Genomic DNA, 144,179 nt, shown 5'->3' with positions numbered 1-144,179 from the left:
CGCCGATCGACCCTCGACAGTTGGAGTCATGGAAACACCTATGTGGTATTGACGTCCCAACCGTGCAAGAAGAGGACGTGACCGTGCTGATAGGAATCGACGTCGCAGAGGCCCACGATCATGTAGCTTCCATCAAGCCGCCGGCTGGAACGACTGGGCCCATCGCCTTCAAGACGCCGTTTGGTTGGTGTCTGGGTGGACAAACAGGTCCACCGCAAGACGCACGCCCGTTCATCGCTCATCTGGCCATCGAGGAACGTTCCGAAGACCTAAACGAGCTGGTGAAGAAGTTTTGGCAACTTGAGGCCAACGAAGTAGAGATAGAACCACCCGTTCTATCTGAGGAAGACTTACGTGGAAAACGCATCCTAGAGTCTTCAGTAAAACGTATCGGTAACCAGTACCAAGTCGGCTTAATGTGCAAAGCCGACGAAGTAGATCTCCCAAACAATCGGGCAGCTGCATTGAAGAGGCTCTACGCTCTCGAACGACGTTTTCATCGGGACGAAGAGTTTGCTCATAAGTACGATGCAGTAGTCAAGGAGTACATCGGGTTAAAACACGCCCGGCTCCTAACGACCCAAGAAGCCCAGACGGAGACAAAAAAGACGTGGTACCTGCCACACCACGGGGACGTGAGCCCTTCCAGCTCATTGACCAAAGTTCGTGTCGTATTCGATGGAGCTGCTGAGTTTGGTGGCACATCGATAAACCAAAACCTGCTCCGAGGACCTAACTTACTCGTTAGGCTGCTTGGTGTGCTCATCCGTTTCCGCCGTAACCTTGTACCAGTCGGAGCGGACATTGAGAAAATGTTCCACCAAGTGAAAGTCCCGGAAGCAGACCAGGCAGCCTTCCGATTTCTCTACCGGACGCCTGGCAGTAATTCAGCTCCGTTAACGTACCAGATGACGGTACACGTATTTGGAGCTATATCATCCCCGACGAGCTGCATCTTCGCCCTCAACAGGACGGCCGACGACTACCGCAGCCAGTTTCCAGACGTAGCCGATAGCGTTCGACGTAATTTCTACGTCGACAATTATCTAGACTCCTTCGAGTCCGAAGACGAGGTCATCAAACGGTCCCGCCAAATGAAGTCCCTTCTCCAGTTAGGGGGCTTCAATTTGACCAAATGGACGTCGTCATCGAGAACGGTGATAGCGGCGTTACGAGAGTTTGGCCTCGCGTCACCAACTCTAAATCTGGACTTGGAGAAACTTCCCGTCGAAAGAACGCTGGGAGTAATTTGGGACAGCGAACGAGATATGCTGTCGTTCAAGATTCGGAAGCCGCCAAACAACGTAACACTCACGAAGCGAGCCTTCCTAAGCATCATCTCTAGCGTCTACGACCCGTTGGGGCTAGTTGCACCAGTTATCTTCGTGATGAAGTCTTTACTCCAAGACATCTGGACCAATGAAGAACGGATCGGTTGGGATGACGTCGTACCGGAAACATTGAGTCAACGTTTCTATGGCTGGTGCGATCATCTGGGAAATTTGGAGTCGCTCTCAGTACCGAGATGCTTCCGTCTCAAACGAGGACGATGGACTCAACAGTGTCTCCTCGTCTTCACGGATGCAAGCTCCAAAGGTTTCGGAGCAGTAGCCTACTTCCGCACTGTATTTGAAGACCATTCCGTCAACGTGTCATTCGTCATGTCGAAAACGCACGTTACACCGGTAAAAGGTCTCACGATTCCCCGTTTGGAGTTACAGGCGGCAGTAGAAGGCCTCAACCTTGCTCTCACGATTTGTCGTGAACTAGAAATGTTCACGTGAGGTAAGTAACCTTCCACACAGACTCGCAAACAGTGCTGCGGTGGATCCACTCGAAGACGTGCCGATTTGAAGTCTTCGTCAACAACCGCATCGGAAAGATACTCCGAAACACGGCTCGTCGACAATGGCGTCATGTTGCCGGAGATTTAAACCCTGCAGACCTTTGTAGTAGGGGTATCGACCCAAGAGACGTCGACGAATTGGCCTATTTCCACCAAGGACCTGCGTTCCTGAACCTAGACCCTTCAGAGTGGTACACTTGGGAAGAGATTACGGAGCCTGAGGAACGAGACGTAAACGTGATTCGCGTCTTGGCAGTCAAAACGGAAGATGAGAACCATGTCATCGACCGATGTGTCACACGTTTTTCCAGCTTGGTGAAACTTCAACGAGTACTGGCCTGGAGTAAAAGATTTGCCGACAACGCTAGAGCAAAACTACGTGATGAAAAACCCATGGTCGGAGAGCTGACAGTAGAAGAAATGGTAACATCGCTGACAAAATGCATCGTACGAGCGCAAGAATTGGCCTTTGCTGAGGAAGTCTATGCCCTTCGCAAGAATCTGGAATTACCACTCAGATCAAAACTTCGCACCTTCCAGCCCTTCTTGGATGAAGCTGGACAGATGCGAATTGGCGGACGTATACTTCACGCGCCGATCGACTATGCAGCCAAGCACCGCATACTTCTACCAGCATCTCAACTTTTAACGAAAAGGATAATCTGGTTACCACGTTAGACACATGCACGTCAAGACCGAAAGATTACTGACAGACGTACGTTCAAGCTTTTGGATACTCTCCGGACGCAAAGTGGTAAAATCTGTCATCAACAACTGCTGGCCTTGCAAGCGGACGTCGGCGAAACCTAACCCTCCGTTGATGGCTTCACTACCAATACATCGTTTAACACCCCATCTGCCTCCGTTCACGTACACAGGGATCGACTACTTTGGTCCTTTAACGGTTAGAGTTGGTGGAAGAGGACGAAGGCATGAAAAACGTTGGGTCAGCCTATTCACGTGTTTCACCACCCGAGCAGTTCACCTGGAAGTGGCCAACGGGCTCAGTATGGAGGAGTTTTTACTCTGCTTCTCCCGTTTTGTTAGCCTACGTGGAAAACCGAAGGTCGTTTACAGCGACAATGGGACAAACTTTGTTGCCGCCGAGCAAGAGTTGAGACAAGCCTTAGAAGAACTTGTTGCTAAGCACCAAGAGCTTCACACCGTGATGGCTTGCCAACAGATTGAATGGCACTTCTCTCCACCCCATGGACCCCACTTCGGCGGTGTTTGGGAAAGGATCGTACAATCCTGCAAGCGGGCAATGAAGACCAGTATCGGGAACTGCCTAGTTACGGACCAAGTCTTACGAACCGTAATCGCTGAAGTGGCAGCTTTGTTGAACGCCCGTCCGTTAACCCATCTGAGCGTGGACCCAGAAGACCCGGACCCGTTAACGCCAAACCACTTTTTGTACGGTGGAGCTCGACCATATTTACCTCTACAACTGGCCGACGTGGAAGATATGAACGTAACCAACAAACAGTATCTGCAAGGCCAAGCCATACTCCAACATTTTTGGAATAGATGGCTACGTGAAAACGTTCCCCACTTAACTGAGAGAAGAAAGTGGCAAGAAAATAGGCCTAACGTCACCGTAGGGGATCTAGTACTTGTAATCGAACCCAATACTTTGCGTGGACAGTGGCCGTTGGGTAAAGTGTTGGAAGTTATTCCCAGTGCAACGGATAATGTTGTTCGAGTGGTAAAAGTACAACTTACCAATCATCCAAAACCATGTATTCGGCCGGTGGCCAAATTATGTATCATGGTCCCAGCCAACGAACAAGAAGTTTACGCAAAAGAAGAAAAAATGGAACTTTACAACAGCAACTTTACAACAGCGTAAAACCTCAATTTCAGTATCGTAAAATGTAAATATTGAATGTATTGGAGCCACAATTAGTAGCTCCCCTTGTAAAAACAAATCGTAAATGTAACAAGTAAATTCACAGTGGTAAAACTCAAATGGAAACAACGTAAGACAACCGCAACTCTAAACCTGGTGGAGGATTGACGAAGCTCAACGCCACCTATATTTAAGTTCAAATATAGGGCAAAGGGCAAAAGTCAGGTCGCTTGCTGTTTAGTAACACAGGAAACTGTTTAACCTATTACACTAGCAGACGGCATTCAGTCGACCTAACCTCGTCAAAGCGTGAAGTGATCCTGTGCGACTCCTACGTTTAACGTTCAACATGGCAGAATATCCGCCTCCATCGCCGGCATCCGTAAAAGAAAAGCTAAAGGTGAGCCGGGAGATGGAACAGGAGTGTGCGGCCAATCTTCTAGAGACAATAGAAAAGCTCGAAAGGGCGAAAAAGGAGGCCGTCGACAAGGTTTATGGTTACCAGCGGGCAATCATAAATCTTGACAAGGAGGTCAAGCAACTGTCCGACGATCTCGTGAACGTCCATGTTCATTTCAGGAGCGAAAGAGAGACCCTGATGAGTGGGTACGTCGGGTCTCTCTTGCGCAAGGAACGGGAAAGGGAGGCCGGTGCTCAGTTACCCACCCCGGCCGCAAATCCAGCCCGTCCAACGTACGTCGTCCCTCTACACACGCCGGTGATCCTTTGTTTCCTGAAGTCTCACGTGTTGGGACCAACCCCCTGCCGGAAGAAGACTACGGAGTGTGAGGAGTTCATGCTCCTCACAAACAAGGACAAATTAGAGCTCCTGTTTGCCCAGCGACGGTGTTTTGGTTGTTTCGTCCCAACCGCCGTCGCCGGACACACTAAGACCGCAGACTGCCCCCATCCCCGACGTTGCACGTTGTGCAACACAGACGACCACCATCAGGTATTATGTGCACCAAAAAAGGCGTACACAAACCTGTCATCGCACTAGGATGGGCCATCTCCAGCTGCTAGAAGAAGACCTTGTTTTCACATTGTATTCATTTATTTCCTGTTTTTTGTGTGACGTCAGAAGTGTCGTTGTGAATTTTGTTCTTGCACCTGTTGTAACGGTGGGTCCCGCTGTCACCTACGGTGCTGCCCTCGCGGGCAGGACTGTAGGGGGCACGGGCCTGCCTAGTATCACGTGCCCATTTTTTGTTTTCCTTTTTCCCCTTTCTATGGGAAAGGGGTAGTAGTAATTGAGTATTCGTATTGTAAGCCACCCAGACAAGTTGTCTTGTTTTGGTCTCTCTTGTCCAGTTTTTGTTTAAAGTCTCGACTCAGTTTTTCTCCCTGTTTTTTCTCTCTTCAAATCAAGCGTGTGGTCTTTATATGTATGTATCCCTCTCATCTCTCTCTGTTGCTACTTTTGCACGAGAGTCAGCAACAAAGGATGCCTTTTGTTCCCAAAAGTTAGTTCTAGTTCCGCTTCGTTCTTACACTAGTTCCTGTTCTTGTTCAAGTTCCAGTTCTAGTGCTATCCTATCTACAAGTGTTGTTCAATTCATCAATAGTTGTGAGTATAAATTGTGTTTAAATCAACAACTATTATAAGTGCTTCTCATCGCTGCTTGTGCGACCTATGAGCCTGTAATCTATATCTTCTCCGCAACGGTTCATCTTTATTTTTATTCCCCGCCACAGTGGTGACGGTAAGATCAATTTCGCATAACTCTATTCCTCTATTTCCGTTTCCCTTTTTTATGCCCATAACTGTGTATTTCCTTTGTTGTTGTTTGGCCCACTAGATAAAAAATATATTCGGCATTGTGGTAACGCCTCCCGAGTTCATTCATTATTTATTTATTCATTATTATCATTTCTTGTCTCAATCAAGTAAAGTCATTCTTCTTACAAGGAGAATGCTTTACAGGCTCAGACAAATCAGGGATGAAGGCAGAATGTTTCGTCGACACAGTTCGACACAGGACAAGTACTTTGACTATAGGCAATCAATGTGGTTTAGAACACGAACAGGTACTACATATAAATTGTGAATAGTGATACCTAGTAGTCGAAGAAGATTGGTAGAGTGAATTTCTTGGATCGGAGGACACAAGTTCGCGATACAAGAAATGGACGTGTAGTGTCAGAAGCGTGGGGTTCGGAGCAGACGAGACATAATTACAGTTGGGGTAGGGAACATTAGGGTTAAACAGTAACTTAGTAGGGCGATGTTGGTCTGTCTTCGCGTCATTCTTCGTTACGGTAGACTTAGGTGGTAGATTCTAAAGGCGTAGTTTTCGCCGGAACAGCAATAGAAAAACAATTAGCAAACGCCTACTAGCACCTATACATTACCCGATGCACAATATAATTGTTGAACTGGCACTTTACCTTGGAACGACCTGTCAACATCACTTGTTCCCTGTAACGACCTTCTAGTACGCTTAATTGGTGAAACTGGTGCTTCTTCATCACTGCTATCGTCAGTGGCTTTTGCTGGTGGTACTGTTTTCCTTGCAACATGACCGGCATCAGTTTCTGCTTTGTGAATCAAAAGGTCAGCTACGGATTCTACAAATTACAAAAATCACAAGGATTTTAGAATGAAACTCAAAAATAATACAAAAGTTCTTACCAGCAAAAAATAATATGGTCGCAGATTCAAAAACTGGGTTAACTTGAGTTGATGTCCTCGGATGTTCATCCTCTGTCAATCTGGAAGTACATGAAATGGAATTAGAATACCTGCATGTAATAACATTTCTACAATTAATTACTTACTCTAATGACAAAGTTGTCTTTTCGTCCCTCCAACTAGTTAACCTACTTATGAGAGTGGTCATTGTTCTTCGCTTGCATTTCTTCAGTTCTCGAATGCTGTCACTTGTACTAATTATAGTTTTACAGGGCAATCTGAAGAGCACGTGAAGAACAGCACCTGCATGAATACTTTGGCTACAATGTCCTTTTGCCATCTTACCTGCAGTCGTTGTAAAAAAAAGGAATTAACTAAATAGCTACACTAGCAGGCTACATTGAACAATGACCTTACCTCTCACGAGTTCATATAAGTGACTAATGATGCTCCTAGCAGATAACATATAGATTTTTCAAGTTTTTTAAGAAATCCATCGTTACAACGTTTTTTTGGAAATTTCGATACAACTCCTATAATTAAATTTATTTTGGTTCTTACCTGGGTTGTAAATAAGATCTTTGAAAAGCGGTAGCAGATGTGAATGTCATTCAATTTTTATTGCTATGCACATACGAAAACGATAGGAAAAAATTACATTAACTAGTTATATGTAGTGTCTGATTCAGATAACTCGTTTTGATAGCCGGATGGTGATTAATTAACTGGATACAATGAGATAATTGTGCTGGTACTTGTATTGGGACCACTACGCAGTCATCACTCTTCCAAGTCACTTTCTTCACTAACTGGGCCACCTTAGGTCAAAGCCCTCTAGTGTCCCATTACAGTGTTAGGGGTGACCTCTAATGGTCAGAATCGCTTACAGACACTACACTCCTCCCAACGTTAAACAAAAGAGTACGACTCTGCACAATTAACACTTCACAGCTATAAGTTCCAAAAATGGTTCAGTAGAAAAACAAACAATCGGCGTAAGCCCACATATCTGATAAATAAACCAAACCATCAAGACACAGAAACAAAAGAAACGAATATTATCAATTGATGCCAGCTTGAAATCTCTCGGGCATCACTCCACGGTTGCTCCGATAGCTCCGACGGGGTTGAGGCTCCCTTTGCTGATTCTGTTGGCCCTCTTGTTGTTGTACAGGTTGCGCCTCTTACAGACGATCGGGATGATCCTCATTGAAAATTTCCATCTGGATTTGTCCCGGATCCTCTTCCCATTAAGGATAATTTTCTACAGCAGCTGGCTCTCTCCCCACCTCCTCTTCTTCCTCTTTAGGCAAAGAAATCGCACCGCTCCCTTTTTCTTCCTCCACTGGCAACTTTTTAAAACATGATGAATTTCGCGTTATTATACGCTTTGAGTTTTTTAACTTTGCTGTGATCATTGTTCCTTTGACACAGGTCACCGTCAATGGTGTCAATTCGTAAACGCTTTCCGATTTTCTCAAAAGAGCTTTTTCTTTTCTAACAATAGCCGTATCTCCCTTCTTCAACTGATGTTCTACGGTCCGCCGACGCTGGTCTGCATATTTCTTAATCCGTTCTTTATACTCTGCATCCGAATGTCTCAAATCCGGTAGCACAGTTCTTGGTTCCCGTCCCATTAGGATGCTATACGGTGATTTCTTCAGGGTAGGATGCGGCGTAGCTCTGTAATTCCTCAGGAAACGGTATAACTCCCGTCTCCAATCTTTGCGTTCAATTTCTGCTGTCCGAATCACTTTAGCGATTGTCTTCATAAACCGCTCTACCAGCCCATTGGCCTCCGGCCATCTTGGTGTTACTTTACGATGCTTGAATCCTAGCTGTAAACTGAAATCATGGAATTCCTTCCCGTTGAAAGAAAGACCATTGTCCGTGCGAATAACCTCAGGGATTCCAAACGACGATAGCAGTTTGTCCAGCTTTGGAATAACATGGTGATGAGCTGTAGACTGAATTATTTCAATTTCTGGGAATCTTGAGAAATCGTCGATCAAAATCAATAATTCTTCACCCGATGGTAAGCTGAAGAAATCTAAACTCAGCTGTTGCCAAGGGTAATCTGGCAACAGAGACATCATATTCGGATGTCTTTTTTTGAATCCAACGTTGCAGCTTGACACGGAAGACAATTCAGGATCATTTTCTCAACCGCACAGTCCATCAGAGGAAACCATACTCTAGTTCGTAGCAAAGATTTAGTTTTGTTCATGCCCATGTGTCCGTCGTGCGCTTGGTTGAGAACTCGTTCCTGTAAGGACGGTGGAACACAAACTCTCGTTCCCCTCAAAATCACACCTTCCTCCGACACCGTCAGCTCTTGCCTAATTTTGTGATAAGCTTTCATTACGTCCGACGTGAGGGGATACCACTTGCCCGTGATGATGGCTTTCTTGATTAATTGAAAATCCACATTCTTTCTAGTTTCTCTAGAGATTTCTGCCGCCGAAATTGCCATTGGTAATTCTTGACAACTCACAAAGCGTATGAATTCTTTCCCCACTTTCGCCAGCTTACAAGGACCAGTATTCTTCGGATGTCTTGATAGATAATCCGCCGCGTTGTCGGCCCCTGGCTTGTACACAACAGTAAATTCAAACGGCTGTCTCCGTAGCATCCATCTTTCTAATCGAGCACTTAAGGCTGATGTCGGGTTGTTAAAGATGCCCACAAGAGGTTTGTGGTCAGACACTACTGTGAAATGAGATCCAAGCAAATAAATTTGAAAATGCTCACAGCCCCAGATTATTGCTAAGGCTTCACGTTCAATTTGTGAATATCTTTGTTCTGTTGAGTCCAGTGCTTTACTAGCATATGCAATGATCTGACGTTCCCCTTTACTATTAACTTAAGCCAAAATGCCACCTAGTCCCTTAGGACTGCATCCACTATCAGTTCCGTTTCCAACTCAGGATTGAAGTACGCTAACTTCTTGGTGTTGCCCATCGCCTGTTTCAGCTTCAGGAAGGCGTTTTCACATTGCTCATTCCACACAAATTGAGTCTTTGCTTCGTTCGTTGTCAGTTTACGAAGTGGTTCTGTTAAATCGGCATGATTCTTGATGAATCTGCTACAATAGCTGGTCATGCCAATAAAACTTTTCACTTCTGACACTGACTGTGGTCTCGTAAAGTTTTCAATTGCCGACACTTTTTGCTGGTCCATCTCGACACCTTCAGCTCCAATCACTAAAGCAAAAAACTTCTCACGTGATTGTTTAAACTTTTTCTTCTTGCTGTTAATCGTCAGCTGTTTACTTTCCAACCGTTTGATCACCTCCGATACCGGTTATCATGCTCTTGATCCGTAGGCGCATGTATAAGGATATCGTCACTCACGTTGAACACACCTTTAATACCAGACAACAACTCTCGAATGACGTTATGAAAAACCTCTGCCACTGATGTGACACCAAAAAACAATCTCTTGAATCTACGAAGACCCACATGTGTCGAAAAAGTTGTAATATACCTAGAATCTTCATCTAACTCCAGCTGACGGTATGCTTGTTTGAGGTCTAGCACAGTGAAAACTTTTGATCCATTAATATCAGCCAGAATATCTTCGATTGATGGAATCAGATGTCGCTCTCTTATAATAGCTTTGTTCGGTAATCTCATGTCGACACACAATCTGATTTCGCCATTTTCTTTCTTTGGGACAATCACCACTGGCGATACCCACAGAGTCGGACCGGAAACTTTCTCTATGACATCCAGCCGCTCCAGACGTTCTAGCTCCTCTTCTACTTTCTTGCGTAGATGAAACGGAATACGCCTGTGTTGTAGAGCTATTGGTTTGATGTTCTTGTTGATGTGCAATTGGACTTTCAGTCCATCGTATTTGCCCAGCGGCTGCTCGACTTCTTGTTGATTCTTCGCTTGCAGCTGAATCAGTCGAGCCCGCACATCTTTTACTTGTGGTCACATCTTAATGCAGCCCAGATCAATAGCCGCTTGGTAGTGTAACGAAGCCAATAAATACTTTTATTCAATATGCCTTTCTTTGTGCCTTTATTGTTGACTCATATGTGTACCTATGTATTTCGCAATAGCATAACTGCGCAATTGTAACGGCGCAATATAAATTACGCCGCATACCGTATCATATTACATCGGCACTACGCCGCTTAACAACAACTGTGATTGGCGGCTTATGTGCTGATCAGTATTGCACCATCAACATGCTGTATCAAATTTCATTAGTTGCAAACATGTAATTGCGCATCAGTTAATTGTGGTGCAATATGCGAGGTTTCGTGGTGAACTAAAGACCTGAGAGTTCAGTTATCGACGGGTATTCTACTTCAACAGTCATGTTGAAGTCGGCTGTCGGTGTGCATCTGACTCTCACAGGCAGAGTTCAAGTTTGGCTAGTGACTTCCCAATAGTAACTCTATACTAACAATCTGATCGGTGCCACGTGCTGAAGTGTGTCAATTTCATCTGTATTGTTTTAACCACGTGCCGACGAGCTTCTGTTACCCGCCGCCTTCTCTGATATCCACGTCCGTGCTTCACACGAGTCACTGCGTTAAGCTTACACTAGGTGTCAGATTACACTTCGGTCTCTCTCTCTCTTTCACTCTCCCTTTGCCGACTACTTATGTCTTATTCCAACTCTTTTCTGTATCGTTGTGCTTTACTTAGACAAATATAATCGTCGTGTGGGGAAAATCGCCTCCGAGTCCTATTATTACTATTATTATTATTATTTTAAACGTTTTGAATCTATAAAGTTACTCTTCAGAAGGAGATGCTTTACATAATGGTGGCAGCGATTTTTGGACTCACCCACAATGACTGATCATGTTTTTCTGAGTAAGCATAACATCTCTCGTACCCCTCCGCCCGCCGCGAACACCCCTGTCACGCCCGCCATACCAACTGTCGAATCTGTAGCAAGGTCCATTAATTTTGAGCAATTGCCCACTACCACGCTTGCGGATACTGATAAGTTTACGGGGTATAAGACGTCGGAGAGGAAAACGAACGCTAGTAAAAAACCCGCTTCCCCTGTTTTAAAACCAAGAGCGACCCCAGATAGCTCTCAGAAGAGGAAATTAAGATCAAATCCTGCGTACGAGTCGGTACCTGGACTAGACATTTCAAACGCCCGCAAACATCAGGCCCAGCGCACAGAGAAAACCGCGGCTATTACGAAGTCACCCTCCCTTTTAGCCAGAGTTGTAGACCATCTTTCGCCAAAGAAAAAGTCCGTTTCGCAACAAACATCTCCCAACAAAACTCTCTCGATCGCTGTTTCGAATTTTTTTTCGGAAAAGAGAGCAGCCAATGGAAGAACAGCTCAACGTGAGCCTCAAGCATCTGCTGCAAGAAGTAAAAAAAAACGAGGACAGCATTTTTCAGATACCGAAAAGCCAGCTGCCGTCCCTACTGTTAGCCATCAGAAGCCTCAAGGAGAGGAAGGCAGATTTTCAGTCCAGCGACCCGAAAGTCTGGGAGCACCTGAATCGGTTGATGAACGACATCCAGCGGGATCATTGAGCCGATCAGATGATAGAAATAAATTGGTACCAACCGCAAATTTTATTGAAGTACTTGACAGCCATTCTGGAAGTGAAAGCCAGTGAACTGATCAGGAAGAAGACGAAGAAACAAACGGAGGAACAAGTGACAGGACTCAAAGAAATTTTCACGGGACAGCGAGGAAGGTTTTGACTTATCTACACGGGCAGATTTACAACCTCATCGATCTGCAAAAGATCACACCAACAAGAGCGGGAAGACTTTTCGGGTTCGTTCCGAGAAAAGATATCGAAACCACCGACGAGGACGGAGTATACTTGCCATTAATCACGGCCGTGAGCGACACATCAATTCACCTAGAGGAAATCCTACTGGCGTCACAGCGAGCATTCCTGAAGGAAGTGGACAACCTAGCGTCGTACTTGAAGAAACTACACTTAATCAACAACTTGGAGCTACTACAACCGGAAATTCATTTTCTTGTGGACAAACTGAACAATTTTCCGGAAGCCAACAACCCAGTCAACGCACAGAAGGCCAACGACATCAAGCCAATAATCACGCAAACGGAAATACAATTGAAACAAGCGCTGTTGTTCATACAAACGAACCAAACGCAACAACAAGCAACGCGGGTCCAAAAAATACCGCCGCTGGCGGAAGGTACCTCGAAGAAGAGACGGTCACGCTGCAGACACCAACGTTGCAGACAGGCAATCAACCAAATATTTCCTCACACCCAACCCCCCAGCCAACAGGAAATACTAGAGGATATCAGGCAATTTCGAGCGGCATTCCAGAACTCCCTCAGAACCCACAGCGACGACCAATAAGATTTTCATCTTTTAATCCAAACATGGCTAGTTCTTTCTCTCCGCCACGTGCAGCCACAGTCAACGATTTAAACGACCTTCAGACCACTCAGCATACCTTCTCGCGCCTGCAACTGCTTCCTTCTTTTTCGGGAAGCCCACTTTCCCGTTTTGATTCCTGGATCGACTCGTTTGAAGGCGTAGTTGAAGGATCAGGATGGTCAGAGGAGAAGATTATTCAGATGCTGAGGGCTAAAATGACCGATAGGGCTTTCTCTTAGCGAAAAATATTGTTAGGGAACAACCTAATGACTACGCGGCTGCTAAGGAAGCTTTGCTCGACTACTTTCACGGGGACGAAAACGTCGACCTGTATATTAAAAAACTTAATAAGGCTAAGCGTAAGCCGGGCGAGAAAATAGTTGATTACGCCCACCATCTGCAGGAAATCTTTAAGAAAGCGTATCCTGTAGGCAATACCGAGCGATCATTCTCAATTATCCTTATGCAGAAATTTATAGAAGGGTTGGATTCAAAATTGCAGGCTAAAGTAAGGTACAAAGAATTTGGTGACTTTAACGCACTGGTCGCAGCGACACGCGTTTATGCTGTTCTCTTGGAGGCACTTGACTCTGACCGCGAAAAACACGAGTTTGCTAAGGCAATTGACGAGTCGAAATGTGTGGAAAATTCAGAATTGAACGAGATCAAACAAATGTTAATTGATCAGAAGGCGATAGTCACTCATGCCGTCGCAAATATACGTCAAGGAAATAAGACCGTAGATACTCCGAAATCGGAGAAGGATGAAATCAAAGAAGCACTGCGCGAGCTTAGTCAGGCGGTCAAACAACTCCAACTTGATAAAAGGGATAATGTTTCTTCTTTGGCAGGCACCCCGTTTAGGAAAAGGGTATCATTTCAAACAGATAGTGTCAATCGGGAAAGAAACTGGAAACCAAACCCTCCACGCTACCCTAATACTAACGCCCATCCTTACCAAGGAGATAGGAACCAAAATAGGCCTACAAACTATACACCATCCTTCCCAAGATCTAGTAATAATCCTAATAATAGGCCTACTGAGAATGTAATAACCTGTAACTTCTGCGGTTTCTGGGGTCATACTCAATCGGAGTGCCGAAAATTTCAGCGGCATATGTTTGAACAAGCACAACCTCCAATTTACTACTCTTGCCGTGTGATTGGCCATAAATCGAACAACTGTCCCCAGTATAGGGCCAGTAGGCCTAATATTCCAGGTTCCCCTCAACATCAGGGAAACCAATAAGTATCAACTGTAACTTCGGGTCAGTTGATAAGGAGCCTCAGTTGAAAGCCCGACAAGTCGCAAAATTAACAACAATCATAAACGAATCGACCCCCAGAATTCCATTAAAGATTTTTCAGATCCCTTTACAAGCACTATTTGATACAGGCGCGTCTAGAAGCATTATTCACGATAAGATATTTCAGAAGTTACCCCCGAGAAATCAAGTAACCTGCAGTCAGCTTGATTTCGATTTGTATGATGTAGGGGAGAAAAAGTTGCATACGCTGGGAAAAGTTACATTACCCGTAGGATACGGAGATTCAGTTTTACGGCAGGAGTTCATTGTTACAAATGGTGTCTCTGAAGACTGTATCCTTGGATGGATGCGATCCAGAAACACGGTTTTCGGCTTGACGGAGAAGCCAAACGTATTTATTTAGCAAGGAATGAGCAGGGATCAGCCATCTCTAGGGTACCAGACATGGCAATTACGACGGTCAAAAAGACGACGCTATCTCGTCAGACGTCGATCGTAATCGCAGCGCAAATGAGAGGGTCATTTCCGTATGTTCCCCTTAAAAGCACGTTTATTTTTACCCCAGCAGAGGATTTGCCGGCCGGCATTTTTATTGAAGAATTCGTTGGAAATGTATCGGGAAATGGGAAATATCAAATTATGGTCGAAAATCATTCGTTAAATCAAGTCATACTTCCTAGGAACACAACATTAGCCATCATCGAGGTAATTCATAACGTAATTGGAAAGATTGCTTTACGTAAACTAGAGGAAAAGCCTACTACAAAACATGAGTTAGCTTTAATTTCAGAAGTCGACGCTGAATTTCAAGCTCCGCTCTCAAAATTATTGAATGACTTTCACGACTTGTTTGCAACAAAAGATTCAGAACTAGGGAGCACTAATCTCATTAAGCATACGATTGACACACAAGGAAGAGGCCCTATTCGACAGCGACCCTATCGAGTTACAAACCACCAAAGAAAGATATTGGATGATAAAGTGCAGGAAATGATGGACGCTAATGTAATACAATATTCCCATTCTCCATGGGCGTCACCTGTGGTATTAGTTGAGAAAAAAGGCGGAGACGTAAGGTTTTGCGTTGATTATCGGAAATTGAATGCTATTACAAAAAAAGATTCATTTCCTATGCCGAGGATTGATGAAACGTTAGATAAACTATATGGGAAAATTTTTTTCACAACCCTGGATTTGGCATCCGGCTATTGGCAAATTCAAGTGGATGAACCAGATATTGAAAAAACAGCTTTTGTAGTAGAAAACAATCTGTACGAGTTTAAACGAATGACGTTTGGCTTGTGCAACGCACCTGCCACGTTTCAAAGGCTAATGAATCATGTACTGAAAGACGTTTTGGGACATAAAGCATTAGTTTACTTGGATGACGTCATCATATTTTCAGACACTTTTGAACATCATTTAGACGATATCCGGGAAATTTTTACCTTATTAAAAAAGGCCAATTTAAAATTAAAACTTAAGAAATGCTAATTCATTAAACGTTCAGTAAATTACTTAGGCCATGTTATTTCAACTGAGAGAATTAAGCCTGATCCTGGTAAAATTGATAAAATACTGAATTACAAAACGCCCACTTCCGTCGATGAAGTGAGGTCATTTCTTGGCTTAGCAAGTTATTATAGGAGATTTATTCCAAACTTTGGTTCTATCGCAAAATCTTTGACTAGATTAACACATAAGGATCTTAGTAGAAAACCTTTTTCATGGGGGGAGGAAGAGCAAGTTGCTTTCGAAAAGTTGCGGACATCCCTGGTTACACCGCCGGTTCTCGCATATCCAAATTTTAATGAAAAATTTATTCTTTTCACTGACGCATGCGACTATGGTATTGGGGCCGTCTTATCTCAAATGCAAAACGGCCAAGAGCATCCAATAGCGTATTCTAGCAGACAATTAACTAAGGCTGAAGTGAAGTATAGTACAACTGAAAAAAAGCTCTAGCAGTCGTGGGTGCCATTAAACATTTTCGTCATTATCTCTTGGATAAACCCTTTGAGATAATTAGTGATCATCGTCCCTTGCAGTGGCTTAAAAACCAGAAAGACAATAATGGAAGATTAGGAAGATGGGCTATTTTATTAGCCGCCACCAATTACGAATTAAAATATAGACCAGGTCACATTCATCAGAACGCGGACTGTTTATCAAGGTTAAAAGTAGCCAATATTCAAACTGTGCAGTATATGAAATTGATTTGTGAAAAACAATTGGAAGATGACCTTTGTGTCGCTATCAGGAACTATCTAGAGAAAAGAGAACTAGATGAGATTTTCAAAATGAGTTAACAATCAACCCAAGGGGAGTTGGAGAAAGAAGCACAGATACTAAAACTGGAATTGAAGTTGGAAACGGCAAGGGCCCAGATGGAAGCAAATACAACTTCCATCACAGAAACCCTCAACAAGGCGTTAAGGAGCATGAGCGAACAACTTAGTAAGCTCATTGGTAGTTCAAGAGTCACGTCCAAAGATATCGCGGCCAACAACACGTTAGTCCGGGAAGCACATCAAACGTTGGACGGTTTGGATAAGAAAATTGGCGCGGTTAAAGTGGATTTGTCCGCTAAAATCGAAGACCTTCGAACGGAAGTAGACGAAATGAAAGTTCAACCCCGAACGATACAAGATCAACGACTTCCTGGCCGATCGCCAGTATTACGAGCACGTCAAGATGTTCCAGCCCTGGCACCCATACGCACGATGGAGGATGCTGTTCGTCATCGCAGAAGATTGGTCGCCGCCGATGCATCTCTACGAGACCCACGGCAAGGGGCGATGGCCACGGTGACGTCCAGTTGCAACCGTACGGATCACGACGAAGATGAGCACTCCGAACGTTCTCACCTCCATAGCTAAGGTAATCGTCCTCATAGCAGCCGTCTACAACCTACAAACTTCAAGATCCAGCCATTTGACGGCAACCCGAAGAACTACGCGCGATTCAAGGCTAAATTCCAGGCCTTGTATGAAGAGTACGAAGATTCTCCGGTATTCTCTTCATGTTGGAGGAGCTGCTAGCCGAAGAGGTACGAAACGAAATCGGCGAATGTCTTACCGACGGAACAATGTACTCCGTGGTGTGGGAACGTTTGGACGCAGTCTACGGCCGAACTGAGATCATGGACCAGACATACCTCGACGACCTTCTACAGGTCCCGCCATTGAAGAGCCTAGATGCTGCCAGCCTCACGACCTTCGCAAACCGTCTACACGGAGCTGTAGCTACGCTCTCAAAATGGAAGTATACCCATGAGCTATATAGCCGTACAACGTTGATGGCCCTTGAAGCAAAACTTACGCCTTACCTCAAGGATAAGTGGAACGAAAAAAGGAAAATGACAGGAGTAGAACTAAATGTTCTAGACTTAGACGACTGGATGACGTTAAAATCCATGAGCAAGCAACATGGAAAAAATGTATTCGATTCCTTACCCACGTCGACGTCCAAAGGTGTAAAGTTCGACGAAAGGAAGCACGTCAAGAGACCCAGCTTCCCACACACGTCGACCATTGGACACGTAACGACGATGGAAGGTTCGAAAGTAGCGGCGTCAACATCTTCAGCAACCATGCCTCCAAGGAGCCGACCAACATCGGGGAAGATGCATGCCGAGAAGACGGAACGGTGGAAATGCTTTGTCTGTAACGGCAGGAGCCATCATCTCTCAACCTGCACCGTCTTCATGTCTCTCACGCCCACGAAAAGGGCTGAGAAAGTATTCAAGTCCGGAAGATGTCTGTTATGTCTTACGGGAAAACACGAACGCAAGGAATGTCCCAGGGACGTCAGCTGTACTATCGCTGATTGTACTGGAAACCGACACCACACCTTGCTTCACGGATCCGAATTCATCCCATTGAGGAGGCTAGCGGATCCAACTGCTCCATCAGCGCCACCTTCGACAGCTTTCCTTGGGACTTTAACCCATCTGGAAACAGTAAAACGACGTGTACGTTTCAAGATCGTACCGGTTCGTGTTGGAGTTGGCAAAACGTGGGTCGACACTTTCGGTTTCCTTGATACCGGAAGCGACACCACGCTGATTCGGAGCGACTTAGTAAGAAAGTTGGGACTCGTTGGGCCATCAAAACGCATCAACGTCGTCTCGTATGACGGAGCCATGTCTAACGTTACGGCTTCCGTAGTAAACTTCACCTTAACGTCTCGTGATGGTAAAAGCCAGCTTGAAGTCAAGCACGCTTACGCCGTCGACAATTTGAAGGTGACGCCGAATTCGCCGATCGACCCTCGACAGTTGGAGTCATGGAAATACCTACGTGGTATTGACGTCCCGACCGTGCAACAAGAGGACGTGACCGTGCTGATAGGAATCAACGTCGCAGAGGCCCACGATCATGTAGCTTCCATCAAGCCGCCGGCTGGAACGACTGGGCCCATCGCCTTCAAGACGCCGTTTGGTTGGTGTCTGGGTGGACAAACAGGTCCACCGCAAGACGGACGCCCGTTCATCGCTCATCTGGCCTTCGAGGAACGTTCCGAAGACCTAAACGAGCTGGTGAAGAAGTTTTGGCAACTTGGGGCCAGTGAAGTAGAAATAGAACCATCCGTTCTATCCGAGGATGATCTACGTGGAAAACGCATCCTCGAATCGTCAGTAAAACGTATTGGCAACCAGTATCAAGTCGGCCTAATGTGGAAAGCTGACGAAGTAAATCTCCCAAACAATCGGGCAGCTGCATTGAAAAGACTACGCTCTCGAACGACGTTTTCATCGAGACGAGGAGTTTGCTCAGAAGTATGATGCAGTAGTCAAGGAGTACATCGGGTTAAAACACGCCCGGCTCCTAACGACTCAAGAAGCCCAGACGGAGACAAACAAAACGTGGTATCTACCACACCACGGGGTCGTGAGCCAATCCCGCTCATCGACCAAAGTTCGCGTTGTATTCGATGGAGCTGCTGAGTTTGGTGGCACATCGATAAACCAAAATTTGCTTCGGGGATCCAACCTACTCGTTAGCTTGCTTGGTGTACTCATCCGCTTCCGCCGTAACCTTGTACCAATCGGAGCGGACATTGAAAAAATGTTCCACCAAGTGAAAGTCCCGGAAGAGGACCAGGCAGCCTTCCGATTTCTCTACCGGACGCCTGGCAGTAATTAAGCTCCGTTAACGTACCAGATGACGGTACACGTATTTGGAGCTATATCATCCTCGACGAGCTGCATCTTCGCCCTCAACAGGACGGCCGATGACTACCGCAGCCAGTTTCCAGACGTAGCCGATAGCGTTCGACGTAATTTCTACGTCGACAATTATCTAGACTCATTCGACTCCGAAGACGAGGTCATCAAACGGTCCCGCCAAATGAAGTCCCTTCTCCAGTTAGGCGGTTTCAATTTGACTAAATAGACGTCGTCATCACGAATGGTGATAGCTGAGCTACGAGAGTTTAGCCTCGCGTCACCAACTCTGGATCTGGACTTGGAGAAACTTCCCGTTGAAAGAACGCTGGGAGTAATGTGGGACAGCGAACGAGATATGCTGACTTTCAAGATTCGGAAGCCGCCACACAACGTGACACTCACGAAGCGAGCCTTCCTAAGCATCATCTGTAGCGTCTACGACCCGTTGGGGCTGGTTGCACCAGTTATCTTCGTAATGAAGTCCTTGCTCCAAGAAATCTGGACTAACGAAGAACGGATCGGTTGGGATGACGTCGTACAGGAAACGTAGAGCCAACGTTTCTATTGCTGGTACGACCATCTGGAAAATTTGGTGGCGCTCTCAGTACCGAGATGCTTCCGTTTCAAACGAGGACGTTGGACTCAACAGAACCTCCACGTCTTCACGGATGCAAGCTCCAAAGGGTACGGAGCAGTAGCCTACTTCCGCACTGTATTTGAGGACCATTCCGTCAACGTGTCATTCGTCATGTCGAAAACGCACGTCACCCCGGTAAAAGGTCTCACGATTCCCCGTTTGGAGTTACAGCCGGCAGTAGAAGGCCTCAACCTTGCTCTCACGATTTGTCGTGAGCTGGAAATTGATTTGAGGTAAGTAACCTTCCACACAGACTCGCAAACAGTGCTGCGGTGGATCCACTCGAAGACGTGCCGATTTGAAGTCTTCGTCAACAACCGCATCGGAAAGATACTTCGAAACACGGCGCGTCGACAATGGCGTCATGTTGCTGGAGTTGCAAACCCTGCAGACCTTTGTAGTAGGGGTATCGACCCAAAAGATGTCGACGAATTGGCCTGTTTCCACCGAGGACCTCCGTTCCTGAATTTGGATCCGGCAGAATGGTACACCTGGGAAGAAATCATGGAGCCTGAGGAACGAGACGAGTACGTTATTCGCGTCTTGGCAGTCAAAACTGAAGATGAGAACCATGTCATCGACCGATGCGTCACACGTTTTTCCAGCCTGGTGAAACTTCAACGAGTACTGGCCTGGAGTAAAAGATTTGCCGACAACGCTAGAGCAAAACTACGTGATGAAAAACCAATTGTCGGAGAGCTGACAGTAGAAGAAATGGTAACATCGCTGACAAAATGCATCGTACGCGCTCAAGAATTGGCCTTCGCTGAAGAATTTTACGCCCTTCGCAAGAATCTGAAACTACCACTCAGATCAAAACTTCGCACTTTCCAGCCCTTCCTGGATGAAGTCGGACAGATGCGAATTGGCGGACGTATACTTCAAGCGCCAATCGACTATGCAGCTAAACACCCCATAATTCTGCCAGCATCTCAACTTCTAACGAAAAAGATAATTTGGGATCACCACTTTAGAAACATGCACGTCAAGACAGAGAGATTCCTGACAGACCTCCGCTCTCGCTACTGGATACTTTCTGGACGTAAAGTGGTAAAATCTGTCCTCAACAACTGCTGGCCCTGCAAGCGTACGTCGGCAAAACCCAGCCCGCCGTTAATGGCTTCCCTTCCAGTACATCGTTTAACGCCTCATCTACCCGCGTTCACTTACACAGGGATCGATTACTTTGGTCCTTTGACCGTAAGAGTTGGTGGTCGGGGAAGAAGACACGAAAAGCGTTGGGTCAGCCTATTTACGTGCTTCACCACTAGAGCAGTTCACCTGGAAGTGGCCAACGGGCTCAGTATGGAGGAGTTTTTACTCTGCTTCTCCCGTTTTGTTAGCCTACGTGGAAAACCCAAGGTCGTTTACAGCGACAATGGGACAAACTTTGTCGCCGCCGAGCAAGAGTTACGACAAGCCCTACAAGAACTTGTTGCCAAGCACGAAGAACTTCAGACGTTAATGGCTTGTCAACAAATTGAGTGGCATTTCTCTCCACCCGGGCCCCACTTCGGTGGTGTTTGGGAAAGGATCGTACAATCCTGCAAACGGGCAATGAAGACAAGCATCGGAAATTGTCTAGTCACGGATCAAGTGCTACGGACTGTAATTGCTGAAGTAGCAGCTTTATTAAATGCTCGGCCGCTAACACATCTTAGTATGGACCCAGAAGACCCAGATCCGTTAACCCCAAACCACTTTCTATACGGTGGAGCTCGGCCATACTTGCCCCTACAGTTGGCTGAAGTGGAAGACATGAACGTAACCAACAAGCAGTTTCAGCAAAGTCAAGCCATCCTTCAGCACTTTTGGAACAGATGGCTACGTGAATAGGTCCCCCACTTAATCGAGAGAAGAAAATGGCAAGAAAATAGGCCTAACGTCACCGTTGGAGATCTAGTTATCGCAATCGAACCAAATACCTTGCGTGGGCAGTGGCCGATGGGAAAAGTGTTGGAAGTTATTCCCAGTGCAACAGATAACGTTGTTCGAGTTGTAAAAGTGTAAAAAAAAGTACCAATCATCCAAAACCATGTATTCGGCCGGTGGCCAAATTATGTATCATGGTCCCAGCAAATGAGCAAGAAGTTTACGCAAAGGAAGAAAAAATGGAACTTTTAACAGCGTAAAAATTCAATTTCAGTATTGTAAAATGTAAATACTGATTGTAATGGAGCTACAATTAGTAGCTCCCCTTGTAAAAACAAAAATGTAAATGTAACAAGTAACATCACCATGACAACACACAAATGTAAACAACGTAGGAAAATCGCAACTTGAACTCTGGTGGAAGAGTCAGTCAATAAGTACCTTTGCCCTCAACGCCACCTATATTCAAGTTCAAATATAGGGCAAAGGGCAAAAGTCAGTTCGCTTGCTGTTTAGCAACATTGAAAAATTGGAAACTGTTTAACCTATTACGTTAGCAGACGACATTCAGTCGACCTAACTTCGTCATAGTAACACGTACCACCTGTGAACTCCTATCCAACGTGATTGCCATGGCAGAATATCCACCTCCATCAGCCGCATCCGTGAAGGAAAAACTTAAAGTGAGCAGGGAACGCGAACAAAAGTGCGTGGCCAACCTTACGGAACTTATTGGCGGGATTTTGTTAGCTAAAAAGGAAGCCGTGGAGAAAGTGTACTTGTACCAAAGTGCGATTATTCGTCTTGACAAGGAACACGACGAGCGTCAGAAGGACCTGGTGAACGTACACGTGCACTTCAAGACTGAGCGGGAGGCCCTGTTGAGTGGGTACGTTGGATCTCTTCTGCGTAAGGACCGTGAAAAGGCGACCGAAACTCCTGTACCCACGCCGGTCGTCACCCCCGAACGTCCTACGTTCATAGTTCCGTTGCACACTCCCAACATCATGTGTTTCCTTAAGTACCACGTCTCGGGAGCGACGCCGTGCAAAAAGAAGATCACAGAATGTGAAAAGTTTATGCTCCTCACCAATCAAGATAAACTGGAGCTTCTCTTCGGGCAACGGAGGTGTTTCGGGTGTTTCGTCCTGACGGCCGTAGCTGGGCACGTGAGGCTCCCCGATTGTCCCCATCCTCGTCAGTGCGGGTTGTGCCACACCCGCGATCATCACCAGATCCTATGTGGCACAAAGAAGACCTATAAAGATCTTCCCAGCCACTAAATTTGGTGGTGTGTTCTACGTTGGAAGTTTGTAATTTTTTGTTTCTTGCCCCTTTTGTAACGGTGGGTCTCGCTGTCACCTACGGTGGTGACCTCGCGGGCAGGGCTGTAGGGGGCACGGGCCTACACATGTATTGTGTGCCCATTTTTTGTTTTCCTTTTTTTACCCCTTTCTACGGGAAGGGGTAGTATTGTAATTTCAGTCACCCAGACAAGTTGTCTCACTTTTTGTCTCACATTTTTGTTTCGTTTTTCTCGTCTTCAGTTTTGCTCTCAGTTCCCTCCGTTTTCTCCCTGCAATCAAGCGTCCGGTTTAATTCTCAATAAAGAAGTCCTTTGTTTTAATTCATTATCATTTTTCAATTCATCCATCACCACTCATCATCATCCTCTCTCTGTTGCTACTCGGCACGGAGTCAGCAACAACACTAACCATCAATTGGTTTTGCCATTATCTTTACGCCATCTAGTGCTTAAAGAACTACATGACGCACCGATGGGTGGACATTTAGCATTTTATAAAACTTACATGAAAGTTAAAAATAATTATTATTGGCCAAATATGAGAGGCGATATTAAAGAATATTGCCGGGCTTATGAAGTATGTATAGCTAACTCTTCTTCACAGTATCGAGCACTTTTGCATCCGCATGAAATTGCAAAGGCTCCCTTCGATGTAATGGGAATGGACTTTTTGGGTCCTATCACCCCAGTTTTGCCAAATGGCAATAGCTACATTTTAGTTATTACGGACTATTTTAGCCGTTGGGTTGAGGCTGTTGCCTTAAAAGATCAAACTGCTCAGACAACAGCAGAATGTGTGTATAAAACTGTAATAGTTAGGCATGGAATGCCTAAGGACATTCTTTCTGACCGTGGAACAAATTTCACGTCAAAATTGTTTCGCTATTTTTGTAAAAAATTGAAGATTGATCAGCGTTTAACCACTGCCTATAACCCTGCTAGTAATGGGGAGACCGAGAGGTTCAATCGAACTTTGACGTCTATGTTAAGGAAAGAATTAAAGTACGGCGAACATGCTAATTGGGAAGAAATGTTAGACGATGTTCTGTTCGCTTATCGTAGCTCAGTCCATTCTTCGACACTTGACACCCCGTATTATTTACTCCACGGAAGAGACCCAAACATCCCTATTAACGAATTTCTAAATGCACCCCCCAAAACATTTAAGTCTTCTTCTGATTATGTAGGTAATTTAACAGAACGTCTGCGTTATAGTTTTCAAAGAGTTAGAGAAGAAAGCGAAAAAGCTAGGAAGCGCCAAAGGGAACAATATAATAAGCACGCAAATGAAAACCGATACGCGGTAGGCGATCGGGTGTTATTGGATATCCCGAGTTAAAGAAGAGTTGTTATCCGAACCCGAGTTAAAGAAGGAGATAGCAGGAAATTCACTTCAAAGTATAAAGGCCCTTATAGAATAGTAAAAATTTATTCGAATAATACGGTGGATATCGCTGATAACTCGTACACATGTCAGCGCACGCATGTAAATAGATTAAAACCATTGTACGAAACAATGCTATGGAAAGATGAGCATTGCCCGCCACTTGAGACCCCTTCGGAATTTGAGAACCGATTCCGCAAGCCAGTTGCGACTCAAACGACAAATGTATGTGAACACGAGAACGATGCTGAGGCCGCAAGACAACCCAATGTTGCGTCCAAGGCCGTCACAGAACTGATATCAGACACCCGTTCGGTGGATCATCAACTAGTGGAAAGTGACAATATGATCAAACAGTCTCATCTGCTGATCGAAGGGCGATTGTCTTCGTATGACAATTGCGATGTTACGAATAATCCACAGCATCCAATGGCATTTTCCGAGAATACTCCTATACACGCCGACAAGGATTGCGACCTTCAGCAAATTGAATCCAAGGATGATGTGACATCAACGTTGTCGCATCATGAAAGTGTCACCCGACGCCCGCAGCGAAATAGGAGGAAGCCGATTCGTTACAGGGATGGAATGTAGTGACTTCATACCGAATAGCTCAGATTGTTAAGGCAACAACGAGTGGACTACTATATAAACCGATCGTTGGGTGAACCATATCACAGCTTCTCTTACTCTCGGCACTTACGAACTCCCTGTCTCGCAAGTTTTTAAACGAGAACCAAATGGAGAGCAACACTCAACAATTCGCTGTAAACGCAAACGGAATTGTCGGCACCTGGACCCCAATGGTGGCCATTCCGATCCAGGTTCAGGATGTCATTGTAGTGGACCTCGTGTCTCAGGCGGACAGCAACTCTACGGTGGAACGCGTCTCACCGGAATCACCACAGCCACTACCATTTGACGCGGGGGAGACCGTCGCCAAGGACTCGCCGAAGCCTTGTGAGACGGAGGACGCCGTCGATCTCAGCCAAGGTGGAAGCCGCACTACGTATTGGCACTTGGAAGCGGCCTGGAAAGCGAAGCAGCTAGAGATCAAGACGAATTGACTGATCACACGCCTCCTCATCAACCTGTACGACAAGAAATGGCATGATGCCGTCGACACCCTGAAGGGGATCCTCGATCTGGATCCCGAGAAACGCCACCCACCCATCTACGGATGGTCTGCGTGCTACTGGGACTCGCCCCAGAAGCGGTTCGGTGGAAGCGACGACGAGGAGGGTCCTCGTGCTAAGAGGTCGACATACTTCTAAGAGGAACGATGAATGAAAAAAAAAATACAACTTCTATATGTTATCCGTTTTAACTTTCTTATCATGTGTTTATTCCTTGTCTTAATCTCAAACTTCCCTTTCTATCTCCATGGCTACTCTTACGTTTCCCTTTAATTATATCATATGTCCTTATTCGCTTTATCTTTTTATGCCTTTATCGAATGAGAATAAAAGCAGTAGTGATTAACCATTTACGTTACAAAAATGATGAAAATGAATATATATCAATCCTAATAATAATAAAAAAAACCTTTTCAGTACACTTTCGTAGAGCCACGTAAATGAAAGACCCCTTATAACAAGTTAGTAGTCGTATTACAGTAGTTGTAGATATATATTTTGACAGACTAACACAGTAGATGAGTAGGATTCACCGTTGAATACTAACTAAAAGCAACAACAAAAAAAACAAAAAAAAAACACAAACAAACAAATAACATATACTAACGCACGACTGATGGATTTTATGAACCACAATGTGAAATTTCCTTGCCTGTCTTCCTTCCATCTCTTACATGTCTCCTTCCATCATTCACTCCATAAATACCTTCCAAGCGTAACCAACTTATTATTTTTCGCCCAATATGCCACACAATACTGTTCACTTTCCCTTTCGTTCACACACACTGCGGCTTGTCCATAGCCACTCGGAGAATACAGTAATAGTACCGCCCCTCTTTGCCTGGAAGTAATACTACTCGTGGACCTTGGACTTCCACGGCAGAATCTCTTTCCGCAGCAAAATTTTACACGTTTCTTTTCTCGCCCTCCCCACTAAGCTATTCCGTATGTTCTTAATTTATCTTTTTGATAATTATGGTTTTCTTTTTCTCTTCCCAACGATACGAAATACTATCAAAAACAAGTTGTGCTTCCCCCTACAAACACTATTATATCCCAGTGCGCTTTTTCCTTCCCTTACGCCGTAGCCTGCTGTTAACGTTGACTGGAAAGCCTTTGACCCTTCAACAACCGTAGGCTTTTTCCTCACTTTCACTTCCCCACTTCTTTCTTTATATTTTTGATGTTACTTAGAAAACCCACACGATGACGTTATAGATATATATTCTGTCAAATTACATATTTTCTTTTGTTTGTATATATTCTCCAGTTATAGAAATGTCCCCATTTCCATTTCTGCTGCTTCTATGCCTCTACGGTTACAATCCCAGGCATTTGATGTGACCGTATGCGATTGCGCGGAGCCATCGAAGGTGGGAATCCTTCAATTCTCCGATGTGAAGTGCCAATCGATATCCACCGATAATAAGGCCGTGAAGGTGAAATATGCAGTGTATAGTAAAGAACGTGCCGCAACCAAATTCCCAGGATATAGTTGTGCCCGTTGGAAAAATATCCGCCATATCACTATGACCTTTTTCGGACAACTATTGATAGTGCTGGATAAAATTTCAATCGATACCACACCCGCCGAATGCAACGAAATGATTACCAACAAAAGGTGAAACGATAATCGAATGGCTTTTGTGGACGGAAAATTTGTGTTTGACAGTGAACCAGATATCTCTGGATACTGGTTACAAACAATCGATTCGTCAATTATTAACTGTGTTCCCGAAAAAGTCGAGCTTTTCCAACAAAAGGAGGACGCAGACTTCTCAACACCTATCGGAACTGCTTCTGCTGCGTCAGGCAATCTGTCACATAATCATCTAACGCTGATTTGGGACAAAACCTACACGCAGAAAACTAAAGGAACTACCAGACTCGTCGAGGATGGCATCGGTATGTTGAACCGATTGCCAGGGGAAAAACAAATCTTCCGACTCCAAGACGACGGGAATCAATTAGACTTCCATTTGACACCGGTACAGCGTTGCGTCTCAATGCAGCAAAACTGCTCCAATAAGACTTCTTCCTATGAAATAATCAGCCAGCCTAAACTCTTCGTAACGACCGTGCCTATCACGAAAAACTTAACAACGGTGGAGACCCAAGCGCCACTTGGCACTGAAAATTTAAATATACCCGCTAATATCCAGTATATTCGTGATCAACTCACTGATCATGAAAACGAGCTGGCCCGACAAATTCAGCTACTTTAGTGTGACGCTCGTAAAGCCAAACATGAAAGAGCCGTAACGACTGCTCAATATAATGGATGGCTAGCAGCCTCACAATTAAGCTTACCCCGGTGCACAAAACTACAAGATTCGGAAAAACGGTTCTATTAATTCAATGTCAATCCTTGAATGTTACGTTTGAAACCGTATTGACCTCGTGCGGACCACAACCAAAATTCCAAAATTATACTATTAACCTCGATGGCTGGGAACTTGTAAAATATTCCCCTTGCTATTGGACAAATGGATTTGTCAATTTCAATAACAAACCCTATGCCTTCCGTAATAATACGTGGGAACAACTCGAAGCCACAATTGTGTTGCCTGAACAAACACTGGCGCACTCCTTCCGTTACGAGGACGTCGAATTTTTCGACTATGAACATCAAAGTAACCCGGCATATACTGACAATATGCTTAACCACATGAACATCATGGCCGACATAGCAGCCGTGATCAACGAACATCCGTCATCCGAATTCACGTCACATGGTAGACCTAGCGCCACAACCATTTTCGTGACGGCTTCTAGTGTTGGAACCTACACATCGTGGTGGGAAACAATCAAAAATTACTTCTTCATCGGCATCTTATGCATCATGGTATTAATCTTTTTACGCATCTGCTACTGTTGCGGTCTCTTCAAGATCATAGGGAGCGTATGCCGTCGCCCGCATAAACTTTCAACATTCTCTGAATCCATTCCCATGCATCCAGTCTGATTACGGGACGTAATCCCACGCCGCCAGGAGTGATGTAACGAAGCCAATAAATACTTTTATTCAATATGCCTTTCTTTGTGCCTTTATTGTTGACTCATGTGTGTACCTATGTATTTCGCAATAGCATAACTGCGCAATTGTAACGGCGCAATATAAATTACGCCGCATACCGTATCATATTACATCGATCCTTCCATTTGATGGATAAGGGTAAGGACCCCTCTACTCGCACAACCTTGTTGTCGACTCCCCTTAACTTAGTTTTTGTGACTTTACGCAGCGGATCTAAAAACTTACGGACGACGCTTAGCCGCACGGCACTGACGCTAGCACCTGAGTCGACAAGTGCTACTACTTCTCCTACACTTTTTATCCACACCTTGATAAGAGGCAAGGCTGGGCGACTTTCAGTGACAAAAAATCCCTTCAAGGGCGCCATTGCCCTCGACGCACTACGCCGTCGTTTTTTGCCGGACAATCTCTAGCAATATGGCCGTGCCGATTGCACGAATAACACAATCTTGGCGCTGATCCCCTTGGGGTAAACCCTCCACCACCCATCCGCGGAGCACTAGGTCCGGGATTAACAGTGAGTCGTGACAGCGACGATGAAATTTGGTTGACCAAGCGGTCTCCCAGACTTTGAAAGAGTGTGGTCAAATCCTGTGTTGCTGGCGCAGGGATAGTTGGCTGAGGGGCTGTTAAAACAGGGGGCGTTGGTTGTAAAAACGGCGCATTTGTAGTCGCTGGCACACTGGGGACTGGAGGCGTTAACCCAAGTTGCTCTAAGTCTCTGAGTCGCGTCAAAAAGGCCATAAAGTCTACCGGTAAAGGAGAAGTTAAGGCTGCGACGTGAATAGGGTTCGCGAGACCTCTCAGCAACATCTTGATAACGTCAGCCTCCGGTAACGGGACGGGACAACGTAGGCACAACCGTCGCTTGTCCAACGCGTATTCAAGACAAGATTCCCCTGGTTTTTGTACCCTTGACTCTACCAGCGAACTCCACTCCAAAAACGAAAGCGCTCGAGCAAAGTTTGTCACTAGTGCGGCTGACCAAATAGCCCAGGTAGCGTGATGGTGTCCCGTTTGCACGTGCCATTGGGAGGCCGTGCCCTCAAGACGTGTCACAGCAACCAAAAGTCGATTCTCCTCTGTCCAACCCTCTAACCCACCAACGCGTTCCACATGGTCAATAAACCCTTGCGCATCTTCGCCAACAGCACCCGAGAAGCGTGGTATAGAACTGACAGCAATCGTCGACGGACGGACTGTCTGGGCAGCTGGCAAAGCGGCAGCAAGTGCTTGGAGAGCTTCGTTGTTCTGTTGTTGTTGCACGTTAATAATTTCGACGAGTTGGGCAACCTGATTTTGCCTCGCCGCACCGTCAGCCGCTGCTACTTCAGCAAACCTATTCAATGCCACGATTAGCTCGTTATTGTCTGCCATGTCCGTTGATGGAGATGCTTCTGCCGCCAGTACAAACTCTAACTTCGGACAGCTTTTCGTCGCAGGTGAACGCGGCACCGGACGAACAATACGTGCTCTTGCTGTTGTTTGACGAGCTTGTCCCCTCTGATTCCGCAGGTAGTACTGTGGTTCAAAGCCAAAAAAGGGATCTGGGACGTCGGGATTCAAATCCGACATGCAGAACCAACCGTACGAAAATCCGAAAATACCAAAACAAAAAAAGAAAAAAAGAAAACAAGCGCGAAAGGCCACAAACAAAAAAAAAGGAGGCCCAAAAAATGAGAGAAAAAAACAACAAAAAAGCAGAGAAAAAAAACAAATAAGTACGTACGTACTAAGACGTCTCGACCAAGATCAGGAGGTCGACAAAACAAAGCAAAAGCCAAAAAAAAAAAAAGAGTTGTTGAACGCAACCAAAATGGCGAGCGAAAAAAACGCAACACCATAAAAAAAAACCACAAAAAAAAAATACTCTGTGGGTGAGGGAAAAAAAAAGAAACACAAAACGCCGTCAAAACCAAAAAAAAAAGGAAAAGTGAGAAGCCGAGCGAGGTCTCACAGCGTAATTCGCACACAAAAATCTTTTCCTTGTCCACGCGAAAAAAAAGGTGGAAGAGAAAAGAAAAAAAAAAACACTTCCGCACCGTAAATCCAATCGCTAAGGAGAAAAAAAAAAAGAAGAAAAAACAAAATATCACACGTGACAACAAAAAAACGTGTGAGGCGTTCCAAAAATAAAGAAAAAAAACGGAACGTGCAGCACAAAGCAGGGCGGGCAAAAAGCACGCCGCAAAAAAGATACAATTTCTACTACACACCGTACAACAAAAATCATGCGTTGGGATTGTTTATTTGATAGCCCGTGGCTATAGGTAACAAGGGTTGAAATACTTACCTGTACCGTTCCTCCACCCTTCAACAAAGACGTCGCGGCGGGATGGGATCCACTCCCCTTTGGCGCCGGTAAGGACAATCCACAATGGCGGCGACCACGTCTGCGAAAATTTCCTTCAAGCGTGGGCGGCACGGGTCCGTTGCAGGCAACTTTAAAAAAAAAAAGTTGTTCAATGGCCTGGCGGAGATGAATATCCTCGATCTTCAATCCTCCTCAATCCCTCTTCTGACACCAATTGTTATGGATATTGCTGGCGTCGGACCCAGGTCGTGAGCAGCTGGTAGGATGGGGCAGATAATTCAGCAGATGGAAAGGAATAATAATCCAACAGATAGCCGAGACAAGTATATTTTACACGATACACTTAACACAGTACACTTCACTTTAAGGGTTACGCGAAGGGAAGCCAGCAAGATGCAGAGCTCCTTCTTAGGACCACTTAGTAGACGGCGAGGTAACTGACTGCCCTAAACCATTGACAGCAGACGACCCCGTCGCATACCCTCCGGTCTGCCATCTATCAAGGGGAGATATACTCGGGACACGAGATGGGGATACATGACAATAGTTATGGGTTATGACACTTGTAACAGCACTACGCCGCTTAACAACAACTGTGATTGGCGGCTTATGTGCTGATCAGTATTGCACCATCAACATGCTGTATCAAATTTCATTAGTTGCAACATGTAATTGCGCATCAGTTAATTGTGCTGCAATATGCGAGGTTTCGTGGTGAACTAAAGACCTGAGAGAGTTCAGTTATCGACGGGTATTCTACTTCAACAGTCAGGTTGAAGTCGGCTGTCGGTGTGCATCTGACTCTCACAGGCAGAGTTCAAGTTTAGCTAGTGACTTCCCAATAGTAACCCTATACTAACCATCTGATCGGTGTCACGTGCTGAAGTGTGTCAATTTCATCTGTATTGTTTTAACCACGTGCCGACGAGCTTCTGTTACCCGCCGCCTTCTCTGATATCCACGCCCGTGCTTCACACGAGTCACTGCGGTAAGCTTACACTAGGTGTCAGATTACACTTCGGTCTCTCTCTCTCTTTCACTCTCCCTTTGCAGACTACTTATGTCTTATTCCAACTTTTATCTGTATCGTTGTGCTTTACTTAGACAAATATAATCGTCGTGTGGGGAAAATCGCCTCCGAGTCCTATTATTACTATGATTATTATTATTATAATAAGTTACTCTTCAGAAGGAGATGCTTTACAGTAGCTTAGCAAACATTCTTCGTTGCTACCACTGATAACATGATATCTTACACGTACAATCTTCTTTGTACCCGATATTTTAGTGTCAGCTTGGAATGTACCTATTAACGGCAATGGTACAATTGATTGGTAAGCGTAGATTTTCTTAGTTGAACGCTTCAATGTTGGTGCTCCCAGCTTCTCATACGCACGTTCGTTGATCAAAGTAACAGATGCTCCACTATCAACTAGGAAATTGATCGAGCTATCTAAAACTTCTAGCTTGATGGTAGGTTGAATTTTGTTGTCAGCTGCTGCTCTGTTAGTGAATTCTTCTACATTACTCGAATCCTCATCAGATGTATCCTGAAACTTCACGTTTCGGACTAGTTTTTTCTCTTTCGATCCTATAGATGAGGGATGACGACATATACGAGCGAAATGACCTTCTTTGTGGCATTTGCCACACACAACACCCTCTTTCTTCGCAGGACAATACTGCAGTTTCTTGTGCCAATTTCCTCCACAAAAAGTACACGTCTTCGAGTTATTTTGTTTCCCAGATTCCTTTTTATTTTGTTGGCAGAAGTTTCCTTTGTTAAAATTCTTTTTCTTAGTGACAATTTTATTAATTGTTGATGTTCCACTGCCTTCTTCAATCTGCTTAGATTGAAACTTAGTCAACTCGTAAGTTGTACCCTTTTCAAGCAACGTTTTCAAGTCCCACTCGGAATTCACCAACGCTTCTGCTCTTAGCTTTGTTGATGTACAGGTTAGGATAATCTGTGATTTGATTTCATCATCAACATCACGGAAGTCACAGCCTTGTGCCAACTCAGAGAGTCTGGTATGGAATTGGTCAAGTGACTCATCACTGGCTTGCTTTGTTGATTTGAACTTGTGCCTGTTGTATGTTATATTGACTCTTGGGTTGAAATGTTCATTTAGTGCACGTTTTGTCGCAGCGTATTGTGTTTCAGCTTCCAAATTTGCTGCTTGGTTAGCTTCTCGAGGTGTTGAATTGAGCTTTACAAAAATTTGATGCACCTTTTTCCCAGCCAAGTGTAACAGCAATGCTTTTTTTCTGTTGTCATCATTGATAGCCATAGCTTCAAGATAATTTTCAAATCTTCTAAGCCATTCTGGCCATTTTGTCGACAGAGTTGTTTGGTCTCCATCATAGACAAATGCTTCCATAGCAACAGACAAACTCATCTTCACGCGTTACTGATGCCAGACAAATGATTAGTAAATTTAACTGTTATAAAATTACCAAATTGCAGCTAGTAAGTCACTACTCGTCGCCAAATATAGTGTCTGATTCAGATAACTCGTTTTGATAGCCGGATGGTGATTAATTAACTGGATACAATGAGATAATTGTGCTGGTACTTGTATTGGGACTACTACGCAGTCATCACTCTTCCAAGTCACTTTCTTCACTAACTGGGCCACCTTAGGTCAAAGCCCTCTAGTGTCCCATTACAGTGTTAGGGGTGACCTCCAATGGTCAGAATCGCTTACAGACACTACAGTTATGTATGTATGGAAATAATTACAATCAGTCTGTTTCAAAAGGATTAGGGATGGCAGTAGGCACTATAGTATCATATGCTTCAATCAATGCGACACACTTCTTCCTTGCGCTATCGACACAAACTGCAACAAGTTCTTTCCCCTTACCCACCAGCATTGTGGTTTGCCCGGCTAATTTATCTACCACTATTGAACCCACCCGACGGGGATAAAATATGTCCTTTCGGACCGTTCCGAGTTCGTGTCCAAACAGAAAATTGGTGGTCCAACAAACGAAGCGAGATTTTCGACCACGCAAATGTTTTCTATTAGGAAAAATTCCCCATTATGCAATAAAGCATAAAAATTCGATCGCTTTGGGAACTTAGCATACCTACTTGTGGTGAAAAAGCCTCCCGTCTTCAACTTAACTTTCGAATAAAATACATAATCTTCGTGACCATTTAACTCAATTCTGTTCCGCTCTGACATAGTATTTGACGTGCGTAAGAGATTTTTTAAAGCTACAACTTCTTCCGCCACTAATCTTCTTTTGGTTACTTTTCCCCTAACAGTGTATCCGTCAATTATTCGGTCACTTTGGAAAGAACGAGACGAAAGGACAGCTTTCGGTAAACAAAGCAAGCGATGGAGAAGGCGAGTTACTTCGTACGGAATACTGTTGGATGCTAAAAGATCGATAGCTTCTTTTCGAATGGATATGCGCATAAGATACATTTTAGCCATTTGATCAATTACGTTTTGAGTGCCATTGAATAGGTTCTGTAGATCTCCGTTGATCCACTCTGGAATGAAAGCGGAAGTTGACCAAAGACAACCCCAATCAATGACACTCTTAGCCAAATGAGTTAGCAGGTGCATATTATAAGTAATATGATGCGAACCATACAGACTTTCAGCCTCTGACACGAAATGTCGCAAAACGATATCGATTTTTCTTACAGATTCTACGTTAATTTCATCCAGCAGTAGACCAAACAACGAATAAGCCAATGTTGTAAAATGGGGAAAAAATGACAAAATTCCCTTCAGGATCGGATAATAAAATAAAACAAATGATCGGAACTCGGAAGCCTTCCAGTACGGAATATTATCAAAGATCTGAGGGGTTCTTGTGATTTCAGAGGGTGGCTTAATTTCCAATAGTCGCTTATTAAGTTCGTCTAGGATAATCCGCTTTCCAATATACCATGGTTCTTTGTTATACGATGAAAGAGTTCACAGTAACAGAAAGTAGCGAACAACTCCAAGACAGAAGCTGTGCATATATTCTGGGACGAAAGCGGCAATAAAATCAAACCCTTTAGTCCTGAAGAATGGTGTATCACCAAGTATGCCGTGAACAGCATCACCCTCCCCAATAAGTACCTGTAGTTCATAGAAGAAAGGAATGAAATGTGATAGTCTATTTTGTTAGTTTCAATGTATGTACCTCTAATAAATAATCATCGTGTTGCTTTGTAGTCCGCAAAGAGAAGCATATTGACCCATCTTGAGCATTCGGATATACGCGAGAATATCCCATTCCTTTCCTATTTACTTGACCTAGGTAATTTAATCAATATTTAGCATCATTGTAATTGTTTTGAATTGGTAATATTTAAATGTATCACTAATAATAAGTTGTAACTGAAAAACAGCAAAAAATAGTTAGCTTACCAGGGTATAGGTAGAAATCACATCCGTATAATCCATTAAATTGTGTCGTATTTCGGAGCACAGGGCGAGCAACAGTGTCAACGCTAACAATTAAAGGCTTTACGTAGTATGTCACTCCACCAACTACAATTCCAGTTGTTCCAAGACGAATGAGCTCGGCAACACACGGCTTGATAAAAATATCGATGGAAGGTTTCTTATTCCCGTAAAAAAGAGCAAACACGATTACGTTGGAACGGCGAACAGTATATGGCGCCTCGTTAATCACTCCCATATATGGCCAAAACCCATATTTACTCCGTTTATTAGGATTTGCTCCGTCTGCACAGATAAGGATCGTGATTGTTTTATCGCAGATGTATCCTCTGTGACGATTTTCTTCATATAGTTTTCCATAAGCAATATCACCAGCCATGCCGTCTGATGACTCGTCCTTTCTTGAGCAGGATCCATATTGCTGTAAGTAGTATCGCACTTGCTCTTCGACGGGTAGCATGATTGTGTAACAGCCATCATGATTCTCTGTGGAATTTTTTATGTAGTAATGACCACACGGCTGTTCGTTAATGGGATTTCCATTCTCTCCGGTTTTTAAAGTAGCCGAACATTTGTTGCACAGAAATATTTTTTTTAAAGCTGTTCTTCAAATGAGGAAATTTTTTTTGAAAAGATAAACACTTGTAAACGCATCTTTTGCGTCGTTTTTAGGTAGAGCAATTCTGAGTAAGGCCAAGTGGTCTTTCAGCGCACTATTAGATAGGTTATGCTTCACGTAAAAAGCAGCGCTTAATAAAGCGAGATATTGTTTTTTCACCTCGGCATCTCGGCATCATAATTCATTCTGGAAATGGAATAAAAAGACAGTAATTTGTAAATTTACAACCTAGTATAAATCACAACACTTACTATGATAAAGTAGTCGTCATCAACTTCTGATTCACCAGAATCATTTGTGCTGCAATCACGCCAATCGTTATCAAAATTATTGGGGAACTGCTCTCGTTCGCACAAGTCACTTTCCAACATCATTTGTAATTCAAAAGGGGCTTGTATGCCTTCTGTTGGTAGGAAAATAATCACCTATAACTATAAGGGAATAGATAATTTATAAGGGAAACATATTTTACCCGTTTATATTACTTGTTTATGTATGATTATTATACCAGTTTAAACTATATGAATTGCGCAACTATATAACTGTGCCATTTCAATATTGCACCATCAAAATACGCAGCAGGGTGACCTATATGAACACCTGCCTTATGTCATACCATGTTTCATCGGCACAAAGACACTTATAACAACATCTTTGATTGGCGGGATCAAGGGATGCGCATCATAGCGACACCATCACGCCATATAAAATTTCACGTATTGGTGACGAGTAATTGCGCAGCAATTAATCATTGCCCAATATGCGAGTTTTCTTGATGAACTCGGGACCTGAAGAAAGTCAGTTACCGACGTGTATCTGAGTCTAACGGTCAGGTTCCGATTCAGTTAAGTGCCTTCTCTTATTTTAATATTGTGTTGAGAATTGATCTTTGTCTCGTGTTGAAGTGAGTGTTCAATTCTTGTAACTTGTGTTATCGACGTGCCGACGAGTTGTGTTACACTTCGTCTTCATCTTACATCTACTCTCTTATTCGGCTCGCGGTACCGTGGTAAGCTCACACTACAATTATCACGTTTCGCTTTCTGTCTCCCTTTTTATTCGATAGCTTTCTCTTATGTCTTTATCCAAAACATCTTTGTATTTTACATGCTTAAACTAAGACAAATATAGTCGTCATTGTGGGTACAACGCCTCTGAGTTCTTTTATTCTTTTATTCTTTTATTCTTTTATTCTTTTATTCTTTTATTCTTTTATTATTCTGTATTGTCTTAAATTCGTAAAGTCAGTCTTCCCACACGGGAAGATGCTTTACATAATGGTGGCAGCGATCTTTCGAACTCACCCACAATGACTGATAATATTTTTCTACGTAAGCCTACACTTTCCCGTACTCCTGTGTCCGCCTCTCAAATTTCCGTTGAACCCGTTGTACGAATTGACGAATCTGTAGCGAGAGCTATAAATTTTGAAAAGTTAGCCACTACTCAGCCTACTACTTCTGATACGTTTACTGGGTGTAAAACGTCAAGAAGACAGACAGGCGCTATTATGATATCCGCTTCTCCTGTATTAAAACCCAGGGCAATTTCAGATAGTTCTCAGACAAGGAAATTAAGGTCCAATTCTGCGTATGAGTTGGTACCAGGAATAGACATTTCAAACGTTCGCAAACCTCAGGCCCAACACACGGATAAAACCTCGACCGTTAGGAAGTCACCCTCCCTTCTAGCCCAATTAGTAGACCGTCTTTCACCGAAAAGGAAATCCGTTTCGCAACAAACTTCCCCCACCAAACGTTTTTCGAACACCGTTTCGAGTCTTTTCTCGCAAAAGAAGGCAGCCAATGGAAGAACAGCTCGACGCGAGTCTCAAGCATCTTCTGCGGGAAGTCAAGAAGAACGAGGACAACATCTTTCAGACACCGAAAAACCAACTGCCATTCCTACTATTAGCCATCCGAAGCCTCAAGGAGAGGGAGGCGGATTTTCAGTCGAGCGACCCGAAAATCTGGGATCACCTTGTCCAGTTGATGTTCGACATTCAGAGGAATTACCACGTGGAACAGCCAACACAGACGGACTGGAAGCAACCGAAGACTCTCCTGAAGTATATGACATCCATTCTAGAAGTGAAAGCCAGTGGACCGATCACGAAGAAGACGAAGAAGCAGACAGAAGAAATCGTGACGGTGCTCAAGGAAATTTTCATGCGGCACGCGAGACAGGTTCTAACTTGCCTCCACGGACAAATTTGCAACATAATAGATCTACAAGAGATCACACCAACAAGAGAGCGGGAACTGTTCGGGTTCGTTCCGAGACGGGACATCACCGACCGAGACGAGGACGGCAGATTCGTGGAAATAATCACCGTGGTGACCGACACATCACTTCATCTGGAAGAAATCTTACCGGCGTCACAGCGAACATTCCTGAAAGACGTGGCCAACCTAGCGTCGTACTCAGAGAAACTACAGCTAATCAACAATTTGGAGGTGCTACAGCCGGAAATTTTATTCCTTTTGGACAAACTGAACAATTTTCCGGAAGCCAACAACCCATTCTTCGCACAGCAGGCTAGGGACATCAAGCCAATAATCCCGCAAACGGAAAAACAATTAAGACAAGCGCTGTTGTGCATACAAACGAACAACACACAACAACAAGCCACACCGATCCAACAAACATCGTCGCTGTCGGAAAACACTCCGAAGAAGAGAAGGACACGCAGAAGACACCGACGTTGCAGACAGTCAATCAGTCAAATCTACCCATACATCCACCCCTCCAGCCAACCGGAAGAGATACTAGAGGGCATCAGTCAATTCAGGGTAGCATTCCAGAACTGCCTCAGAATTCCCAGCAAACTTTGAAATTCCCCATATTTAATTCGAACATGGCTAGATCTTTATCGCCGTCACGTGCAGCTACAGTCAATGACTTAAAAGATTTTCAGACAAATCAGCATACTTTTTCGCGTTTACAATTGCTTCCTTCTTTTTCCGGAAGTCCAATTTCTCGTTTTGATTCCTGGCTTGAGAACTTTGAAAGCATAGTTGAAGGGTCAGGATGGTCAGAAGAGAAAATTGTTCAGACACTGCGAGCTAAAATGACAGATAAGGCTTTTTCGGTGATACAAAATATGGTCAAGGAACATCCTAATGACTATGCGTCTCTTAAAGAAGCTTTATTCGACCATTTTTACGGGGATGAAAGTGTTGATTTATATATTACAAAATTTGATAAGGCAAAACGTAAACCGGGCGAAAAAATTATAGATTATGCTCACCGTCTTCAAGCAATCTTTAAGAAAGCGTACCCTGTAGGCTATGCCGAGCGATCCTTTTCGATTATTCTTATGCAGAAATTTATAGAAGGTTTGGATTCACAATTGCAGGCAAAAGTAAGGTACAAAGAATTTGGGGACTTTAACGCACTGGACACGCATTTATGCCGTTCGCCTAGAAGCTTTGGAATCGGATGGTGAAAAACATGAGTTTGTTAGGGCGATTGATGAGTCAAAAGATAGAAAACATTCGGAATTAAACGAACTTAAACAAATGATAATTGAGCAGAAGGAAATAGTCAGTCATGCCGTTGCGAACATTCGTCAGGGAAATAAGACCGTAGACACTCCAAAATCGGAGAGAGATGAAATGAAAGATATGCTGCACGAGCTAACGCAGGCGGTAAAACAACTCCAACTCGAGAAGAGGGATGTTTCTTCTTCGGCGGGTGCCCCATATAAAAAAGGGTTTCATTTACCACAGATGGCAACAATCAGAGAAATTGGAGACCGAACTCTTCACACTCCAATACTAACACCCACCCTTACCAAAGAGATAGGAACCAAAATAGGCCTACAAACTTTACACCACCCTTCCCAAGATCTAGTAATAATCCAAATAATAGGCCTACCGAGAACGTAATAACCTAGTAGCTTTTGCGGTTATCGTGGTCATACGCAATCGGATTGCCGTAAATTCCAGCGGCATAATTTGGAACAAGCGCAGCCCCCAATCTGTTATTCTTGCCGTGAGATTGGTCATAAATCGAATAACTGCCCCAAATATAGCTCCAATAGGCCTAATATTCCAGGTCCCCCTCAACATCAGGGAAACCAATAGGTATCAACCGTAACTTCGGGTCAGTTGATAGGGAGCCTCAGTTGAAATCCCGACAAGTCGCGAAATTAACAACAATAACAAACAAATCGACCCCTACAATTCCATTAAAAGTTTTCCAGATCCCTTAACAAGCATTATTTGATACAGGCGCATGAAAAAGCATTATTCACGAGAGATTATTCAAGAAATTACCCCCGAAAGGTCAAGTGATCTGCAGTCAGCTTGATTTCGATTTATATGATGTAGGGGAGAAAAAGTTGCATACGCTGGGAAGAGTTACATTGCCCGTACGATACGGGGAATCTGTTTTAAGGCAGAAGTTTATAGTTACAAACGGTGTCTCTGAAGACTGTATCCTTGGATGGGATGCAATCCAGAAACACGGTTTTCGGTTCGATGGAGAAGCCTAGCGTATTTACTTAGCAAGGGATGAGCAGGGATCAGCCATCTCTAGGGTACCAGACATGGCAATTACGACGGTCAAGAAGACGACGCCATCTGATCAGACGTCGCTAGTAATTGCAGCGCAAATGACAGGTTAATTTCCGTATGTCCCCCCTAAAAGCACATTTATTTTTACCCCAGCAGGAGATTTGCCGAACGGCATTTTTATTGAGGAATTCGTTGGAAATGTATCGGGAGATGAAAAATATCAAATTATGGTCGAAAACCATTCGTTAAATCAAGTCATAATTCCTAGGAACATTACATTAGGCGTAATTGAAGTAATTCATAACGTAATTGGCAAAATTGCTTTAAGTAAACTTGAGGAAAAGCCTACTATAAAACATGAGCCACTTTTAATTTCAGAAGTCGACGCTGAATTTCAAGCCCCGCTCTCAAAATCACTAAATGACTTCCACGACTTGTTCGCAGCAAAAGATTCAGAATTAGGGAACACTAATCTGATTAAGCATACAATTGATACACAAGGAAGAGGCCCTATTCGACAACGCCCTTATCGAGTTACGAACAATCAGAGAAAAATATTGGATGATAAAGTACAGGAAATGCTAGATGCAAACGTTATACGGTATTCTCATTCACCATGGGCTTCACTTGTGGTTTTAGTAGAGAAAAAAGGTGGTGAAGTAATATTTTGCGTTGACTATCGGAAATTAAATAGTATTACCAAAAAAGATTCATTCCCTATGCCGAGGATAGACGAAACATTAGACAAATTATATGGAAAGAAATTTTTCACAACTCTTGATTTGGCCTCTGGCTATTGGCAAATTCAAGTTGATGAGCCGGCTATTGGAAAAACCGCTTTTGTAGTAGAAAACAATCTTTACGAATTTAAACGAATGGCGTTTGGCTTGTGCAATGCACCTGCCACATTTCAACGATTAATCAATTATGTACTGAAAGACGTTTTGGGAAGTAAAGCATTAGCTTATTTGGATGACGTCATCATATATTCGGACACTTTTGATGATCATTTAAGCGATATTCGGGAAATTTTTAACCTATTAAAAGACGCAAATTTAAAATTGAAAATTAAGAAATGCCAGTTCATCAAACATTCTGTAAATTATTTAGGCCATGTCATTTCGACTGAGGGAATTAAACCAAGATCCGAGTAAAATTGATAAAATTGTAAATTACAAAACGCCCACTTCTGTCGATGAAGTGAGGTCATTTCTTGGTTTAGCAGGTTATTATAGGTGATTTATTCAAAATTTTGGTTCAATTGCAAAACCTTTGACTAGATTAACTCATAAAGTTCTTAGTACAAAACCTTTTGCATGGGGAACAGAAGAACAAGTTGCTTTTGAGAAACTGCGTACTTCTCATGTTACACCACCAGTTCTCGTATATCCGAATTTTGATGCAAAGTTCTTTCTTTTTACTGACGCGTGCGATTACGGTATCGGAGCTGTTCTGTCTCAAATTCAAAACGGTCAGGAACACCCCATAGCTTATTCCAGTAGACAGCTAACAAAGGCAGAACTGAAATATAGTACAACTGAAAAAGAAGCTCTAGCGGTCGTAGAGGCCATTAAACATTTCCGTCATTATCTGTTGGATAAACCCTTCGAAATAATTAGTGATCATCGTCCCTTGCAATGGCTAAAAAATCAAAAAGACAATAATGGAAGGGTAGGTAGATGGGCTATCTTATTAGCCGCAACCAATTACGAATTAAAATATAGACCAGGTCGTATTCACCAGAATGTAGACTGTTTATCAAGGTTAAAAGTAGCTAGTATTCAGGTTGGAAAAGATATGAAATTGATTTGTGAAAAACTAATGGAGGATAGTCTTTGTATAGCCATTAAGAATTATTTAGAGAAAGGAGAACTGGACGAAATTTTTAACCAGTCAAAGCCCGATTGGGTAAAGGAAATTGAATATTTTGAGATAATCGAAGGAACACTTTATAGACGGGAACTGCCATCTCAGAGTAGTAAAAGGAACGACACGAACCATCAATTAGTTTTGCCATTATCTTTACGCCATCTAGTGCTTAAAGAATTACACGACGCTCCGATGGGTGGTCATCTAGAATTTTTCAAAGCTTATATGAAAGTCAAAAATAATTATAATTGACCAAACATGAGAGGCGATATTAAAGAATATTGTCAGGCTTGTGAAGTATGCATTGCTAACACTTCCTCGCCTTATAGAGCACTTTTGCTTTTTGCTTTGCTAGATGCTTTTTATAGTTAGACATGGAATGCCTAAAGCAATTCTTTCCGATCGTGGAACAAATTTCACATCAAAATTATTCCGTTATCTTTGTACGAAGTTAAAAATTGAACCGCGATTAACTACCGCCTATAACCCAGCTAGTAATGGGGAGACGGAAAGGTTCAATCGGACTTTAACGTCTATGTTAAGAAAAGAATTAAAAGACGGCGAACATGCCAATTGGGAAGAAATGTTAGATGATGTTTTGTTCGCTTATCGTAGCTCAGTCCACTCTTCGACACTTGACACGAAATATTATTTTCTTCACTTTAGAGAACTCAATATTCCTATTAACGAATTTCTTGATGCATCTCCCAAAACATTTAAATCTTCTTCTGATTATGTAGGTAATTTAATAGTACGATTGCGTTATAGTTTTCAAAGGGTTATAGAAGAAAGCGAAAAAGCTAGGTAGCGCCAAAGGGAACAATACAACAAGCGCGCGAAAGAAAACCGATACGCGGTAGGCGATCGGGTGTTATTGGACATTCGTGTAGTTAAAGAAGGAGATAGCAGAAAGTTCACTTCGAAATATAAATGGCCTTATAGAATAGTTAAAGTTTATTCGAATAATACTGTAGACATTGCTGATAATTCGTATATATGCCAGCGTACGCATGTAAATAGATTAAAACCTTTGTATGAAACAATGCTATGGAAACATGAGCATTGTCCGCCACTTGAGAGCAGATTCCGCAAGACTATTGCGACTCAAACAACAGGTGTATCTGAACACAAGCTCGATAACGAAGCCGTAAGACAACAAAATATTGCATCAAAAGCCGTGTCAGAATTGATGCCAGACACCAATTCAATGGGTCAACAACTTGTACTCGAAGACCATATGATCGGACAGTCTCATCTGCCGATCGAAGAGCAATTGTACTCAAATGACAATTGCGATGTTACCGAAAATCGACAGCATCCATCAACAATACCTGAAACTGGTCCTATATGCGCCGCTAAGGATTTCGAAATTCAGCAAATTGAAAATAATGCGACATCAGCATCAACGCATCAAGACGGTGTGAACCACCGTCCACAGCGAAACAGGAGAAAACCAATTCGTTATAGAGACGAAGTGTAATGACATCAAACTGCGCAATTCTCTAATTCGAACAATAACAAGTGGGCTACTATATAAACTGTGCGTTGAGCGAAGAAAAATCACCACTTCTTCGTACTCTCAGTGAGCAATCAAAGACTATCTGTTCAGACAAGTTTTAATTGTTTCACGGCTAAAGAGAACCAGGAAAGACAACAAAAAAACAAAAGCAAAAAAATGGAAGACGAACAACAAAAACAACAACAACACGTCGAAGAGAACGCAGTCAGCAGCAGCTGGACCCCAATGGTGGTGATCCCACTACCTGTTCAAGAAGTCGTGGTAGTAGACCTAACGACATCCGACGACGAGGAGACCGTTGCCGGGGACGTGCCCGAAGCATTCGAAATACAGGACGCCATCGATTTCAGCCAAGATGGAGTCCGCGAAGAGGACACCTCGGATTGGCACCTCGAAGGAATCCGTGACAGCAAGCAACTGCAGATCAAAACAAACCAACTAATCGGACGTCTCCTCATCCGGCTGCATGAGAAGAAAGGGCGTGAAGCAATTGACGCATTAAAATTGATCCTCGATCTGGACCCGGAGGTACGACACCTACCTCTCTACGGCTGGACTTCCTGTCACTGGGACTCGCCTCGACCCAGGAAGCGTTCCAGTGACGGCGACCACGAGGATACTCCGGATCGAAAAGGTCCAAATACCTCTAACACATCCAGAAGAAGAAGACCGAAGAAAGAAATTTTCTCTTCTTTTTTCCCTGTTTTTTTTTATTACTTATGTTTATCCACTTTCACCTATGCTTACAATATTTACTCAGTATGCCAATATACTCTAATCGATATATTCCTTTATAACAGCTGAAATAAACACAATAGCCAACAATTAAGATATCATCATTGAAAAAAAAACACGATATATCAACATAAAACTACAAAACAAATAGAAGGGAATCATGATACAAAAAAACGTTATGTAATTATACGTAACCCAGTTTCCTTGAAAAAAAAATCAAACAAACAAACAAAGGATTCTCTTGAAAATTTTTTTAAAATAAATAACGTAGTTAACGAACACCAATTTCTATATTAAAAAACTGTCTTAGTTATGTTATGCATATGAGCTTATTATACTGATATTACATGTGTTTTGCCCTTTCTCCATTTTTACAATTTCACTTTTCCAATTTACGCCCTAAAGTCATTTCTTATCTTTTACGTCATAAAATCCAACAGTCAATATAGATTCTGAAACATAAAGCCATTTGAGTAAAAACATTAAAGAAGTATTGCTTTTGGGAATAAAACTTTAAGGTTTATTTCACTTCCGTAAAAACTCATTAATACGTGACATATTATAACAATTTGGTAGTCACAATTGAAGTAGTTCCCTTTTTGTAGAATCTCATTGTCGTGTAAGTGGCAATTTCCAAACCATTTCACTAAGTGTTGCTAGACACCTTCAGTTAGCAACTTGCCTTGCCCTGCGAAAAGGCACTGCGTTCAAAGACCATATTGTTGAGATCGGCTCATTAAAGAACGGTATAATCCAAAGTGAAACAACTGAACAAAGAAATACGATGAAACAATTGCTTTTCGAATACCAGATTGAAGATAACATGCCCTCGTTCAAATGGATAAAAGTTGGTGGGTGGACCTATTGGCCTGTCTCAATACTGTTGATAAAAAAGTCGTTTGAATGTTGTGAAGATGACTTGCCGATTTTCGGAATAATTGCGAAGCTTTTTATGAAAGAAGAAACACCTCACGCAGTTCTTCAGTTGATGGAGACTTTCTATTTCGACGATCACTTTTATTCTTATTTGTCCAAGCCAAAGGAAAAAAGGACTTAATATTCAAAAATCTATTTACTAACAAAATAGAGCCACTTTGGCTTTTGAGTCCCTTTGGAAAGGATACCAAAACCTTTGTCTGTCCATTCCACCTTCTATAAATTACTGACGCACATTTTTTCTAAGTTACCATATATAGACAGGCCATACCATACACATCATGCTTTCTTAAAATGTTGTGTCTTTAACTTTTTTGTTTCTACGCATCCCGCACTTTTTTTTTGTGACCAGTGCGCTTCCTTTGTTTTAAGATTATTGTATATCTACACCTACGCAATTTTTTGCGATCAGTACGCTTCTTTTGTTTTAAGATTTGTGTATCTACACCCACGCCATTTCTTGCGACCAGTACACGTTAAGCTTTCATCTCGACGTATGGACCAAAATCGTAGGCTGAATTTTGCAACGCATATTTTGGGGTGAGTTTGTTCTATCAGTTTTTAATTGGCTTTGAAGTGATTTCAATGTAGTGTGAATATGTAGTTTTAGGGCGAAATTTGTAGAGAATTTCAGAAAACATTCAAACGCTCAGCAAGGCTGCACTAAGTAACCATTTACTGAGTACTGAGTACTAGAGATGACAGAGGATGACATCGAGAGGATGACTGTGTTGAGCTTCGGACAAAAACTTAAGTTTAGGAAACTGGTTAAATCATTGAAGTTACCGCACATTTCTTCACAGTTTCTAGCTCCTTTCCAAAACCATCCTTCGCTATTGGCTACTCCATCTCCACAGTTCATGGATAGCACTTTTTTGTAGCCAGTTTCTGAAGAGCTTGGAAGATCTCACACATACATTGTGCAGGCTCCTCCTCCACCAGCACCACAACCACCATTTGAAACATCTGTAGCTAGCATCGCCAAAGCCTCAAAACAAAGATCTGCTGCATCGTTTTCGCCACGTAGCACTAGTGAGGTAAAGTATTGGTGATATAGTTTTAGTTACATAACATCTTATAAACTCTTCTAATATTCCAGGTAATCTACAATGTTCACGAAATGCTAAGTGCAACGGTATATGGTAGGAGACTGCTGGTAACGTATTCCAGGATGAAGAAAGTGGTCATGTCTCTCGAAGAAAAGAGCCTTTTGGTAAGAATTTGTACTGAAAGTCTTTGTAAAGACGTTGGACATTTAAATCCTACGTCTGAACAAAAACAAAAAATGTCGGTAGCAATCATCCGCCCTTACCCCAGCCTGAAGAGTAACCAAGAAAATAACTCAGAATGGTATAATTTACACAATAACCGTAGTTCGGGCTTCATCGATGTTCGTTTGAAAACGATGCGTTCGAAAAGAAGACGCAGCAACCACTCAAATACCGAGGCATCCAAGAAATGTAAAAATGCCATAGTAGAGGAAGGTTTTGAAAAGGAGTACGCGAAATTTGGCGGACAAAAAGCACTGGTAAGTTCAAAAGTTATGCGTACACACATTTTTTTTTGTAACCTATCTTAATTTGCTGTTTGTTTCAGGTAATCTGGCTCCGCGACCATTGTTCTCTTCCATCGAACACAATACAAATTCTGGAGTATACGGAATTGACCTTTAAGTACCGCGAATTCCAAGGCAAATGGAAAATGCTGAAGTCTGCTACTGACTAACTCATCGCCTACCCGCGCTTTGTCGACTTCGAGAAGGGCCAACTCGTAAATTAACATTAAATATGTTATGATACATGTTCTAATTATATTTTTATTCTAGATTGCCAATGACTTTAGGCTTCGTCATCCTTCTTCCGAAAGTTTTGAGCTGAACTTCAGTCAGATATATCTACTCAAAATCATGAAAATTGGAGCTCTCAAGGAGAAACAGCTGTCCATCAAATCTAATCCAAAAAACAACGCTATAGGTAACTTTTTCACATTTCAAATATTGCATGGGCCTTTTTACGTATTTTGATTTTCAGGGGTAATTGCCGGGCTGTACTACCTCATCAAACTTACTCCTGACGTGGGTAAAGTTAAAATACCCCAATTGAAGACATTCTGGAAAGTTTCATCGTGTATCTCAAGGTAATTAGAAACTACATCATCCCATTGCGCTTAATCTTAACATCAATTTGTTTTTCTACAGGAAAATGCTTCCCTGGACGAATTCATCAAAAAGAAGCCAAAGCATCTTTCGGATTGGCGGAGAAAAAGGCCCAGACGAAAAAGGCCTAGACGAAAAAGGCCCGCGAAAAAGGCCCAGACGAAAAAGGCCCATACGAAAAAGGCCCACTTTTTTCCAAATTCAAAAGTGGGCCTTTTTCTCCATTGGACTGGGCCTTTTTCTCCGTTTAATTTCCATGTTCCCACAAACTTTATATTTATTTTCAAAATATATTTCCAACCTCCTATTCCGTGGAAAGTGGAATGTACATAGGTTGCTGAAACCGTTACCTTCTATAAGGTTTGCCGAGATCAAACAATGTTAGCGTATGTACGTTAGTTAATCTTTGATTATTTATTCGTTAGCAATCTGATTTCGGATTATGTTAGTATTTATATATTGGTAATATCCCGTTAAATAAAGTTCATTTTTCACAATTTTTGTTTATTGAACTACTATCGGCTTTTTTTAATATAATACAAGAAATTAATGTTTTTCGCACTTAGCCTTGTTCTGTCCACCCTCTTTGATTATTCCCCCAACCCCCAGTCCATCTCCCTTATAACTTCCCTTTGTCGATACTTATGCCATAGGTAAAGACCACTGATTCGTTGTGAATAAGGAAACTGAATGAGTTCCGCGGGGCTTTTGTGGTTGCTGGGAACAAAAATATATGTTACCACGAAGACTAGTTTATTATTATTAACATTTGATAAATAATGTTTATAGGAATAATAGTACAAACTTGAACTATCGTCTGAGGCAAGGACCAAAACAAAGACTATTGTAATTCAATATTGATTCTAATACCATTTATTCTTTATACATTTTCAATTCTTTTAACAATTACAAAGAGCCCAATAAATATATTAAAATCATAACCTACTGCTATAAATGATTTTGTTCGTTCTTCGTGTCCTGTTTTCACCTTTTGTACATTTTCAAGCAGCTATTGATTACCTAATTACACATGACATACTACATTGAGATATAAGGAAGCTTTACACTTTACGTTAGCAAAGCTACTAATAATGACAAATCAATTTTCTACTACGACGGATTTTTTTTTATGAGAGTCTCTTATTAGTGAAGACATAAACCTTTTAAATTGAATCTAAGATTTTTTTCTTCAAATTTTCCACGATCATGGAAGGCATATCAGTGTATTTTTCTAAAAAACTATCACGACATGGCTGCACATGAAAGAACACAAGTTTAGCTGATCCATCAGTCAGTATCAGTTTTTCATGCGATAAATTTGCCTTTTTTCTTTAGTTTATTCACTTTATGTTCTTTCTTTTCAGTTTTCTTTTTCTTAATGTTGGCTTTTCTCGTTTTCTGTTGTTATTCCTTTCTCTTTTCCTATTCTTCGATGCGTTCAGCCAACTTCTTTTACAATTTGATTTGATTTCATCTTGTTTCTTAATAGATTTAGCAAGCAATTCCACATTGTTTTTCACCTATTGCAATACAGAAAGGTTAAATTATTTAAAATCTTAAAAATATGTTTGTCAAATTGAAAGTTTACCTGAAAACCTTCTGCTCTTTGCAGAGCACCTTTTCATGCCTGTTTCTCTTCAATACTTCTCGCATTCAACTTCAGTTTGGCCATCCAAGATTTTCACTTTGGCTTTGAGTTTTTTTTTTTTATTGTTGCCACTTTTGAATCTAAAGTGGTCTTGTTCAGAATGGGCGAGGGATTAGATAGTTCTCCTAAATCAAATTTGCTGAATAGTAGGCAGCTTTCACTGTTGAAAATTTGTGTTAGCGGTGTACTGGTTGGTCTTTGTTCAGGAATACCTGTTTTGACAAACTCTGTGGGATCAGAAGTTGATGACACTGATGCTGCCTCGGTGGCTTGTGCAAGTTTGGCAATTCAGGACCACTTCTTGTTATTTTTCTTTTTTAATTTCTTCTTCTGCAATTTTTCTAACTCCTTTTAAGTTTGGTTTTCATTGTCCTATCAGACAAATCCAGCCTTTTCCCTGAAAATAGATGGAATAAGCTTGCCCGTCTTCCTTGAACGTAAAGATCAACACATACCTGTTAAGTGTGAGGTGTTAGCTGCTAGACATTCTTCTTGTTCAACACCAACCTTATTGCTATTGAGATCGTCAACTGTAGATACACTTTCAGTTGGAATGTTGGTCAATAAGCTAGAAATGAAAAAGTCTTCAGGAGTGAGTTGCTTTTTAAGAGCGACGATGTCAATGGACCCTCGCGTTTTATAAGGCTCTTGATTTTTTGGGTCCTCATTTCCTACAAATTTTGTTTAGACGTCACTTTCAAGTTCTTGTTTTCTCTTTTTCTATTTACAAAAACTGCCTCTCATATTATAACCTTTAAACTTTATTATTACTTACCTTGATCTCTCAACATTAACACTGACCACTCCATAGATCAAACTATGCGGAACAAGTCTATTGTTATTTTCTTTAGGGAACGGCATTTTCAAGCCAAATCTAGCGTCAGGACGCCACAAACAATGGCGGACGGTGAAAATCTGTTATTAAAGCCCAAGTAGTGATCAAAATCTTCACTTGAGGGCAGTATCAGCAGAGTAAGTATCCAAAAGATCGTATGAATAGTAGTACAAAAAACAAACGTAGTAAAATAAACTCTTAAGATTGTCTATTGAAATTTAAAAAAAAATTTTATTCTTATATTACAAATTCAACAAAATTTAGTCCCTTTGTTATTGTTTATGGTTTTCATCTATCGGTGTAGTACGCGAATTCCATTCATAGCTATGCTGTTATTGTCTGCGAGCATCGAAGCTAGCACCGAAAGATTTCGGTGAAACAAGGGAAAAGGCCGTTATTACAACAAAATGCTTCGGTGCAATAGATTCTACCAGAAACTCCTTTTACCATAAAGGACGGCTGGCTGCTTTAAAGAGGTAAATTGAGAAAGTTCTGCTACAGAGACTTACGCGCAGCTTGCACTCAAATTGTTGATGTGGAGTATATTATGCATTCTCATTCACATTCAATGTTTTTTTTTGTTTTTCTAGGAGAACACATAAAAAATTGGCGTCAAAGATATTTTGTTGTACGGGATTATTGATTATTACTAGGATCCAAGCATAAACCAAAGCCAAACATAGGACTTGCTGAACCACTCAACAATTTTACTGTGAAAGGATGCCAAATTATGAAAGCGGTATAACATTGTACTACCCAATACTTCATAGAATATCTTTACTTTGTTTTTGCATGATACCAGAGGATCATCGAAAACCATCCACCTTTCTGATTCGAGGTCTTCAATGGATGAATGTAATTGAAAGGAGTTTTCATTTTGAGTCTGAAAAAGAAAGGTACGTGAAGGATCAAAACCTAATTTTTAAAATGTTCATATGTTGTTGTTATCTTTTGCATGAAATAACAAAAATTGTGAGCATAACTTTGTTATTGGATTCTAGGGAAGAATGGATGACTGCTATTGATTATAGCTTCACACGGATCCTGATAGCAATGATGTGGATATGCCAGCCGTTTCTGAAAAAACGATCTAAACGGCTCTTCGTAACCGTTATCCCTATCTAACAAAATTGTTTCTTTGTCAATAGATGTTGGAAATGATGGATTGCAAATGAAATTTCTCGTAACCAGACAGTCAAATAGACCCCATCATTCAGGGAAGAAGAAAGTGGTATGTAGTTGAAGAGACAAAAATATGTGGTTTATTATTAGTGAAGATGGTTTAACCATTTTTAACTATTTCTTATTCCACTTTCATTCCCTTTTTGCCCCAATATAAGCGAAAGATCTTCTCTGCTGTCTTTTAGCTAAGGATCCACATGAGTGATTAGGAGGCGGCCCGAAAGATCAAAAAGAAATCACTCAACATCCATTTTTCCTACCAATTTTTTCGAAAGATAGATTTCAACAGAAGATACGTAGACGTGCAGTTTGTATTTGAATGTTTTGATTTTACCCTGTCTCCTACACGCATTTTCCACCACCGTTCAAATGGTGAGTGAAACAGACACCCGAAACTTCATTATCTATGCTTGTGCTCTATAAGAGAAATAAATGATTTATAAAATTGATAAAACTCTTACAAATTTTTGCTCAATGCAATTTTAGTTACTGATGAATACTTTATTGAAAAATGTTTGCCCAAGGTGAGATTCATGTTTTCATCCGGACAACAGCGCTTCTAGTTCAAGAGAAGACATGTAAGATGAAAGACGCGGTTTTGTACAAAGAAAGCTTTTCCATAAGAAGCAGTTCTGTTGCTTGTAGCATGCGTCATTCAAGATCCTCTGCCTTGCATAACCGCTAACAACTTCCCGGGTATCCTTGAATCGCCAAACGCCAATAGTTCCGATAGCTCCTCCTCCGCCCAGCGTCATCTGTATGGAATGTACAAGATATTTCAGAAATTTGATCATTCTATGTTTGGCTTTTACGCAATTAAATACTTGTATTTACCATGGCTCTCTCCTCTGTGCAATGTTCGCGGTGTAGTTCTTCCGTTTCCAGCCGGAAACAATTCTGTTCGTGTCTAGTGTGTGAAGCACCTATTCATCGAGCCTGTTGCGGTTTTCTTTCCAAGAGGAGGTTCTCCTACGTGGAAAGAATTCTCCAGCAACTACCGTTGTGCGGGCTGCACTGAAGGTGCTGTAGATGTGGCAGGTGCATCGGCTGCGGATGATAGCGACCAGGCTCACGGTGCAACCATTAATACCAACGTTGCAAGTGGTTCCCGTGAAGGCGAAGACGCGAAGACTGATGGGAATTCTGTGCGTCCGAGAAGGGCCATTAAGCGACGGGAAATTTTAGACCCTTCGCATGAAGCCAGACATCGTAACGGTGATCGTGCTGCTGCTAAAAAGCAGAATAAATCTCGTCCACAATTAACTACTCCCCATACTTTTTCCTTTGCAGTACGGCTCGCACAATCATCTCCTCAAATGGCACCACCACGCGCACAATCTTCTCCTCAAACAGCATTACCGGCCGCGCAATCTTCTCCTCAAACAGCATCACCGGTCGCACAATCTTCCCCTCATACAGCATCACCGGCCGCACAACCATCTTCTCAAACAGCATCTCCGCTTTCACGGTAATCTTCTATACTACAGCTATCTCCTTTGCCAAGGCTCATGTTTCTTGTTTTTGTTCTTCCTTCTTTAATTAGGTCAGTAATAATTTCTCCTCCGCCTGTGGCTCCGCCACGAAGAAAGCGACGTGCCCAAGTACACGATTTTTCTGTCCGGAGCGAAGATCCATTAGTAAGTACAAGCTTAAAGCCGTAAAGAATTATTGATTGCTTTACTTACATTTTTTTTACAATAATAGGCGATTGCTGATTTATCTCTATCACCTGTTTCCCCGCGAGTTGACCAAAGTGATGGTTTACGGGCTGAATTACCCACTGAACCAACCGAATCTATCTTGGAAGTAAGAAATGATTATTAATGTTTAATGTACTCATTTTTATTTTGCCTTTTCTTACAGCAATCCTCATTTGAACCACCAACACAGCCGGACTTCCAAATATTCATCGAAGGGTCTAACAAAGGCAAAACAAAGCTGACTAATGGACTAGGTAATAAAATTCACACAATTTAGATGAATAGATAACTCACCCTTTTTACTACAAAGGTTATTGCTACACTGTAAAAAGGACCACCGGAAAAACAATTACTTGGCGCTGCACGTCTCGGCATTATGCAGATTACTGCAAAGCAACAATTGCACAAGCAATTAAGTCCAATCTCGATAGCCTAGTTCAATATGAGCAAGAAGATTTTAAACAAAACCCACATAACCCAGATAACGGAGTCCAGCATAATCACCCACCAGACTACGGGAATCATCAGCGGGTAACCTGAAAATGAATAAGAATCAATCAAAAATCAGTAGTTTAATTAAACGATGGATGTAGATTCCTCTTTTCAGGAGCGCTAAAAAGGAAGCAGTAGCAGAAAAATTTAAATCAGTGAAGCGCATTATATTCGACGAAATTAAAAACAAGGAAGTGTCAGGGAGAGACATGCCTAACATTGAAAATACTACCCGACGGTTAAGGTAATTGTTTCTTTAACATTTACAGAACAAAATTGATTAACAACAATATTTTTTTCTTACTTTAGATATTTAAGGTCCAAATGCTTGCCTCCGAATCCGAGGAAGGATGATCCATTTTTTCATATCGACGTCGAATTCTTCCCTGAAGATTTTTTTCAAGGAGCTGTGTTTGCTGGATCCGGAACAAATAAGACACGCCATCTGCTTTTCTTTACATCAGTGATGAAAAGGCAATTGGAAGACTGCAAGATTTGGTTTATCGACGCTACATTCCACTTTGTGCGCGATCCTATTAAACAGGTAAAACGATAGCGTAAATATTTTCAATGTATCTATTAACAACAATTGTTTGATTTTTTACAATTTCGTACCTAGTTATTGTCCATAAATGGCCTCATAAGGAATGAAAAAGGTGATCTAAAGCAGGTACCACTTCTTTTCTGCTGCATGACGCGAAGAAGGGCAATCGACTATCTTGCAATTTTCGTGAAACTAAAGGTAAAAAACTATTTTTAAACTATCCCAATTTTAACATAGTATACATTTTTTCTACCTAACATTTAGGAAATAATGCCACTCCCAAGGGTTCAAAGAATAATCACTGACTTTGAAAGGGCCATGTTTGTAGCGGTGAGGAAAATTTTCCCCGATTGCATTCACTTGGGATGCAATTTCCATTGGTGTCAGGCAGTAATGAAGAAGGTCCGCGACTTTAAATTGTCTGCCGAATATAACAAGAAGGGCGCGAATGCTGTACGCTATGTTGTAACTCGCCTCCTCAGCCTCGCCTATCTTCCAGGTATGAATGATACAATAGCCTTACATTTCTTTAACCATGATCTCCGGTTATGTTTTTGATGTAGCTGACAAGATACCTTCCATGTTTGATTACTTGCGAAATTCGGCCGCTCCAGAACTTGAGGGGCTCATGGTCTACATGGAGCGCAACTGGATTCGCGGTCGATTCTGGACTCCATCCCACTGGTCCTGCTTCAACCTGCTATTAAGGACAAATAATGATTGCGAAGGTTTACATAATGATTGGAATAAGGTAGCTTAACTAAACAGATGCAACATACTTTAGTTACTAATTTAACGTTTGACTTTTACTAGCTTGCGGGTGGTCCTAATCTCCCCTTTTATAAAATGACTATGGTGCTCCAACAACTGTGCGAAGACGTGAAGCTCACGCAAAAACTCCTGTCCCACGAGAAAATAAAGGCACACAGAAAAACTCAGACTCAATTGAAGAACTCGATCCTGTTCACAATGTGGACAAAGTATCAATATAATGAGGTATTTGCTAATAGATATAATAAGTTCTGGCCACATTTCAACTAATTTTACTTTAACCAGATTTCCACGAAGGAATTGTTGGAGGAAATTGTTTTGGAATTGAGAAGTTCCTTCCCTGCTGTTGCTCCTGACCACCCTTTGAATGTCAACGTTAATGACCTAGATGATTTTGAAATGTCTGTCGATGAGAATGCAGAAATTAGTTATGATGCTGCTGATTAATGTAACTTCTTAAATTTTATCTTTTAATTAGTGTACAAATCCAGATTTACCTTTTTGCTTATTAAAGTGATTATTCAGTTTCACAAGTGTCTTATTTACTTATTCATTAATGAATTACATAGCAATACATTTTTCATTATCTGTACGTACCTTTCAGGATGGGTTTATAAGCCAGCAGAGGTTCGACCAAAAGGAAACCCGCTTTGAGGGGGCTACTTCTCTGTCCAGGTAGGAGTTCTTTGATGAAGAACTTATTAGATATACTATGATTTGGCAAAGGCTGGCTGAAACTCGGGACATCAATGTGTTTGATCAACACAAGTAGCCAAATCAGGTGCGCCCAACACTTTGTCATCATGCTGTGTTCAACAACATTAATTCTTTTCAGTATTGATATGAATAGATATGAGGAGACATATACCTTATGATTAACGCTTCCTAGCGAATTCCCATGAAAAAGTCTTCTTCTCAATCATATTGAAAGCAAAATAAATTGTAAGACTTCAAGAATTTCACCATTTATTGATGCAATCATGGAAAGCCATGATGACGATGCTAGCAGACAATAACAGCATAGCTATGAATGGAATTCGCGTACTACACCGATAGATGAAAACCATAAACAATAACAAAGGGACTAAATTTTGTTGAATTTGTAATATAAGAATAAAATTTTTTTTTAAATTTCAATAGACAATCTTAAGAGTTTATTTTACTACGTTTGTTTTTTGTACTACTATTCATACGATCTTTTGGATACTTACTCTGCTGATACTGCCCTCAAGTGAAGATTTTGATCACTACTTGGGCTTTAATAACAGATTTTCACCGTCCGCCATTGTTTGTGGCGTCCTGACGCTAGATTTGGCTTGAAAATGCCGTTCCCTAAAGAAAATAACAATAGACTTGTTCCGCATAGTTTGATCTATGGAGTGGTCAGTGTTAATGTTGAGAGATCAAGGTAAGTAATAATAAAGTTTAAAGGTTATAATATGAGAGGCAGTTTTTGTAAATAGAAAAAGAGAAAACAAGAACTTGAAAGTGACGTCTAAACAAAATTTGTAGGAAATGAGGACCCAAAAAATCAAGAGCCTTATAAAACGCGAGGGTCCATTGACATCGTCGCTCTTAAAAAGCAACTCACTCCTGAAGACTTTTTCATTTCTAGCTTATTGACCAACATTCCAACTGAAAGTGTATCTACAGTTGACGATCTCAATAGCAATAAGGTTGGTGTTGAACAAGAAGAATGTCTAGCAGCTAACACCTCACACTTAACAGGTATGTGTTGATCTTTACGTTCAAGGAAGACGGGCAAGCTTATTCCATCTATTTTCAGGGAAAAGGCTGGATTTGTCTGATAGGACAATGAAAACCAAACTTAAAAGGAGTTAGAAAAATTGCAGAAGAAGAAATTAAAAAAGAAAAATAACAAGAAGTGGTCCTGAATTGCCAAACTTGCACAAGCCACCGAGGCAGCATCAGTGTCATCAACTTCTGATCCCACAGAGTTTGTCAAAACAGGTATTCCTGAACAAAGACCAACCAGTACACCGCTAACACAAATTTTCAACAGTGAAAGCTGCCTACTATTCAGCAAATTTGATTTAGGAGAACTATCTAATCCCTCGCCCATTCTGAACAAGACCACTTTAGATTCAAAAGTGGCAACAATAAAAAAAAAAAACTCAAAGCCAAAGTGAAAATCTTGGATGGCCAAACTGAAGTTGAATGCGAGAAGTATTGAAGAGAAACAGGCATGAAAAGGTGCTCTGCAAAGAGCAGAAGGTTTTCAGGTAAACTTTCAATTTGACAAACATATTTTTAAGATTTTAAATAATTTAACCTTTCTGTATTGCAATAGGTGAAAAACAATGTGGAATTGCTTGCTAAATCTATTAAGAAACAAGATGAAATCAAATCAAATTGTAAAAGAAGTTGGCTGAACGCATCGAAGAATAGGAAAAGAGAAAGGAATAACAACAGAAAACGAGAAAAGCCAACATTAAGAAAAAGAAAACTGAAAAGAAAGAACATAAAGTGAATAAACTAAAGAAAAAAGGCAAATTTATCGCATGAAAAACTGATACTGACTGATGGATCAGCTAAACTTGTGTTCTTTCATGTGCAGCCATGTCGTGATAGTTTTTTAGAAAAATACACTGATATGCCTTCCATGATCGTGGAAAATTTGAAGAAAAAAAATCTTAGATTCAATTTAAAAGGTTTATGTCTTCACTAATAAGAGACTCTCATAAAAAAAAATCCGTCGTAGTAGAAAATTGATTTGTCATTATTAGTAGCTTTGCTAACGTAAAGTGTAAAGCTTCCTTATATCTCAATGTAGTATGTCATGTGTAATTAGGTAATCAATAGCTGCTTGAAAATGTACAAAAGGTGAAAACAGGACACGAAGAACGAACAAAATCATTTATAGCAGTAGGTTATGATTTTAATATATTTATTGGGCTCTTTGTAATTGTTAAAAGAATTGAAAATGTATAAAGAATAAATGGTATTAGAATCAATATTGAATTACAATAGTCTTTGTTTTGGTCCTTGCCTCAGACGATAGTTCAAGTTTGTACTATTATTCCTATAAACATTATTTATCAAATGTTAATAATAATAAACTAGTCTTCGTGGTAACATATATTTTTGTTCCCAGCAACCACAAAAGCCCCGCGGAACTCATTCAGTTTCCTTATTCACAACGAATCAGTGGTCTTTACCTATGGCATAAGTATCGACAAAGGGAAGTTATAAGGGAGATGGACTGGGGGTTGGGGGAATAATCAAAGAGGGTGGACAGAACAAGGCTAAGTGCGAAAAACATTAATTTCTTGTATTATATTAAAAAAAGCCGATAGTAGTTCAATAAACAAAAATTGTGAAAAATGAACTTTATTTAACGGGATATTACCAATATATAAATACTAACATAATCCGAAATCAGATTGCTAACGAATAAATAATCAAAGATTAACTAACGTACATACGCTAACATTGTTTGATCTCGGCAAACCTTATAGAAGGTAACGGTTTCAGCAACCTATGTACATTCCACTTTCCACGGAATAGGAGGTTGGAAATATATTTTGAAAATAAATATAAAGTTTGTGGGAACATGGAAATTAAACGGAGAAAAAGGCCCAGTCAATGGAGAAAAAGGCCCACTTTTGAATTTGGAAAAAAGTGGGCCTTTTTCGTATGGGCCTTTTTCGTCTGGGCCTTTTTCGCGGGCCTTTTTCGTCTGGGCCTTTTTCGTCTGGGCCTTTTTCTCCGACCTCCATCTTTCGCAGCCATTCATTATCTGCCGCGGCTCCGCTGAAAGCCTTATGGACTACACCGTGGTTCTCGACTTCACGTTTGTTCCTGTTGGAGGTGCTATACGCGTCGTTCCACGCATTTAATTTGCAGTACCTAAATTTCTGAGGCAGTCCTACAAATTTTTTGACATGTTTGTTCTTAAAATCCCAAACATTGTTTGCCCGTCTGTTTCAACCCTAGAAACTGATATTTGCAATTATGTTGTGGACGAATCTTCATCTGACATTTCAGATTGAAATGGAACCAAATATTCCCTCCAATCAAGAATATTTGTATTTTCTTGTGTGTTTTAGATATAAGCCGTATCCAAGGAAATAAACAGTTGAATTAAAAATTTGTTTTATTATTTACAAGAATGCCTGTGTATAAACAGCAGTGGATCCTATCTTTCGGAAAAGATAAGATAGAATGGCAAAAGTTAAGACACTTCCGGCATCTTTTCGATAACTTGTATCGGGCGTCAATTTGAGCCAAAAAAAAGTATCTTTATCTTATGCTAAGCCAATTTTAGCCTAAAGTTACCGAAAAGATACAAGATACTTTCGGCGCCATCTAGCGGCGACAAGTTCATTTATTTGGAATAAAATTTTCGGGTCTCATTGTTTTATTCATCCCTTGTCTCGTGGATGTGGATCAAAAATCAATGAATTATGAAGCTACAAATTTGATGCAACCCAGAATTTCAATTAATCTTCGATTCAGAATTTTTTTATTTAGTTTTGCGTTATTACTAAGTATCTTGTATCTTATTTTATCTTATCTTTAGCCTAAAATGAGAATTTTTAAGAATTTTTAAAAATATCTTATCTTAACTGGTTTTTTTCGGTAGTATCTTGTATCGAAGCATTTTTTCGGTATTTACAAAATATCTTAACTTAACTTTGTATTAAAAATTTTTTTTTACAGTAACTGTATCTAGGGGAGACTGGGGTGAGCCGGGACAGTGGGTGAAGTGGGACAGCTAGAGGAAAAATAGAAGTAATTGATTTAAAATTTCAAAAAAAATATATGTTATTAGTATTTGTGTTTCCTATTTAGGGTAAAAGTTTTAAACGAATATGTGAAAAAATACGAAAGTTATGTAGAAAATTTAAAAAACGGTATTTTTTTCCTTAAATTTTTCGCCGCCATTTAGTGTTTTTCTTCACAATACTACAAGTAGTTAATATTTTATACATACAAACAGGTAGTCTATTCATTTCTCTATCGTTTGCAAAAAAAAATTTAATTTTAGGACCATTATTTTGAGGGGAAATTGTATTTTTACCAAAAGACTTTTTTTGGGGCTAGTTGGGACAGCAAATGTGCCTGAAATTGAACAGTAGTGGGTGGAGTTAAAGGCGGAGCTACAAAAACAGCGTTGCATTAATTAGTAAAAAAGTTACATTTCTAACTAACTTACTTTTTAAAAAAAAAGAGTATATCTAGTAGTATCCTACTGATTTATTACAATTTTTTAAATGTATTTTGTGAGTATAAACTTAGGGTGTCCCACATCACCCACCCTGGTGTCCCAATTCACCCAACACCATAGGCTCCTCCCTCAAATTTTTCAAAACTTTAAAAATCTGTAAAACGTAAATTATTTATTATAAAAATCGGGAAAAAAACACGGAGGTAAAGAAAGGTACAACAAAAATATAAATCCAGTCAAAAATAAAATCAAGCAATTTGTGAAGGAGTTATGGAACAAAAACAAAAGGTGTCCCAAATCACCCCAGTCTCCCCTACAGGGTAAAAAAAAAAGATAGGAAGCACTGATAAACAGGCAAATACCTTAATAAAACTGGGATTTCTATTTTGTTTGGCAGATACATCTACCACGTATCTAGTAAATCCCACTAACAGAGTGGTAGCTGCTTGTAGTTGGTAGCTACATGGTAGATGTTTTAAATCTAGCAGATACTTCTACTTTTCTGGCCGCCTAATGGTAGCTGTTTCCATTTATCTGCACTCTCAGTTTTTGATTTCTACTTTTTCGCTGCTTTTGGCTACCATTTGGTAGCGAAATGAAACATGCTATGGTAGTACTTGCTACCATTTGGTAGAAAAGTCGTCGATTTTTATATAGTAGAGAAAAAGTGGAGAAAAGTAGATCCTTTACCAATGCGTCTACCATTAAAAAGTTCCACATTGGTAGATCATACTACCAGGGAACATACACTACCATATTCCTTCTATTTTTCTACTTTTCTCCAACTTTTTCGCCTACTATTTTACCACTTTTTTCAATTTTTAGTATACGCGCGAAAAAGGTTTGATTTGAAAAATAGTCTTTATTGCAAAATACAAAAAACAACAGAAATTTCCGGGTTGCTCTGGGAACCATGTAAAATAGAGAAACTTCTTGGTGTTTAGAATACTAAACATATAGTTCTGAATTTACATAAATGCGCTTTGAACGTTAGTTACATAAACATATCTAGATTAATTCAAAACATTTAACATATAGGGAAACATGCTTTTTCAGAAAAATGATCATATAATGAGATCCAGTGTAGGCTATTTCAATTTCTGTATGCCCACTTTCTATGCATTTAACTGTGTAAAAAAATCTGCGACTAAAGGACGAACTTTACCAGGGTGGACATTGAAAACGTAAGAATAAAAAAAATAATAAAATGTGCTTAGGAGTGTAGGGTATTTAATACGAAACATATGAAACGACGCGAAGAGGTTCTTGAACGCCTTAATTGAGCTGGTACCGCTTGATATTAATTCCCCTTCACAGACAATGCTAAAACAGATTGGGTTTCTCAGCGAACCTACACAACACATAAAAGGTGACTCCTTGAGATGGGGCTTTTTCTCGATAATTGATAAAATGTCTTCATTAGCCTATATTTGAAAACAATGAATGAAATTATGAAGCAATAACAAAAATACTAGGTGTATACCTTGATGAAATAAACCACTCGTTCAGTGATGGAATCCTGGCTAACAACGCGAATCTTCTTTAAAGATGGAATCAGTCGCATTACTAGAACCAACAGTTTAAGGCATTCTAAATTAAATTTCATTAAATGTTTGGCCTTCATTGAAATTTAAAAAAACATTACCATCTTCCGTGTCTGGAATGGGAACATTTGATCTCAAGGCCTATTTTATTACCAATGGTCCTTGCGCCAAAATAAAAGTCTCCTCAAAGTGTCCCGCCTTCGGGAATGCCAGTAGGAAATCACGGAAAATCTAGGATGTTATGGATGTATTAAGAAGCGTATTAGAAAAGGTATAAATGCATAAGTCTATGTATACCAAATTTTGGCAATCACGGAAGCGAGGATACTCCGCAAGTATTTGCGTAGTTGTCCATTGACCTACAGAAATTTGATGTTGTCTGTAGTTATATGTAGACGCCATATGCTCTTGAATTGTGTTTTCATTAGAACCCTGTTCAGGTAAATGTGTCTTCATCCATTCAATCTAAAAAAGAAAACCAGATAATTTTGAATGACGAATGAAATCTTGAATGTATTAACAAACCAATTACCTTGAATTTATCTTCATCTTCGTTGCAAGCGGGGTCTCTATCACCATTAAGCTCGTTGTCAGGCCTGCGATTGGAGTTTGTCCTTTTAGCCGGGCAGCTTTGGCCGGGCAGTCTTTGGTTTCCAGACTTTTTTTTTACTTGACACTTCGGACTTCGACCGCATAGTTTTCAGACGAGTATCGATGAAACCGTTAGTTAATTTTGGATTAAAATAGTGAGTATAGTTTGTCAGGCTAGAACCGTCAGAACAAGGGACAGCCAAACATGGAAAAGCTTTAACAATTGCCTTTGCAAGTTCTTCTTTGAGGCTGCTCGGTGGATATAAATCTTCTTTCCCAGAAAGCATGCACATATGGCTCACAAGTATTCGTACCAACGTTTTCCGTTCATCTACTTCTAAATACGCTTCGTTGCGATCCATAAATGATTTAACAATTTTTCTACCTTCTGACGACTCCTTCAAAATTGAAATAACTGTAAATGTATCCTGAAACCAAACAAGAAAAAATTTATTACTTCTTATGCTTGCTAATAAATATGTTTGACTATGTATACATCAGACTTGCTGATAGGATCTGCATGTGCGTCGGTAATGTTTTCATTTATGTGAGTTACGTCGTCAATTCCTTGAAGTTCGATTACCGTGTCATTGGCACATAATTCAGGAATGATTTCATTGTTCCTCATTGAGGCAGAAGCATTTTCGGCAACAAGATTTTTCACAAGTTTTTGCAATTTGATTTTGTGCCCGAGGGACAAACTTAAGCCATCGATTTGTTTTTCAGTCAATGAAAGAAGGCATTCTCCATCAATATCTTCCCCTGAAAAAAAATATCATTAGAAAATCTAGAAAGAAACACAGTTTTGGCTCCAGTTAGTACAATTAGTGCAGTGACAGTTTAAAATAACAAAATAGAGGAAGACGAAAAAAGTTTGCAATTCTTTGTTTTTAAATTTAATTGAACTAAAGCAAAATTCAAACCCAGTGCCTTGGTGAAATAAAATTTGTTGCATCGCATTGTTTGAAATTTTGGAGTATCCATAGTGGCTCGCAATCAGGCAGGGTTTCAAATTCTACTATAGCAAGGCCTTCAACCCAATTGGGAACTTTAAAATCGCATTGAAATTTTTCAGGGTTTAAGTTTAGAAAAACGAATTTTGCTCCACTACTTTTATTACAAGGACTCAAAACAAAGTCCTCAGAATGAAAAATGTTACTATTCAAAATTGCAGCACAAGACACGGTCTGGAGATGGTCGGCAACGCTTTTTACAATGTTGACAAAATTGCAATTAGAATGCGCCACTCGTTTGCATATGTTGTGATACGCTTCAAAACGCATACACCAATATCGCACCGGTGGACCATTCTCCCTTATGACGGTTGGATAATGAACTAAATGATGAAATTGATTAATAGGGTTAATTTCCTTAAATAGTTTGTTAAAACAGAAAAATATTTGATTAATTAAGTCCTCTACTATAACAGTATGTTCCAATGCGATACTTGGGGCAAAAACAATATCCATTATTCTGTTTAAAATTAAAATAAGCTCAAAGTAGGGATCACCAATTTCAATTAAATCTCCAATGATCAATGGAAGCATTCGGATCAAGCACCAGTCTTGTGACGCGCGCTGTATTGTACTATAATTTCCCCTTTTTCGAATTAAAACATCTGTAAATTTTGGCGAAGGCTTGTTCTTCTTATCATAATAGCTGTAACTAAAGCGCTTTAAACGATTATTCAATTCCTCTGCTACGAAAAAGTTTTCCGTTTTTTTCGAAAATTCACGAAACACAAGCATAATAATAAATGGAACTATTCCTTCCAAAAAATCATGCATACAGTCAAGAATTAAATTGTTGGTTACGTGAAAATAACCACTTTTGTTCAAGTGGCAATTAAATTTAATTCCAGTAAGTGGAGTGGATTGACCGTTTGTCAACTTTGCCTCTCTTGCAGCAACGTCATAATTCTCTTTAGTTCGCATTTCTAAACCATGCGTATTTGAGTTACGTTTTATTTGGTCTCTGCTCAAAAGGCAAAGTCGACAAAATTTCGTAGCAGATGGTGATGAAAACCCAAACAATTCATGAATGCCCTTTGTATCGCCGCAAACAGAAGAAATGGTACCGTGGATACGAAATCCTGGTAAATCAAAAACATCTAATAACATCCCTTGGTCAGATTCAAGAATTTTCATTTCTTTTAGTAATTCATCAATGACAAATTTGAATTCGCTGTTTTTCAAATCTTTACTAAAGCAAACCGCAAAAGGATGAATGTTGGCAAGACGCGAATTTTCTAATGGAGGCAAATTTTCTATTCGAAAGCAAAACATACCAAACTCATATTTTTTTGTCTTGCTGCCAAGCGGATTTGTGACTTCAGTTTCATCAAAAAAAATTTGGAAGCGAACTGCAAAGGGAAAACGTTTCAAAAAAGAACTATTTTTAAAATTGTTGCTGTCCCTATGGCTTCTAATGAAACCATCCTCGCTTATTACTTCTCTAAAATATTTCGAGCGGAAGTTGTTGACTGAAAATAATATGCTCAAAGTTTCTCGTAAAGAAATATATTGGAAAGTTTTTTTTGTTCTTTTTGGAAATGATTCCCCCTTAGAATTAATTCGAACAGGAGGATTACTTTCGTTTGATAGAAACACCGTTCTTGGTTCAACATAAGCGAAATGTGCTTTGAAATAGTTTAATCGCTTTTTTTGAGAATTGAAGTTTCTTAGAATCGACGTAAGAGATCCGGTTTTTTCACGCTGTTCATCATCTAGTTCAAAAATGGCGCCCAAATTATTTGCAATGTAATCTAACGCGGTGTTTGAAACTAAATGTTCCGATCTTAAATTTAACATAAACTTTGCTAAATCCCTTACAACTTGTTTTGATGCTTTATTATCTTCAGTAACAACAATAGTTGCATTTGACATTGCAATGTCATTTTCCATGGTTGTTACATCAATAACATGAACATCTTCGTCGGTATTTGGAAAGCTGATATTTTGTCTAACCTCTGGACTAATTTTACGCCGAGTTTTACTACACCGCATTAAATTATTTCTGAAATTAGAAAAAGAATTAAAAGTCTCCGGACACCTGTTCTGAGCGCATACCAGTAGAGTTCCTCTTGCATCACCGGATGTATGCATGGCATGCATAGCTCGTAGGTGAGAAGTAAAATTTTTAAATTCACCTTCGATAAAAGTACGGGTGAAATTTTTTGAAATGCACTGAAAACAAGAAAACCCCTCAATGTCCGACACCGCAGAATTAAAAGCCATAGTTGGAAAAACTTATGTTTTTAGCAGAAAAAAAAGTTGGAGACTTATAGTATACCTTTAAGTTTTGCCGCAATACTTGAATCAAAGTTGATGGTTAGCAAAAATGATTCTAAACCAATTGCATTAAGCTCCGAAACATCAATAAGGCACGGAGCACAAGTTGGATAATTAGACGCCATGCGGAAAAGGAGAAAACGTCCCTACAACGGACAAAAGAACCAAAGTTAATTAAAATAAAGAAAGAAATTAGACCATCAATGTGAATTTGCTAAAATATCTCAATAACATAGAAAAATATATGTACCTTGAAAAATTTCCTTTCCCTCACCAAAAAACGTGAACTTGCACGAACCACACCCAATAAACAGAAGGTTATTGGTCACTAAATGGTAAATCACATTACATAAAATATCTCCGTAAAATAAAAAAATGTATGTACCTTTGAATAGTAGAAAAAATCCGTTTCCCTCACAAAGAAACGTGAACTTGCACGACCCCCCAAAAACAGTAGGTTGTACGTCACTAAATTGTAAATCACTATTAATAATCACGGTACGAAAAAAACCCACAATCGATACCACTATCAATAACACTGCTAATAAAAAAACGCACAAGCTGTAACGCAAAATGCAGAACACGTCAAACAATGACTATTGCAAATAATGAGTCACGAGCGACACTAGCTCCTTCGAAAAATTTTAAAGACTAATGAAAACCTCATGAAAAAAAACAGTAATCAGGGTGACCACACACATCTTCTAGTTGTACGTCACTAAACACACAATGTAAATCTTCATAATATTTTACATAATAATAACATTGTAATATTTTAAAGTAACTTAAGCCAAGAACAATTTGATATAAGTAATAGATCGCTGAACATAACTGGGAAAACAATTTTGTGTATTACTTTTTAAATTAAGTGGGGTAGCAATTGTTGAACTGGTACAAGCTCGTAGCTGTCAGGGTTTCCATGGTAACGCGTGTCAAAGCAGCAGCTTCACAGAAAAAAATTTTAAGTTTACTGCGTTCAATTTTAATATTTTTCTTTTTTCAGAACATTGTATAGCCTTTTTTGGTAAGTGTTTGGATATGTTGCATGAATTTTTCAAAACCCAAACGAAATCTCATTCTTGATAAATTTGCTTTGGTGGCGGACAATAGTCATACTAGGGTTTTATGTTATTCCCAGATTTCGACTTGTCATTCCAGGTATTATTTACTTATTGTATTTTACTTACTATTTAACTACGTTAAGAAACTGTGAAAGATAGATAAATTTGTTACCTAACTACATTCTTCGTTAACCTAGGAGTAAATAAAAGCAGTGAAAGACAAAAAAGTTCACGAGTCCCACAACAACTTATTTTATTTTGCATTATATTTAGTGTTGGTGGTTTACAAAGGTATGGTTAACTGAATACACTTGTTGCCAAATATTATTCTTGTATACAGCATATAGTACATCAAAATCAATGGGAATATTGCATCCACAGGTCTCTTATACCAAACTTGTGGTTTTATTTTTGCGAACAGCATTTCAAACACACTTCAACGATCTAATTATTTTGTCAGAAAAACATTTGATTAGTACTATGGTTAACTAAATTATGAGTCCCTTAAACTGAAAGAAAATTTACCACATCTGAAAATGTATTTCAGCAGAAAAATAATTGATACAACTTTGTTGGACGCGATGATGTAGCCTACACAAATGTCTTCGCCAACGCCAACACAACAGTACTTTTCTTCAACATCGCTGTAATTTTCCCACATCACCAAAGCGTACATCTCACGAGTCACGACCATTGTCGTCAAGTTACTCCCCAATACATAATGTTCGGCCGTCGTCCATTTTAGCGAGGTCGTTTCACATTTCATGCCTACCAATTCTTTCCTTGTGGTAGACACCTAGTGCTCTACCAAATAGCAGAGGACTGGTAGATACCTTACCAATCTCCTACTTTCTGAAAGCAGACAATTTTTTCTACCATTCCTCTACCTTTTCAGTTCTACCACGTATGGTAGTCGAAAGGTAGGAAGATGGTAGAAGGCAAAAACTGAGAGTGTACCATTTCGCAGGTATTTGGTAGTACCAAAAGATGAACAGTGTGCACAGTAGCGACTGGATACTTAATTATGAGTCTTTCAGTAGGGAAAAGCTACTGAAAAGATTAGGTATCTTAAAATGACACTTAATTTTGAAAAAAAATACTTAAAATTTGCCTTCCCCTACTGAATCCAAATTCTAACCTTTCCCTTCTTTTTAAAGTATGAAAATTTTTCTTTAAGCACTACATACAGCTTTTTAAGGTTACAAAAAATTGGTTTAAGTGCTTCAAATATTTAAGTATCTTGTAAAGCAGATAATAATACAACGACACCAGGAACAATATCATATTACGATATTATAACAACAGTTGACATTGCATTCCCTATTATTGCATTATGCAATAAAGATTTTTATCTAAGATAAAGACGCATAAATACAAGAAGAAAAAGGGAAAAAACTAATTCTTATATTTTTGTTACGTGGCAACGCTTAAAAATTCTAGTGTTCGGGGAAAAATTTCATTAGTTTTCAAAAGGGATGGAAAAATTTTGTCTATTCCGACAATCAAGTTAACACAGTAAGTTAAAAAAGTGGTGGTCTATTTCAAAGACATCACGATCAAAAAAAAAAAGTGCTTGATGGTAACCAACATCTTTATTTTTAAAAGTGATTTCTAATTAGATTTTGAACTTGGAATGTCCAGTTATAGAATACCTAATGGAAATCCCATAGCTAGGTTGAATAAGTTCTGACGCAGTAACCCAGGGTAAAATAGACAAGGTTTCTCTGTTATTAAAGTCTTAAAGTAATAGACCAAACTTTTCTAGGTTACTGAAGCGATGACAGGGACTGTTCTTCCAACAACTTTAATGTTAATACCCTTTCCATCATTGGTAACATTAGTGGTATGTACACTGGTTAGCGTAATAATTTTTCTTCTAAAATTTTACAATAGATCCATTTCTACACTGTTAAAAATATCTACTTTTTTCGGTAATTTACCTCCTCTAAAATCGGTAAATTTACCTAAAAAAGTTGATTTTCAGTTTTCGCGAAAAATATAGTGAATTTTCCCCCGAAAAATACATTGTGGGTTATACACACCTGATAACGGGGTTGACGCACCAGATAATGGTGTTAAAAAACTAAAAAACGAAGTCGCTACCCCGAAAAGTGGCGCTGTTAATTGTTTATGTTTTCATGAAACTTGAAACGGCCAGACATCATACAAATAGTTCGTCTGTTGTGCTCTGACTTTTAACTCTTGTGAGTTCCAGATTTGCTGCCTCATGGAAATTCAAGTAGAAAATACAGGTATGCCATATTAATACGTGAATTTTAATGTGTAGCACTGTTTGCCTCCGAGCGAATTACAGTATGTATATTCGCCGCTCTTCGCCGTTAGTAATCCGATGTGTAGTGGTGGATTGCACTGTTCGTACACGGACAAAAATAGAAATGCTGTCACATTATAGGACAGTTCATCGAGGCGATCGTACTTTTAATGCACATTGGTTGGCTGGTTGTGAAAGAAGATATCCAACTGAAGATGGACTAAGAAAACATTTGCAGGATCACCAGCCAACATTCGTTGAACGAAATATTGAAGCTGCAGTATCTACTTTTCAACAGAAGAACAAGTGCTTCGGAAGCCCCACAGCTAGTAAGTAGAATTTATTTTGTTTTCCATATCCATGAACTTAAAAAATATTAATTTTGTTTTTAGTGACTTTACGTTATGTGTCAAGTAGTTTTTCAGACTGCTATGAAAGCAACAAGAGAGACCAATAAAATTTTATCTGACTATTGTTTTAATTAATTGGAAACAGCTAACCTAGCAAGTTGCATCGAGCAAGAAACAAGAGGATCACTGTTCATCCTATACATTGGATCGACAATCCACCTCATTTTGGAGAGTAATCCATTTGTGAGATTTCACACAACTGCGGATGCTGTTAATAGATTAATGGCGACCTACTACGTCTTCCACTTTAAATAGAACGGTAAGGTTCAAAGCGCATTGTTGTTTCTTCAGTCCTACGTTTTAGGCGTCAAAGACGAAGCAACTGATACTTGTACATCTGTTCATTCCCTTTCCGCATTGGTGGATAAAATGTAGACTTCTTCATTGTGTTTGTAATTGCACAGAGTTCGAAATCTGTACTTTTGTGTTAATCTTAATCTGTTAACTAAGATACATTAACAATAAATAACATTTTCCGGTGGGTTTACTGCTATGATTTCAATTATTCATATAGATAACAAGTACACGAACGGGTCATTTGGTTTCATTTTCCGGTAAATATGTGCTTTAACTTAGGTGTCATTTTAACCACTTTTCGGAGAACTTTTACCAATTTTAGGGAGCCTCCCCTAAATTTTTTTTAGGTGATATTTCCACCTAACTGGCAGAGTCCGACTTAGGTGCAACTTTCACCGAAATTCAAGGTTTTTTTAGGTTTTTTTTAACAGTGTATTTTAAAATTTATTTACTTATGTAACGAATCGTTTGAAACATAATTTCTAAACTGTTTGATGGAACAACCTTTATATATTTCCTCTTATATGCAATTTCAATTAAATCAACGTAGTGTATTAGTGGGAATTTTTTTAGTTGGTGACGAAAAAGCTTTTCCATAGCAAAAAATGGGTTTTCCCGTTGCCAACATAGGCATGAGTTTCTCTATTGTTATTTGCCCGCTTCTGTCGACTAGGGCTGGTAAATCGACACATACAGTGCTTTGTTTTTCCCCGTTGAATCTTGCTGCTAGTGCCTCAATCGGCATTGGGAAAAATCAATTTTTGCGATGAAAAACTTGTTCGTCACCAGTTAACTTACTTCCCGCTGCTGACAACAGTGGGGCCGAGTCTCGGCAAGCTTTGAGTTCTTTAAAACCAGCTATCAAACATGGATAATTATGGTTCTATGTACACGTAAGTAAAGAGTAGCCATGGAGCTATTACCAATTCTGATGATAATATCCAAAGCACAAACTGAGGCCGGTCGACACTTTATTGATCATAGAAAAGTAATTGTTATTTCATTTGTCTTCAAAATGTTTTTGCTTGTTGATGTGTTGTAAAGAACTTTGCTTCACTACCTGGATCTATTTCGGATGTTAAGGATAGAAAGAGACCCTTCATTCTCTCAATGGGAGGATCGCTTCGCATCATAGTAGACAGCGACATCTTCATGTGGGCTGACACCAGTTTCATAACATTAGTTATGCTGATGTGTGCATACTTTGTGTACAACTTTAGATATAGTGATTTTATTTGATTTTCCAATAAATAAATAAATCAAATTTTGTACCTTGTTTTTATTATGCATTCAGCGGGATATTATTAAAGCAAATATTTGGTAGGGATAAGCGCTGAATATCGGTATGTATTATGCCGTTTATTGGTGATAATTCTTACCTTAAATCAGTACAAATTTGGATTCCGCGTAGGCATGAACCGATTTATGGTAGATTAATGCTGATTATTAGTACATGCTACCACAAAAATACAGTCGGGAGAAAATCACTCCACTTTGGCAGAACCGAAAGTCGGTAGAGCTTTCTACCGGAATACGGTAGAAATTTTAAAGGCAATGCCTCTTTTACGGTGAGAGGTATAGTTTTTTTTAAATTGCCATGTGACAATTCACCCCACTCTACTATATATTATGAGATATCTCAGTTCTGTCGAAGGAGTCTATACTTTGAAACAGGGTTGTTACACAAGTGATTTAAAATAAGCTGGCTTCCAATTGACAATATTTGGTGTCCGGAGTGAAGAAAATCGCCACATAGCTGGTAACCTCTATTGTCAACTCGATTAAAGTTATGAAGAGCACAACCGCGTATGTTTTCCTCTATGACAGGATTTAGAGAATCCCAAAGTGTTATCGGGGTTCCTCTGGAAAATTTCATGGCTTATTTTTTTTTTTACTGAAGGAGTTTTTCGAAATGAGAAAACATTTAATCATTTACCTAAACATTTGACGAACTATGTTGTTATAATCCTCAATCTTTTTCACGTGAATGATTTTATTGAATGAAGGAAAAACTATAGGACCTAACAGGTCTTCCGTGGGATTTAGGATAATCCAAAACAGTTGTTTTTTTGGATGAGCCTTAAGGTAACCGGAAAGTGCCGGCAATAAATCGTATTCCATCGTTTCATCAAACGATTGTTCATGTAAGTTATATAATTCTTTCAGCATATTGTGAGCGGTGCAACCTTAATGATGGAGCCATTGTGAAAACATTTGTTATTGCAGGCTGGCATAATAAACCTATATAAAAAAAACACTCACCTATAAACACAACGTCGGGAACTTGATAATCTTCCAAGGTAGCCCATAGCTTAAAATCGGCTAGTAAGTCAGCATTGATGATTGCCCGCCATCGAAAAGAAACCAGAAGATCGTCAAACATTTCGCTGCTTATGCTCTTATCTTCATGAAATTTAGATTGCATCATTCCATTTGTCGTATTATGAGTATATCTTCTATCATAATCTGGGATCAGCTACAAATACCGAAGAACAATATTAAATTTAGCTTTACTCTTATTGAACATTTGAAAAAATTAGTTAAGGTGATGTGATCAAAAGAGATTCATGGGAAAGCGTAAGAGTTATCATATAAGACGGGTGAAAAACGTGCCCAGTGCCAAATGATTTTTAAATTTCAAGTATAATGCAGTATTATTTTGAAAGAAATAGCAATATTTAGTAACATTTTTGTATTCCATGGGTATAAGTTATCATAGGCATAGTACACAAACAGTTTATACTTAGTTATCCATGTATATCGGTAATTAAAGCTATGTATTCTGAAACATTTAAGAAAACATTTTATTCTGTGGAATATTAGCCTACCTAAGAAAGGTTGTTATTTATAATTACCAGTACCTAAAGCTACTATTTCCCAATAATAGTTGGGACATTCTTACACGAATTTTTGTTTTACTTTAAAAACTTTTTTACCTAAAAATGGCAAAGATGGCTAAAAAGAAGTATGTTAGGCTTGTTTAAAAATATCTGTTAGCTTGTAAATGCGTTAGTTGAGGTAAGGGATTTGTGGACTAGCTTAGAAGTTTTTGGGTAGCGTATCGTTTTTCATTACCCACTTGATCACAAACATCATAATAAATATGTTATACCTAAGTTCTTTTCATAAACTATAATAAATCATTATCAAATAAATGCTAATGTGAGAACTGTAATATCCTCAATCAGGTTGAGGTAGCCGTAACCTTTGTTTACAGCGAGTAGCAGCTAAACAGGCAACATAAAAAATGTAATAGACCTAGGATCTACTAGTAGAAATTCGAATTCCAGATTTTACGCAAGTACAATACATACAAAATTTTAAGATGTATAGAAAAAATATTTTGGCAAATTTTTAAATTTTTACTTCAATGACTGCAATTTTATTGTCGAAGAAAATTATGTAAAATAAACGATATACTAAAGTAGCCTAGCGCGTTTTCTTTACATATTGTTCAGAACATAGCTTTGACAGTCTGACTGGCAATCACATAATTCAGACAATTTGTATAAAAAAGGGTTAGTAGCTCATGCATCTTTATAATCTCTTTTTGGGCAGTAGCTTGAGGAAAGTGCAATTATTTTAGCTTTGTGGTATTCGACATAGCAGCCGTGTTAAACTCGGTTTCAATTTTTTTTTTTTTTTTTGGTGCACAGATTTTCTCAGAATTTTTTAATAATAGTTGTTGAGGTACCTTCTCTTTAACTAAGAAAAAAATAGGGAGGGGTTTTGTGTCTCCAACGCCACATGCGCATGCTGTGATTGGCTGTCTGTGGGATTACCTAAAAAAAGATAAAACCACGGCCGGTTGGGATGAATCTGCGGGATGGTACTTTTAGAAGACTAAAGTGTGGATAGAAACGTGAAAATTTGCAACTTTTAATCCATGGGCAGCGGTAACATGGGTGGTCGACAGCATGTGACCCGATTGCAGAGAAGGCGGGTGCGTTGAAGGGCAAATAGCGAGTGGCGTGACGGGCAATGACTGTAAGAGGGAGAACGGGCAGAGGGAACGAATGTGTCAATAGGCAGCTACAGCGGACATTTTAGTGGGCAGAGACAGTATGCGGGTCGCCGGGTAAACAAAGGGAAGTGTTTTGATTTGCAGAAAGATTAAAGAGTCAACGGACTAAAAAATTGCTTAGACCGAATGGCAGGCTCAAATTGTGGAAAAAAAATGTTAAACATATGCTAGAGCCATCTAACCCCCGGTTCTGGCCGTGCCCAAAGTTACCAATAGAAATTGCAAAGCAAAATACGTGGAAAACTGTGCACATATTCTTCAACAAGCTATCAATCTACTCGTTTTTTTTATTCTTAAATTTTAAAAACGTGGTTTTTACGCCGTAGAATTTTTAACTCTACGAAAACGGGAGGCAAAATTTTTCTAGCGCGTGTTCGTCAATGTTGCCAAAAAATAGCAGTCAATTTGTATAGAGAAAGGGTGCGTAGTTCCTTCATCTTTATAGTACTTTCGAAGATCACTCCTGTGGTGCTCTGAGAAAAATGTTTAAAAAACCTTTTCACATCAATCATAAAAATTCAAATCAAATCAATCAAATAATCATAAAAATTCACATCATGCGTCCCTGATAATTTTAGAAACCTAGAATCACCCTCCCTCTTTTTCTTGCCCTGATCTTCAAGGCCACTGCAATCGAGAGAGTTTGATCTAGTTATTGAGTTAACACAATAAGCACAAATTAATTAAACACTGAAAATACAATACCGATCTTTGGAATGTTTACCCCAAAAATTTTGCAACCCATCGACTGGGTTGTAAAGGCTACGAAAACTTCAACGTAAATGTAAAAAATGTATTATTTATGCTACAAATACCGATTTAATACTAGATTTTAGAGGTTTTAGCACCGGAATAAACTCCGGAACAACGATCGGAAAAATAATTTATGGATTTGAAAAGTTGTAAGAGCCATGCCTGTCGCGAAACATACACATAAATTTTTCAGACTATTATAATATATTGAAATAATACCCTGAAAAATTCTATATGTAAAAAAATTGTTTTTGTTAAGCTACGTGTATCCCAAACGTCCCCCAAAATTCGTAAGTTAGCGATAATATTATCAATTTATATATATTACATTGTAATATCAATTCAAATTCACTTATGAAATTTCATTTTTCCATACTCCTTTGCATTAATTGTTTTTACTTATATCAATTTAAGTCAATTTAAAAGTTTAAATTTTCGAATTCAACTAACAGGAGACAGTGGAAAGACACTAAAACGACATTCTAAGGTTATGTAATTCGAGTCCCATCACAAGCAAATTTTTTGAAATTCCGATCCATTTAGGGGTATAAACCTCCATTTATTTGTGGTGGAGTTCGGCAACCATTTTGGGGAATTTTAACCCCTATTCTAGTTGAACCTAATATTAGAGGCTTTCACACTTAAAAAAGGTTGTGATTTTTAACAGTGAGACGTTCAACTTATCGTACTTCGTAAACTAATTCGCCAGGAATCTTTAAATAAATTGTCCTAAAATAAATTTAACTTAAAAAATTTAAGGACTTTCTGAGTTATTGTGGTTTTCTCTGCTTAATCAAAGTCTTTAACATCAAGTTGTCAAATAATACGAATATTAAGGATAGTAAAGTAGTTCGACATAGCTGCATTTATAAGCATGCTAGCTGGAGTAAAACGATTTTTTCACGTAGAACCACGCTTGTAACATCACGGAGGAGAGAGATGGTGGTTGGAACACAAAAATGATTTTGTTCCCCCCGAAGGTTGTTTGCAACAAGCACCGATACGTAGAATTTTAGATTCTAGGTTATGTTATGCCACTGGAACACATCAAATATAGAAGTTATAACAAGTTTCCTTTTAAATATAGTGTAATTCGTTTGATGGCGGGAAAGCTTCAGAGAACTTTAAACAGATTTGAGAACATTACATGATATTACAAGCTGACACTTTGTTTATCGCAACCTTATTACCTCATGCGCAAACGAAATAAGTAGAGAAGAAAGTTCCCTGATCAATCGAAAGAGGGGGTTGATTGTTAATTTCTATGTCACAGCAACTCAGAATGTAGTTTAATGCTGAGTCTTTATTATTCACGTGTAAAACTAAAAGGGTTGCGTAATTATATGCCACATCGCGGTAAAATAGTAATAGATGTTCAAAGCAAAAGTTAAGCAACTATGGGGGGTAGAGGTCTAGAAAAAAAAATGGAACACAACGTGTTTCAACTTCTGCAATAGACTCGTACTATCCATCAACACACAGTAACAAGACGGGTTTTGAGGTACTCGTAAAGAAGCTTACGGCCGCAACTAGGGCTTGGTAGATACATGTCTGCAAATAGCCAAAGGCCTATTTGTGGGAAGAGTTTGTTTTTGTATTTGTCTGTTTGTTTGCCCGAGAAACCTTTCATTGTGCGCACGCCGCTATTGGTTCGTGGGTAGTCACGTCATTTTTTCTACCTGCTAAATGGTTCTACCATTGGTCGGTGGGGCTCACGTGACATTCGACTACCTGTTAAAAGTTCGACTACCTGCAATAGCGTTCCAACTGCCGCCGGCTAGGCTTTAATCTTTTCTTTCGAATTTTCAATGTAAGAGGAAAACTGCGGGAAGGGTGAAAACCGCGGACAGGCAGAAAACGACGGACATGCACTCAATACTAGACTGCACCTATTACCGTCCTGAGACGAGCCGCATGTACTAGCATATAGATAAATATCAGTTTTAGCCCAGTGCACCGCACGGCCCAACTTTAAAAAAGTTGATAGGGCGACATCAGTGCGGGTTTATTCTCTAGCGATGCGGTGTCGTCAGGTGCACCGGAGCTGAGACACTGCACCGGAAGTGAATTGCTTATATATTAAGTTTTATTAGTCACACGGTAATTCTCACAGTCACAAATTTGAATTCTGTATTTTGTAGTTGAATACCAAACTTTTGAACTACAATAGGTGTTTTTCCTGTTGCAGCATAAAAAAAATTAAAGAAAGAAAATTAGAAGCTTTAAACTGTAAAAGTTTTCGAGTAATCTCAAAAAAACTTTTTTTATGGCTCATTTCTAGTTTTCGTCTAGAAAACTTTTCCATTTTAACCCCTTAAACGATAAATGAAATTATAAAAAAGGTCTTACATTATTCCTAATTCATGTTTCTATAAACTGATTACATTATTTTTTCCTAGCTGGATTTTTATATCCTATAAACATCAAAACTCCGTAAACACCCATGCTAGGGGCGATTGGAACACCGATTTCCAATTGCGATTTCCGTATGCGCGTCCCCCTTACTGTAGGCTGGCAACGGTGTTATAGCCCTATGCAGCGTATTAGCTGTAATTCAGGAAACTACCGAAATTCATTAAATAATCTTTAGTTACTACATAAAGTTATAAAATATCTCAAAAAATAAAGATTAAAATTGTTTGCATTACTGTAAAAATTTCATAAAAATACGTATCCTAGATGCTGAGATATCGTAATTTTGGTTTCTTCATAAAAATGGGAGCTTCCTTATGGGAAAACCCACGTTTCAATTGCCCAGACGCCGTGTTTCAATTGCCCAGAAGGATGGGCAATTGGAACATCTTGAGGTACCTCCAGTTTTTTGCCCATAAGAGATGTTTACCTGTGCCGAACCCCCTCAAAAAAATTATTTTTATGTAGTCGAGATAATTGGCTACAAATCTATATATTTTTTTAGCTTAGTTGGACGATTTTTGTAATCGTGGGGAGCAAAAATGAATTTTTTGTTCCAACCACGCCCTACCTCCCCTACTAAACGGGTGACAATGTAACGTGGTCGGTTTGTGATCCTATTTTTTAGACCGATTATGATCTGGGCTAGAAAATCAGTGCTCCATGTTTCCTCTTCCGTCGAGTAAAAAGGTGCCAAACCAACGTAAAAAAATATTGCTCTGTGGCAGTTATCTAGTTCCAGAAAACAATTTTTTTAAGTGGCGAGGGAGGTGGCACAGATACACACCAGTTCTTATGAGTAAAAAAAATTGCTGATACTTTAAATTTTTTAATTGCCAATATTTCGGGGCAATGAAAAAAGTCGTCGGATCAGTTGGAAAGTGGGTTTTTCCCGAAATGTAGTTCGCGTTATCTATGAAGAAACGGTAAATTCGATATCTCAGGAGGACTGCGGGTGGTTGGAACAAGAAACTAAGTTTTGTTCCACAAATATACAGATTTGTAGCCAGTTATCTCAGCTACATAAAAATATTTTTTCACCTACATAAATAAATTTTTTTTTTTTGGGGGGGGGGGGAGTTCGGCGCAGGTGAGTATCAGTTAAGGGTAAAAAACTGGAGGTAGGCCTACCTGAAGATTTTTCAATTGCCAATCCTTCTGGACAATTGAAACGTGGGTTTTCCCATAAGGAAGCTTTTGCCCTTAACATGGGTCTTCAGGGAAAATAATTGCTGATAGGCTATAAAAAAGAGCTAGGCAAAAAAATAATGTAATCAGTTTATAGAAAAATGAACTAGGAATGATTCAAGGCCTTATTTTTAAATTTCCTCCATCGTTTAAGGGGTTAAAATGATAAAGTTGTCTGGGAAAAAACTAGAAATGGACCATAAAAAAAGCTTTTGGGATAACTCGAAAACTTATTATTAGAGTTTTCTTTATATTAGATTATATATTAGAGTATTTATTTATTAGAGTCTAAAGCCTCTAATTTTTTCTAAAAATTAACTACCCTAGTCCCTATTCCTATGCTAGAATATTTATAATTCCTATCTCAAATTTTTTGAACTAAATCCCTGTCATACTTCGAGTGGTAGAATTTTTTTTTCAATTGCCTAGCGTTACAATTGCGCCCACCCACCTCTTTCTGGGATACGTATTTCGATGAATCTTTACTATTATACAAAAACCTTTACTTTACATTTTAAAGATACCTTAGATCTTCCAGCACTAAATAATTGTTATTTAAGAATGTTCTAATTTTCCAAATTTGCTTCAGAATGCAGCCATTAATAAAGAAAAACGGTTAGTAGAGTCAAACTAAATTTTCCTACTAGCATCTTTTGCATGTTCAACCATGTCATATCATAATTTTTATTAATGCCAATAACTAATTCGTTGGTTTATCCAACGTTGGAAACAAAAACAAACATTGTTGCAAACGATATGTGTCAAAATTAGAAAATTTCAGAAGCAGTATTTTGCTGTTTTACTGCATATGGCTAGATTCCCATATTGCAAAAAAAAAGAAGCACATACATAAAGGGGGCTAATGGAACAAGGTTTTCCATTTGCGCCTAGGTTGTGTCTTGGAGAAATTTTATTATTTTTTTATATGAAAAGAAGCTAGGAAAAAATTAAAATTTCACCAATTTGTAGACAAATGAATTTTTAATCACACAATACCCTTTCTTATTATACCTTTTAGATTTTTAATCGAAAACCTCATTCTTGTTATCTTAAACATTTTGAACGAAATTCTTCTCATACGTTGAGAGGTAGAATATTTGTTTCAATTTTCCTGTGTTATTTTTTGCCCCCATCCTCCTCTATGAGAGGTAGGGATTTCAAACATTTTTGGGGAATAAGAATAGGGGCTGTTGATTATTCGAATTTTCAAGTTAATGAATAATCTCCAGAAAATATAATTTTGAGGTCCGTTTGATTATTTTTCATGTTTTACTTTTACTCTCACACAGTAAATGCTAAAAAATTCTAAATAACAATAAATGAATAGGTGATCATTTTCCTAAAAGTTTGTTGCTACACATTTTTCCTAAATATTTTAAAAATTACATGAAATAGTTAACCCAGCGAAAACCCATGCGGCGGCTAACTAAAACAGCGTTGTTTTAGCACCCTTTCTGTGGACGCGCAACGAAACCGTGACTCCTTTTCTTAAAATTGGCCACAGTGTTAGGGGAGCTTGCTTATAGAACTTGATTTCGTTCAGCTCAGAGCTGTGACTTCAATTATAAATAATTAAATCTAAATTTTACTACTGATGTTCCTGGCATTAAGAAAAATCTGATTATTATGTTGAGAAAAGTAAAAAACGAAAACATTGGCTTAAAAAAAGATTTCGATTTTTCGTTGTTTTCCCACCTCCCATTATCATATAAAAAGGAAGTGTTCGGGAAATTTTGAAAAGATTTGGAAACATTAGATTTTACGTACAAAACTTATGTTTTCGAATATCATCGTTTCATAATTAGTTTTGTCAAACTGATAATTCTAAATTAATTTTTTTAATGAAATTTAATTATGTGATTTAAATCGAAATAATTAAAAACCGATTGATGAAAATGAATATAAAAATGAAATTCAATAAATGAATTTGAATTGGTATTTTGATGTAATACACATAAACTGATATTATAAAATTTAACTTACGATTTTATGCAGATGTTTGGAATACAAGTAGTAAAACATTATCAGTTGTATTACACATTAAAAATATTTTTCAGGGTATTCTTACCTGAAAACAAAACCAAAACTTTTTTGCACCTACTTTGAAATTTTTTAGCCCTTACAAGTAATTCAATGGATAAAAAATTTTCAGGGTCAAGTATCCCAAAGGTTGGTAACCGTGTAACCTGTAAACGATAAGCCTGCGGTTTCATAGCTTCTGCTAGTTAGGCTTATGCAGCGGCCCATTTTAAGCTGTGTGAATGAAGGGGAAATTGTCCTAGGAATTCCGCCAGTTGTTCAAGAAATACAGTGAAAACTAACTGGTCGCATTCCTTGTGTAATGAAGTTCTGCATATTTTGGTAGTTAAAAAAATTTCAAAAATTCATTCCTATAGAGAAGCTTGATTGTGTTGTTTCTTTTCCTTTATACTTTATCAAGGTGAAAATGTTTAATTTCATAATTTCGATATTTCAACGATACCATGGGGTGGGATGAGTTTGAACACTGCAATATAGGAGAAGTTGCCATCTAGTTATACGGCTTTTAAAGACCTGAAACTGTAATTGGCTTTCAATATTCTGTAGCAATTTAATAGTGCAAGACGGTTAAATATTATGAACGTAAGGCCATACATTTTTTCAAAAAGTATTAAGAAAAAATTGCTTGGCCTCATAAAATATGAATGGCATAAAACAAAGATTTAAAAGTAGTAAAAATCAACTAGTAATTGCACTAAAAAAAGATTCATATGTCACTACGCTCAAATGCGCTAATAATTCGCTATTTTTCTTTGTTGTGAAAAATGCTAATATTTTTCCGTGACACCTTCTTTTGGTCTAATTCAATTCAAAGAAAGATGAACATTATATTCTACTAGGGAGAAAACCTGACCCCTTTCTGGGGTCATCTTGGTCCCTTCCTTCAAAACTTAAAGCGGTTATTTAGGTATCATAATGGTAAACTGGAGCTGAAATACAAAATTATTTTAATCCTTGTTACGCTACTACACATAAAATCCTCTTCTAGATAAAATAATACATTAGCGAACACACATGCTTGGACCAATAAATTAGCCTTTTTTCTAGCACAGAAGCTTGGCTTCGTGTGCAATGGGTAGCCGTTTGAGCTGTGCGAATAGGGCTTTCGTGTCTTTAGAATAGTATGCAGCGGATAACGATTTTTCTGGTTTTGTGCCCACTGTCTACCCGGAATTCTCTTGTGTAATCAATTATCGAAATAAGCCCGAATATTCATTTTTGCATTAACAAAAGTGTTTATTGATTGAAAAAAAAAATATGTAAGCTATGTGGGGTTTGGTAGAACGGAAACCGAACTTAAACTTTCTTTAAACTGCAGCTGTAACAGTTAGTGAAAATGTGATAGTACTAATTTTATCATAATCTATTTAATAATTGAATTTTTTTTCAAATTTCTTGAAGTTGTACAAAAATATTAACTAAATAGTCATTTCATTAAAAACTGTTTTAAATAAAAAATTATTACGAACCGAAATGAAATTCTTAAACTGGTTGCGAGTGAGAGAATCGCCGATAAAACTGATGTGAAATCGACGATTTTTCGTAACATGAAAAGAATCCAGACAACACACGACGTCCTCCATTTTGTATGTCTGCAAATATCTTTTATTGTTATTGTGCCACATACTTTTTTTCATTTTTACGATGTTTCGGTTGTAATTGAAGCTGATTCCGGTGGTTTTTTGTGAGGGGTACTGTTGGCTGAACTCATTTAGATAATGCCACATATCTTTGTTGATGTAATGTCGATTAAGAAATAGATTTCTTTCAGTGTTATTCAATATCAACCCAAAATGATCTTGTGGTGATGAGTCATGTTGCGTTTCGAGGGTTTGGGGTAGAATTATATCCGTGTAAATGGCGAGAATTATCCAAAACAGGACGGTTTCTTTTCTAGCGATCCCAGATAACATGTTGAACGCCTGGTCTTCAGTATATCTTATTAACATAAATATTAGTTAGCGGGCGAGAATGGTGAACCTGATTTCAAATCTACTTATTATTTTACGACGGCCACATTGATCCGAAGAAGGGGGGGGGGGGGCTAAAAGACCTGGCGGTAGTTAGCTATAATTTTTTAGTTTCGTGACAACTATTTGAATAACTAAGAACAAATTCTACCTACAGGTGTACTATGGTTAAGTTGAGTACAAATGAAAGTTTCGTCGAAATATCGCCAATGGTTCGAGAAATAACAATTAAATAAATTTCTCGTACATCCCTATGTAAGTTTTATAAAACAAGTTATTTAAAGATGTAAAAAAATTGAACAATTTTGTGTATTGTGGAAATCTTTATTGCTGAAATAGTTGCTTTGTTATTCCTTTATTAGAATGACAATTTTCGATTACACGATATCGATATGTTCAAAACACCTCTGGGTGAGTAAGTTTTATCTTGCAAAAATTGTCCCCTAGTTCTATTGCTTTTTAACACTTGAAATCCTTGCCTGACTTTTAGTTTCAAACGGTTGTTGTACAGTGTAAAATAATTTATTTCAAGTCGGCAAAACCAAACATAAAAATTTTCTACCAGAAATCCTAAAAATTTCTCATTCTCCGAATAAATTTATTTTTATTCTATTGGCTCTTCTTTTTCACGGTGTGAGTCTATTTTTATTCTAATCAAGGATCAAATTTCGAATATAATTTCGGTTCACGTGGGTTGGACCGGTGTCTGGGTTAAACCGGGACGCCCTGCAGCCGCCGTCGTTTAGTCTACAATTTTAATATTCGACATTTTATTTGAAATCTTATTCTGCATTCGTGATTATATTTTTAAAAATACCTACTTCTGTCGAATAAACCTTTTTTATTCAAAGGGAGCAAGGATAAGGATTAATTTAGTTAATCGAAGGATCATAGATACGAAAAAAATTAGGGCTTATTCGAATTTTCGAATAAAATAACGAATAGGAACAAAATTTCGAATAAATTTCAAATAAATAATTGTAGAATTTTAATTTGTTTTGGAATTTAAAAAAATGAAGCAGAATTCTATAAGCAGCAAAACGGAACTCGTCGTAGCCCAAGTTCTTTTAGTGCAGCTCAAAAACTAACTTTTTTACTGTGTATCGGCGGATAATATAAACTGCACTGTTAATTTCGGGTTTACGCCTTTCGTCGGTTAGGGGTAACTAATATCGAGCGGAGTTTGCGATAATCGCAAAGGTAATCTCTGGTTAACGCTCTTCGTTCGTTAAAAACCAACGAAAAACGTTACCGCGAGTGATTTCCGCAAAGGTACATTTGGTTAATGGTTTTCGTCGGTTTTTGTGTGTGATATACGGCACATGAAACCGATTTCCGCATTATACCCCTACAGTCCTACATTGGCAAAGAAGACTAAACAGCATCCTTTATCGTTTTGTCAAAACGCTCATTCTATTTGTATTTCATACTAAGCAGGTAAACAGCGGTATTAAATAAATCTCAGATAAAAAAGAATTTCGTCCTTTAGATAGTTGAAAATAGGACAAAGAAATTATTTTTATATTATAGCATTTTTATTTATCATTGCTGATTTTATGAACCAATTACATATTACCAACAAATTATAATTTTAGGTTATAGGGAAGAAGAATTTTTATTGATGTTCACAATTTAAATGTTGTAGTTAATATCGTGTAATTCTAGTACCAAAAAGAAAATGAAGTTAAAAAAATTATTTTTAATTTTTTAAAAGTAAACTCGAGGTAAGTTAACATTATATAAATAGAAAACTCATGTAATATTTTATTTTCAAACGTTATAGGTCTTATTGCGAAAAGTGTACAACGCTTGTCCAGCTGCATCCAGCGAAAACGTTAAGGTACAGCTTTTTCTTAAAGTTTATTTCACGTTTGTAAGCAACGTCATTTTTCAAAAACAAGATGGTCAGATGCAGGATGTCATTCCTTGAGAAATTAGCATCATGGGCCATTCTACCTGGAGTGAAGCATGTTCACGTAAAAAAAAAACTACTTGCTATACTGAGAACTCCTGAGTATAGCAAGTATTGATCTTCACTCTGTTATTGTGGAAGTCCATGAAGTGGCACATAGAACGCAATGATTTAAACCTCACTTGGGATAATCTACTTCTGGGACAAGGTATTAACCTTCCCTTGTTTTTTTAGTGCATCATATCGCCTAATATTTAGTTTCAATATTTATGAAAATATTACAGGTACTTTGAGGCTCATTTAATTTGAGTCAGCTTCGCATATGGATTCTTCGCGCGATGATGCCATAACGACTCATTGTAACGATTTCGAAATGGTTCGTCAGTTGTGCCTTCGCGGCCTTATATTAGAACTTCTTCAAGGTAATGATATTAAGGTGTTTCCTGCGTTATGGCATTCTAACACGATTTTTATTCTTTTCAAAATTTTTCTAGATAGACTTCCATAAAGATGAAGTAAGAGCTTTAGGAAGCGAACTGGGTCTGTCTGAAGAATTACTGGAACGTCACCCGTTTCCAGGTCCCGCAATTGTCAATTCATATCATTTTTCATTTCGAATATTTATTGTTAAATAAATTTATGCATACATTCGGCGAATAAACATTAGCTGAAAATCTTTGTGTTATTTTTGTTTATTTTAAATTGAGGGCTACCATAATTATTTTAAATATTTCGAAATAAAAGGGGTGGATAGGAGGGTTTCTGGAAGGTTATGGGTGCATTTTTAATTTCAAATAAAAATTATTATATGGGCCAATTTCGATGGTATTTTCTAACGATTTTCGTCAAAGCAACTTACCGAAAATCGTCGGAAAAAAACGGACGATTTTCGTTTTCGGAAACGTACCGTCGGTTTTCGTCGGTTAAAGCATGCGTCCCTTGTCCACCGCTTTCAGACCATTTTTCCGTACGAAAACCGTTAACTAAAACTAACAGTGTGTGATAGAGGTTGTGATACGTTTCTCGTTCGATTTTTTTGTTGCGTTGCCCTTACTCCTCCTACCATATTTATTTAACTTTTCTTCCGAACCCCATTTAATATTATACCAAAATTTGGCATACGGTTAAGCCACCACATTAGTTTTAACATGTTATCAATACGCTCTTACTTTTCGGTTTCTACGTTTGGGCTACCATAAGAAGGAGAACGAAGAAGGTAGGGAAATGATAGAAAATTTCATTTACGTCTTGTTAGTAGAGGAATGGGAGATGATCTTCCATATGGTAGACGAATGTATGTCTACCATAAAGTAGAAATTAGCAGACGAAAATACAAAATCACAACAATGGTGGGGTGATTCCAAGTAAACATTGCACTTTTGGTTGGCAAATAACACACTAAAACTTGAGGATTAAAAAAATTTTTTTTTGATATTCTGTAGGTGAATTTTATTTCCACCTTAAAATTTATCATTTGTACTTTGGTTTACACAACTTGTTCCATTTGGGCTTTTAAAATTTTTGTTGTACGGGAAATGGCTGCAACCACAATTCTCATGTATTAAATGTAAACTACCTTTAGTTTTCAGTAAAAAGAATTTTCTAAATTTTCAATCGAATCCCCGATCTACTTAGAAAAATATAATTAATTAAAATATATGGAACAAGCTGGTTAGAGAACATGGAACAAAATTGGTTAGAGTTTGTGTTTGGCGAGGTCAATCGACAGGGGGTCATGATTTCCATCTCCACGAACGATTTTGCTTTTCTTCGTTTTAGTTAATGTTATAATCCCCAATGCAAATAGTAAAAGATAGTAAATGTTCTACTTTGCCCTACTTTTGAAAAGTCGACAGTTTTCCGGTCAAATGGTGGCGACTTCTACCGAAAAGGAGCATGTTTCGTTTCGCTACGAAATAATTGCCAAAAGTAGAGTAATGTTGCAATAAAAAATTCAGCATTAAGCTACATTCTGACTTTGGTATGGATATAAGCGTTCAGTCCGTTAACGTTCAGTCGTTTGGCTGAATTCGAAAAACCTCATTTCTTTTCATTCATTTTAACGTGAAGTAATTGGGTAGCTGTCGAAGTTGTGTCATTGCTGCAAAAAATTTGCAGCGATGACTACATATTCGAAACATATTCGAAAAGTTATATTCGACAAACTGAATAAAAGAATAATAAGACTTTTTTCAAAAATATGAAAATAGCGAATACAAATCAAGTTCGTTCCTAAATTTATTCCAACGATCAAAGATCAAGTATTTACGTCATTGGTTCCTTGATTCAAAATCAGAAATTTGATTCGAAGGAACTTATTCTACAAAACAATCAAAAATTCTGTCAAATGCATTTTTGGTCATTCTTTATTCTCATTCGTTTTGTTTTTAATGTTATTATTTTGCAAAAGGAATAACGGTTTTCCTTATTTGGCAGTTCACTGCAAAATGTATTGCCAATGAAGGACAATCAACGCAATATAGGCAACAATGTGTACAAAACATAGTTTTTAGAATTGCGTTTCAACTTTATTTGCCTTAAAAATATGTTTGAAGTGGAGGAGAGTGGAATCAATTGAAAAAAATATAATATAATATGAATAAAGCCTTTGTAAATAGGTGGATTTTTTTACAAGGATTTTTTTTTTACAACTTTCAAGTCGGTAACCCTACAAGTTTTTGGAAATACAAAAACAGTAAAATTTGCATGCCCACTTGATTTCTTTCCCTTTTCATTTTATCTGTTTTAACCGGTAAATGCTAAACGAAATTATTATAAATATCACTTTGACTGCCCCCTTTAAAAAATGCCTCCCAGACTTTGCTACAGTTGCTCCCTCGACACTTGCCCCCCAAAATGAATGCCCCTGAACTGATGCCCCTTTCAAAAATGACAATTGAACCCCATCCATCGCTTTTAACTTTTTGTAAAAAAATAGCTTCAATAAAAGGTAAATGACAACTATCTTACGATTGTTTGAATTATTGTTTGTAGGGACGTCTGTATGAGCCTGTTGGATGTTGGAGCCTGTCATCAAATTAAATGCTGGCGTTTGCTGTTAGCATGTTGGTAAATGTACTTTCAATTGAACGTTTGGCGCTGCCTCCACTGAATTGTATTTGAAAAATAATTTGACAAGAGTGATATGACAAAATAGACGTAAGCTGTGGCAGCGTTTTTCTTTTATCCTAGTGGAAATTTTTAGTGCATTTACAGCTTTATTCCCTGATCATTATCAGCCTTGATTTTTGCTTTTGATATGTAAAGCATTAATCGTGTGGCTTATAATTTTTTATGAAACTCTGTTTTCAGGTGAACTAAAACCTATTTCTGGAAAATTATTCTGATACCAGAATCTATCTAATTATTTGAAATAATATGAATTGCAATTTTTGTAAGTTATTTTCGTTTCTTGACAGGAGTCAATTTAAGCCGTATTTGGTCTCTTAAATGCCGATGAACGGGTCTATTGTTCTGTTTAAAGGGGGAGGGGGCATTAGTTAGAGGAGGATTAGTTTTGGGGGGACGAGAGTCGGGAGCAACTGTAACAAAGTCTCGGGGTAAAGGGGACACTCTTCGCTATCCGTTATTATTATATCAGAAATAATCCATGACAATCTTTGGAACTTCAAACACTTTGCCCCATCAAATTTCGGTTCACATACCCCACAACGTCGTTTTCCACAAATAAATTAAAATATTTATAATTTTTACACTTTGCAACTTCGTACGTTTTTTTAAAGATAGGTGAATATTCTTGCATACGCCTGTATTTATTACTAAACTTTACCCCAAAAAAGTCCTTTACCCCAAAGTGTGGCATGAAAAAAAATTTGGCCACTGGAATCATCGTTTAACTATAACTTTTGATTGGTGCGTCGTAACTTTTTGAAATTTTGAATGAGCCATAAAGTAGATATCACACACAGTTGACAAAAGAGTTGAATTGTTTTGAATCCTAAGGTGTATAACTGGAAAAAGGACCACTTACTCCACCTGACAACTAGCTCCCTACATTCTACAACGGTTACCAATTTTGTTATTGTTAGTGCCCGAAAATTTTGTAACCCGTTTAATTACTCGTACGGGATACAAACATTTCGAAGTAGATGCAAAAAAATGTATGGTATGTGCTACAAATACTGATTCAGTACTGCATTTTAGGGATTAAAACAACAGAATAAGTTCCGGAAAAATAACCGGAAAATAATTTGTGGATTTCAAAAGTTGTAGGAACCACGCTTAATGGCTATGTGTAAATAATTGTTTTTGTTTAACCCCTTGTATCCCAAACATCTGAGTAACTTCGTAAGTTAAAGTTTGTAATATCAATTTAAATTCATTTCGTCAATTAAGTTTTTTCATTTCATTTTCATTAATTGTTTTTAATTGTACCAATTTAATTCAATTGAGAATTAGGGGAGGTAGGGCGTGGTTGGAACATAGAATTCATTTTTGTTCCCTACGATTGCAAAATCGTTCAATTAAGCTAAAAATAACATAGATTTGTAGCCAGTTATCTCAGCTACATAAAAATATATTTTTTTTTAGGGGGGGGGGGGATGGTTGGCAAAGCTGAACATCTGTTGGGTAAAAAACTGGAGATACCTCAAGATGTTTCAATTGCCAATCCTTCTAGGTAATTGAAACAGGGCGTCTGGGCAATTGAAACGTGGGTTTTCCGATAAGAGAGCTCCCGTTTTTACACAGAAACTAAAATGACGATATCTCAGAATCTGGGACGCATATTTCGATGAAATGTTTACTACAATATAAAAAACTTTATTCTACATTTTTTAAGGTATTTTAGAACTCCCTGAACCAACTAAATATTATTTAATGAATATTTGTAATTTTTTCAAATTAGCTTCATAGTAAATCACTAAAACAGGAAAGGGTTGGTAAATTGAAAACTAAATTTTTATAATAGTATTTAATGCGTGTTAAAACATATATCCCAATTGCTATTAACGAAAATAATTTAATTTTACTAATTAATAAGTTTAAGCAACGTAACATTGGCAATGTTGAAAAAAAATAAAAAAATAGAATGCAGACGATATGTACAAGCAAACCAGCAGACGATGTTTATCAAAATAGGAAATTTTAAAGGCTGTACTTGGCAATTTATTTGCAATGGCTGGAACAATGCTGCCAAATTGCAGGAAAGAGGACGCGCATCGGTGTTCCATTTGACCCTAACATGGGTCTTCACGGAAATTAATTGTTTATAGAGTATAAAAACGAGCTAGGAAAAAAATAATGTAATCAGTTTATAGAAAAATGAATCAGGAATGTTTTAAGATCTTTTTTTATAATATCCTCATCGTTTAAGGGGTTAAAAGGAAAAAGTTGTCTGGGCATAAACTAGAAATGGACCGTAAAAAAAAACTTTTTGGGATTACTTGAAAACTTTTAGACTCTAAAGCCTCTATTTTTTTCTAAAAATGAACAACCCTGATTCCTATTATCTTAAATCTTTTGAAAAAAATCCCTGTCGTACTTCGAGTGGTATAATTTTTTTTTTAATTGCCTAGCGTTTCAATAGCGCCTACCTAAAACTTCCTACCTCCCCTAAACTTTAATAAAACCAATTATCATGAATCGGTGATATTCGAAAACACAATTTTTGCACGTAAAAGCCCATGTTTTCAAAATTTTTCAAAAATTTTCCTATCACTTAACGCCCTTGATTCTAATTTTAATGGATATTTTTAATTCATTAATATTAACATGCTATAGTGGTAGGACACTGGTTTACCATTTCAAGGATCAGCAGTTCGAGTCCCATAACAAAAAAGTCTGTTTTAGAATATCATACATTTAGAGATCTGTGTAGTTAACTTGTCTTAAAATAATAATCATCAAATTAACTCTTAAATATCTAAATATCAATGGCAAAAGCCTACTCTAAGGATTTATAATTGTGGTTTTTTCAAAATAGGGTGAATTAGATCCTCAACTTCTCACTGCCGCTTGCATTGGCAGACGTGTCTACCATTAACTAAAATGTAATGAAGAAAAAGTGTTTGTAAGGGTTGAACCTCGAACATCTTCGTTAATGTCCCCAATCAAATGCCTTAACAAACGAGATACCTTGCAAAGTCGTTTTATAGATAATATCCGAATCTAGTATCCGAACATCCAACGTTTTCGGAGTTTTTAACATGGGCTCATACGGTTACGAATGTCTTTCGTGGACGGTAAGTCGGGAGGGGAAAAATTTACCCATGCCAATCAAACTTTCGTCTACCGTTAAGAAAAGAACGGTGTATTTTGTGTATTTGCAATTATTTTTATTACCAATGGTTGTTGAGTAGCATGCTAATCAATAGACATGGTGGCTCACGGCATCATCATGTTATTTTAAAAAATATTTAGTAGAGGAGGTAGGGCGTGGTTGGAACAAAAAACTCATTTTTGTTCCCTACGATTACAAAAATCGTCCAACTAGACTAAAAAATATATAGATTTGTAGCCAGTAACCCAGCTACATAACAGTATTTTTTTTTGGGTGGGTTCGGCAAAGATGAACATCTGCTATGTGTAAAAAACTGGAGGTACCTCAAGATGTTTCAATTGCCAATTCTGCTCGGCAATTGAAACAGGGCGTCTGGGCAATTGAAACGTGGGTTTTCCCATAAGAGAGCTCCCGGTTTTATGAAGATACTAAAATGACGATATCTCAGGATCTGGGACACGTATTTTGATGAATTTTTTACAGTAATACAAAGAATTTTAATCTTTATTTTTTAAGATGTTTTACAACTTTATGTAGTAACTAAATATTATTTAATGCATTTCGGTAGTTTCCTGAATTACAGCTCATACGCTGCATAGGACTATAACACCGTTGCCAGACTACAGTAAGGGGGACGCGCATACGGAAATCGCAATTGGAAAACGGTGTTCCAATTGCCCCTAGCATGGGTCTTTACGGAGTTTTAATGTTTATAGGGGATACAATTTAGCTAGGAAAAAATTAATGTTATCAATTTATAGCTTAATGAACGACGAATGATTCAAGACCTTTTTTAATGATTTCCTTCATCGTTTTAGATGTGAAAACGAAAAAATTGTCTGCGAAAAAACTACAAATGGACAGTCAAAAACAACTTTCTGGGATAACTCGAAAACTTTTCCAAATTGCAGGAAAGAGGACGCGCATCGGTGTTCCATTTGCTCCTAGCATGGGTCTTCACGGAAATTAATTGTTTATAGAAAATAGAAACGAGGTAGAAAAAAAATAATGCACTCAGTTTATAGAAAAACGAACTAGGAATGACTTAACATCGTTTTTTATAATTTCCTCAATCATTTAAGGGGTTAAAAGGAAAAAGTTGTCTGGGCATAAACTAGAAATGGCCCGTAAAAAAACTGTTTGTGATAACTTGAAAACTGTTAGAGTCTAAAGCCTCAAATTTTTTCTAAAAATGTACAACCCTAATTCCCGTTAACTCAAATTTCTTAACTAAATCTCTTACATACTTTAAGTGGTAGAATTTTTGTTTCAATTGCCTAGTGTTCCAATTGCGCCCTACCTCCCCTAAGTAGAACATTTTTTGAAACACAATTACTTAAATTTTCGATAAAGCACTCTTTTAAGATTACCCCGTATAAGTAATTTTAACATAATAAACCTAGTGTGTTAATGGGCATTTTTTAGTTTGTAGCGGGCAAACTTTTTTGTCCTCGAAAATAGTTTTTCCCGTTACACGCCAACAGAAGCATGACTATTTCTGTTGTTTTTTAACTGCGTCTGACAACTTGATCTGGAAACCAAACCCGCATTGTGCTTTGCCATTATTCTTACTGAATTTTGTTAATAGTACTTCTGCCGGAAATGGGATAGGATAAAATTGCTTAGGAATTAATACTAGATGCTTAGAAAGCCTCTTATCTTTTTACATTTTTCGAACTATTTTTTTCATTCTCCCCCATGGAATCAGTACCGTTATTTAATAACAAATTCTTTAGTTTTTTATTTTGCTTCACATAGAACTTTAGCTTTATGACCTAAACTAGTCATATTTTTTAAATGTTTCTTCGATACTTTAAGGTGTATTAACTATGTCTAACGTAGTACACCCATTTTCCAGTTTTGCCCCCTTCACTTTTTTACGTTTTAAAATTTTTAAAATTTTTCACAAATTTAATATGATTTAATTACGGGAGACTGGGGCTAGTTGGTACGGGGACAAGTTGACAAATCTCGTATTTCGGGAATACCAAAATAATTAGTCCTTCAAAAATTTGGATATAAGTATTCTAATTCTGCATCTTTTAGAAGTAACGAATTTTAACGCAAAATGAGGTCATAGGATAATATTTGGATCCCTTCAGTAGGGAGAGTGTGGCCAATCGGAACGCCTGACGTATATTTGGTCCCCTTGTCTCCAACCATCCCCGAACAAAATACTGGTAAAATTCACCCAACAGTATATAAAGTAGTAAATGTGAAGTAAATTATTTTAGCAACACAACAGTGTTTTTTTTTGCGGAGTTACACAAATATTAGTAGCCGTAACATTATAAAACAAAAAAAACGCATAAAATTTTGAAAACTCAGACATGTCGTGGCAATTACATCTTAGGTTTCCCGATAAACGGACTCTACAAAGCCGTTGGAAATCCAAAGAGAAGGAGTAGTGGTTTGGAGCGCGTCCACTGAACGGGTGCTAAAAACTAGGGTGTCTCCATTGCCCCAAGCATTGGTCGATAAAATATTCCATATTCATTATTCTATTTAACTTTGTAAATGAACGCGCATTCATTTAAAACTGTTCATAATAAGTGATTTTAGCACGGAGTGGGCAAAATAGAAAAAAAAGAAGGGGAAAGGAGATTTAACAAGCAAAAACATCTTTTATATATCTCAAAAACAATGTCTTAGCATTTTTTTTTTCAAACAGCAGCCTCCATTCCTATTACCCCAATTTTTTTTCGAAAATCAACTTCTAATACGCCGAGAGCTCGATTTTTTTTAATGGCCCTGGGTTTCAATTGGTCCCACTTTCTTCTAGAAAATGCATGTTATTATTAATTTGTAAAATAAAAAGATACAGCAGTCTAAACAACCGACAACAACGTTTTTATACAAAAACACATATAAATGACTAAAAATCAAATTATTTAGACGTTATTGATAGTAATACATGCTGGACGCCTTGCTGTCCCTTTGAACTAACATTTGTTATGAACCCCAATCGGGCATTTGGCACATTTAACCCACATCTTACATAATGACGTTATCACATTTGGACATTGTCTTGATGGTTTTAAATAATTGCTTGTTTTTTATTGGTTACGCTTGTTCTATAGAGGAGGTAGGGCGCAATTGGAACACGCGGCAATTGAAACAAAAATTCTACCACTTAAAGTATGCAAGAGATTTCGTTTAAAAAATTTGAAATAACGGGAATTAGGGTTCTACATTTTTAGAAAAAATTGGAGGCTTTAGACTCCAAACGTTTTCGAGTTATCCCTGAAAATTGTTTTTTGACTGTCCATTTTTTGTTTTTTCGCAGGCAATTTTTTCGTTTTCACATCTAAAACGATGGAGAAAATCATTAAAAAAGGTCTTAAATCGTTCGTCGTTCATTAAGCTATAAATTGATAACATTAATTTTTTCCTAGCTAAATTTTATCCCCCATAAACATTAAAACTCCGTGAAGACCCATGGTCGGAGCAGTTGGAACACCTTGTTCCAATTGCGACCCTTCCGTATGCGCGTCTCCTTTAATGTAGTCTGGCAACAGTGTTCCCTACGCAGCGTATTAGCAGAGCTCTTTTTTCAATTATTGTTTATTTTGTGTTTTATTTCGTCTGCTGGGTGGCTGGCATTTGTCGTCTGCCACAATGTTTGCGCTTTTATTTACAACGTTGACGAAAGAAATTAAATTTTAAAAATTAAATTAAGGACATTAACAACAATTATGATGTAAGGCTGGACATGCAATATTCGATTATAAAAATTTGATCTCCATACTATTACCCGTTCTTTGAATTACTGACGGTTTTCTGAACCTAATTCAGAAAACTACTAAAATTCATTTTAAAAATATTTAGTTAGTATAGAAAGTTATAAAATATCTTAAAAAATAAAGATTAAGATTCTCTATATTACTGTAAAAAATTCATCAAAATACGTATCCCAGATTCTGAGATATCGCCATTTTAGTTTCTTCATAAAATCGGGAGCTCTCTTATGGGAAAACCCACGTTTCAATTGCCCAGACGCCCTGTTTCAATTGCCGAGTAGAATTGGCAATTGAAACAACTTGGGGTACCTCCAGTTTTTTACGCATAGCAGATGTTAATCTTTGCCGAACCCACCCAAAAAAAATACGGTTATGTAGCTGAGATAATTAGCTACAAATCTATATATTTTTTAGTTTACTTGGACGATTTTTGTAATGGTACGGAACAAAAATAAGTTTTGTGTTCCAACCACGCCCTACCTCCCCTACAGAACTTAACACAAGAAACGATGGTTTATCATAGGGCGTGCCTTTGAACAATCGATTTTATGTAGTGAAAATTATCACCCTAAAATGTAAAAGCACGAAATGATAGCAAACGAAATTTACATCAGCTAAACATTCAAATGTTTTTTCTAGTTAAAATAACAAAATATTCGAAAAGCAATTAACGGAATATTTGACAATGGGATATGCAGAAAATTTATTTATTTTTTATTTCTCGACCAATTAGAGATATTACAATAAAACTTTCGATGTAGGTCCACTGTGGATAACAATATCACACATGCAGCAAAATCTGAAATTTTCAATCCACACGGTAATCGCTAAATTTTAAAATAAGCTGCGTGCCCCCAGACCAAAATTGATACGCTCATCTACGTCAATTTTTGAATTTCCAAGAGTTTCCAACGTAAAATTTTTAGAAAAATCGAAATTTTTTTCCCTATTATCCTAAATCTTTGAAAGGCATTTTCTCTCATATATCGAAAAATAAAAATTTTGTTTAATCTGCCTTGTGTTCGAATATAAACAATTATCTTACACAACGCAATCGTCTTGTGCTTGTCAATCCTTCGTCAACTGTTAATTTTGGGTTACGACTTTCGTCGGTTAGGGTACAACTAGCATCTAGCGGAGTTTCCGATATTCAAGAAGGTTATCTCTGGTAAACGGTGTTCGTTCGTAAAAAAACACTCAAAAATCGCCAAAATTGTCGAATTGGTTTTTGTTTGTTTTTATGTGCGCAAATCTGTTGACTCATAATTTTTGCTCTTTTTAAAATGTAATTTTGGCTACAAAACATTCCGCTAGAGGCGCTCCCTTATATTAAAAAGTACCTACCTAGTTTACTATACAGTAGTGGCATATTTTGTGGGCTTTCAGGCTTTGACTTTATGATTTTTTGGTATACTATCCCTCAAATTCTTCTACTCTTTGAAAAGTGTAAAAAAACTTACAAATTGGGCAAGTGTAGCGTAGTGATTGTGATTTTTCGCAAATAGGGAGGTACGAAAAAAACCATTGCCATGTCACCGAAGAGCAACAATAATATAAATGAATATTATTATTTAATGAACTAAAAAGTATAAGATAAGGGACAGGAATGATTGTTGGGTAAAAGTATTAATAGGGCGCTATTAAAGCAGCCAATAAGTAACAACGAAATAAATGTAGCCAATCACAATAAAAAAAAATAAAAAAGCAGTGCATCAGGTATTTACTTAAATTGTACGTGCATAAGACCATGTGTGTATCTTTGATTGATTGGCCGATGGGAATAGCAATCGACTGTGACTTGGGAGTCCTTGGTTCGAATCTGGTAATGTCAATCTTTTTCAAATTTCTATGTCGTATGTTTCTTTCCCACCATTTTCGTAAAAAACAAAAAATATTCGCTTTCGAAAACGTACCGTCAGTATTTGCCGATTAAATCGTACGTTCCTTGTTCGCTAACAAAAATTAACAGTGTAAAATTTCAAAGTTTCTTCACTTTGAACATTGTTACGAGGAGATAATAAAACCATATTAGGGGTAACAAGATAACGGTATGTTAGCCTGTTAAAAGAAAATGTGAAAAATTATATATCTTTTACAAAATGGACTGCGCATAAAACTCCATTTTTGAAAAACATCTTTTAAAGTGATTGGATAAAAAAAACAAACTTTTGTGCAATTAAACATGCAGAGAAAACGATAAGTCGCGTCACTTTCGTATGTTGACCAATGCAAAGTCTGCCAAAGTTGAGCTGCTGTTTATCAAAGATGCACACGAAAATGGAATATAAATACTTAAATGCGTCCTACATACACTCGTGGCTGCAAGTTCCTGCGTGCAGCTAAAAAAACCGCTTTATACTGTGTATTGGCGGATGGGATGGGCCCATGGTAGAGGTTGAGATTCCATATTTGTTCAGTTTTTTTGCTTCTTACCCCATACTCCTCCGCCCATTTTTACCTTATCATTCTTCTAAACACAACTTAGTAATTTACCACGGTTAGGCATATGGTTATGCAACCTTATTAGTTTTTCTGTGTAAACAACAAACACTCAGTATTAAGCTACACTCTAACTTGCTTTGACATGGCAGTTAATGTTCATTCCCCTCGTTTGACTGAATAAGAAAATTTTTTTCTCTATTCATTTCACTTGAGCGTGCGGTAACAAAATTGCGCAATTATATGCCACATTGCGGTAAAATAGTATTTGATGTTAAAACCAATTAAGTTAAAATTGGCTATTGTAAATCGCAAGCTACGCTGTAAAAAATTATTTCCTATTTTAGTTAACAAAGCTAAAATAGGAAATATATTTATATTTATATTTATAAGTAATTATTTATTTATATTTATAACTAAAATTGGTAGTTTCTCATCAATTTCACCTACTTATCTTAAAGAACATGGCGTAAATTTAATCATAAAGCTACCTATTTTTGGGAAAAAAATCCTGTTATATGGTATATTATCTAAAATTGGTAGTATTAACTAGATATCAATTGGTAAGAGTAAGAGATTCGTCGATTTTAGAACCACGATTATAAGCTTTCAGATTTTATTTGATCTTGTTTATCCGCCTATACCTTAAACATCCGAATCCACATGCCATATGAATTTTATGAATTCAATATTACATCGATCATTACTAGTAAATAAATTATCTTGAAAAATTATGTTTCATTATTACCTAACGTATTTCGCTCCCATTTAAAAAACAATTTCGGAAATAAGATAAACTAATAATTATTCAATGGTGGCACATGAGACTACGATTTTAAAACCCCATGGTTCATGACCTATTAAAGGCCAGGTTTCTTTTCTAAAAAGGACTATAAGTAGGTAATAGAAGCTACCTGAAATATTTTATTTTTATTTCACCGTTTTATGTAGCCATTACCTAAAACGAAATTAGGTAATTCATGATCACCTCATGGTCAGAATTAAATTTAGGTATTTTTAATTACCAATATTTGCAGCGTTTTTTCACATTGTATTAAGTCTATTGCAGAAAAACATGTCCCACCTAGGGGGTCAGCTCTCCGTCTTCTTTAAAAATAATTTCTGAAAAAGAAGGATGTAGGGGAGGTAGGCCGCAATTGGAACGCTAGGCAATTGAAACAAAAATTATACCACTCGAAGTATGACAGGGATTTTGTTCAAAAAATTTGAGATAATAGGAATTAAGGTTGTTTATTTTTTGAAAAAATTAGATGCTTTAGACTCTAACAGTTTTCAAGTTATCCCAAACAGTTTTTTACGGGCCATTTCTAGTTTATGCCCAGAGAACTTTTTCCTTTTAACCAGGCTTGCCGTTTCGCTTAAAATTTTAAGCTGGTGCGCCGCACCTCTTAACAAGCAATGAGCGGATCACCAAACACGCTCAATTGTGTTTGAGTGGTGCGGCGCTCAAAATCTGCCCTATCGCACATTTTGTCTTCTGCCGTCTGCTGTCTGCTATATATACGGCGGTTGCCTAGGGAACGATACTTGCTTGTGCATGACTTGCAGTTTTTGAAAGCGTCGGCTGCAATAATTTATAAATAGTTATGGTATCGACCGTTAGGTGGCGCTATTTTCCGTGGTAATTTCACGTTTTGAGCGGGTACTGATCGCACATTTTTTTCAAGCGTGGCGGTAATCACGCTCAAATGCCATTAAGCGGCTCGGCCGCTTAAAAATGTAAGCGAGAGGGGAAATTCGCACATTTTGTGAGCGCGCTTACGGCAAGCCTGCTTTTAACCCCTTAAAGGATGAAATTCTAAAAAAAGATGTTAAGTCATTCCTAGTTCGTTTTTCTATAAACTGAGTGCATTATTTTTTTTCTAGCTCGTTTCTATTTTCTATAAACAATTAATTTCAGTGAAGACCCATGCTAGGGGCAAATGGAACACCGATGCGCGTCCTCTTTCCTGCAATTTGGCAACATTGTTCCAGCCATTGCAGATAAATTGTCCAACTTGGTCTCCGTGGTCTAGGCCACCGTTTGGCTCTTGCGTTGAGCCAAACAGTTGGCCTAGGCCATTGGTTTTGCTAAGCCTCTTCTAGCCGAAGCACTTTTTCTTCTTGCGCTCGGCTGCTTACACACCGGCTTTAACATTTGAAATTCGTCTGCTTAAGTGACATTTCAGTGATGTGTTAGCGACATTTCGACATTTAAGTGACTTTCAGTGCAGATAACCTTTGTCCGTTTGTTCAGTAAGTAAAAAGTTTTCATGTTTTGCAATTCCCTCACTAATTCTTGTTTTAGATAACGCAGATCTATTCGTTGTCCTACAAGAAGCTGAACAAGAAATCATAATTCAAGTCTTCTGGCTACGTAAGAACTAATGAAGAATTCTAATGTGGAGACATAATAAGCCAGTGATCATTGACAGCTGGAACATATTTTAAGAACAGCAAAAAAGTCCCAAAGGTAGAGCGTCATTTTATGAAAGGTACTCCCACACGGCACGACGGGCTCCTCAGTACCTCTGCAGAACTGCCTACTTTTCTCCTCAGTCTTCTCCATAACCATCCTAAATTCCTCTTAGAACCTTCTTTTTGGTCGCCTGGTAGCTACCTGACAGGCTCTTCAGTCCCTCTTACATCCTCCTTAGCTAGTACCTAGAACCTCCCATGATGAAAAAAATTGTGGGACTTATGTCTACGATATACCCAGCGGCTTTATATAAGTTTTATAAGAATTAAATGTAATTAACACATAAAATGAATATTAAACAGAACATTGGAAATTGTATATTAAATTTCAAAAACTTTATCTTTTTTTGGAATTGGCGGTGAAATAGGGCTGCCTATTAAAATATTTTAGTTCAGTCCTATTTTTCCTAGGCATTAGTCCTATTTCTATTTAGAAATCGTTCTATTTTTTTAATTGTTCCAATTGCAACGATGAGCCTCTAATTCGGTAGGCAATATATTGCGTAAAAGCGCCGGCTTATAACCATTTTCCTTTTTAAAATACCGATGGTGTTAACGCATTACTTACATGGTTCACAAAACCTTTTTTTTCTTATGCTTTTTTAATTAAAAATAAGGAGAGCATGGACTATATTGTATTTAATTGAGTTCATTTAACAAAATACTATTAGAGCAAAATCAGAAATATTTATTAATTATATTGCACTTTATAGTGGTCATAACAAACTTTTTCAATTGCATAAATATTTTACTATTTCATACTACTATCGTTACCTAATTCTAAATTTCTAATTTTTAGTTCTAATTTGAAAGGGTAAACCCCAAAATTTACATTATCTAACAATTCTACTTGAGCCAAATGCTTTTGTGATACTTTAAAACTCACGAGTCTTACTTTCATGGAGGGATCTCCTAAAGCACTCCTGAACATATCACCAACAATTTCTTGAATTGAAAATATTGGCATGTTTCTCCACAATTTTCTAGCCTCTTGTGGCCCTCCTCAGTACTTCTCAACGGCATGATTGATGCGCTGGGGAGGCTAAGAGCCTCTTTGGAGGTTCCCAGGAAGGAGATGTGCCGTGTGAGCTGTGTTGTTTAAGTAACAATTTTTCTTTCTACAAGGGCAAATAAGATCGTGCTTGTGCATTATGTACATAGTAAAAAGACATGTTTTGGCATACAGGGTCCGTTAAAGTTTTTTTGTTTTCAAAAATCAATAAATGATATAGAAATCTTTGAAGCATGCCGTTTATTTCTGGATTTCATCCTCTATCCTAGTTTTATTATAACATGAATGTTGCACTCTCAGTAACTCGCTCCATTCTGTTGTTCTTGTTGTGCGTCCTTCCTTGAATTGTCTTGCAATGCAATGCACTTTTAATGGCATTGTGATTAAGTTAAGCAAAAAATTTATAGCAATGCAATACAAAAGTGAATGAATATTAAAAATAAACCGATTGAAAAGAAAATAAGTTTTTAAATTATAATATCGATACATCTACCCCACAAGACTAGTGTAAAGCATTCTTTTAGTAATTGAAAGAATGACTTTACGTTATTTAAGACAAATTGTAATAAGAAAATGAACTCGGAAGGCGTTACCACAATGTCGAATATATTTGATTCTAATAGGCCAGAAGGATAATAAAAGAATACACAATTATACGATATAAATGGGAAACGGAAATATAAAAGTGGAGTTATGCGAGTTTAGTCTTACCGTCACCGCTGTGGCGAAAATAGAATAAGATGTCGAACGTTGTAAGAAAAAGAGTAGAGAAAAAAACAGGACTTGTCGGTCGCACAAGAAGCGATGAGAAGCACTCCCAATAATTATTCAACAAGAACAAATTGAACTCGCTGGATTTGAAGAATTAGAATAACACTTGTAGCACTAAGGATGAGAACTAGAACTGGAACTAGAACCGAAGATAACTGAAGAACTGAGGAACTGAAGAACTGAAGCGAACTAACTTTTGGTACCAAAAAGGGCATTCTTTTATACTTCCACAAGATTGAGGGAAACATAGTATTTCCGTTAGATGACTCCGGATGCGGAATGTCGCACACGCATTTCGTATTCATGGAAATGCATGGCGCGATGTCCTACGCATCTAGCACATCCAATCAGCAATAAACAGGATGTCAAATGTAATATAAAAATAGATTTCGACGAAAGGGCATCAACACTTGAAGTATGATATTTATAAGACGTAGCTTTTCAAAAGAAGGGCAATGGACGTAACATATAATTATATTAATAGGAACAACAAACAGACAACAATATAATTCAAAGGTTGTATTCTTCTCATGGCTTCGTTACATCACTCCCGGCGGTGCGAGATTACGTCGCGTAATCAGACTTGGTAAGCGAAATCCGGCCCCGTTCTTGAATTGGGCGACAGCATAACTTGCTGATAAGTCCGAAAAATCCACAGCCATAACAAATGCGTAAGAAAAGTAGACCCAGGAGGCAGAGTACGCCGATGAAGAAATCATTTTTAATAGTTTCCCACCAACTGGTATAAGTAGTCACTCCAGATGCAGATAACAAAACGTTGGTGACACTTGGACGATTATTGGTTGAAAACGGGATGGTTCAAATTTTGAGCGCTAGGTGGCGCGGGGTACGCCAATGTTATTGTTGACAAATTTTCCATGATGGCCGCCGTTGTAACGAAGAGTTTTGATTGGCCGACAATGTTAAATACATCAGATTTCTTTGAACAAGAGTTTTGTATAGGAATACAACGCGGCTGAAAAGATAAATGGAAATCCAATTGTTTTTTATCATCTTGAAGGCGAACAATTTTATCATTTCCCGTTTTTCGTATTAATTTTCCAACTCCAGATTCGATGAGATGTGCTTTTAATTTAGATCGTTGAGTATATGTTTTGTCCCAAACTAAGGTCAAATGATTATGCGACAAATGACCTGTTGAGGCAGAAGCAAGCCCAATTGGTGTCGAAAAATTACTGTTTTCCATATCTTGATATAAACGCACCTTTTCGAGCACACAATTAAAAATTTCCACATCAATCGTTTGAAGCCATCGACCGTAAATTTCAGGTTCACGGTCAAACACATATTTATTTTCTGCAGCACTCATTTTTTGTTCGTCGCACCTAAGACTATTGATCATATCATTGCACTCATTTGGCGTAGTGTCAAGTGGAATTTTATCGGGCACAGTCACTAATTGTCCAAAAAAGTTCATGGTGACATGTCGTATTTGTTTCCACTTTGCACAAATATATCCAGGGAAATGAACAGTCGCACGCACTTCACTATATATGGAATATTGTACGTCGAGAGAATGTTTATCATTTATTTCCGGATGGCAATCGGCATCCGAAAATTGAATTATTCCCATTTTCGATGATTCGACACAATCACATACGGTCGCTTCAAAAGCTTGCGTTTTTATCCCAATAAGGCATGAATAATGTGTAACGAAGCCAATATACGCCTTCTTATATTCTCATGCTTCCACTTATATCTTATATCTATATTCTCTTCTGCAACATCTTTAATAAGTAATTAGTATAAACATGTCAATTGCAACACTATATATACGCAACACGGGTGACCTAGATGAACACCTGCTAGCTAGCTGACGCATCCATGTGTCATCAGCATCACGCCACTTATAAAACATCTTTGATTGGTGCCCATCATCGCATCATTATCACGCCATTTTAAACATCTTTGATTGGTCGCAAATACTCGCACAGCAACTCACCAATTTGCCAATAGGCGAAGTGTAATCGTGAACACAAAATATGGGAAAGATCAGACAAGGACCCGCGTCTGAGCAAAGTAGTCGCCTGAATTCATTCGTGTTGCTCTTATCTTGATTAGTAGTATTGCGCAAATTAGTATTAGTAAATTGTACTCTAGTGGAAATCTTATTTGCTGAACTTGCCTTAATTTGCATCTGTTCAACTTAATTACTCTGGGACAGTGCCTTTGTCCTTTCTTTAAACACTTGTTCAATCCATTTTGATTGTGAGTTGACTTCGTGAGCGTGAGGTTATCTCGTTCGCTTCCGTGTCGATTCCTTTCCGCTACCTACTCGTGTTATCACGGTAAGACTTGGTTACAATTGTCCCTTTCTTTCCCTCTCTTTATTTTCCCTACTGTATCTGAATTCCTCTTATGTCTTGCTTCTTGTAGTATGCTTAACGTAGAACAATAAATCCATCATTGTGGGAAATACGCCTCCGAGCTCGTTATTATTTCCTTTTGTCTTAAATACCGTAAAGTCAGTCTTCCCACAAGGAAGATGCTTTACATAATGGTGGCAGCGTTTTTCAGAGCTCTACCACAATGATGGACGATGTTATGTCGGGTGGGCATAAACTTTCTCGTACACCTTTGAACACTCCGCTTTTTCCTGTAACACCCGTAGTGCAAATCAATGACGAAACGATTGCTAAGTTGATTAGTTTCGAAAAATTGTCAGCTTCTACCGCGACCGTTCCGCATTCATCTCAAGGCAGTAAGACTTCAGATAAAGAAACAGAAGCCATTAAACCATCTACTTCTCCCGTTTTAATTCCTAAAGTACAGACAGATAACACCCAGTTGTAGAAATTGAGGTCTAACACCGCGTATGAGGCCGTAGCCCCATTAGTTAAAACTCAAACTAAGAAAATTTGGCCTCGTAGTAAAGCTTCCGTTACACCTACTCAAACCGCTCCGTCTGTTTATGCAAGGTCAGCTTCTCGTTTTTCCCCCATAAAATCACCTATTGGCAGCTCATCAAAGACTAGTTTTCTCTCGAGCACTCTTTTAAGCTTGTTCAAAAAGACGAGTCCATTAGATGGAAAAGCTCCCCAACTTGAGTCTCCATCGCCTATACCACGAGATCCAGAGCAATCAATCGCGAGTACTTCCAGAACCGACGAGTCAATTACCGTCCCTGTTACTAACGCTCAAGTACCTCAAGGAGTTGGATTTCCGATCAACCGATCCGATAATTTGGGCACAATTAATATCGTTGATGCAAACAATCCGGAAGCGGTATCAATACCAGACCAAGGTGCCAACGGATTTGAAAAGAGTGGAGACACTTCTGAAGTCCTTGCGCGCAATTCTGGTAACGAGAGCCAATCGATCGACCACAGCGCAGGCTGCGGAGCCCCAAGTGAACGTGCTGATAACAATATTCACAACCTATGCGAGGGAGTTTACGATTTACCTACTAGGACTGACTTACAGCATCACCGAATTGCTGACATTCACGCCGGAGAAAAACAAGAAAGTTTTCAACTTTGCCCCCAGGGAAGACCTGACCAACTACTGCAAGGAAGGGACATATTGCCTTCTCACACTCGAGATATCGGAGTTCTCGAACTTCCTAAAGGACACCCTGCGGGAGTATCAGCTGATGTTTCTCAAGGACACCCTCCACCTAGTCTCTTACCTGGGAAACGTTCAGGCCATAATCAGTCTGAAAACGCTATTGCCGGAACTGAGATCTCTTCAGAAAAAAGTCAACAACTTCCGGACATTGGTGCGACCGGACGGCCAGCAGATAACGAGAGAAATCGGGGACACACTCATACCGGCTACCAACGAATTGAGACAGTTGCTGTCATACATTCAGGAGACCCAGGAAGAACAACAAACCGCGCCTTCCCAACGAGTACCACCGCTGCCGGAGCGCATTCCGAGGAGAAGGAGAGCACGCCAAAGAAGCCCGCCTTCCAGCCAGTCACGCACTCAACACCCTCCTCAAGCCCAGCAATCCCGCCGGCAGGAAGATCTGATAGTGCAACTGGGGCGTCTACGAACAGCAGTTCAGGACACCCTCCGACTCCACGCCGAAAGACATTGAATCCTCTCATAGTTGACACCAACATGGCCAAATCTTGTTCTCCTTCACGGGCAGCCACAGTCAACGACTTAAATGATTTCCAGACAAATCAACACACTTTTTCGCGCCCACAATTGCTTCCTTCCTTTTCGGGAAGTCCAATTTCTCGTTTCGACTCTTGGCTAGAATCTTTTGAAAGCATAGTTGATGGGGCAGCATGGTCAGAGGACAAGATTATTCAGATGCTGCGAGCAAAAATAACAGATTAGGCTTTTTCAGTACTGCAAAACATTATCAGGCAGCATCCGTACGATTATGCGGCTATTAAAGAAGCGCTACTTGATCACTTTCATGGGGATGAAAACGTCGATGTCTATATTAAAAAGTTCAATAAAGCTAAACGAAAACCAGGCGAAAAAGTTGTCCACTATGCGCCCCGCTTGCACGAAATTTTTAAGAAGGCGTATCCAGACGGTTATGCAGAGAAATCGTTCACAATCATCCTTATGCAAAAATTTATCGAAGGGTTGGATTCCAAATTGCAAGCCAAAGTTCGTTATAAGGATTTTTGCAGCTTTACCGAGCTTGTCGCATCGACGCGTGTTTATGCCATTCGTTTGGAAGCTTTAGAGACGGATCGGGAAAAACATGAATTCGTTAGGGCAATCGATGGGTCGTGTGACACGAAACATTCGGAGTTGACGGAACTCAAGCAAATGTTAATCGACCAGAAGGAAATAGTCAATAATGTCGTTGCTAATATTAGTCAAGGGAATAAAAATGCGGAGAGCCCGAAAGAAAACAGGGAAGACATTAGGGATGTTCTTCAGGAACTCACGCAAGCAGTCAAACAGCTCCAAAGGGACAAGAAAGATTATTCTTCTTCTCCAACAGGCAACCCTTATAAGAAACAAGTTTCGTTCCAAACTAATAGCGGCAATCAAGACAGAAATTGGAGACCTCCTCCTCATCGACCCAATAATAACACCAATTCTTACCAAAATCCGGGATTTTCCAATAGACCTACACAGTTCACGCCTTCGTTTTCCAGACCTTTTAATGATTCGAGAAATAGGCCTACTCAAAATGGAATAACTTGCAATTTCTGCGGTTTTCGTGGGCATACACAATCGGAATGCCGTAAATTCCAACGGCATAATTTAGAACAAGCACAGCCTCCAATTTGTTATTCTTGTCGTGAAATCGGACACAAATCGAATAACTGTCCTAAGTTCAGGAGCTCCGATAGGCCGAATATTCCAGGTCCTCCTCAGCGTCAGGGAAACCAATAGATATCAACTGTAACTTCGGGTCAGTTGATAGGGAGCCTCAGTTAAAATCCCGACAAGTCGCAAAATTAACAACTATAACAAATGAATCGACCCCTAGAATTCCATTAAAAATTTTTCAGATACCGTTGCAAGCATTATTTGATACAGGCGCGTCTAAAAGCATTATTCACGAGAGAATATTTCATAAGTTACCCCCGAGAGGTCAAGCGATCTGCAGTCAGCTTGATTTCGATTTGTATGATGTAGGGGAGAAAAAGTTACTAACGCTGGGAAGAGTTACATTGCCCGTACGATACGGAGAGTCAGTTTTAAGACAAGAGTTTATTGTTACAAATGGTGTTTCTGAAGACTGTATCCTTGGATGGGATGCAATCCAGAAGCACGGTTTTCGGCTTAACGGAGAAGCCAGAAGTATTTATTTAGCAAGGGATGAGCAGGGATCAGCCATCTCTAGGGTTTCAGACATGGCAGTTACGACGGTCAAAAAGACGACGTTATTTCGTCAGACTTCGCTAGTAATTGCAGCGCAAATGAAAGGTTCATTTCCGTATGTCCCCCCTAATACCACATTTATGTTTACCCCAGCAGAGGATTTGCCGAACGGTATTTTTATAGAGGAATACATTGGAAACGTAGCTAAAGATGGGAAATATCAAATTATGGTCGAGAATCATTCGTTAAATCAAGTCATACTCCCTAGGAACACTACTTTAGGCGTAATTGAGATTATTCATAACGTAATTGGGAAAATTGCTTTAAGTAAATTAGAGGAAAAGCCTACTAGTAAAAGTGAGCCCGTTTTAATTTCAGAAGTCGACGCTGAATTTCAAGCTCCACTCTCAAAACTATTAAATGACTTCCACGAATTGTTCGCAGCAAAAGATTCAGAATTAGGGAACACTAATCTCATTAAACATACAATTGATACACAAGGAAGAGGCCCTATTCGACAACGCCCTTATCGAGTTACAAATAATCAAAGAAAAATATTGGAAGATAAAGTACAGGAAATGTTGGATGCTAATGTGATCCAATATTCACATTCGCCATGGGCTTCACCTGTGGTTTTAGTGGAAAAAAAGGGTGGAGAAATAAGATTTTGTGTTGATTATAGGAAATTGAATAGTATTACTAAAAAAGATTCATTCCCTATGCCGAGGATAGATGAAACATTGGACAAACTGTATGGGAATAAATTTTTCACCACTCTTGATTTAGCTTCAGGTTATTGGCAAATTCAAGTTGATGAGCCGGCTATTGAAAAAACAGCATTCGTAGTGGAAAATAACCTTTACGAATTTAAACGTATGGCATTTGGATTGTGCAATGCACCTGCGACATTTCAAAGACTAATGAATTACGTACTGAAAGACGTTTTGGGAAGTAAGGCGTTAGTTTACTTGGATGACGTAATCATCTTTTCGGACACTTTTGACGATCACTTGAAAGATATTCGCGAAATCTTTGAGTTATTGAAAAATGCCAATCTAAAATTAAAACTTAAAAAATGCCAGTTCATTAAAAGTTCAGTTAATTATTTAGGCCATGTCATCTCGACTGATGGTATCAAACCTGATCCGAGTAAAATTGAGAAAATACTTAATTATAAAACGCCCGCTTCAGTAGATGAAGTCAGATCATTTCTGGGTCTAGCTGGGTATTACAGAAGATTTATTCAAAATTTTTGATCAATCGCTAAACCGTTGACTAGATTAACCCATAAAGATCTTAGCAGGAAACCCTTTAATTGGGGAAATGAAGAAAACATTGCTTTCGAAACCTTGCGTACATCTCTAGTGACTCCACCAGTACTTGCTTACCCCAATTTCAACGAGAAATTTTTCCTTTTCACCGATGCATGCGATTATGGCATTGGAGCGGTACTGTCCCAAATTCAAAATGGTCACGAGCACCCAATCGCGTATTCCAGTAGACAGCTAACGAAGGCAGAAGCTAAATACAGTACGACTGAAAAAGAGGCACTTGCGGTTATCGATGCGATTAAGCATTTTCGACATTACCTTTTAGACCAACCTTTTGAGATCATTAGTGATCATCGTCCACTTCAATGGCTTAAAAATCAGAAAGATAACAATGGGAGATTAGGAAGATGGGCTATCCTGTTGGCCGCAACGAATTATGAATTAAAATACAGACCGGGACGTATTCATCAAAACGCGGATTGCTTGTCACGCTTAAAAATAGCTAGTATCCAAACCGAACGTAATATTAAATTAATTTGTGAAAGACAATTAGAGGACGACCTTTGCATAGCCATTCGAAATTATTTAGATGACGGTGAACTTGAAGAAGCTTTTCTCCAATCGAAACCAGATTGGGTAAAAGAAATCGAGTATTTTGAAGTTATTGACGGTACGCTTTACCGGCACGTGCTGCCATCTTCTGATAGCAAAAGAAACGAAACTCACCATCAGTTGGTCTTACCTACATCGTTACGTTATCTAGTGCTCAAAGAACTACATGATGCACCGATGAGTGGTCATTTAGCCTTTTACAAAACCTATCTAAAAGTAAAGAATCATTATTATTGGCCTACCATGCGAAAAGACATCAAAGAATACTGTCAGGCGTGTGAGGTATGCATTGCCAACACTTCGTCAAATTACAGAGCGTTATTGCATCCTCATGAAATTGCAAAGGCCCCTTTTCAAGTTATAGGCATGGATTTTCTAGGCCCTATCACACCAGTTTCGCCCAATGGTAACAGTTACATTTTATTTATCACAGATTATTTTAGCCGATGGGTGGAAGCTGTTGCTTTAAAGGATCAGACTGCGCAGACAACAGCAGAATGTGTGTACAAAACAATAATAGTTAGACACGGTATGCCTAAAGCTATTGTTTCGGATAGAGGTACTAATTTCACGTCGAAATTGTTCCGATCCTTTTGTAGAAAGTTCAACATTGAACAACGTTTGACAACGTCTTATAATCCAGCTAGTAACGGCGAAACTGAAAGGTTCAATAGAACATTAACGACAATGTTGAGGAAAGAATTGAAAGACGGCGAGCACGCAAATTGGGAAGATTTGCTGGATGATGTTTTGTTTGCTTATCGTAGTTCTGTCCATTCTTCTACACTGGACACCCCTTATTACTTATTACACGGTAGAGACCCCAATTTACCCATCAATGAATTTCTTGACGCGTCCCCAAAAACATTTATATCCGCATCCGATTACGTAGGTAACTTAGCCGAACGCTTGCGCTACAGTTTCCAACGCGTCCGTGGGGAGAGCGAAAAAGCCAGAAAACGTCAAAGGGAGCAATACAATAAAAGAGCGAATGTAAAACAATATTTGGTAGGAGATAGAGTCTTATTAGATATTAGAGTTGTAAAAGAGGGCGATAGTAGGAAATTTACTTCCAAATATAAAGGCCCTTATAGAATTGTAAAAGTATATTCCAATAATACTGTCGACATAGCCGACAATTCATATATATGTACACGTACGCACGTTAACCGTTTAAAATCCCTATATGAAACAATGTTATGGAAAGATGAACATTGTCCCCCTATCGAGTCGCCTTCAACATTCGAGAATCGATTCCGTAAATCGATCTCGACCCAAACAATGGGAAGTGAGGAACAACTAGAACAAGAAACAAGCGAAGTAAGAAATGGGGAACCGGAAAAAGAGTATCCAGATAGCGTGGATGTGGAAAATATGGAATCCGAAACGGTGGAAACTGAAAACATGGTGTCAGACACCGTGGAGTTAGAAACGACGAGGCTGGGAATTGACAAGCACCTCAATCTCACACCAATTGCCGAAGATGATTCCAATGATAATTATGAAACGCAGCAGATAGCATCTGATGTCGTTCCGTCAGCAACAACGGCACCACAAAACGCAACCGGACGCCCGCAAAGGAATAGACAATTGCCAATGCGTTTCAGATATTAAATCTGATAACTCATCCGCATGCAAGTCTGTTGATCGCCTTTCAGAGAAAAACAAAAAAAAAACAAACTCGGAAGTATATAACGGCGAGTAGATCGAAAAGAGCCACATCTTTCCGACAACTCGTTATAGTCACAACTCTAATAAGATTTATCTCCACACCGGAAAGCATCATCAAAGTAAGATGGAAAACCAAACTAGCGTTCAACACGAACAAGACACCGTCGAAGGGACTGGTGACGAGGTGCAAGCTAACGAAGTGGTGACAACAACGGAGCCCACTGCTGACTTGTCCTGGGAGCCAGTGGCAGAAAACACGGCCGAGGGGGTCAAACCAACACCTCATTCCCCAGACCAGACTAGCCAAGACTCTTGGGATCAGGCCCATCGCAACTACGAGCGACGTCTCGACGAGAAAACCAACATACTCACCACTAGACTAAACGCCGACCTCTTCGCTGAAGATTGGGCCAGCGCAGTTTACACCTTGAAAAGAATTCTGGACTTAGATCCAGCTAAACGCCACCCACCACTATACAACTGGCCATCAGAGCTGTGGAACACAGCTAACAAAAGGCCAAGGCGCGATTGGTATGACCAATTGTAAGGCGGAAGAAGAAAAGAAAGAAACGGAAGAACACTTTTGTTTTTCCTTAATAACGTAGTCAATATGTTTGTTCCATAGTTTAGAACGCGCTTGTGTTTTTCCCTTCCTATGTTAATCAAATCAATCGAATAAACATAGTAGAAATATGCAACAACAAATTTTTGGGTTTTCAACAAGCAAACAACCAAACAAATGAGAAATGGCTGTGTTAAAAACCGCCATTTGACGAAAAATAAAACATCGAAAATAAATGCCGAAGGCAGAATATGCGCCAGGGCAAAGGAAAAGAAATAGGTTGAGCGTTAAATACTCGAAAAAGAAAAGAAAAAAGAAAACATGTTGGCGAGTTTAGAACTCGAGACTCCCGAGTCGTAGGCAGAGGCTATACCGACTGAGCCACCTCGCCAACGCTCGAGGCCACACAAAAACCCCATCCGTTTGGAAGAAAAATAATAATTAGGATAAAACACGAAAAACAATTATTTAGTGATATCAGATCACCTTTATTACCTTGAAGTTAATCAAGCTTCGTGAATGGTAAACCGAAAAACTTACCGTAGGATTTTTAAGAATTGAGGTGTTGACGGGTATAGAACGCGGTACTCCCGGGTTGCCGTCGCGCGCTATGCGTATGCGCCATACAACCAATACCATTCCGAAACAACACCGACAAGTACTTAAATACCTATGTAGCATGACAGCGTTATAACCATGGAAACAAATAACCTTACCTGTACTGTTGTCTTCCTTCACTTTTTCTTATTTCTCTACTACCTTTAACACACTAAAATAATCCAATAAACCAAGCAAGTGGCGGAAAGGAACGAACCACGATTCGAACGGTGGGAACGAAGAAACAAACCAATCGCTGTTTCTTTTTACGTCAAATAAGCGAAAATAGAGACATTAAGAAACAATTCAACTGACACCAAGGAATAATGAAGATGTTGAAAACATAAACCAAACTCAAAAAAACGGGTGTGAACAACGGGTGAGGATCTTCTTGACTATAAAAGTCAGGACACATCTCCTTGCAGACCTACACTCACAGCTATCCACGGCTAAGAGACGCTTCAAAGAAAAAAAAACACCCAAAGTAATATCTACAATGGCCGAAAACCAGAACAACCGTGCAGGAGCACCCGCCGCGAAACGGGCGTGTCGGCACAATCAGCCACAGATTCCCGCCGCTGAGGAGCCGCAACTTAATCCCGACGACGCAATTGCGCCACCACAGGAAGCTGCCGTACCAGCCGCAGCCGCAGCAGCACCGGAGCCCGACCCGGTGGAAGCCTTTCAGAGACGCATCCGGGAACTTCAGGAGGAACTAGACGACGTAATCCGCTCGCTCACTCTAGGATTAGTTCGATGTATCGAACTTGGAAAATGGCGGAAAGTGACGGAGCGCTTTAAAGAAATTCTGGACTTGGATCCAGCAAACAGGCATCCACCGCTTTTCGGATGGGCAGCAGAGAGCTGGGCGGATGACGACCTGTGCCTCCACTGCAACGAACATCGCTACCCACCAGCCTACTGAAGAAAAAGAAAGCAGAAGAAAAACACCAACACCAGTTTTTAATTGTACCAATGTAGTCCTACCTAATTCTATGTAACTCGTTTCCCTTGAAGTTGCATACCAATAAATAGGTCGTAGCTTATCAATTCCATTTTGTCAGAAACTAAACGCTAGGAAATACGGGGGGAGCCATTATAAAAAACCAACATAATGAATAAAGGTTATAAAGCAGAACCTCATTACCTTACGTTAGGGTTGCGTATAGGCAGGAAAACGAATAAGTATATGCTACATGCATAACTTCTCCGCCCGTCAGGGTATCCAAATGAAACACCTCACGCCTTATATATATAAAAGTTAGAATTTTTCTTCCCACTAGCCACACGTTATCCGCGACGGACTTCTTTCAAGCAAATGACCAAGTTGTCAAAAAAAAATATTATTCCCGCAATTTTTTCCATTTCCCTTATTCCTATTCTTCCTCTCTCTCGCCCCAGGTAGAGTTTTACCTTCTATTCCTTCCTTCTTTTTTCGTAGAAAATATACTCCCCTTTTCTTCCTTATACGCGTTACTATTGCTTCTACGTTTTGCCACAGGACAAGTAACATGTCTCGTTCTCAAAACAATATGTCTGGAGCATATGGCCTTGTTTCAAGCCCTGAGGGATAATTTCCATTTCTTCCCTTATATCACATTCTTTATCTCTGTCTCTTCCTTCCATTCTCTTTCTTTCTTTCTTTCTCACTAAGTTGGACTTAGGAAAAAATCTAACTTTCGCATTTTTCTGTTTCATCATATATATTTGCTAAATTTATATGAACACCTTCATGTAGCCTGAAATATCAGCTACTTCGCAATTGATGAGTAATCTAGTCAAACTGGGGATTCGAACCTCAGAATCTTTGGCGTCACAGCTGAGAGCGCTACCATTGAGCTATTAGCTAATATCTTACACCTGGCGTAAAAGATTGCGTGACATACTGATTGTTCCCGTTAACTGCATCTTTCTTTGTGTGCCGTAGTATACTTTTTCATTTATGCGCTATCCTGACCGCATTGTTAGAACTTAGGAAAAAATTCGAACACTGCGCGTGACCTTTCACGGCAAAAACTTTTTCCGCCGTAAACTTTTAAACGTTTTCTTCTCGTCCTCCCCGCTAACCTATATTATATTTTATTGTTTTCTCTTTTCGATAATTAAGCATATCTTCTCCTCTTTCCAACGATACTAGTTATTATGATGGATAAAATTTTCTTCCCCCCGAAAACACAGTTATATTCCAGTGCCCTATATTTTTCTTCCATTTTGCCGTAGCTAACTAGGAAAAGCCGACGGAAAATAAGTTGACCTTTCAAAAGCCGTAGACTATTTTTCACTTTCGTTTTCTTACTACTTTTTCTTCTCGTGTTTGCTTCCATTTTATAACACCCACATGATAAAGTTATATATGTTTGTCAGTTACATTGTTCTCTTTTATTCTTGTATGTTTTTTTTATATATTCTTCCGTATTTAGAAATGTCTCTATTTCCATTTCTGCTGCTATTGAGCCTTCACGGATTACACTCGCGAGCATTTGAAACAACCGTGTGCGATTGTTCGGAGCCGTCGAAAATGGGAATTATTCAATTCTCCGACGCGGATTGTCAGCCGAAATCTACCAAAAATCGTGCCATCAGTGTAAAATATGCCGTATATAGTGAAGAACGAGCTGCGATCAAGTTTCCTGGATATATTTGTGCGCGCTGGAAAAATATAAGACGTATTACAATGAATTTTTTCGGACAAACAGTGATCGTGCCAGATAAAATTTCCATCGATACAACGCCTACCGAGTGCAACGAAATGATTAACAATAAAAGGTGCGACAATCAACGAATGACTTTTTCGGATGGAAAATTTTTGTTCGACGATGAACCCGATATTTCTGGATATTGGTTGCAAACAATCGATTCCGAAATATTAAACTGTGTTCTCAACCGCGTTCCGTACTGTGATTTTTCAACACCTATCGGAACTGCTTCTGCTGCATCAGGAAATTTGTCACATAATCATTTAACTCTGATTTGGGACAAAACCTACACACAGAAAACTAAAGCAATTACCCGGCTCGTCGAAGAAGGTATCGGCAAGTTGATACAATTACCTGGGGAAAAACAAATTTTCCGACTTCAAGACGACCGAAATCAACTAGACTTTCATTTGTTGCCGTCATCGCGTTGTTTTTCAGTGCAGAAAAATTGCTCCAATAAGACTTCTTCCTTTGAGATTCTTGGCCAATCACAACTCTTTGTCACAACTGCGGCCATCATGAAAAATTCAACAACAACATCGGAGCCTCCGGCGCCATCTAGCGCTGAAGATTTAAACATACCGGCGAATATTCAATATATTCGAGATCAACTGACCGATCATGAAAACGAATTGGCAAGCCAAATTCAATTATTACAGTGCGATGGTCGCAAAGCCAAACATGAGAGAGCCGTTACAACCGCTCAATATAATGGATGGTTAGCAGCCTCACAACTACAATTACTCAAGTGCACAAAATTACAAGCTTTCGGTAAAACGGCTGTACTGATCCAGTGTAAAGCCTTAAATGTCACATTTGAGACTGTTTTAACTTCTTGCGGACCGCAACCAAAATTTCAAAATTATACAATTAACCTCGATGGCTGGGAACTTGTAAAATATTCCCCTTGCTATTGGACAAATGGATTTGTAAACTTTAACGATAAACCTTATGCTTTCCGCAACAACATCTGGCAGCTGATTGAAGCCACAATTGTGCTGCCTGAGCAGACGCTCGCACACTCTTTTCGCTACGAAAACGTCGAGTTTTTCGACTACGTCCATCGAAGTAATCCAGCGTATACCGATAACATGCTTAATCACATGAATATCATGGCCGATATAGCTGCCGCGATCAACGAACACCCGCCAGCGGAATATACCTTACGTCAAAGACCTAGTGCGACGAACATTTTTGTAACAGCTTCTAGTATCGGAAGCTATACATCTTGGTGGGAGACCATCAAGACATATTTCTTCATCGGCATATTATTCCTTTTAGTGCTTCTTTTCTTACGCATTTGCTATAGTTGCGGCCTTTTCACCGTCATTTGGGTCGTATGCTGCCGTCCCACCTACAAATCACGGCAACCAGCTTCCGAATCCATCCCCATGCATGCAGTTTGATTACGGGACGTAATCTCACGCCGCCGGGAGCGATGTAACGAAGCCAATATACGCCTTCTTATATTCTCATGCTTCCACTTATATCTTATACCTATATTCTCTTCTGCAACATCTTTAATAAGTAATTAGTATAAACATGTCAATTGCAACACCATATATACGCAACACGGGTGACCTAGATGAACACCTGCTAGCTAGCTGACGCATCCATGTGTCATCAGCATCACGCCACTTATAAAACATCTTTGATTGGTGCCCATCATCGCATCATTATCACGCCATTTTAAACATCTTTGATTGGTCGCAAATACTCGCACAGCAACTCACCAATTTGCCAATATGCGAAGTGTAATCGTGAACACAAAATATGGGAAAGATCAGACAAGGACCCGCGTCTGAGCAAAGTAGTCGCTTGAATTCATTCGTGTTGCTCTTATCTTGATTAGTAGTATTGCGCAGTAAATTGTACTCTAGTGGAAATCTTATTTGCTTAACTTGCCTTAATTTGCATCTGTTCAACTTAATTACTCTGGGACAGTGCCTTTGTCCTTTCTTTAAACACTTGTTCAATTCATTTTGATTGTGAGTTGACTTCGTGAGCGTGAGGTTATCTCGTTCGCTTCCGTGTCGATTCCTTTCCGCTACCTACTCGTGTTATCACGGTAAGACTTGGTTACAATTGTCCCTTTCTTTCCCTCTCTTTATTTTCCCTACTGTATCTGAATTCCTCTTATGTCTTGCTTCTTGTAGTATGCTTAACGTAGAACAATAAATCCATCATTGTGGGAAATACGCCTCCGAGCTCGTTATTATTTCCTTTTGTCTTAAATACCGTAAAGTCAGTCTTCCCACAAGGAAGATGCTTTACAATTGGTAATGGCGACATTTCTACATACGACAGAAATATAAAAAAAAATAGTACATAAGAAAAATTTTATAAAGCAGTGGCCAAAATATTCTACGTCGACATTGGGGTTTTTTCTATATTTATATATATATATATATAAGATAGAATAATAGATAGGAAAGAAAGAAGGTAAAAGTGAAAAATTTCCCTAGTGACGCCGGCACAAATCATGATTTTGTTAAAAAATACTCTGAGTACCCCAACTTTGGGATATAGGGAAGTATTTTTTTCAGTTGGTATAATTAAAAAAAAAATTTCTTCAAGTAGAGTAATAAACGGCGCGTCGTTTGAAAAAAAAACTTAATTTTAACTTGTTCCGAAGTATTTTATTTCGATTGTAGAAAACGCCGGTTTTAACATGGCGTTTATGGGGGTTAGTTGAGTGTACCTAATGAAGTGAACGATACTTTACCGCCCTAAGTGTAACTCCTATATTTTTTTCGTGTGTGTAAGACTTGTAGTGTTATTTCTCCTCATAGAGGAAAAAAGAAAAAAAAATCTAGCTCTAACTGTTAAAAAGATATTTAAGTTTTCCCGAGACACGTAGCGCCATAAGAATACATGGAAAAAAGAGGGGTGTACCTAATCGTTTGGTGGGTACTGTACAAGGTACAATTATAAAAGAAATAAATGTGGAGAAAATAATAGCATAAAGAAAACAATACAATGAAAGGTTAATCATCGAGGGTTATGACCATCGGACTATTGGGGCGCCTTCCGGGCCGTCCGCAGGTATGGCAGACGATTGTATCCACCATTGGGATAGCGCCCAATTTTGGGGTGGAGGCATGCGGTTCTGTGGGTCGAGCTCTAGGATCTTTTGAAGTTTTTCCACAGACCTTTGCCAAGTTTCCTCGTTTAGAGCTTTGTGTAGCTCTAGCTTCAAAATTCCAGTCCGAAGATTCATTTCGCGCAGGTTGAGGTCGCGTCGGGTAGGCCGGGTAGGGGAAACAGCAAAGAGTTCAGAGAGAGGCCTTAGTCGGAGCGGGTTGGGGTGCGCTGGTGTTGAGGGCGGGTTGGTTCGACCTCGGGATGGAATAGATGGAGGGGTAATGCGGCTAGATGGCCCCGCTTCCGGCTCACCGAAATCAATTGGCCTTAGCCGCCAGGTACTGTCGGAACTATGCCGACGAGTAGTGTAGGGTGACAGCCTATGACTTTCGTTGTTATCCTTGGGCATTTTTCAAGAAAGAAAAAAAAACCTTTTTTGACAGAACCGAGGTTACAAGTTGCGATGAAGGATTGATTCCTGTCCATCCAACAGCGTCGAATATATCATAAGATATTGTTGTCGTCAGCTTTCGTGAAATAGCTTCCCGGAATTGCGAATGAGTTCCATCTCTTCGTTCATAATGACACGTATAGTCTCTTTCCTAATGGATTTCTTCTCGATGTTGCGAGCAAAAATTTTCTTCTTCCTGTTCACGGGACCCTCGTAAGCGCGACGCAAGCGAAATGTAACCGTAGAGGGCAACAGCGAAAGAACGGATTACAAATTCCACGAAATACACTACGTACAGTACAGAGGGGTTATATATATATATATATAGCGAAACAGATATACAAGTAGAAATAACGGGTAACATAACTTGAACTTATTTAAACGAGACAATTTATCATATATATTTGCATACACATACGTGTCTATGACTTCACATCTCTTGTATCCGTAGTCTTAACCAGGTGCCATCACAGTAGTGTAATACTACTCTTCAACTGGCGATATTCGAATTCCAATTTCATTTTACTCTTATTATTTTATTTTATTTTATTTTATATCTATATATTTTTTAAAGTCCTCATTACCCGCGTATGATAGAAGAGAAGAAACTCTTCTATCATCACAAGGAAATAGTAACTAATAATGAGGAGGAAAAAAAAATTACACGAGATTCGGAAAACTAAGCGATAAGTATATTGAATCTCGGACGAGCGAGTATAAGAGATGCCATGCCATATAAGTTGGACGAAAATACAAACATGAATAGAAGAGGGAATAATCATAAAACTCATACACAAGAGGACTTATATAGTCCTTTTTTCCACCATTAAATCAGAGATGAAAAGTTGCAAATTAAAATCCAGCGATGTATCGAATAGGCTTCCTGCGATTTCTTTGTGGACGTCCGGTGTTCGAGTCTGTTTGGGGATCGTCTTTTTTTTAATTTTCTTGGGAAGTTCCAGAATCTTGTGGATTCAGATGAATGAAATCCGTCTTCATTGGTAATTCCATAGAATTTGGATTATTTCCCGCTGTTTGAGATTGCTGGTTTTCAAATCCATTTCCGGTGTGTATTTTCATATCTTCGTCCAGAAGTGTGTTGTTTACAACAGAAGGGTTTACAATTTGTTGGACATCAAACAAATCATTAAATTCATCTATAAGCCTATCCTCGGTCTTCCAAAGCATTGTTTCGTACAAAGGTTTTAATCTGTTAACGTGAGTACGTTGACAGATATAAGAGTTATCCGCTATATCTACAGTATTATTAGAATATGCTTTCACTATCCTATATGGTACTTTATATTTAGAAGTGAATTTCCTGCTATCCCCATCTTTAACTACGCGAATATCCAATAACACTCTATCGCCTACCGCACATCGTCTTTCTTTGGCGCGTTTGTTATATTGTTCCCTCTGACGCTCCCTAGCTTTTTCGCTTTCTTCTCTAACCCTTTGGAAACTATAACGCAAACGTTTCGCTAAATTACCTACATCATCCGAAAAAGATTTAAATGTTTTTGGAGACGCAACAAGAAATTCATTTATTGGAATATTCGGATCCCTACCGTGGAGTAAATAATAAGGGGTGTCAAGTGTTGAGGCGTGCCCTGAGCTACGATAAGCAAATAATACGTCGTCTAACATATCCTCCCAATTGGAATGCGCTTCATCCTTCAATTCTTTTCTTAGCATTGTTATCAACGTTCTATTAAATCTCTCTGTCGCCCCATTACTAGCTGGATTATACGCAGTAGTTAATCGTTGATCAATCTTTAATTTCTTACAAAAATATCGAAATAATTTTGACGTGAAATTTGTTCCACGATCAGATAGAATGGCTTTTGGCATCCCATGACGTACGATAATAATCTTATATATACAGTCAGCTGTTGTTAACGCAGTTTGATCTTTTAAAGCGACAGCTTCTACTCATCGACTAAAATAATCAGTAATAACTAAAATATAACTATTTCCGTTAGGCGAAATTTGAGTAATAGGGCCTAAAAAGTCCATTCCAATTACTTGGAAAGGCGCTTTGGCAACTTCATAAGGTTGCAAAAGTGCCCTATATGTGGAGGAAGTGTTAGCTATACATGTTTCGCAGGCTTGGCAATATTCTTTAATATCGCTCCTCATGTTAGGCCAATAATAATGATTTTTAACTTTTAAATAAGTTTTGTAAAATGCTAAATGTCCATCGGTGCATCATGTAATTCTTTGAGCACTAGATGGCGAAGCGATACAGGTAACACCAATTGATAATTTACTTCGCTGCGCTTGCTATTTGAAAAAGGTAACGCATGCCGATAAAGAGTACCTTCAATAATTTCAAAATATTCAATTTCTTTTACCCAATCTGGCCTAGATTGTTGAAAAACTTCACCCAACTCTCCTTTCTCTAAATAATTTCTAATAGCTATACAAAGTTCATCTTCTAATTGTTTTTCACAAATAAACTTAATATTTTTCCCAGTTTGGATACTAGCCACCTTTAGACGTGACAAACAGTCAGCATTTTGGTGGATACGACCAGGTCTATACTTTAATTCATAATTGGTCACAGCTAATAATATAGCCCATCGTCCTAATCTCCCATTATTATCTTTTTGATCCTTAAGCCACTGTAATGGACGATGATCACTAATAGTTGCAAATGGCTTATCCAAAAGATAATGTCTAAAATGTTTAATCGCATCAATCACTGCTAAAGCTTCTTTTTCTGTAGTGCCATATTTCATCTCAGCTTTCGTTAATTGTCTACTAGAATAGGCTATCGGATGTTCGTGGCCATTTTGTATCTGCGAAAGTACCGCTGCTATTCCATAATCGCATGCGTCCGTGAAAAGTAAAAATTTTTCATTGAAATTGGGGTAAACTAATACTAGGGCGTAACTAGAGAAGTTCGCAATTTTTCAAAGGCAGCTTGCTCCTCAGTACCCCAAACAAAAGGTTTTCTGCTAAGATATTTATGAGTTAATCTGGTCAATGGCTTAGCAATTGATCCAAAATTTTGAATAACTCTCCTATAATATCCGGCTAATCCCAAAAATGATCTCACTTCGTCTACAGAAGAAGGTGTTTTATAATTCACTATTTTATCGATTTTCCGTGGATCTGGCTTAATCCCTTCAGTCGAAATAACATGGCCTAAATAATTTACCGATCGTTTAATAAACTGGCATTTTTTAAGTTTTAATTTTAAATTTGCATCCTGTAACAGTAGAAAAACTTCACTAATATCCCTCAAATGGTCTTCAAAATTATCAGAAAAGATTATCACATCATCAAAATAAACTAATGCCTTACTTCCCAAAACGTCTTTCAGTACATAATTCATTAGTCTTTGAAATGTGGCAGGTGCATTGCACAAGCCAAATGCCATACGCTTAAATTCGTAAAGATTATTGTCTACGACAAATGCTGTTTTTTCTATGGCTGGCTCATCTACCTGAATTTGCCAATATCCAGCAGCTAAATCGAGAATAGTGAAAAATTTCTTCCCATACAATTTATCCAATGTTTCATCTATCCTTGGCATAGGAAACGAATCTTTCTTTGTGATACTATTTAATTTTCGATAATCGACGCAAAACCTGATTTCTCTGCTTTTTTTCTCAACTAAAACCACAGGTGAAGCCCATGGCGAATGCGAATACTGAATTACATCCGCATCAAGCATTTCTTGTACCTTATCCTCCAATAATTTTCTTTGATTATTTGTAACCCTGTAAGGACGTTGTCGAATAGGGCCCCGTCCCTGTGTATCAATTGTATGTTTTATAAGGTCTGTGTTGCGTAATTCTGAATCTTTTGCAGCGAACAAGTCGTGAAAGTCATTTAATAATTTAGCGAGCTGTGATTGAAATTCGGGGCCGACCTCCGGAATTACAATAGGCTCTTTTACTACGTTAGGCCTGTCCTCAACTTTATTTAAAGAAATTTGCCATGTCCGGAATGCTAGAAATAGCTGATCCCTGCTTATCTCTTGCTTAATAAATGCTCTTGGCTTCTCCATCAAGCCGAAATCTATGTTTCTGGATTGCGTCCCATCCAAGGATAAAGTCCTCAGAAACACCATTTGTAACAATAAACTCCTGTTCCAAAACAGACTCTCCGTATCGTACGGGTAAAGTAACTCTTCCCAGCGTGTGTAATTTTTTCTCCCCTACATCGTATAAATCAAAATCAAGTTGACTGCAGATCACTTGACCTCTTTGGGGTAATTTCCTAAATAATATCTCATGAATAATACTCTTAGACGCGCCTGTATCGAATAATGCTTGAAATGGGATCTGATGAATTTTCAGTGGAATTCTCGGTGTCGACTCATTCGTTATGGTTGTTAATTTTGCGACTTGTCGGGGTTTAAACGGAGGCTCCCTATCAACTGACCCGAAGTTACAGTTGATACCTATCGGTTTCCCTGACTCGGAGGGGGACCTGGAATGTTAGGCCTATCCGAGTTCTTTGCCCTGGGACAGTTATTTGATTTATGCCCAATTTCCCTAACGATGTGCATATTCTATAATCTTTTCCCCTGGCTTACGCTTAGCTTTATTAAACTTCTTTTGATAAAAGTCCGCATTTTCGTCACCATGAAAATGATCAAGAAGAGATTCTTTAATCAGAGCATAGTTGTGAGGACGAACCTTCAAAGTTGCCTGAGTAATCGAGAAAGCTTTATCAACCAATTTTGCCCTTAACATCTGAATAATTTTCCCCTCAGACCAACCTGAGCCATCTGCTATACTTTCAAAAGATTCCAACCAGGAGTCAAAGCGCACAAGGGGATTACCAGAAAAAGAAGGAAGTAGTTGTAAACGGGAAAAGGTGTGCTGATTATTTTGGAAATCGTTCAAATCATCGACCGTGGCCGCTCTTGATGGAGAGCAAGATTCCGCCATGTTTGGATTAAATCATAAAAATTTCAAAGTTCCTCCCTGTGGATTCTGAGGGTGTTCTGAAGTGTCGTTCGTAATTGCCTTAGATCCTCTTGTGTTATATCCGATCGGCTGAGTAGGCGGGCTCGAGGACAGTATAGAGTTTGTGACTGATTGAAACGATAGTTTCTTCTGCGCGACCGTTTCCTCTTCGGAATGCTGCCCGACAGCGGCGATGTTTGTTGGATTGGCGTGTTTTGCTGCTGTATTGGTCTCGTTTGTATGAATGTCAGCGATTGTCTCAATTTTTTTTCCGTTTGCGTGATTATTGGCTTGATGTCGCTCGCCTGCTGTGCGAAGAATGGGTTGTTGGCTTCCAGAAAATTGTTCAGTTTGTCCAAAAGGAATATGATTTCCGGCTGTAGCACCTCCAAATTGTTGATGAGTTGTAGTTTATTTAGGTATGACGCTAGGTTGGCTACTTCCTTCAGGAACGTTCGTTGGGACTCCAGCAAGATCTCCTCCAGATGAATTGATGTGTCGCTCACTATGGTGATTATTTCCACGTATCTCCCGTCCTCGTCTCTGTCGGTGACGTCCCGTTGCAGGTCTATTATGTTGTAAATTTGTCCGTGTAGACAAGTCAGAACCTGTCTCGCGTGTCGCGTGAAAATTTCCTTGAGCTCCGTCACAATTTCCTCTGTCTGCTTCTTTGTCTTATTCGTGATCGGTCCACTGGCTTTCACTTCCAGAACGGATGTCAGGTACTTCAGAAGCGTCCTCGGTTGTTTCCAATCCGTCAGTGTTAGCTTTTCGGCGTCGTAATTCCTCTGGATGTCACGCATCAACGCGACAAGGTGATCCCAGATTTTCGGGTCGTTCGATTGGAAGTCCTTCTCCCTCTCCTTGAGGCTCTTGATGGCTAGCAGTAGAAACGGTAGCTGGCTGTTCGGTAGCTGGAAGAAGGTGTCCCCTTTCTTCTTGATCTCTTGGAACAGATGCTGGAGGTTGACGTTGAGCTGGTCTTCCATTGGTTGTCTTCTTTTTTTTTTAAAAGACCCGAGACGGTGTTCAAAAAAGCGTTTGTTTGGGAAGTGTTTGTGGAAACGGTTTTCTTGGCTGAGAGATGGGATACTAGTTGGGCTAGTACGGAAGGAGGGTTCCTTACAGTCGAGGTGTTGGCGTTACTTTTAGCTCGAGGTTTACGAACGTTTGAAAGGTCTACTCCTGTCACCAACTCATAGGCAGAGTTCGATCTCAACTTTCTTAACTGGGGGTTATGTGAAATTGCACTAGGCTTCAAAACAGGAGAAGCAGATTTCCTAATAGCTTCAGTTGCCCTTCTCGAAGTTTTATTTCCCGTAAACGTATCAGATTCAGCAAGATTTGAAGTGGAAGTTTTATCGAAATTAATAGATCTGGCTACAGCTTCGTCAATTTGTACAACTGGTTCAATAGAACTTTTAGTAGCGGACACAGGTGTGCGTGAAAGCTTAGAGTTTACACAATTATACGATATAAATGGGAAACGGAAATATAAAAGTGGAGTTATGCGAGTTTAGTCTTACCGTCACCGCTGTGGCGAAAATAGAATAAGATGTCGAACGTTGTAAGAAAAAGAGTAGAGAAAAAAACAGGACTTGTCGGTCGCACAAGAAGCGATGAGAAGCACTCCCAATAATTATTCAACAAGAACAAATTGAACTCGCTGGATTTGAAGAATTAGAATAACACTTGTAGCACTAAGGATGAGAACTAGAACTGGAACTAGAACCGAAGATAACTGAAGAACTGAGGAACTGAAGAACTGAAGCGAACTAACTTTTGGTACCAAAAAGGGCATTCTTTTATACTTCCACAAGATTGAGGGAAACATAGTATTTCCGTTAGATGACTCCGGATGCGGAATGTCGCACACGCATTTCGTATTCATGGAAATGCATGGCGCGATGTCCTACGCATCTAGCACATCCAATCAGCAATAAACAGGATGTCAAATGTAATATAAAAATAGATTTCGACGAAAGGGCATCAACACTTGAAGTATGATATTTATAAGACGTAGCTTTTCAAAAGAAGGGCAATGGACGTAACATATAATTATATTAATAGGAACAACAAACAGACAACAATATAATTCAAAGGTTGTATTCTTCTCATGGCTTCGTTACACTAGTATATAACTGCATGACTTGTTTTCAAACCTTTTCTTACGTAGACAAAAATGGGAAATTTAAAAAATCCGCCTAAAAATAATGGCTTCTGTCTTCTCGACTATGATTGGCTGTTAATAATATAGAATTTGTTAAACTGATTTGACAAATTTTGATGTGTAATACACACTAAAACATTTCTGGTGTCACAAGGAATCTAAATATTACATCTATTATATAACATTCATCAAAAATACCCGAACGATGTCAAAGCCGGTGTGTAAGCAATTGAGCGAAGAAGAAAAAGCTCTTCGACTAGAAGAGACTTCGCAAAACCAAAGGCCTAGGCCAACTGTTTGGCTCAATGCAAGAGCAATGCGGTTGGCCTAGGCCACGGAGAACAAGTTGAAATTGCCCAATCAAACTTTAAAATTTCCAATTTTGATAAATATCGTCTGCTGGTTGGCTTGTACATATCGTCTGCATTTAATTTTTCCACTTTTTTGCAAAATTGCCAACGTTGCGTTGCTTAAACCAATTGATTAGTAAAATTCAATTACATTCATTATTGACAATTAGGATATATGTTTCAACATGGAATAAAGGCTATTATAATAATTTAATTTTCATATTAGCAACCGTTTTCTGATTTCAGCGACTAACTATGAAGCTAATTTGAGAAACAAATGTTCAATATTACAAATGTTCATTAAATAATATTTTGTTGCTCCAGGAAGTTCTAAAATACCTAAAAAAATGTAGGATTAAGTTTTTAATATTTTAGTAAAAACTTCATCAAAATATGTTTCCCAGATTCTGAGATATCGTCATTTTAGTTTCTTTATAAGACGGGAGCTCTCTTATGTGAAAACCCACGTTTCAATTGCCAAGAAACATTGGCAATTGAGACATTTTTAGGTACCTCCAGTTTCAAGAAAAAGCCTCGAATTTAGGTGAAATTTGCACCTAAGTCGGACTCTGCCAGTTAGGTGGAAATATCACCTAAAAAATTTAGGGGAGGCTCCTCTAAATTGGTAAAATTTCTCCGAAAAGTGGTTAAAATGACACCTAAGTAAAAGCACATATTTACCGGAAAATCAAACCAAATGACCCGTTCGTGTACTCGTTATTTATATGAATAATTGAAATAATAGCAGTAAATCCAACTGAAAATGTTATTTATTGTTAATGTATCTTAGTTAACAGATTAAGATTAACACAAAAGTATAGATTTCGAACTCTGCAATTACAAACACAATGAAGAAGTCTACATTTTATCCACCAATGCGGAAAGGGAATGAACAGATGCACAAGTATAAGTTGCTTCGTCCTTTACGCCTAAAACGTGGGACAGAATAAACAACAATGCGCTTTGAACCTTATCGTTCTATTTAAAGTGGAAGACGTAGTAGGTCGCCATTAATCTATTAACAGCATTTGCAGTTGTGTGGAATCTCACAAATGGATAACTCTCCAAAATGAGGTGGATTGTCGATCCAATGTATAGGATGAACAGTGATATAATTGTTTCTTGCTCGATGCAAATTTGTAGGTTAGCTGATTCCTAATAATTAAAACAATAGTCAGATAAGATTTTATCGGTCTCTTTTGTTGCTTCCATAGCAGTCTGAAAATCTACTTGATTAAATTTTCTTTCATCAGACAGACAGAGGAGATATAACGTAAAGTCACTATTAACAAAATTAATATTTTTTAAGTTCATGGATATGGAAAACAAAATTTATTCTACTTACTAGCTGTGGGGCTTCTGAAGCACTTGTGCTTCTGTTGAAAAGATAGATGCTGCAGCTTCAATATTTCGTTCAAAGAATGTTGGCTGGTGAGACTGCAAATGTTTTCTTAGTCCATCTTCGGTTGGATATCTTCTTTCACAACCAGCCAGCCAATTTGCATCCAATGTGCGATCGCCTCGATGAACTGTCCTATAATGTGACAGCATTTCTATTTTTGTCCACGTACGATCAGTGCAATTCACGACTACACATTGGATTACTAACGGCGAAGAGCAGCGAATATCTATACTCTATAAAAAAACAAGGAAATTGGAGGTGGAGCCTGTGTCTGTGACTTTGTGCTTTTGTTTTGACTGGCTGGCGTCAAAACCGCCGCCGGCTGCTGTGATTGGCTGGCGCCAAAACGGTCGTCTGCTACAGTGAATTGGTGGGATGGGGTTTTGGAAAACTAAACTGCAGGTGGAATTGCGGATTTGGGCAATTTTTCAGTCTATGGGCTTTGCGTTAACGGGTGGGCAACGGCACATAAAGCTGACGGGCAGGGCGTATTATTCTTATTTTATTTTAATTAATTTTAAATTAATTTTATTTTATTAGTTTTATTTATTATTTTTATTGGCCACTACAAGGCGTTTTGGCGGGCAGAGAGTGGTACGACGGGCAACAACGTCGAGTTTCTTGGCGAGCAAAGTGGGTTGACGGGCAGAGGCAAAAAGTGAGTGGACAGGCAACTAAACGGGCCTTTTGATGGGCAGAAACTGTACAATAGGTCGGGAAAATGCAATTTTTTAGTCTGCGGGCTTGGCTTAAAACTGGTGGGCGTTACAATAGGTAAGCCGACGGGCAGAAATTGTACGGTGGAAGACGGGCAACTACATCGGCTTTTTGGTGGGCAGGGGGGTTGACGGGCAGAGAATATTCGAGAAAAGACGGGCAGAGGGAAAACGTGGGTGGACGGCAACTACAGCGGACGTTTTTTGGGCTGAGACTGCGAGGGAAAGACGGGCAAAAGCAAATGAAAATGTCAATGCGCCACTATAGCATTCGTTTTGGCGGGTAGCGAGTGGGGTGACGGGCAAGATGGGATCGAGGGGCAGCGAGTGGGTCGACGGGCAGCGAGGGGGTCGACGAGCAGCGAAGGGGTCGACGGGCAGTTAGGGGTTCGACGGGCAGCGAGTGGGTCGACGGGCAGTTAGGGGGCCGACGAGCAGTGAGAGGGTCAACGGGCAGCGAGTGGGTCGACGGGCACTCAGGGGACCGACAGACTGTGAGAGGGTCGACGGGTAGTAAGAGGGTCGACGGGCAGTTAGAAGGTCGACCGGCAATAACAGCGGGCTTCTTAGCGGGCAGAAGCAAAAAATGAGTGAACGGACAACTATAGCGGGGGTTTTGACGGGCCGAGACTGTGACGAAAGGGTGGGCAAATGCAAAAAAGGTAGATGTCCCCCAGCAGGCATTTTGTGGGCACAATGTGAGTTGACGGGCAGAGTGTGGGTTAACAGGCAGAGAGGGGGTCGACGGGCAAAGAGTGGTTTGACGGGCAAAGAGTGGTTTGACGGGCAGAGAGGGGGTCGACGGATAACTTCAGCTGGGTTCGTGGCCGGCAGAAAAGTCAGGTGATGGACGGGCAGAAACAGGGAGTGGGTCGGCGGGCAAGAAAGGGGAACTCCTAATTTGTAATAGGAATTAGTGGTAGACGGGAAAAACAATAAATGTGGATCGATTGTCTTAAAAATAGCGTTAATTGCGCTAGCGCCACCTATACCCCGGCCCTGGACGGGCCCAAAGTTACTAGTCTATACTATATAAAACAACAAGGAAATTGGGGGAGGAGTTTGTTTGTCTGTCAAATTGTGCTTTTGCTGTGATTGGCTGGCGAGGGGACTACCTGAAAAAGGGTTCAGACCGCCGACGGCTGCAGTGAATCGGTGGGATGGGCATTTGGAAAACTAGAATGTGGCTGGAAATGTGGATTTAAGCTACTTTTCAGTTCTTTCCAGTATTGCGTATAACGGGTGGGCAACAGCACGTAAGCCGACGGGAACGGATAGTGGGTGCGTTAAATAGGAAATAAAGATTGGCGTGACGGGCAAAACTGTGGGATGTAAGACGGGCAGAGGTAAAGCCTGGGAGGACTGGCAACTAAAAGGAGCATTTTTGGAGCACAGTGAATGGGACGATGGGCATAGACTGTACGAGGGAAGACGGGCAGAGGCAAAGAGTAGATGGACGGGCAAATAAAGCGGTCATTTTGACGGGCTGAAATTGTGACAGAAGACGGGCAAATGCAAACAAAAGGTCGATGCGCCATACAGCATGCGTTTTAGCGAGCCAACGGTTAGAGAGTGGGCCGGCGGGCAGACAGGGGGTCGTCGGGCAACAACGGCGGGTTTCTTGGCAGGCATAGTAGGTTGATGGGCAGAAGGAAAAAGTGAGTGGACGGACAACTATAGCGGGGGTTTTAACGGGCAGAGACTGTGACGAAAGGGAGAGCAAATGCAAAAAAAGGTACATGTGCCCCTACAGCAGGCATTTTTGCGGGCAGAATGTGGGTTGACGGGCAGAGAGGGGGTCGACGGGCAGAGAGGGGGTTGACGGGCAGCGAGGGGGTCGACGGGCAAAGAGTGGTTTTATGGGCAAAGGTTGGCTTGACGGGCAGAGAGGGGGTCGACGGGCAACTTCAGCTGTTTTATTGACAAGCAGTGAAAGTGAGGGGATGGAAGGGCAGAAACAGTGAGTGGGTTGGCGGGCAAGAAAGGGGAACTCTTGATTGTGAAAAAAATTAAAAGTAAACGAAAATGGAGTAGAACGATGTTCTTAGCAATAGCGCAAGGATACACTAGCGCCATCTGTACCCCGGCCCTGGACGGGCCCAACGTTACTAGTACATACTGTAGTACTAATCGGAGGCAAACAGTGCTACACATTTAAATTCACGTATTAATATGGCATACCTGTATTTTCTACTTGAATTTCCATGAGGCAGCAAATCTGGAACTCACAAGAGTTAAAAGTCAGAGCACAACAGACGAACTATTTTTATGATGTCTGGCCGTTTCAAGTTTCATGAAAACATAAACAATTAACAGCGCCACCTTTCGGGTTAGCAACTTCGTTTTTTAGATTTTTAACACCATTATCTGGTGCGTCAACCCCGTTATCTGGTGTGTAAAACCCACAATGTATTTTTCGGGGGGAAATTCACCATATTTTTCGCAAAACTGAAAATCACCGTTTTTAGGTATGATTACCGATTTTAGAGGTAAATTACCGAAAAAAATAGATATTTTTAACAGTGTATATTGACGATTAAATGAGCTCCACGGCAACTGTGACACTTGGCGTGCAAGAGGCAAAAGGAGTAAACGAGGCGTTCAGTGAAGGAGATATGCAACTCCAAGGATGGCTTTCCAACTCAAATGAGTTTTAAAAGCCATGTCTGTTGAGAGTCCAACTGACAACGCGGAGTAATCCATGGATATAAATGGGACGGAGAAGGTTCGCGGTGTTTACTGAAAGGCACGAGAAGGCAGTCAATGTTAAAACGGTTTCCAATCTTTGGGATGTTTGGTCCCCAAAATTTTAACCCGTCGAATTATTCGTAAGGGCTACGAAAATTCAAAGTAGATGCAAACAATGCTGATTCAATGTTAGACTTTAGGGGTTTAGACACCGGAATAAACTCCGGAACAATAACCGGAAATATAATTTTAGAATTTGGAAAAATGTAACAACCATGCTTATAGCGAAACACACATAAATTTTCCTTCTTCTATCCTAATATATTATCTATAATAATATAATATCCCTTTCATGGGGAGAATAGTAGGATGTGCCAGTCTTTCCCATAACCGTCCTCGATTCCTCTTACAGTCTTCTTTTTGGTTACCTGGTAGCTGCCTGATAGGCTCCTCAGTCCCTCTTTCATCATCCTCAGGTAGTACCAATAACCTCCCATGGTATTAGCGTATAGAATAGAACCAATACAGAACCAATTACAGAACCAAGCATTTAAATGTAATTAAAATAAACACTGAATATTAATGGACAAGAGAATATTTATTAGAATAGTTTATTGAAATTCTAAAGCTTGATCTTTCATTGAAATTGGCGATGAAATAGGACCGACTTTTTAAATAATTTAGGTCAGCCCTTTTTTACCAAGGCATTAGTCCCATTTCTAATGAGAAATAGAAATATTTTCAAAAATCATTTCTATTGCAACTATCAGCCTTCAATCCAGTAGGCAATATGTTGCGTAAAAAACGTCGGCTTATATGCGTTTACCTTTTTAAAATACCGATGGTGTTTACGCATTACTTAAAGGGTTCAGAAAACCGTTTTTTCTTATGCTATTTTAATTAAAATTGCGGGAAAACATCAACTATATTGTATTTAATAGAGTTCATTGAACAAAATACTATTAGAGCAAAATCAAAAATATTTATTACTTATATTGCACTTTATAGTGGTCATAACAAACTTTTCCAATTTCATAAATTTTTTACTATTTCATGCTACTATCGTTACGTAATTCTAAATTTCTAATTTTTAATTCTAATTTGAAATGGTAAACCCAAAAATTTACATTATGTAACAATTCTACTTGAGCCAAATGTTTTTGCGATACTTTAAAGCTCACGAGTCTTACTTTCACGGAGGGATCTCCTAAAGCACTCCTGAGCATATCACCAACAATTTCTTGAATTGAAAATATTGGCATGCTCCTCGACAAATTTTCCACCTGCTTGTGGCCTTCCTCAGTACTTCCCAACGACATGATTGATGCACCGGGGAGGCTAAGAACCTTTTAGGAGGCTCCCAGGAAGGAGATGTGCCGTGTGGGAAGATCATTAATTGCAATTCGTTCGTCTGTGCAGTGTTTTAATGCATTACGCATCAATTTTAGTTTTAATGGTTTTTGTTTTTCGTTTGTGTCCATGAATCTCATAGTTTTTCCCCATAGTCCAGAATTTTCTAATGCAGCTACATTAGTCGGTTTAGGAACAGGCATTGAGGGGCATTTTTTATCAAAACATCTGAAATTTGTCTACAAATTCGTGTTTCTCTAAAAATGAAAATATAAATTTAAGAATCACCAAGACAAAAAACAATAATTTGCTAAATCTAACCATATAATTTTTTATCAAACAACTTTCGTCATTCCTGGCTTCTTTCGTCTTCAAGTTTTGTTTCTCTACGAGGATTCTTTTGATTCCTTTTAAGCTTGTTTCTTTTTGTTATGATACAACCCGATGTTGAAAGAGCCTGGATCTAGTTAAATTATTTTGATAAAGCTTTTGCATATTTATGTAAAGCATTCTCTCCGTAGGGAGGATGACTTTACGGATTTAAGACAAAGATGAAATAAGAACTCGTAGGCGGTTACCCACAATGATGTATGTATTATTTTAGGCTAAAACACAAGAATACACAAGGTAAGAAAACATGGAAGAGAAAAGAAACAAGTTATCAGAGAGAATTATGTTTTGGTCTTACCCTAGTCACACGTATAGAGGAACGGAAGAAAAGCGATACGATAGCGAACGTGATCACTCGGCTTCGCGAGAGAGATGCACAGACAAGAGTTCAAACGAGAAAAGCAAAGACATTCGCATTGCCGAGAATTATTCTAAGTTCGAATAAGTTTAATTGAACCGAACTTGATTAGTAAAACATCAAGACAAAAGGAAATAATTTCACTACAAGGCTACCAATAAAAGCAAGAAAGATGCCTTGAGGCAACTACTTTGATCGCCTGCAAGTTCTAGTCTAACCTTTATCAGTCGCTGGGTTCATCATGGAACTTCACAATATTGCAAATAGGCGTGATTTGGAGGAACTTGTAGGCTTTACGCGGGCAGCCAATCAGAAGGCTCGGTCAACGTTGCGTGATGTTGGTGACGTACCGACTGCGTGAATCAGCTGTCAGGTGTTCATTTACGTCAGCCAAACTGCGTATATGATGTTGGAACTTCCACGTCCAGACTTGCCCGCTGCTACGGAAGCAAAGCGAAAGAAGTTAAAGGAGTAATGTATTCAGCTTCGTTACATTTAAATCTTTATTAAAGGAGTTGCCAAAAACCGACACGTTGGAAGAATAAACTAATACGAGAATTGACCAATTGTTAATTTTTAACATATCCTTGGTCCTCTTTTTCTTTCTCTTCTTCTACGTCGGTCGACTCCTCCAATTCTTAAAAAAAAGTTTTGAACATTTCCCCAATTTTTTCCCATCCATGTTTGCCGTTTTCATCCGTGTCTGCACTATGTGTCGTCAGTTTAGAGTTAAAAATTTGCTTTAAAAAACAAAGTTGTTGTAATAATAAGACAGGATTGGTATCTGAAAAGTAAAAAACCAAATGAAGACTTTGCTCACGTCTCGCAAGTGTTTTGAGTTTTGAAGATGGTGCCTCTACTATCCTATCCCTTTTTTTCCCACGAAAGTAGTTGGCCAATCAGCTCGCCAAACAACCAACGCGAAATTTTTTTTACAATACCATTGTTGGTTTTTTCAGAGCATATGCCTTCCTTAAATATGTCCTCGACTCCCTCACGTCTTTCCAGAAGCTAAAAAGTGGTATCTCAAAAAGATTCATATTTTACATCGCCCAGCTTTTCGCGGCCTTGAACAATACTCCTACACGTGCATTAAATATACGGCCGTCGGGATAAAAAAACAATCATTTAGGCGTGGGAAATATATTTGCTAGACACGAAAACGGTTAATAACAAGATTCGTTGAACATAATGATGCCGTTGAGCAAGTAAGTCTCTGCTAATTAACTGGATTTCGTTCCATTTAAAAGTGAGACAGTCGATTTAAAATTTCAAAACCATTTCTTGGTATATGTCTACATGTTTTCTGTTTAGCGTAAAAGTTTGTAACGATTAGGTCAGAACTATAGAAGTAGTTTAGAAAACAAAAATAACGGTATTTTCTTTGCTAAAATTTTTGCCGCTATTTAGCTTTTTTACTGCAAATATAGGAGTAATCATATTTTATGCATACAGACCTCTAGTTTAGCAATTTCTTCATCGTTTACAAGAAAAATTATTTAAGACCATTATTTTGGGGCGGAATGGTATTTTTACCAAAAGCCGTTTTCTCCATGAGTAAAAAGCTCATAGAGCGCCATCTATGAACCAGAATTCCAAGTTTTCGTAAAAATTATACATGTTAAATGAGGTTCAATCTTGAAGTAAAAGCTGCAAAGCAGGCTGGCTTGAGCTTGATTGTGGACTGCTTAGTGCTAATTTCTTTAACAATAAGTGCAGTTTAACAATAACGTAGACTTGCAAGTGAATGTCTTTATTGTCTTTTTCCGCTGAACTAAAACTTAAGAAATTCTTATTAACTGAATTAAAACTAGAAAATCTGAGAATGTTACCGAAAAAAGAACAACTGCTTCAGTTTCAGGAACCCCCTCTCTTCAAACAAAAAGGCATCGAGTTGCAAGTGATCAATCAAATCAAGTTGGTGGTGAAACTGTTAAATTGGATAGCAATCCCGATTCTGACAATAAAAGGTAAAGAAAATTTATTGATAGATTACTATGCCTACGTTGGCTATTGTCAGTATCTTGTTTCAATTGTTAGTCGTTACTTATACTAAGCCTAATTAGAGTGATTTTGGTAATTCTGAACATTCTCTTTCATTCAGCAGCGAGTGCAGTGACAGTAAGGATACACTTCTGGCTAATACTTCTACAGAAAATCCATGGCTGGTCAAAGGTGCTATTGAGTATTCAATGAGGAAGATGAGGAGGATGTTATGTACAGTTGCGGTCCACTTACAGAACAGCCTAGCTATAGAACCGGCGCGGTTATCGAACCGATTTTTCTTTGCCGTGTTTCATCGCTGCCATTGGCTCCTATTTTGAACTAAATCCATATTTCGTGTTGGGAATGAACGGAGTTACGCACTTTAATTCGTACAAACACATGTTACTCGAATTGGTTTTAGCAATTTTAGACATAGTACTAATTAGTTTAATGACCCTACGTGAAATAATTACCTTCCAAACGAATTCAGGCGGGAAACAATAGAACAAAATGAGTTATTGTGCTACTTTTCTATTTGCCTTTTAATGTAATCAGAATTTTTTAATAACTGTATTGCAAAATGACACTCTTCGTGTCGTTTTATTGTGTTCCATTTATTGATTATGGGCGCTGATCACGGCAAAGAAAAATCGGTTCGATAACCGAGCCGGTTCCATAGCTAGGGGTTTCTATACGTGTACCGGCACTGTATCTAATATAATGACCAATCGTTGATGGGGCATCCCCTTTGTGGTTGAACCCTCTTGTTGGTAAAAAAAAATGAAGGAATTGTTAAGATATAAAAGTCGAATATGATAACCCCCTATTCCGGGTAGTTACATAGAGGTCAGCATTATCCCTGTGCTATTAGCTTTTACATTCTCATACCGTCAAAATCTGAGTGATGAATGAATCAACGATAGGTGGCTCTGAGATCGGCTGCTCGGTTATAGAACTGCACACAGGCCGGTTCTATAACTGGACCGGCACTGTATTGCAAATGTTTGTTTTACTGAGCAACAAGAGGCAGACTGCGGGGTGAGTAGCCTCGTTTCTATGGTAACCAGACATTTGTTTCAGATGGATTTGTTCAACACCCCAAAAAGAATACTGAAAAATTTTCCAGTTAATAATTTGTTGTGAGTTTCAAATGTCGCCTCGATGCCATTAGCCTCATCCAATAAGTTACTATTAAGTTTCTGCTAGGTGTAATAAAACCACAGGGCCTACGTCAGCAACGATTTATTCTCTTATTTTTCTAAGTATTTTTGTGATATGAACCAGTTTTTCATAAAAAACAAACAGCTTTATTTATGTTTATAAGCCAACCCCCTCTTTTATACGGACAACTAATATAAAATAAGGGTTAGAACAAACTGTGAGTATTCCGTTATCCAGCAAATTAGTTATCATAGAAACGAGGCTTCTCATCCCTTAGTCTGTCTCTCGCAGCCCAGTACAAAATATATTGTAGTATTTGGTGTAAACCCAAAATTGTCCCAGCCCACAGTGATATAAAGATGAGTGCCTGTTGATGGGTGTTTCATTTCCATAGTAATTTCGAACATGGCTTTTCCGCAGTTTACCACATGCTTAAATTCGGCTAAAAACTCTATGCAATTGTGCTACGTGACAATAGGGGGCATTTTTATTTGACTTGGTTGGTCGTTTAAAAAAAACCTACCACTAAACTAACACTAAACCAAAACTAAAGGTTCAGAACTTTAGCTTTAGAGCAAAAGGTTTGATTTTCCAATACCATCCAAAGCATACTCGTATGTATTAAATGTATACTTGTTTAAGTAAATACAAAGCTGAGATGATACTGCCGATTTGGTTTTCTTCTTTGTAATAACTTTATTCGGAATTAGTCCACTGAAAAGCACACACGTTTCTTTTTGTGTTGAAAAAAAAAGTATAAGGAGCAGACGACAACATTGATCAGTGGTACCACTCTGGCTCAACAGGAGAGTACCAGCCATAAACACACAAAAACTGAGATTGAAACAGGCAGTTACTTAGTACTTCAATATTACTAACTGCAGTTTTCAGTGTTTTCTAAGTTTTCAACCTAATTCCATATTTACCCTGAAAAATATAATATTCAAATGTGTTGAAGTAGCTGAATGGCTTAAAACTTTTGACTAACTATGTCACTAAACAATCATTCAGTCTCCATTATGGTTTTTTTATTTATTTTTATTTTTTTTTCGTTTGAATCAATGGTAGGTAGATGAACTACTTTATTACCGAAAAATGAAACTAAATGACCCGGTCATGTACTAGTTATTTAAATGAATAATTGAAATAATAGCAGTAAATCCAACTGAAAATGATATTTGTTGTTAATGTATCTAAGTAACAGACTCAGATGAAAACAAAAGTATAGATATCGAACGCTATGCAATTACAAAAACAATGAAAAAGTGTTCATTTTATCCATCAATGCGGAAAAGGAATGGACAGATGCACAAGTATCAGTTGCTTCGTCCTTTACGCCTAAAACGTAGGACTGAAGAAACAACAATGCATTTTGAACCTTGTCGCTGTATTTAAAGTGAAAGACGTAGTAGCTTGCCATTAATCCAATAACAGCATCCGGAGTTGTATGAAATCCCATAAATGGTTTACTCTCCAAAATGAGGTGGATTGTCGATCCAATGTATAGGATAAACGGTGATCCCCTTGTTTCCTGTTCCATGGAACTTGCAAGGTTAGCTGATTCCTATTAATTGAAACAATAGTCAGATAAACTTTGATTGGTAAGGGGTAATTCCTCTCACAATTCTGGAATCGACCAAATGTCGAGCTGCTTTATCACCTCTTCCTTTTCCAGGAACCAAGAATGGTAATAATTCAGGGGCAGCTCTCGAACACATTTCTTGGGCAAAATAAAAAATAAAACAGTTAGTCATTATTACGTTTGCGATTCTTTAGTGAAATTTTTGACGAGGCGACTTGTTCTGAAAACGTTTGGACGATAATAGAGATGCTACTTGTTTCTTATTTGTAGTTTTTGCTGCCTCAACGATGAATTTGGCCGACTGGGATTTCTGATTTGATTAATTCGAATTCGAGGAAAAGCTATAATCAAAATATTTCAATTAATAATCACTAGATATTTTGCACTTTAACAATTGCCTTGAATTTATTTAAATACTTATAAAAATTTGATGTTTAAGAAATGGGCAGTGGCTGTCTATGAATTTGACAATTCTGCCTGATCTAGGTTTCCATTTCATAACTCGAATTCTTCTGAACGAGAAAGTAAGTTTGACGAGATTGTCCACTGCAGTACTATAAGGGGCCGTTCAGTTTTTATAAATCTCCAACATCCTGGCTACATTTTGAACACAAGATATGGTATCGCTGTCATCTAAAACCAATTCGTACACAATTTTTAAACGTACACATTGCCATTGGGGGGCATTTGGTAGGCCCGGAATAATTACCATTTAACTTCATGCTCTTATGTTTAGCTGATACCTCACTACTGCGAACTTCTGTCCGTCTTCTTTCCATGATCTTTTTCAATTTATAAATCAAGTCTCTCTGCACAAATGAAAAAAAGATGTTTAATGAGTCAATACAATTATGCACTTTTATACTTATGTGTTTTGCTTCAGCGGTTGGAAGTGTAGATGAATGTGGATAGTTCACCAAGATTTGTAGCACGATGTTATTCATTTCAAATTCTGATGGCTTTGAAGTCAAGTTGGATAGAATTGGCCACTTCATGAAGCAAAGCTGCTGACTGGTCTTTGGCAATGAACACAGCACTTGGATCATCCAACTTCTTTTGGATGTCTGGCCTAAAGCGATTTGGTAATTTATACAAGGCTGGCAGTGGCACTGAAGATGGAATTCCTTTTTTTAGCAGAGGCTGTACACATTTTTTCTTTGCTGGTGGATCCTGCTGTGATTGCGAGAGCAGGTTTTTGTAAGGTCTTTCACAACACTTTTAATGTTTTGAGCATTGTCATCACAGCTACTGTCAACTATGTCAGTACTGGTTTTATCAGAATTGTAAGAAACAGAGTTTTCGTCTAAGGAATCTGCTAAAATAACATTAATGAAATTAAATTGATCTCATAGACTTATTTTCAGAAGACTTATGTACCTCATGAAGTATGAAGAGTGTAAGCATTTCCAACAACGTATCCTTGTGAAAGAATAGAAAAATATCTGAAAAATTAACTTTCCTTTAAAACAATTGGTACATTAACCCATTCCTAAGTTTCAATACCGTGAGAAATATCTAAAGTAGATACATGTCCATCAACATATTCTTCTAAAAGAACAGAGGTATCTAGGAAATATACATAGGCTATAGAAATTGTCACCATTAACTCTTTTTCAAAATTTAAATACCATGTTCAGTAACAGGAGTAGAAGCACTTGTAACTACAAATTCTTCTAGAAAGTCAACTAGAAAGTAGCAGAAATTGGATTAAATGATCATCGTAAACTAGTTGCAAAAAACCATCCATACCATGTGAAGTACCAGGAATAGAAACAACTGACATTGTGAGGAACCAAAACTAGGACTTCTATAAAAAAACGAATAATATGCATTGTGTTTACTGTATGTTACGGCGCAAGGGTTGCCCCAAATTGTCACATCTGGCAACATTTATTTATTATTTCAAAGTCTTTGCGCCAATTATTGTCTTACCCATCTCCTCTCTATTGTTTCCTTCTGCCGTCTGTCACTGTCTCTAAAACTCTCACTGAGTGACGTTTGTTACCGGTTTAGTTAGTCAAACCTACAGTTATTTTCTATTCTCAGTGATTGAGAGAAGTATTTTCTTCGTCTTCTAAAAGTTTCTGCAATTTCCTATGTTGGTAATTTAGCTTACTACATTTGTCATGAGCCCATATCTTATACTTGTTTTCCTTCCCAAGCTTGCCCGATTCGTGCTCATAGAGACTATCTGTGTGTGAGTGTGGCCTATTTGTCTAGGCGGTAACTTAACGTCACCTTGCATTCCTAGGTATGATGGGTTTACACTTTCTTGCTTTCAGTTATGTACAATGTTTCTTTGTGCCTTTCTAGACACCATACATACGAGTCAACAGATCCAGATTTCAAAAAGCGCTGGTCAAGAAAGAAGTTTTGTACTACTACTCACTGCCTACAACAGTGGTGCCGCGTCCCCAACAAGCTTTGGAGTCTCCCAAAACTAGCATCGAAACACTGTAGTCACTAATATTATCAATTTCAGCTAATACAAACCTTTTGTAGCAGCACGGAGAGAGATTTGTGCTGGGATTTTGAAAGAACACTTAATTATAGATCCAGACTTAACTGGCGAATCCCCACCCATAACAACCTATAACCCTTCTTTAATATTACTTTGCCTTTTTAAAACCAGGTCACGGTCCTTTACAGAATTTCGAACTCTTTCACTTTTGGCTTTCAATTTTTGGGTTATCAAAGCAAGGTCAGAAAATGTTCCATTCTCATTCGAAAAACCAATCTCAAAATTATCGTCAGAATCCTCGTCATCTTTAGTATCAAGCAGTACAATTACATTTTTTACCAGAATCTACCATTGTTAGAGTAGTTGGAAATCACTTTTTTACTTTTAAAATCGAAAACTGAACTGTAAGCTGCACAATGAAAGCGTGTAGGCGGTGTAACTATTAATGGCCGACTAATTTTCAAGAGCTTGCGTAGGTTAGAGTTGAAAAAACGTATGTGACGTTGCCATACAGTACAATATGGTAGGATATTATTTATCATTTACTTCACTTTTGATGACGATAGTCACACAAAGGGTACATGCAATTTGTTGACACAGGTAAATCAACGGGATGTGTAATTCGAACAGTTTGTGGTCTAGAAGCTCACTGAAATATAAAAGTTGGACAACATACGAACTATTTTTATGATGTCTGACCGTTTCAAGTTTCATAAAATCATAAACAATTAACAGCGCCACCTCTCGGGGTAGCAACTTTTTTTTAGTTCGTTAACACCATTATCTGGTGCGCCAACCCCGTTATCTGGTTCGTCAACTCCGTTATGTGGTGTGTAAAACCCACAATGTATTTTTCGGGTGAAAATTCACCATATTTTTCGCAAAAACTGAAAATCACCGTTTTTCGGTAAAAATTGCGATTGTAGAGGAGGTAAATTACCGAAAAAAGTACATATTTTTAACAGTGCAAAAAGAGGAAAATGAGGCTAGTTAGCATTGGGGGCATATGGGCAAATCTGTTTTTTTAAGGAATTAACCGTCAAAACCTATGGAAACCTTGCGAATACAACTTAAGTCCCCCAAAAATTGAATAACGTCATAGTTCTGTATGTTTGAAAGGAAACATCTGTCCCAAATTACAAATGGAGCGCAAAGGAAAAGGAAAAAAAAGCTTTTCGGTCTAAAATCGTGGATCTACTTTTTTATTATTTTTGCAGCTGGAGACTTACGAAATCACATGAAAATTTAAAAAAATGTAGTTTAAATTATTCCACTATATTGCAAATTCTCTTAACTCTTAAAAATTTTCTACAGACATCAAGCGCCATAGATTACAGCGACACTACAGACGTAATATTTTATAATTAACGTGAAATCTTGAAAGAAAAGTTAAAGAAAGAATAATCCTTTTTCTTTAACCTTCAAAAAGGATTAGAAAATTGAGCGACTTAGGGGAGGTAGGGCATGGTTGGAACAAAAAACTCATTTTTGTTCCCCACGATTACAAAAATAGTCCAACTAAGCTAAAAAATATATAGATTTGTAGCCAATTATCTCAGCTACATAAAAATAATTTCTTTGAGGGGGTTCGGCACAGGTAAACATGTCTTATGTGCAAAAAACTGAAGGTACCTCAAGATGTTCCAATTGCCAATTGTAACAAAGCCAAATAGACATCTTCAACATATACTTCTTCTTCACATCTTTATTAATCATCAAGGGTGAACATATTAATTGCACCACAACATACGCAGCGCGGGTGACCTAGATGAACACCTGCTAGCTAGATGACGCGTCCATGTGTCATCAGCATCACGCCACTTATAAAACATTTTGATTGGCGGCACGAGCGACGCCCATCATCACACCATTATCACGCCATTTTAAACATCTTTGATTGTTGACAAATACTCGCACAGCAACTCACCAATTTGCTAATATGCAAAGTTTCCTGATGAACCCGGAATCTGAAGAAAGTCAGTCTCCGACGTGTGTACGACTTCAACAGTCGGTTTCAAATCATCTGGAGCCTCCCTTAATTGACCGCCGAATTGTGTTACATTTTTTGTCTTACACTTGTTTTGTTCTCGTATTCAACTCGTGCTACCACGGTAAGCTTATATTAAAATGATCTCCCTTCACTTCTAGTTTTCCTATTGTATCGCAAGACGATTCTTATATTCTTTATTCAAATTCCCTTTGTATTGTAATACCTAGCTTAGGAAAATATATTCATCATTGTGGGTAAAACGCCTCTGAGTTCAGTATATTTTTTTATAGTCTTAATTCCGTAAAGTCAGTGTTCCCACACGGGAAGATGCTTTACACAATCCTCTGGGCAATTGAAACACGGCGTTTGGGCAATTGAAATGTGGGTTTTCCCAAAAGAAAGCTCCCATTTTTATGAAGAAACCAAAATGACGATATCTCAGCATCTGGGATGCGTATTTTGATGAAATTTTTACAGTAATACAAACAATTTTAATCTTTATTTTTTTAGATAGGGGAGGTAGGGCGCAATTGGAACACGCGGTAATTGAAACAAAAATTCTACCACTTCAAGTATGTAGGAGATTTAGTTTTAAAAATTTGAGGTAACGGGAATTAGGGTTTTACATTTTTAGAAAAAATGGAGGCTTATAATAACATCATCATAATAACATTAATTTTTTCTTAGCTAAATTTTATCCCCTATAAACATTAAAACTCCGTGAAGACCCATGCTAGGGGCAATTGGAACACGTTGTTCCAATTGCGACCCTTCCGTATGCGCGTCTCCCTTATTGTAGTCTGGCAACGGTGTTCCCTACGCAGCGTATTAGCAAAGCTCTTTTTTCAATTTTTTTTTGAATGTTGTTATTTTGTGTTTTATTTCGTCTGCTGGGTGGCTGACATTTATCGTCTGCCACAATGTTTGTGTTTGTATTTACAACGTTGATGAAAGAAATTAAATTTTAAAAATTAAATTACCGACATTAACAACAATTATGATGTAAAGCTGGACATGCCATATTCGATTATAAAAATTTGATCTCCATACTATTAACCGTTCTTTGGATTACTAACGGGGTTCTGAACAGAGTTGAAACGAGCTTCGCGTGAGCTTGAGCTTTTCGTGAGCGCGCTCACTCATTTGGTGAGCTTTGAGCTTGAGCGCGCTCTTTTTAAAAAACGTGAGCTTGAGCGTGAGCTTTTGGTCCATGAGCGAGAAGCTCACAGAACGCCATCTATGAACCAAAATTTAAAGTTTTTACAAAAAATTAAACATGTCAAACAAGGTCCAATCTTGAAGTTTAAACTGAAAAGCAGGCTGGCTTGAGCATGATGGATTTGTCGCTAGATGGCGAAGATCGACCAATTTTTCGATCGCGATGGCGGTAAGTCTGATCGGAAATTTGATTTATAACAAGTTGTTGACCGCCACTACGCTCGAAACAATTAGTGATAATTAGTTAATTTGGAATTTCAGTAAAATTTCAAAAAAAAATTTAATGGCGGTTCAAACCGGTTATGCCCAGTTGCAAGCCGAAAACCAAACCGCAGTCAAAAATGTCTAAACCGAACCGACGGTTTGACGATTTTAAAATGAAAAACCGCGGTTTGCCCCGATCAAAGACGATCGGGGCCGAGCCCTAGTTGGCACTTACTAGTTTTATTTTTTAAATAATTGTTTAAAAATGAGCTTGAGCGAACGTGAGCTTGAGCGGAGCTCAAATTTTTTTTTACGAGCTTGAGCTTGAGCTCCGCTCACTTTTTAGCCATGAGCGAAGAGCTTGAGCTAAGCTCACGTTTCGGTGAGCTAGTTTCAACTCTGGTTCTGAACCTAATTCAGAAAACTACCGAAAATCATTAAATAATATTTAATTACTATAGAAAGTTATAAAATATATTTAAAAATATAGATTAAAATTCTTTATGTTACTGTAAAAAATTCATCAAAATACGTATCCCAGATTCTGAGATATCGTCATTTTAGTTTCTTCATAAAACCGGGAGCTCTCTTATGGGAAAACCCACGTTTCAATTGCCCAGACGCCCTGTTTCAATTGCCGAGTAGAATTGGCAATTGAAACATCTTGAGGTACCTCCAGTTTTTTACACATAGCAGATGTTCATCTTTGCCGAACCCACCCCAAAAAAATACTGTTATGTAGCTGAGATAACTGGCTACAAATCAATATATTTTTTAGTATAGTTGGACGATTTTTGTAACGGTAGGGAACAAAAATGAGTTTTTTGTTCCAACCACTCCCTACCTCCCCTACTTCATAACTTTATGTAGTAACTAAAGATTATTTAATGAATTTCGGTAGTTTCGGCTAATGCGCTGCATAGGGCTATAACATCGTTGCCAGACTACTCGCATACGGAAATCGCATTGGAAAACGGTGTTCCAATTGCCCCTAGCATGGGTCTTTACTGAGTTTTAATGTTTATAGCATATAAAACGAGCTAGGAAAAAAATAATGTAATCAGTTTATAGAAAAATTAATTAGGAATGATTTAAGTCCTTTTTTATAATTTCGTCTATCGTTTAAGGGGTTAAATAGAAAAAGTTGTCTAGGCAAAAACTACAAATGGGGCGTAAAAAAAAAAATTTGGGGATAACTCGAAAACTTTTAGAGTCTAAAGCTTCTATTTTTTTCTAGAAATAAAAAATCCTCATTCCTATTATCTCAAATTTTTTGAACAAAATCCCTATCATACTTCTAGTGGTATAATTTTTGTTTCAATTGCCTAGCGTTCCAATTGTGGCCTACCTCCCCTAGCAGTTGCCTAGATAACGCTGGGAATGGCATAAAAGAGTTTTATTCGCTATAACATGAAACATCCCGTGCGAAAAATATAGCATGTCAGTACCTTCCGCTTACTAGTGACAAGCGTAACCAGAATATGCATAGTGGAATCCAGCTAGTCAAAAGCGTAACTTAACAATTTGAGTTCTAACTCATAAATTAACATGGTGGAAATTAGGTGGCGTGTAGCTTGTTAAAAAAATCTGCAAATATTTTAACGCGACGAATGGTTGTTCCTAGCTACCTATATTCTAGCATGCAAAATATCCTAAATTGGTGCGCATGAAATTTATTAGCTTTTAAAGTTTAGCTAATGAAATGGTTCTTCGTGGCATGTATGTTAACAACATAGAAATGATCACCATCGTTTACGCATGAAATTATATTACTTGTTAGTCATTTTTTCATAGCTAATCAAATAGTTTTTCTTGGAACGTATGGAGACAACATGTAATATTACCATCATTTTATACGCATGCTATTTCCCTATTTGAATTTTTCGTTTTCATGAAATACTTTTACATTATATTAACCTTTCTTCATCAAACATAATAACGAACCTACGAGTAAACCACATAAATCGCGGTAAAACAATATTTTATAACTTCATCATTAGGTCATATTTCAAGCAAAGGTAGATTTATAATGTTCGAGAAAAGAGAAGTATTATTAGCATAAAGCACTTAATTTTAAACATAAAAGCAGTAAAGTTTTTAGGATTTCATGTTTCTCTTATAATAGCCTCATAA

At 39.0% G+C, this 144,179-nt stretch overlaps 3 protein-coding genes and 7 long non-coding RNA genes across 19 annotated transcripts; 4 read left to right on the top strand and 6 right to left on the bottom strand.

Annotated features, from left to right (window-relative positions):
• Window positions 1-19,871: 19,871 nt before the first annotated feature.
• Window positions 19,872-21,596, top strand: LOC130703040 (uncharacterized). Its single transcript, XM_057524660.1, has 2 exons — window positions 19,872-19,993; window positions 20,165-21,596. Exons 1-2 carry the CDS (start codon window positions 19,872-19,874, stop codon window positions 21,594-21,596), a joined length of 1,554 nt encoding a protein of 517 aa, XP_057380643.1.
• Window positions 21,597-31,987: 10,391 nt separating this feature from the next.
• Window positions 31,988-33,208, bottom strand: LOC130703039 (uncharacterized). Its single transcript, XM_057524659.1, has one exon. The coding sequence runs from the start codon at window positions 33,206-33,208 to the stop codon at window positions 31,988-31,990; it is 1,221 nt and encodes a 406-aa protein (XP_057380642.1).
• A 15,573-nt stretch (window positions 33,209-48,781) lies between these two features.
• Window positions 48,782-50,144, bottom strand: LOC130702757 (uncharacterized). The gene is made up of 5 exons (XR_009004411.2): window positions 50,001-50,144; window positions 49,681-49,896; window positions 49,438-49,622; window positions 49,166-49,385; window positions 48,782-49,097 (listed from the first exon to the last, which is right to left on the bottom strand). It is a non-coding gene; the product is annotated as an uncharacterized LOC130702757 (long non-coding RNA).
• A 78-nt stretch (window positions 50,145-50,222) lies between these two features.
• On the top strand, window positions 50,223-51,684 carry LOC130702759 (uncharacterized). Of its 2 annotated transcripts, XR_009004423.2 has the most exons (5): window positions 50,223-50,536; window positions 50,651-50,799; window positions 50,863-50,956; window positions 51,062-51,291; window positions 51,401-51,684. It is a non-coding gene; the product is annotated as an uncharacterized LOC130702759 (long non-coding RNA). The 2 variants fall into 2 exon arrangements; XR_009004421.2 differs by having other exon boundaries at window positions 50,234-50,536; window positions 51,062-51,684.
• LOC130702758 (uncharacterized) lies at window positions 51,534-55,804 on the bottom strand. 7 transcript variants are annotated; one of them, XR_009421032.1, is made up of 14 exons: window positions 55,618-55,804; window positions 55,347-55,555; window positions 55,026-55,152; window positions 54,758-54,938; window positions 54,554-54,678; window positions 54,232-54,470; window positions 54,050-54,170; window positions 53,739-53,967; window positions 53,451-53,478; window positions 53,237-53,374; window positions 53,104-53,184; window positions 52,928-53,037; window positions 52,077-52,856; window positions 51,534-51,997 (listed from the first exon to the last, which is right to left on the bottom strand). It is a non-coding gene; the product is annotated as an uncharacterized LOC130702758 (long non-coding RNA). The 7 variants fall into 7 exon arrangements; XR_009421033.1 differs by having other exon boundaries at window positions 52,928-53,041; window positions 53,104-53,160; XR_009421034.1 differs by having other exon boundaries at window positions 53,104-53,160; window positions 54,232-54,466.
• A 226-nt stretch (window positions 55,805-56,030) lies between these two features.
• Window positions 56,031-57,376, top strand: LOC130703016 (uncharacterized). 2 transcript variants are annotated; one of them, XR_009004512.2, is made up of 5 exons: window positions 56,033-56,157; window positions 56,262-56,477; window positions 56,536-56,720; window positions 56,773-56,992; window positions 57,061-57,376. It is a non-coding gene; the product is annotated as an uncharacterized LOC130703016 (long non-coding RNA). The 2 variants fall into 2 exon arrangements; XR_009004511.2 differs by having other exon boundaries at window positions 56,031-56,477.
• Window positions 57,377-61,422: 4,046 nt separating this feature from the next.
• LOC130703106 (uncharacterized) lies at window positions 61,423-62,486 on the bottom strand. Its single transcript, XR_009004545.2, has 4 exons — window positions 62,017-62,486; window positions 61,782-61,949; window positions 61,586-61,715; window positions 61,423-61,530 (listed from the first exon to the last, which is right to left on the bottom strand). It is a non-coding gene; the product is annotated as an uncharacterized LOC130703106 (long non-coding RNA).
• A 5,929-nt stretch (window positions 62,487-68,415) lies between these two features.
• Window positions 68,416-69,589, top strand: LOC130703014 (uncharacterized). 2 transcript variants are annotated; one of them, XR_009004509.2, is made up of 3 exons: window positions 68,426-68,678; window positions 68,741-69,027; window positions 69,091-69,589. It is a non-coding gene; the product is annotated as an uncharacterized LOC130703014 (long non-coding RNA). The 2 variants fall into 2 exon arrangements; XR_009004508.2 differs by having other exon boundaries at window positions 68,416-69,027.
• A 1,110-nt stretch (window positions 69,590-70,699) lies between these two features.
• Window positions 70,700-95,995, bottom strand: LOC130703004 (uncharacterized). The gene is made up of 5 exons (XM_057524625.2): window positions 95,852-95,995; window positions 81,292-81,760; window positions 71,668-71,881; window positions 71,342-71,591; window positions 70,700-71,267 (listed from the first exon to the last, which is right to left on the bottom strand). The coding sequence occupies exons 2-5, from the start codon at window positions 81,733-81,735 to the stop codon at window positions 71,045-71,047; spliced, it is 1,131 nt and encodes a 376-aa protein (XP_057380608.1). The 5' UTR covers window positions 81,736-81,760; window positions 95,852-95,995; the 3' UTR covers window positions 70,700-71,044.
• Window positions 95,996-110,516: 14,521 nt separating this feature from the next.
• On the bottom strand, window positions 110,517-112,159 carry LOC130703023 (uncharacterized). Its single transcript, XR_009004519.1, has 3 exons — window positions 112,012-112,159; window positions 111,852-111,938; window positions 110,517-111,782 (listed from the first exon to the last, which is right to left on the bottom strand). It is a non-coding gene; the product is annotated as an uncharacterized LOC130703023 (long non-coding RNA).
• Between the last annotated feature and the right edge of the window lie 32,020 nt (window positions 112,160-144,179).

Source organism: Daphnia carinata, chromosome 5 (assembly GCF_022539665.2).
Source record: "Daphnia carinata strain CSIRO-1 chromosome 5, CSIRO_AGI_Dcar_HiC_V3, whole genome shotgun sequence".
Lineage (NCBI taxonomy): Eukaryota > Metazoa > Arthropoda > Branchiopoda > Diplostraca > Daphniidae > Daphnia > Daphnia carinata.
The sequence above is the reverse complement of the archived record's forward strand: the minus strand, read 5'-3'. Positions and strand labels throughout refer to the sequence as shown.

Coding starts and splice junctions, on each gene's coding strand:
- LOC130703039 (XM_057524659.1), bottom strand. CDS start 33,208: ATGAGTTTGTCTGTTGCTATGGAAGCATTTGTCTATGATGGAGACCAA.
- LOC130703004 (XM_057524625.2), bottom strand. CDS start 81,735: ATGTTATCTGGGATCGCTAGAAAAGAAACCGTCCTGTTTTGGATAATT. Junction 71,592..71,667: donor TCCCGACGTTGTGTTTATAG/GTGAGTGTTTTT, acceptor TCCATCATTAAG/GTTGCACCGCTCACAATATG. Junction 71,268..71,341: donor ATAGTTCGTCAAATGTTTAG/GTAAATGATTAA, acceptor GAAATTTTCCAG/AGGAACCCCGATAACACTTT.
- LOC130703040 (XM_057524660.1), top strand. CDS start 19,872: ATGTCGAAAACGCACGTCACCCCGGTAAAAGGTCTCACGATTCCCCGT. Junction 19,994..20,164: donor GAGCTGGAAATTGATTTGAG/GTAAGTAACCTT, acceptor CCTTTGTAGTAG/GGGTATCGACCCAAAAGATG.